This window comes from Marmota flaviventris, chromosome 4 (assembly GCF_047511675.1).
Source record: "Marmota flaviventris isolate mMarFla1 chromosome 4, mMarFla1.hap1, whole genome shotgun sequence".
Lineage (NCBI taxonomy): Eukaryota > Metazoa > Chordata > Mammalia > Rodentia > Sciuridae > Marmota > Marmota flaviventris.
Genome location: NC_092501.1, coordinates 95,234,019 through 95,378,197, shown reverse-complemented (window position 1 = coordinate 95,378,197; position 144,179 = coordinate 95,234,019). Strand labels below are relative to the sequence as shown.

At 35.3% G+C, this 144,179-nt stretch overlaps 1 protein-coding gene across 1 annotated transcript; it reads left to right on the top strand.

Moving 5' to 3' along the window:
* The first annotated feature begins 27,989 nt into the window (after positions 1–27,989).
* On the top strand, positions 27,990–88,793 carry Ndfip2 (Nedd4 family interacting protein 2). Its single transcript, XM_027941582.2, has 8 exons — positions 27,990–28,334; positions 60,112–60,277; positions 67,024–67,157; positions 72,847–72,940; positions 77,073–77,197; positions 81,117–81,183; positions 83,442–83,547; positions 85,507–88,793. Exons 1-7 carry the CDS (start codon positions 28,014–28,016, stop codon positions 83,543–83,545), a joined length of 1,011 nt encoding a protein of 336 aa, XP_027797383.1. The 5' UTR covers positions 27,990–28,013; the 3' UTR covers positions 83,546–83,547; positions 85,507–88,793.
* The last annotated feature ends 55,386 nt before the right edge of the window (positions 88,794–144,179 follow it).

Below are 144,179 nucleotides of genomic sequence, written 5' to 3'. Positions count from 1 at the left end.
TCTCTTTTAGAAAAAAATGTATAAAATCAAAGGACTGAAGCTGCCAACCACTTTGAATGTACTACGCTACTTACAGTAAGTACACTACTTACTAAAAACTCCATTATAGTGTCAGTGTGGAGGGGTGTGTGTCTTGACGAGATGTAATTCCATCTTACAGAGTACATACAGTATACAGTTTGAATAAGAAGAGATTATTATATGGTAGTCACTCACCCATGACATTTGAGAATCAAGGGGTGGATGTGGAAATGGCTTCTCTTACCACTGTACCTAATAACTCACTGCAGAATTTTTGATGACTGTCTTAGAAATTTTGAGCTGTGCTAATTTGGAGGTCTTAGTTCCCTGAAGGGAACACTTCTAGCAAAGACAGAACAATAGTGCTACGGAATTAAAAACTAAGATTACTACCTGCTCATTGATGTTCTTTTGCCATATAATCAACAGGAAGAAAACAAAAAGTTCTTCCACTGATTGGTATAATGTACTCCAATTACCAAGGGGAAGTAGGGTTGCTATTAGAAATGGAGGCAAGAAATATTACGTCTGGAACTCAGGGAATTCTTTGTGCTCTCTCTTGGTACTTCCATGCTCTCAGTTGTATGAAAAACTCAGCAACACCCCTTCCCACCAAAAAAAAAAAAAAAAAAAAAAAAAAGAAGAAGAAGAAGAAGAAGAAGATGAGAAAAGAAATTCAAAAAAGAAAAAAGGCAAGATAATTGAAAATACAGATCCTCCAGGAAAAGAGCCCCACTGGTTTATGTTTTCCTGAGAATAATGGAAATATAAAAGGAAAATTGAAGAAAAAAGTCATAGGTATCAGTTACAGCCTTGTGGCCAATTAAATAAAACAAAGACTGTAGTAGCTTTGCACATTTTCAATTTTCTTGCTGTGTGTATACATATATTTGTGTATATTAATGATTTCTTTTATTTTAAAATTATTTATATATAAATACACATATATATGTGTGTTTGAAGGTTTAATTTACAATTTAGACTAGATAACAAAATATTTAGTTGGGCTATGGCTGAATTGCAATGCAGTATTTACAATATCCTTTGGAATTATATATTCCCCCATTTGGCAGAGAACTTCACTTTAGAAAGCAGCACTTTCTTGGGTGGGAAATTCAAGTTGTTTTGTTTTTGAGTGGAGGTGTAAACGTGTGTACAAAAGTGTAGATGAAAACTGAGTAACCAAAGTGTGAACTGTACAGCTATCTGTTTATTGTCTCTCAGCTTCAAATGCATCATTCTTTGCCCTGCTTTTTAATACTGCAGCTGGATTTTGCACTTTTCAATTGCCCATTAGGGGAAAGCTAGATTTTGCCAGTAGGGGGCACTGGTGTGATCCTACAAAAAAAAAATAGCAGGATGATACTTCCCTTCTGTTCCTGAGATACTAGTATTCATAGCAGATCAGTAGGCAGCCAAAGTGCTCCAGCCATGCTCTAGCTGTGCTCTGAGGCCGTGATCTTCCTACAAGCAGCCACATCTGAGCAACCATGGCCTGCTGTCAACTGCTGATGATGGTGGGCCTTTTCTAGAGACCAGTACTAACCTGGACTGTGGCAACCTCCTTCATCACTGGTTGGCCATGTATTACTCTGTTAATTGTTGTCTTTCAGAACAGGTCAGAATCTTGGCCGAGGGTTGGGTGTTAGCCTTCTTCTAGTACTTAAGTCCCTGAATGTCTCTTCACAGACTAGCAGAGCTAGAGAAGTATCAACTATTTTACAACTGATAATTCTAGACTCCTCATCTTTATTGATGACCACCTTCTACTATCAAACAATTCTTTTGGACTTTTCCTATTAAAATAACTGATGTAGTTCTGTCTCTTGACTGGACCCTGATGCATAAACCTTGTGTCTTAGTCCACTTGTGCTGCTATAACAAAATACCTGAGACTGGATGATTTATAAATAATAGAAATTTATTTCTCACAATTGTGGAGGTTGGGAAGCCTAAGATCAAGTTCAGCATCTGGTAAGGGCCCTTTCCTCATACATGGGACCATCTAGTTATCCTCACATGTAGAAGGGCAGAAAAGCAAAAGAGACAGATGGCTCCTTTTCTGAGGGTATCAATCTTGTTCTGTGCTCATGACTAATCCCTTCCCAAAGATCCCTCCTCTTCGTACTATCTTATTGGTCACTAAGTTTCAATGTATGAATTTTGAGAAGACACATTCAGCCCATAGCACCCTGTGAGAAGGAAATCATGTCTATTTTTTATCAAGTAAATTGCACTTTGCTCAATGAATTTATTTGGATGGGTAAAACATCCTAAATCAGATTTTATTTTATAGTGTACTCCCTGTTCTCTAAGCTCCTTTCCCCAAGAAGAGGATGTGCTATGGAAACTGATGTTATCTATTATGAAATATACAAAAGGAACCTTAATATGTAACTAGAGTTCAGGTTTTGAGAAGCATTCTTGTAAACAATTGCCTGAAATCATGATACAATAGCTGGATTATGAGTTGATGATGGTTCATAAATTTTATTGGTTGGTACAAATGAATCAGTGGCAAGTTCACTGAGTTCTCTTTTTTGGTCTTTTATTTCAGAGCTATAAAAAGCTCATTTTAACTCTTAGTGGTTAGGAAAAAAAATGACATTCTTTTCTGTAGAACTTTTTAACAAAAGGATTTGTGATTAAACCCCGAAATATAAATGCAATATAAAGATTGTGAATGGTAAAACACAAACCAACAAAAACTAAACCAAATGAAACCAAAATCATTTAACATGGCAATCAAAATAGAAACTAATCCTTAAAGTTAGACAGATTTCCCTGTTCCCATTAGAGTGAGCTGCAAGCTGTAGCTGATAGCCTAGAAAGGACTTCTCAAACTTCAGCATGCACCAGAATCACCTGGTGAACTTGTTAAAGCCCAGATTGCTGAATCTTACCCTAAAAGTTTGTAATTCAGTAGGCAAGGCCAGAGAATTTGCATTTCTATGAAATTTTAATGTGATTTTTGTCTGGGGATCATACTTTAAGAAATTTGTGAAATGGTGGCTGGGGTTGTAGCTCAGTGGTAGAGCGCTTGCCTAGCATATGTGAGGCCCTGGGTTCGATCCTCAGCACCATATATAAATAAAGGTATTGTGTGCAACTACAACTAAAAAGTAAATATTAAAAAAAAAAAGAAAAGAAAAGAACCAATATTTGGGGGCAAGAATTCCTTTATCTTCTCCCATTTCTCTCCTTCTCTTTATTTGATCCCAGTTGGCTTGCATGTACTATTACCACCCTGGGATTCATATTTTTGATACCATATTCTGCCTTCAATTTCTGTAATTCTTTTTACAATGTTTTGAAACTTGACACTTTTTTTCTTTCCACAATCATACCTCCCACTGCCATAGATTCTCATTGCCTATTTCAATCTCCAGTGTCATGGTACACTAGCTTTTATTCCAGCTCTTTAATCAATGCCCTCCTCCTCCTTTCTCCCCACCCCTCTATCCACAAGCACTCAGACATGCTTCTATACTGCCAGTAATGAATGGGAGGTGTGGAATTTGGAGAGATGAGTTTAGGATGTGTGTTGCTTTTTTCAAGTTAGTCCATGCTAGGAACTAGATGACTTCTTTAATAATACAATTCAGAATCTTCCTTAGGAAATTTGTGAAATGATCTCTTACTTTTTTATGATTATTGGGTAATCTTTATTTCATTCCTATTCTGTATCCGTCCATATACAAGTTCTTGTTCACACTTCTTTCCCTCCTTACCCTATCTTTTCCACTCTGAAATGCTCTATTCCTTTTGAAGTTCATATTAAGCATTGCCTTTCTGAAAATTCTTTCTTAAATACCCTTCTCCCCAGGGGCCTACTTGTTATGTTACCATACATCCCACAACTGCGTGGAACTTCTCCAAGTTATTAGACTTCATCGACATGTTTCTTTGTAATCCTTTTAATTGTGGATTTCTATTCCTTACTAAAATTCAGTTCACAATTGTCCTTGAGAGAAAACATGAAAAGAGGGGAAAATCAAAAAAAAAAGAAAAGAGGGGAAATTAGGAGTAGCCTTTCTTTGTGTCGTTGGCATATCACTGGCTGTCACTTTGAACCCATCCTGTCAGGCTCACGTTTGTGCATGCATTTAGCACTTATTAAGAAAATGTTTGTAATATTTCCTCCTTGTTTAGACTTGATATTCTCATGCCTGACTGCCATACTTCCTGGTGCTTTTCCTTACTTCCTATTTATGGCTTGTTCTTTGCCTCTTGGCTCTAATAATTGATATTCCTTCTCTGATACTAACCAGAGGATCATATCGGCTTATATGTAGTCACTCTGAGTAAGCCCTATTTCTGGGTCCATAATCTAGGGTGATGAATTAATCTTATAGAAATTTGGCTTTGAAGAATATCAAAGTGAGTACTCTGACATACATTTTTACACTTTTGTTGGGTAACAGTGACACATGTTCAGCAGGAACAAGATATGAAACTAAACCAGTCTTTCTCAATAGTTCCATGAGAAAACTAGACTTTATTTGCACCAAGGCATCCATTGTATGCAATGAATTAATGTTTCTCTTCCATACATCTGGAGTGGTATTAGTTATATAACCACCTTGGGAGAATTGAGAAAATTGTCACACAAATCGTTTTTCCATGTTTTGCAATTTAGATGACCAGATACTATGCTTTCTTGGTTATCCCAGAGAATGTGTGTTTGGGTGATGCCATGGTCTGAACATCTCTGACACCCTTCAAATTTATATATTGACTCCTAATCACCAAAGTGATGGTATTAGATGATAGGGGTTTTGATAAATGCATAGAGAGACCCTCATGATTAAGATTAACCCTCATGATTAATCCTTGAGGGACTGTGGTGGTAGCTCAGTGGTAGACTGCTTGCTTAGCATGTGTGAGGCACTGGGGTTGAGCCTTAGCACCATATAAAAATAAATAAATAAAATAAGGATATTATGTTTATCTACAACTAAGAAAAATTTTTAAAAATTAATGCCTTAATAAAAGAGACCTCAGAGAGACACCCTGCTCTCTCTCCCATGTGCAGATACAGAGGGAAGGCACTATCTATGACCCAGAAAGTGGGGCCTTATCTGATACTGAATCTTCCAGTACCTAAATATTGGGCTTCCTGGCCTTGAGAACTGTGAGAAACACATTTATGTTGTTTGTAAGTGAAGGTATTTGTTTTTATAGTAGCCTGAATGGATGAATAAAGGTGTTGAAAATAGTTTTGCAATTGTCCAGGGGAAGGCCTGTCACATCAGAGGAAGTTCCTCACCAGAGTAAAGGCATATTATACTTAACGCTTCAGGATTTCTCATTTGCATGGGTCATTCGCAAGGCCTTAGAAGAGATCACAGAAATTTGAAGTTTGTTAGTTTTTATTTCTTCTTAATTAGTGCCCTCCTCCCAAACTGAATATGTCTCAGGCCCCACAAAACCTGGATCCACCGCTGTGCTTCTCACTTAAACCATGCCTGCCTGAAGTTCCAGAATAATTAGATTACATGGATTTTAAAAACTATTTTAAGCAAACTACATCATTCGGATCATCATCCAACTTCTAGGCACATATGTTTTTTTGCCATGTCATAGAAAACATCTGGCAACCTGATCCATAAAAATTATTGTTTTTTCTACCTACGCTGGCATCCCACTCACTGGCACCATGCAATAAAAACCAGTTAGCAAACATGCCGGAGACATGGCAGGCCTGCCTGGGACTGATCACATGCAGGAGATAGATTCAGGAGATAGAACTTGATCTTCCTCCTTCTCTCTCTTCTCCTTTTCTTCTTCATTTCTTTCTCCACACCCTCCCCAAAATAACAAAAAAGAACAAAGGAGGATAGGAAAGAGGCAGTCAGGGAAGCAGGAAAGAAACAACTTGCTGTGCATAGTATTTAGTTAGTTTACTTGTTAAGCATATTGTTGCCCTGGGACTACTAGAATAGCCCCTGTGTGCAATCTTATGTGTTTTTTGTTTCCTTTCTATGTACACATAAAGTCATTCCTCAGTGTCTATGGAGGGTTGGTTCAGGTTCCCTGCAGATACAAAAATGGGTGAATAATCAAGTCCCTCATATAAAATGGCACAGTATTTGCTTATAATCTACATGCATACCTTCCTATATATTTCAAATCATATCTATATTGCTTGTATTACTTAATACAAGGTAGATGCTATGCAAATAGTTGTTACACTATATTGTTTAGGGAATAAGCAGAATAAAGTCTGTACATGTTCAATACAGGTATAGTATTTTTCTTTTTCAACTATTTTTGATCCTTGCTTGGCTGAATCCAGAGTTGGTTGACTCTGCAGTGCAAATCCCACAGAAACAGAGGACAAATGGTATGGGGTGTGTGTGTGTGTGTGTGTGTGTGTGTGTGTGTCTCTGTGTGTGTGTAGCTAATAAGACTACATAGTTTTAAATATGAGGTTACATTCACTCACATCCTCACACATACAATAAAACTCTAGTATATGGTATGTTAATAACACTCTAAAGTCTAGCAGTGTAGCTATTTAGTATTAATGTGCTTGCTAATATAGTTATATAATGATAATTATGCTTCTGCAATTTTCTACTCTGTTGAATTATATAGGAGTCATATTTTTTTTTCCTCTGAACTTTTTGAAATATAGATTCTTAAATCTAGGAAATTACATTTAACTTAAATTTCAGATTTCTTAAAATTAAATAATGACCAGTCTTTCTCTCTAGACCTATTGCTGATTATAAAATGACAAAAATTGAAGTCTTTAATGCAGTCTCTCCTACATCACCTCCTGCCATTACCACTTTCACAACTTATGTTCCAGCAAATCTATGCTACTTATAATTCTCTAATCCAGTTAGCTCCAGGGCTAGTGACAGAAGTTAAGTGCATACACAAAGATATATCTTCTATAGGCCATCTACATGGGTTTTCCATATTATGAGAGGTAAAATTGCTAATAAGCATACCAAAGATTTTAACTTATAAATTACTGGAAAGGGAGTTTTCACATTTAGGAGGTGGAGGATATATAATTATGATAAGAGCTTGAAATTGTAACAATAAAATTAAAAAGAAACAAATATACTAGAATTAGGGTTTTTAAAGAACCACTTACCATTGCAGAATTGTGAAAAGATTAGATGCTTCAACCTTGCTTGCACTGGCAATCCTTCTTATTACAGGAAATGTATTGTATGTAAAGCTATGAATAAATAGATCCTAAGTAAGACTCCTAGGACTGCAGCTCTGTACCTTATTTTAGACAATTATTGGGAAATATAATACTGACTATCTCATAGTCAGGAAATAAGATCCTCTTACACTGTTTTTTCCTAAATGGAAAGGAAATGTTTTATCTGGGAAGTAGACAAAGAGCCAGCCTTGTATACATAGTATGCAAAATGAATTTTTAAATTTGATTATAGAATATGTTCAAATAAATAAAAAGTCCAACAAGAGAAATTAACTAAATTTTAAAAAAAGGAATCAAAATAGATGTAATGACTGCCACTCTAAAAGGTCACTAAAAAAGAAAAGAGAATGAGTCATAAACCACATTAGCAGAGCTGAAAATTGGGGCAATTCCCCAGAACTCCATGTGTGGGGAGGTGGAGGCGGAGAGTGTCACCACTCAGCAAACAAGCAGCTAGCAGACCTGGGCATGAGTCAGGGAGTGACTCCCCTCCAACAGCGGAAGTGGCTCTGCCACTGTGAAAGACAGGCCTGAGCTCTGCCTGTGCTGCTGTCAAATGATGGTCCCCCTGTCTTCAAAGGAGGGTCAACTATCTACTTATTCTTCTCAAACAACACTCCAGTTGCCCCGATCTTCACATTATGCAGTTCTACCTATATAAAAAATGTTATTCTGCCAGCTGGAGGGTGATGAGGCTGTGATGTTTATCCTGGGGCCCAACTGTCCTAGAAATTCATAAAGGGAAATTAATAGAGTTAGATCGTTCGGGGGGGTCAAGAGAGAGAAATACTAATCTGAGACTAATTTGATAGCTAGAAAATGTCCCAAATTTCTGGGTACTTGGCTGATCTTTTCGAAAAGATCTAAAAACCAAAACTAAACCAAACCAAACCAACAAAAACCCTGAGAGAACTACAGAATCTAAGTTTTACCCAGTTACAAGAAAGAGCCATAAATGAGAAAGGAACTGAGAGAAATCATTAAATGTGTTGAAGGTTATGGATCTCAATTATTGTACATTTAGATGCTTCTCAGATAATTAACCTTTGTAAATACCTATCAGCTCCATGAAGCAATTTGAATTATTTCTGCACTTAAAGACTTTTCTTGTCAGACAAAGAGAACCAAAATTAAATCTGACTGGATCTTTTGGTATTGGTGAGGGCTCAATAATAGGAAAATAATCTTATTTCATTAGAAAGGATTCTCTTGTCCATTAGAGTACAATCTAATCCACATATTTCATTGTTTGAATTTTAAAAATGTTGTGTATATTTAGATAAGGGCAGTCCTGAAGTCACTTTGAGAAGTAAGAAGTACAATTCTATGTTATTCCTGGCAACCTTCTTAGAACGGTATTCTCAAATATTGTTATTTATAATCTAACTATATTAATTTCCCTTTATGAATTTCTAGGACAGTTGGGCCTTCCTCAAGATTTACATCCACAAAAAAATAAAAATAAAAATAGAATGAAATGAAAAATAACAAAGAATAGCTCTAAGAAAAGAACAACAATAATGGATGCTCAGTGATAGCCTCTCAAATGAACGATTGCCCTAACCATTTAAAAAATCCCCCTCACCTTCTCTCACTAGGAATGTTATTCCTTTAACCTCTGAGAAATTCAGAGCCGGGGTTCTCATGATAGTTTTGGGGTTTGATTCCCAAAGCTATATTTCTGAGTTATATGGCCTTGGGCTAGTTACTTAACATTTCCAAGCCGAATGTCCTCATATGAAAAATGAACTATCTGAAACACCTACTTCCTAAGAGTTTTGTGAGGATTAAATAAAGAAATGTTTAGAAAGTATTTCAGAAGTTGGCATACAGCAAGCATTCAATAAGTTTTTGTTATTTATCCAAACAATATTTATCTTTATTTATATTCACAGTTAACAGTTGTATTGGCTAGGATACACATTTGGCAGCTAATAACAAATAGCAAACTAATCTAATCTTAAACTGTTTCTCTAACAAGTAAAAGAAGCTTGAGGTTGAGTAGTCTAATTCTCATAGGGTGGTGCCACAGTGTTCAGAGGCCCAGCTTTTTCTTATATTCCTACTATTCCATTTGTAGTTGTGGCTGCTGTCTTCAAAGTTTTCTCATGTTCCAGGATTGTTGCTGGAGCACCAGCCACCATTCTTAAGCTCCAGGTAAGAAACAAGAGAAAGGTAGAAAAGTGAGAAAGGATTCATGCAAGCTGTCTGTCTTTCTCTTAAGATACCTTTCTTTTCCATATTCAGTTTTAATGCAGACTGCAAAAAGAAGTCCTTTACCTGGTCATATTGATTCTTGGAATAAAAAGTCAAAGTTTTGTGACTCAGTAGGAAGAAGAGAATCAAATTGATTTGGCTGCTTGTCTCTTCCATAACTATCAATTGGGACACTAACATTGCTATCATAATGAAGGTTTCAGTACATCAAAGCATGACTCCAAAATTATGTTGTCTTTGTTTTTGCCCTGTGGTAAAGATGTGCCTTCACCTGTGGAATGCAGGTTTCTTTGAAGTTAGTTTGTATGAGGTTAATTCACTTCAAGGTACAAAACTAAGATTTTTGAGTTCTGAAAGCAAGATAGATTGCCAGTGATTTATGTTTGGCATTTATTACACAAATATGTACAGATATATACCTATATTTTGCCATTCTGCATATTCATAGATCCTACAGTATTTCCAAATTACTGTTGAAGTCAGACTGTATGTAAGGATCAACTCTTTCTTTGACCCAATCATTTTAAAATTGTATCATTAACAACTAGCCGAGGGGCTGGAGCTGTGGCTCAGTAGTAGAGCACTTGCCCAGCAATGTGTTCGATTCTCAGTCCTGCATATAAATAAATGAATAAGATAAAGGTCCACCAACATCTAAAAAAAATTAGCCTAGAAAAAAATGTGATCTTATAATTGACATATTTTCCTCTGAGGATGTTCTAAAACCTAAAATGTAATTTGACAAAAAACAAATATGCCTTTGTGAAGTCTTACCTCTTTTATTTAAGAGAGAATATAAATATTGAAGACAAAGGTTTTTTGAAGGGAAATATAATTTTCCTGGGAGAATGAAAGCTGAACAATGAACACAGGGAGTATAGGGACTCTGCTCATTTGAAGGACTGCAACACATGAAGGCAGAGCAGGACAGGAAACACTGATTTCCCTGTCAGAGGTGGAGGTGGATGTCTCCAACAATGGGACAGGCAGGAGTGGGTAGGAAAGAAGCGACTCAGTAGTAATGACCTAATTAGTTTTGCTTGTATTGTTGCCATGTTACCAGTGTGTATTCATGGCCCTGTCTGAAGCTAACAGTGAGTCATGCTTAGAATAAATACTAATAATTAGAATAAATACTAATAAAAAAAGATGTTTTGCATAGTAAACTCTGATCTTCACTTTAGGGATTAGGTCATAATCCTCACATCTTATTTTTACAAGTTCTCATGTAGGCTTGCCAGACAAAACACATGATGCTCCAATAAATTTGAATTTTAAATAACAGACAAATAATTTCTCAGTTTACGTATGTTCCCAATATTGCATAGGATATGTTTATGCTAAAAACTATTCATTATAGGGCTGGGGTTGTGGCTCAGTGGGGGAGTGCTCACCTCGCATGAGGGCGGCACTGGGTTTGATCCTCAGCACCACATAAAAATAAAATAAAGGTACTGTGTCCATCTACAATTAAAAATTTTTTTTAAGTTATTCATTATCTGAAATTCAAATTTAGCTAGGTTCCTGTATTTTTATTTTATTTGCTAAATTTGGCAACCTTTGATTTAAAAAAAAAAAAACCACACACACACACAATTGTACTCATCAGGACCACTTTGAATATAAGTTTAAGTTATTAGGGCACGCCAAGAGGCAATAGCACTTGTATCTTTCTCTTTTAAGACCCCTCTCATTTTCTCCATAGCCTTTATCTTCTTCTCAACTTAGCTTTCTCTGAAAAGGTTACTGGCTACTCACCACCTGATTCACTGAGAAAAGAGGAGGAGGGGGAGGATAGGTAGAATTTACCGAACCTATGTCCCTATTCCCGCCTCTCCCCTTTCTTCTTTTGTTCCTATCTCAGAACTGAGATACTCTTCTGGAGAAGTCTTTCCCCTGCACTAATCCCAAGTTCTCAGCTCCTCCTAGGGAGTATAGCCCCTCTGTTCTTGTCCCTGTCTCCAGTTTTTCTTTCTTTGGCACCTTGATTGCATTGGAACAAGCAAGACTCAACCCCCACCTTGGCTTTCTAACAGCCATCTTCTCTTTCCCTTTTTCTTTGACATACAAGCTCTTTGGGAAGCATCTGTACTAGTAGGTCCCAAACCTGAGAAATTATTAGCTTTGCCTGGGAAATTTTATTTAAACTATTGGTTTCAAATCCCTCTCCAGGCAAACCAAATCCTAGTATACACCCTTACTATGTCTAACCAGTTCTGCTTCTTCAATGGCTTCTCCCTACCTGTCCCTGCCTCTGAGTGCCCACTGTCCCTGCTTTGGTCCAGACAAGCATGACTCCTGCTAGGGATATCTCTCTTTAGTTGCCCCATGTGGCTCTAATCTAATCTGTCTGACCCTTATGATGATTGTTGTAAATTCATATTTTATCTTGCCACATTCCTATTTTGAGATCTTAAATGATTTTTCCTTGCCTTCAGGATACAATTCAAATTCCTTAGCATGCCAAACAGAACTCTTAATTATGTGACCACTTCAAAATATGTAGCCAGATCACTTATCACCCTTCCTCCCAAGAATACTTATTTGCCTACAATTTCTCTATTCGCTGTTCATTCTTGCTTTCCAGGTTTTACTTGAGCAACTTCAAAAATACTCCTACTCAGAGCAGCTTTAGCCTATCTCTTAACCTCACTCCTCCTTATCTTTTAAGATGTAGGACTTTCCTGTCTGCCCTTGCTATTGGTAGTGAGTTCCCTGAGGCAGACAGGTATCTGATTCATTTTTGGATTCCCCACTATATAACACAGGACATAATATATTCTTGTAGGTAGTTGTTGAAAGAATGCTGAGCCAGGAGTGGTGGTGCATGCCTATAATCCTAGCAATCCCAGTGACTTGGGAGGCTGAGGCAGGAGGATCACAAATTCAGGCCAACCTGGGAAAATCAACAAGACCCTGTCTTAAAATAAAAAATAAAAAGGTATAGGGGTATGGCTCAGTGGCAGAGTGCCCCTGAGTTCAATTCCCAGTGCCTGGATAAACCATGAATGATTTAATTAAAAATATTTAAAAGCTGGTAAATTACTCCCAAGGGAAAAAGTGTTGGAATACAAATTAAAATTTCAAAAAGCAACTAAAATGTAGCATATTAGACTTAGGGGCTAGTGATGCCTCTCAGTGGTAGAGCACTTGGCTTAGCTGTATCAGGTCCTGGGCCTTAAAAAAAAAAATAGACCTAAAGATCAACAAACTTTCAGGGTCCATAGAATCCATTTTACAAATGTATGAAGATTAAAACCACTAAATATAAAATGCTATTCAGATTTACACATATACTTCAACAAAACCAACTGGGTCTGTATTTAGCTATTCTCTATTTTGTTTTGTACACTGGCTCTCTGGCCTTTCTTTTTATCTTTCTCTTCCCCATAAAATCCTACAAAGGCTACAAAATTAATGCATCTAGTAAATCCAACTAGCAAACTCAATTTGAATGATAGTAAGTCTTGCCTACTGAGTCCTGTTTCTGAACCTCAGTACTATGTAGCCCAAATGTTTCACAATCCATTGTCCATCCCTTTCTCCTGGATGGTGTGTGAGTAGAATGTTACTGAATGAAATAGATTTTTTCCTCCCACTAGAACAGGTATTTGTTATCAACCTTTTATGTTTTCATAATCATTTTTACTATTAATTATTTTCTCTACATTAACTAGAAAAGATAAAATCTCCATGGGAAAATGATGTGAAAAACATTGTTATTCCTCAAGGTATGCTGGGATCACTTATGTGCATGCATGCTGGATTTGCAAACACACGTGGAAAATATTTATTAATCTATCCTGTCTCATATACATATTTCCTTTATGTACCATGCTTGTTTTATGTTGCAAAAAAGATTGTGTTAACTTTTTCCTCCTTCAATTTTTCTATTGTGGTAAAATACACATAACATAAAATTTACCATTGTAACTATTTTCAGGGTACACTTCAGTGGTGTTAAGTGCATTCATATTATTGCACAACCATCATCACTAACCATCTCTAGAACTCTTACAAAACTGAAAGTCTACACCCATTAATATAACAACTCCTTATTTCACCTTCCCTGTAACCTCTGAAAACCATCATTCTACTGTTTCTCTAGGATTTCTTTTTACTATTTTAACTACTTCCTTAAAGGGGAATTACAGAACTCGTCTTTTTGTGATTGAGTTATTTCACTCACCATCATGTCCACATGTTGTAGCATATGACAGAATTTCCTTTATTTTTAAGGCTAAGTAATATCCTGACATATGTGTGTGTGTGTGTATGTGTGTGTGTGTGTGTGTGTGTGTGTATGTATGTATAAAACATTTTGCCTATCCATCTATTTATTATGGACAGCTGGTTTGCTTCCACATTTTAGTTATTTGAATAATGCTTCCATGAACATAAGTATACAAATATCTCTTGTAGACTCTGCTTTCAATTTGGGGGAGTTTATACTCAGAATTCAAGATGCTGGATCATGTAGTAAATCTATTTCTGGAGGCTAGAAGTCTAAGATAAGGAATCAGAGGGTTGGTGTCTGGTTAGGCCTTTCTTCCTAGCTTATAGGTAGCCATATCCTTGCTGTATTCAAACATGGCCTTTCTTCCATGCAGTATATGGAGAGAGATCTTTGTTATTTCTCTCTCTTTTTATAAAGACACCAATATCATCAAATTAGAATCTGATATAGTTTGGATCTGGAATGTCTCCCAAAGATTCATGTATTGAAGGCTATGTGGGGTATTGCCTTATATGATAAGTTAAAAAAGAACATAAATTGAATATATAGAATCATTTATTATGTTTAACAGAATCAAGAATAAATATCACATTGTGTCAACTGACATGGAAAAATATTTTAACAAAATTCAACATTCCTTCATGCTAGAAGCCCCGAGAAACTAGGTATAAAAGGATGGTGTCTCAACATAGTAAAGCCTATATATGACAAACCCAAGGCCAACATCATACTAAATGGGGAAAAACTGAAAGCATTTCCTCTAACATAAGGAACAAGACAAGGGTTTAGTCCACTCTCACTACTCTTATTAATTATATTATTTGAAATTTTAGTCAAAGTGATCAGGTGAGAGAAAAAAATAAGAGGGACACACATAGGAAATAAAGAAGTCAGATTATTCCTATTTGAAGATTATATGATTTTGTAAATTAATAAATAAAATTGAATATGATAATTCAATTATATTCTTTTTTTTTTTTAAGAGAGAGGAGAGGGAGAGAGGAGAGAGAGAGAGAATTTATTTATTTATTTTTAGTTTTTTTTCGGCGGACACAACATCTTTGTTTGTACGTGGTGCTGAGGATCGAACCCGGGCCGCACTCATGCCAGACGAGCGCGCTACCGCTTGAGCCACATCCCCAGCCCCCAATTATATTCTTATAATCATTTAATTATATACTTAATGCTCCAAAAAATTCTGCTTAGAAAAAAAAACCAGAAATAAACCCATTGTTTACCTTTGTAAGTTCAAATTCCTTTGATCAGAAAAATGTTTATTATAAAATTCTAACTATTAAAATAATAAAGGATATTGAAAAGTACTTTATGCTTTCTATTAATATTTGATATTAGGGAGGTAATCTAAATTCAGTTTTTTGTAAAAGTTTATGCAAAATTCTTCTAAAAAGTTTGGCTGTTTATTTTCCTGGATGCTCACACTGAGAATTAGATTAGGTTTAATTGAGTCTGATGATGCATATTTTTATAATGTTATGAAGTTTATATTCCTTAAGGATGTGATTTTGTCAGATAAACAAAGTGAAATATTTTTTCCCAAAAAAGAAAAATCATTGATACTCTTTAAAACTAGACTTTTTGAGTAAATATTTTAAACTCTTTGAGGTTAGCAGATAGATTGTGGGTGGAAGAAGAAGTCCATGTTTAACAAATCGTTCTTGTCTCCCTTCATTGATTTTAGTAGTTTAGAAGCCAAAAATATCTTGGAGATATGCCATATATATTCGACCTAAGATGAGATGTATGGAATGGACTCTTGAATTGTTAGTTATCAATATGAATCATTTCTAGCTACTAGTTGCTAGATACCTACTATTTGGCAAGCTCTCTGTTAGACATCTTGTTATCTTAATAGATCCTCAATTCAATCCAGGGAAGAGAGTATTTTCATTTCATTTTTAATGAGGAAATTAAGACACAAAGGGAATATTCATCTTGGCCAGGGTCAGCTGCTATGTAAGTGACCAAGTAGGCTTTAAGACTCAGTTTTTTAGGGACAGCAGTTGTGAAGATTAAATAAAATAATCAAGGTGGAAACACTCCAATGTCTATTCATGGATAATTAAATTTACTTTTCTTGGATAAAGGAAATTTATCTAGTATAATACAATAGAATATTATTTAGCTCCCCAAATAATCATGACACATATTACAACATGGATGAATCTTGAGAAATTTATACTGAATGAAATAGTCAATCACAGAAGAACAAATATTGCCTGATTCCACTTACATGAAATACCTTTAACAGCCCAAATTATAGAGACGGCAAGTAAAAAGGTGGTTGCCAGGGGCTGGGAGGAGAGGGGAATGTAGAGTTTGTGTTTCATGGGTACTAATTTTTAGTGTGCAATGTAGAAAAATTTCTGGAGGTGAATGATGGTAGTGGTGGCAAAACAATGTGAATATACTCAATGCCACTGAACTGTACAAAAAAATGGGTAAAATGGTAAATTTTATGCTATGTATATTTTATTACAATAAAAAAGCCACACATGAAAACTTTAGAAGCATTCTAGTTCATTATAGAACCAATACTTGGTTGAGGATAATAAGCGACTTTATCTGTAGTAATACGTGTAAATGGAGCATGGTAAGTTGGCACCATCCTGTAATCCCAACTATGCAGGAGGTTGAGGCAGGAGGGTTGCAAGCTCCAGGCAGCCTGGGAAACTTAGCAAGACCCTGCCTCAAAATAAAATATAAAAATGGCTGGGGATGTAGATTCGTGGTACAGTGCCCCTGAGATCCATCTCCAGTACTGGAAAAATAAATGGAAAGGAGAATATTAATGACAGGACATGTCACTGGTTAAATCTACTTACATTTAGAGAAAATCAGGGAAGAATTTATGGAGAATGCTTAGAGGTTTCCTAAACTTCATTTGTAAAATGTGACTCTTTTGTCACCTCCTGGAATGTTTCCTTGTTCATATTAAAATTTCTTAAGGAATGAAATAGCATTGTATTGTTATTTCTACCTAGTGATGGAGTGGGAACTTCAGTGATAGTCAACAAATTAATAACAAAGACTGCTCTATGTTGGTCTCATGTTAGGTACTTAAAGAATATCTTTTGCTACACAACTACTTTTCTGTAGCAAAAGATGGAAGGAAGGGAAAGCAAGCCCAAATTAAAAAAAAAAAAAACTGTAAAAGAGCAGGCAAAATAGATAAGGCCTTCTGAAGGGAATATGGAATGGAAGAAAGAAAAAGGGGGGGTGGGAAGAGGGAGGGAGAGGTAGAGAAAGAATATGAATCTGATGCTCACATAGACAAATATAAACAGTTTTACCCCCCAAACTAAAGGTCAGATAAGAACAAAACAAAACAAAAAATCTTTAAATAGATCATCCGTTGATGCATGTTTCTGAACTGAATTATTCTCTTATTTTGTAGGATGACCCCCCTCGCCTACCTTGGGCATTTTTTTTTTAACATATAAGAAAGCAGAAGAAGAGGCAAATCAAACACATTACTCCATCTGCTGATTCCAGGTTCCTACTGTCAAGAACAGTCAAAGAGATGTCAATATTTCTCTCTGTATCTGTTTATGTCTGCATCTATCTCTATCTGTCTCTATATCTGTTGCTGTATCTAACGAAGGACACATTTCCCCAAAAAGTGAGTTGTTGCAAATCCAGGAATAAAAGCAGGCTATTTTATAGAAAATAGGCAAATGAACCCAGCAGCAAAGACTATCTGTAGATATTCAAGAAGTAGAGAGTTCAACTTTACTAATCATAAAGAAAATCCAAATTAAAACCATGAGATGCAATTACAGTCTCTTCAGAATGGGTAAAAGAGAAGGGTAAAAGAAGAAAATCAAATATTGGCTCAACTGGAATTATCATACATTGATGAGGGGAGAGAAAATTTGTATTATAATTTTAGAAAACCATTTGTCAGTATCTACCAAAGTGACTGTGTGTGTGTGTGTGTGTGTGTGTGTGTGTGTGTATATATATATATATATATATATATATATATATATATATATATAAATAATAATCTAGCATATCCGTTTGTAAGAATATAATCACCAGAAATGAACACATTCATTTACCAAAACATATACAAGAATTTATTTAGCAGCATTGTACCTCTCTTATAGGTTTAATTAAGTCTCCACAAAATTCACATGTTAAAATTCTGGCCTGAGAATTTGACTTTATTAGGAAACAGGATTGTTTCATATGTTCTTAGTTAAGATGAGGACCCATACACCTGTAATTCCAGCAACTCTGGAGGCTGAGGCAGGAAGATTGCAATTTAGCAAGGCCCTAAGCAATTCAGAAAGACTCTAAACAACTTAGTAAGACTCTGTCCCAAAATAAAAAAATAAAAATGGCTGGGGATATTGCTCAGTGGTTAAGCACCCTCAGGTTAAATCCCTGGTACCAAAAAGGAAAGAAAAGATGAGGTCATACTGGAGTAGTATGGGACCCTAATCCACTGTGACTAGTGACCTTATAGAAAACCCGGGATACAGAAATGCACAGACAGGGAAAAATATATGAAGATGGAAGGCAGAAATGGGGTGATACTTCCGCAAACCAATGAGCAGCAAATATAGTAAGCAAACCATCATGAACTGTAAGAAAGCAAGTTTATCTTTCTTCATATCTGTATGGTTATCTGAAGGAACCAACCCTGTTGACACCCTGATTTTGAACTCATGGTCTCCAAAACTGGGAGATAATAAATTTCTGTTTCTTACATCACTCAGTTTGAGATGCTTTGTTATAGCAGTCCCCAAAAAATGAATACAAAGCCCAAACTGGAAACAATCCAAGTGCCAACCAGATATATTATTCAGTAAAATTGGTAAAAAATATATACTTGTGTGTGGAATACTAAAAATAGTGTGACAAAAATGAATAAACTACAACTATACTCAGCAATATGAATAAATATTATCAAAGTAAAATTAAGCAAAATAACAAACGTATAAAGGCACATCTTATTATTCCAGTAAACAGAGTTATAAAACAGTTGAAACTAATTTATGATGTTATATGTCAGGATAATGGTTATCCTTTATATGGGATAAATCAGGAAGTAGGTCATGGAGGATCTTTTGGGGATTGGGAAAAATTTTATTTCTTAATGTGGATGCTGGTTGTAGTTTGTGAAACATCAAAGTACATTTTGAATTATGTACTTTCCTGTATGTAAGTATATTGAAATAAAAAGTTGTTAAAGTGAAGAAAAAAATGTGACAGATCTTTTTTCTTTCGCTTGCTTTGTGATTTTTGGTAAATTTCTAAAGACTAAAATTTCTAATATGTGAAATGGTAATGATAATGCTTACTCCATATGTTTGTTGTGAAAATACATTGAGACAATACATATCAAGCACTTAGCAAAATTGCTAGCAACATTCAATAAATGTTAGCTATTATTACCATAATTATAATGATTAACAAATACACTATGTAATAGTTCCACTCCTGGGTAAACAAATACTGACATATTTTCTGTGGTTACACACTCTTGAGTCTGTTACTTATTAGTTTGTAGAATATAATAAGCCCAATTAGCCTAGAAAAAAAAAATACGATGTGATCAAGTTGGGAGAACTAGTTTCAGGGTAGGAGCTAGTCTCCATATTCCTTAAATTACAATATTTATTCTGCATTTTAAGTGTGAAAGGTTTTAAACATCTTTTTTTCCTGGCAGTCAATATAAAATTAAAGAAATAAAAAGGGCTTCCAGAAATAAAAAGGGCTTCTTTATATTTGTATGGTTACATTTTCATTTGAGCTTTACAACAACCAGTGAGACAGGCAAGAAATAATTATTATGGTATTAAACATGTGCAACCAGCTTAGCAGGTTAAGTGACTTACCCAGGGGCCACATTGCTAAGATATGGCAGAGTTGGGATCAAGGCTATTACAAAAATTATTTGGATAATTCAGGAAGTGAAGAAAGGAGGGTAATTAAATGTGAATAATAAGAGAATGTTTGCTTGAGCAATCATGTCCAGTGGAACTTTCTGTGATGGTGCAAGAGTATTTTATCTGCAATGTCCAACATTGTAGCCACTAGACACTTGTGGCAACTAAGCACTTGAAATGCGGCCAGAGTGACTAAGAAAATAAATGTTTCAATATTATTTAATTTATATTTAAATGGTTGTGTGTGGCTATGGGCTACTGTATTGGACAGGGCATCAACTCCATTTTAAGAATTATGATAAAATCTCAGGGTTAAAAAGTAGAGACTGGTGCACACTTCTAATATCAGATATCTGGAAGACTGAGTTGGAGGATCCTAAGTTCAAGACCAGTCTGGGAAACTTAATGAGACCCTGTCTCAAAGTAAAATCAAAAAGGTATTGGGATGCAGTTCAGTGGTAGAAACGAAGTTCTACCTTGAGGTAATGTCTTTTTTTTTAAGATCTCTTTTTGATATGGACACAATATCTTTATTTATTTTCATGTGGTGCTGAGGATCAAACCCAGTGCCTCACATTGCCTGACATTCTTGAGTCTCTGGATCAATTCCTAATACTGCAAAAGTGTGGAGGCTGGACTAAGAGAGACAGACTCCCACTTACTTTATAGGTTTAGGTTCTTTTACATTCCAATCCTATATAAATGGATATGTATGTATGGGTTGGGATTGTTTGGATTTTAAGCTTGAATGCATTCAACTAATGTTAGATATCTACTGTATTTCCAAAGACTACATTTGTGAGGCATGCATTTTATTGTACTTTAAAAAGTAGATGTTTTACTTGCTCCAAGGCAGCAAATCTTGAAAGAATTAGTAACTAAGACTCTTATCCTTTTTGGTGGCAATACATTTGCCTGTTCTAGTTCTTCCAAGAGAGTTTTTAATATGTCGAGTACAAGATGTGTTGGAATTCTATACTTTTTACTTTTATTCATACTGCTTTCAAGGGACAATTCTAATTGGGTGAGGTGAGAAAAGTCAATAGAGTATTTTGGATTGTGTTATAAATTACCTTAACTGAGTGAAACTGGAAATGGAGTGATAATTGTTTCACAGAAATAACTAGAGGGCAGGGGCTCGGGGTGTGGCTCAAGTGGTAGCACACTTGCCTGGCATGCATGGGGCACTGGGTTCGATCCTCAGCACCACATAAAAATAAAATAAAGATATTGTGTCCACTTAAAACTAAAAAATAAACATTAAAAAACAACTTTAAAAAAGAAATAATTCGAGGGCAGTATTTATCTCTTGGAACCTTAGTTTCTGTCTTCAAAATGAAGCTGTTGGCAAAGGTGGTCTTAAAGTTTTATGGTAAACACACAAATGCTAAAGATTTTCTTTCAGGGGTGGGGGAGGTCTGGGGATTGAACCCAGGGTGCTTTACCACTTATCTATATCCCCAGTCCTTTTTATTTTTTATTTTGAGACAGGGTCTTGCTAAATTGTTTAAGATGGCCTTGAATTTTCAATCCTCTTATTTCAGTTTTCCAAGTTTCTGGGATTACAGTGTGTGCCACTGCACCTAGCCCCAAATGCTAAATTTTTATGGCTCAATAAAAACACACATTTCTCTATTTTCTAGACAATTAGGTTCAAGGAAGTTTCGGTCAGCCCCATTATTGCCCCAATTCCAACAAATAAGCAAAAAGTTTGATTTTATATTCTGTGGTATACTTGTGTGTACATAAGTGTTTTTGTAACATTTATGCTTTTGTTTCTAAGAATCGGGTCTGCAGAAAGGAAGTTCTACCTTGAGGTGATGTCTTTTTTTTTTAAGATCTCTTTTTGATATGGACACAATATCTTTATTTATTTTCATGTGGTGCTGAGGATCAAACCCAGGGCCTCACATGTGCAAGGCAAGTGCTCTGCCGCTGAGTTATAACTCCAGCCCCAATGTGATGTCTTTATTTGGGAAAATCATGTGAGATTTTTCAGTAATCATTCTTAACTAGCAGAATTTATAGATATTTCTTGTAAACTTTACATATGATTTGTTGACAAATGAAGATAGATGCAGTAAAATCATTTTATTTATTCTGGGATAAAAATGGTAGATTAAAAAAAAAGGAGCTTTCTTTTCTTCTTAAAAAGTAAGTTCAGTCATACATTGCTAGTGGGATTATAAATTGGTGCAGCCAATATGGAAAGCAGTATGGAAATTTTTTGGAAAACTGGGAATGGAACACACATTTGACCCAGCTATCTTTCTCCTCACTCTATAGCCAAAGGACTTAAAAATAGCATACTACAGGGACACAGCCACATGGATGTTTATAGCAGCACAATTCACAATAGCTAAACTGTGGAACCAACCTAGATACTTTTTAGCAGATGAATGGATAAAAAAGAAATGTGGCGCATACACACACACACACACACACACACACACACACACACACAATGGAATATTACTCAGCAATAAAATCATGGCATTTGCAGGTAAATGGATGAAGTTGGAGAAGATAATGCTAAATGAAGTTAGCCAATCCCCAAGACACAAATGCCGAATGTTTTCTCTGATATAAGGAGACTGATTCATAGTGGCATAGGGAGGGGAAGCATTGGAGGAATAGACAATTCTAGATAGAGGAGAGGGGTGGGAGAGGAAGGGAGGAAGCAGGGGGTTAGAAAGAATGGTGGAATGTGATGGACATCATTATCCCAGGTACGTGTCTGAAGACATGATTTGGTGTGATACTTTATATACAACCAGAGATATGAAAAATTGTGCTCTTATGTGTAATATGAATTGTAATGCATTCTGTTATCATATATATATAAATCAATAAAAAAGTAAGTTCACTTACTCTGCCATTAGATTTTTCCCTACCTAAGGCCAGGAAATGGGCATGAGTTTCTTCATAGTTTTGGAACAATAGCATGTGATAAGTCTTCAGTCTTATTACCACTGTCATTGTATCCTATAGATATTGAGTTTTCTTTATCCTCGATGCTAAAACCAGACAGCCTATTTTATGGTGACCTTATAGTTGATGATGTATTATGTTGTTAATGGTGAAGCAGTGAACTGACACCAGACTGTGTTTAAAAAATGAGGCCTAGTTTCTGTTGTGGAGGGAAAAAAGCAAATGCTCATTAATATGTGAAGAACATCTTAACAGAGGAGATATTTTTGTCTGCTAGTAATTTACACCCACTCCACACCCTCACAAACAGTGTTTGTCACTTTACATCAAGATCACTCATTAATCAGTCAAGGGAAACCTGTCATAATAGGCAGCACATTTAGGGTCAGTTCTGCTCTTTATGAGGACAGAGAATAGCTTGCAGAGGCAAATAACAGCATATAAATCTCTGCTTTGGTATTGTCAAAGAAGAGCCTTACACACTCAAGGTAAAACAAAGTTCACTTCATTTAATTTTGTAAAGTTCATTTTAATAATATAATCTACACAATTTCAAACATGAAATATCTAAGGCAAAGTAATTGTTGATTTATTTAATTTGTTGCCCCGGACGAACCAAAGGAAAAAAGTAATGCTAAAGATTTATATATGTATATATTAAAACTGATAGGAAATACTTAAATATTGGAAATCTATTTGAGTCTTTAAGCTAAGTTTCTGGTACTTCCTGTCTTTTTCCTGTTCATTCTCCTTTCCCTCTATCCTTTATCTTTGTTGTATAGAGACCATTTCAGTTTATAGTGTTTAAACAAACACATGATGTCAGTTCTCTGTGTCAATCTGGCTAAGCCGTCACCTCAATTATTCATTAAGCACTGTTCTAGGCATTGCTGTGATTGAAGTTCAAAATCAGTTGACTTTAAGTAAAGAAGATTATCCTCTATAATCTTAATGGGCCTGGTTCTATCAATTAAATGTATTTAAGAGCAGAACTGAGACTTCCCTAAGAAGAAATTCTGCCTGTGCCAGTAGCTTCAGCTTCTGTCCTGGAGTTCCAGTGGCATGAGCTAATGGTTTCATACTTGCCTAGCCAGTTCCCGCTATTGTATAAGCCAATTATTTGCAATAAATTTGTTAATGTATATCTTCTGCAAAATCTGTTTTTCTAGTTAAATTCTGGCTGATGAAAAACACTGGTTATATTTTAGATTGTACTGAAAGAGAATAAAGAGAGGGCAAGGAAGTAGATATTTGATTGTCAAATTGTTCACATGAGATTTCCTCCCTAAAATTATAGAGCTGAACAGATAACAGAACTCTCAAAACCGGTTAAATAAGGAACATGTGAAGCTAAGTTGAGATTCAATACTACAGAATTGCTTTAAAGATACTCATGGTAACAGAGATAAAACTTTAGAGTAATAAATGTGCTTATTCATTTATTAAAGGAAAAAGAAATAGTTTCTTGCATATTCTAAGATATGTTTTGGAATTTAAAGTTCAGAAAATAATGGCTAATAAATTCTAATTGAGAAGAGATAGACATTTTCAGATGAGAATGCAATTTTACACTTTTTCATTCTCTAGATAAATATACAAAAATCTTACATATTCCCAGTGCAATTAATTATTAAGGTCTTTGGTCACACTAACCATCAGAAGCTACTTTAAGGAGTAGTTCTATGTTATGTGTTCTATATTGTAGAGGAAGTGACCAAAAAAAAAAAAAAAAAAAAAAAAGAAAGTCAAGTAAGGAAAATATGGAGCACTTGGCTACTTGTGACTTAGGCCTATGTAGATGGCCTTCTATAGACACTGACATTTCTATTGCTCTTTGATGAAAATCTCAACACAGAATTCTGGTGCACAGGTACAGATCTCAATATACCTTGTTAGAAGTAAAAGGAGAGGATAATGATTGACAAGAAAGGAGTTTAACTCTAGAGAAAATGGTTCTGTTCTTGGAAGTTGGGAGTGTTCCCTATGGGACATCTGTCCCAGACAAAGAGGTCCCTGTGATCCGACAGCATCACTCTGTAAAACATTGAAGTTTCTTAGTGTTAAGGTGGTAGATACATTATGTCTACATGAGCAAATGCTAACAATGTGGGGTTCTGAGGGTCATTCTGGACATGAAACATCACCACATGAAATGATAGTTATAGATATTTAACATAATTTTGATGATATTAATAATCTTCTATTACTTTACTTATTGGTACTTGTCTAGGTTGGGCTCTCTAGGAAGCAGATGTTGATAAAAAACTAAGAGTGCAAGAGATTTATCGGAGAGAAACAGGTGTGAAAAGAAAAAGGATTGCGCATGATTTGACAAAGTTTTGCCAGCTTGACAGGCAAAGTATGCTCCTTAAAGAGATCTGGAGTAAGGTAAAAACAGTTTAAACTTGTGCCATCACCTTATTCATTCAATGGCTGAATGTCATCATGAAAGCAGCTCCACCTAAGATTGAAAGCTAAGGGAAACCATGGCAAAGCTAACAGCTGGAAGATGTTGAATATCTGCATTCCTGGGCAGAGTGAGTTTTTTTGAAAGGGAATCTGGGTAAGTGTATCTGTCCCAGTATTTCAGCATTCACTAGTAATATGTTGGGTGATTGTGTTTAGAGATGAATATTGATTAGACCAGAAAAAGAGGGGTTAGTCAAGAGCACTAAGTCAACAATTCTACTGAGTAGCCTATAACAGTGTACCATCATCAATTTCTTAGGTAACTGGAATTATCAGCAGAAGATCAAATTTTGAAAATATTATTGGATATTACTCAAGACCTCTGAAGTGCCAAAGAATATTGTTATTCATGTTTCATTCCAAAGAAATTGCTTCCAGGGTGATAAGTCAGTGCCTCTGCTTGTGATGGTCCATTACAGATCACACAGGCTTAGTCGAAATGAAGCTCAAAATGGCTCTTTTTTGGGATGACGAGAAACATTATTTCATATAGATGAAGACATGGCTATTTGTGGTGCTGCATCACTGTAGTTTTATGTCTTCTGAAACAGTTTTACAGTAGTAGTAGCCAGAAAGGAGAAAGACAAGTCCTCTTTTTGCAAGATTGTATTATGGCATAGTGCTTAAGATAGTGGAAGCTCTGGTGTTCTTCATCACTTACTGGTAATTTGGTGTTGGAAATATACCTAATATCTCTGTGCCTTAGTTTCCTCATCTACTAAACAGGGGTTACAATAATGTCTAACTCATGGGGTTATTGTGAGGATAAAATAATTTATGTATAGTCCCTGGATTAAGAAGAGCTCATTACTTGTACATTGTTGTTCTATTACTGTCTCCTCTTCCTCATTCAAAATGTGCTTTCCTATTGAGTCCTGTCACCTTCTCTACTAGAGTAACAAAATGTTCAAAAAACTTTGGAGGAGGGTAAAACTGAAAGATTTTGTTACTCTAACAGGATTTAGGATGCCTGCCATTGATCAGGTCTCTGGTTTTCAACATTGGGTTCTCAGTATTGTATGGGGAGTAAGAAATAGTTTCTGAGAAAAAGTCTGTTTGAGAAATGGACATTAAAATGGCCAATGAGGGGCTGGAATTGTGGCTCAGTGGTAGAGCACTCACCTAGTATGTGCAAGGCCCTGGGTTCGATTCTCAGCACCACATAAAAATAAATAAATAAATATTTTAAAAAAAGGTCAATGAAAACACAAGCACATATAAAATTTAATTCTATATCATTTCAGCACTTACTACATCAGCCCGATCAAACATAAATGAGTAGGAATCTAATTTTATTTTGCTACCATTGGCTGTTTTGATCACTGATAGACAATTCCAATTGGGTTGATAGTGTGAGTGTGTGAGTACTTATGTCAATGATATCAATAAGATGACATACTTGTTGTCTTAGATTCTAAAATATATTACACTAGATCATTACAAAGCAAGTTTAAAGAAATTTAAGTATGATATCATTGCCTTTCATTACTGTTATCTTAGTAATGCTCTTGACTACCAGATGTATCAACATAGCTAAACCAGGTAGAGCTGATGAATGCTTTGGGGAAAAAAAGCCATCAGGAAGGTTTAAACTTTTTAGCTGATGATATTTCAGTGAATTTCCCTCTTTATTGTATCATGATATTTAAACAAGTTGGTTAGGCTCATCCATTGACCTTCCAGGAATCTCCTCTTATTCATGAGGAAAGTAAAGTGAGTGCTGTTCCAGACACTTCTCTATCCTCTCTCCTTAATAGGCTCTTCTATAATATCACTTAGGATGAAAGGGTTCAATTATCTTAAAAGATAGCTGGGCCTGATCATGTGGGATCACATGTTATTTAGTTTTCAGGGTACAAAAAGCAGGCCTTTGGATTAAAAAGTACTTTTTGCTGCTCCATTAGACTCTTCTACTTGCTAGCGGAACATGCTTGTGTTCTGGGTGAGAGATGCATATACCATCTGTGCTTAAACAGACACTGACAGAGTATTACAATAGTCCAGAGTAATTCCTTAAAGTTAAATTCCTAGGAATTATTGATAATTACCACAAAATTTCCTACCTTATTTCATTATTTTTCTCCTTCTCATAACCCAGAACGCTAAAGGCCTGTTTCCTTGAGAGATATATGAATATGTCTGTGTATTCCTTACTACCAAGAACGAAAAAAAAAAAAAAAAAGGATTTAAACAAGTATTCCACTTTTAAGGCAGTGAAAGTATTTTCTATGATACTATAGTGGCTATTACATATTTGTTCAAACCCCTAGAATGTACACCACCAAAAATGAAAACCTTTATGGACTTTGGGTGATAATGGTGTTTCAATATGGGTTCATCAATTATAACAAATGTTTAGTGTTGATAACGTATTGCCCTAGTGGGGCAGGCTTTGCACGTGTGGGCACAAGAGGTATAAAAGATATCACTATACTTTTCTTTAAATTTTATTGTGAACCTAAGTTGCTCTAAAAATAATCTTTAAAAAAAGCCTTACTTTTTTTTTTGTACTAAGGATTGAACCCAGGGATGCTTTAATACTGAGCTACTTTGCCAGTCTTTTTAATTTTTTAAAATTTTGAGACAGTGTCTTGCTAAGTTGCTGAGGTTGGCCTTGAAATTGCAATTCTCCTATCGCAGCCTCTGGAGTTGCTAGGATTACAGGCGTCGCCACCAAGTCTGACTCGGTAATGAAGCTGAACGACCGTTTTAGGAATGCCCTCGAGATGGATTGCCTTGCACTGTCCTAAGGCTGGATGAACACCAACAGGAAGCTGTCCTCAGGTGTAGTAGGAATGCGTCCCCTCTCCTCGCAATATCCGTCTCTCTGCAGTGCCCTTGCTCCTTACTGCGCAAAACCCGCGTACACAGAAAAACCCAATCAAGGACGTCGATTTTTTTTTTTTTTTCTTTCCCAGTTCCTTTTGCCACCTCCCACTCCCGACAGACTGACAACCTACACTGCTTCCCTGAACTTCCCCTATTTTCCCATCTCCTCCCACCCAGCAGTACCCTCTGAGCCACGGCGCGGATGGAACACCGGAGGAGCCAGCGAGCATGCGCGACCGTCCCGAGCATGCTCAGTAACGCACGCGACGCCCCGGAGCTTCTCCAGCGAACCGTGCGCGACGCGGAGATCTCCGCGGCTACTGCGGGAGCGACAGGAAGTGAAGCGTCCCCGCCGGACGACCGCGGCGGCAGAAACCCAGGCGGAAGCGGCGCTGCGGCAACGACGTCAACGACGGGGGAGGCCGAGGGAGCTGAGCGCGGAGGGGACTTGTCCGCTCGGAAGCCGGATCCCGAGCCGGGCAGGATGGATCATCACCAGCTGGGGACTGGCCGCTACCAGGTGGTGAGTTCCCGGCCTCCTGGGACCTCGGGACTGACGCCCACTGTGGTCCCTGAATCCCTTTCCTCAGGTTATTCTTCGGGAGGATGTTCTAGTTAATTATTATTATTTTGGACCTCTGGCTTGGGCTTTTTCCCTCACACCTCTTCAGTTGGATTTCTGCTTGTGACTCTAATCAAGACCCTTCCCTCTTGCTCCATGTCTCCCCTTGGTCCCCTCATCCGCAACATATTCCACCCTGTAAGACAGTCTTACCACCGACACCGTAGAACTCATTTATTTCTCCTTATTCCCGGTCTCAGTCTCTCCCGAGACTGCCCAGACGATTTTCAACTGGAAACAGCCAAGTTCACATACCTGCCAGGAAGGTAGTCTCCGTCATAAATGGGATGGGTGGGGGAGGTGTAAGTACTATGTACTAGGTGGGCTGCAGATTTGGTAAAATTGCGGGTTAGGAATTGTGGAACTGTAGAGAATAGCTTTAGTGCTGGCCTTGCCTGCTCTCGTTAACCTTGTCATTTTGTCCTTTTCCATTAAGTTAGTTATTAAAAGTGATTATATTCATTCCCCCCCCTTCATTCCCACATGCTTTTTTTTTGGAGGGGGGGGGTGCAAGGAGCAGAAATGTTTTATTTGAAAAAATTCTGATCTTGTTTGAAAAATTAATTTTCACTAAACACAAGGTTTTCCGGTTTCAACTATATAAATCTCTGTTACTTTAAATGTTGAAATGTGTTGTTTGTTACTTTTTGTCAGTTTTCCTGTATTTTTTCCTTTGTGTATTAATTCTGATGATGTCATTGGAAATTCTTATTGTAAATCTTATTTAAAAGTGTACTCAATAATAAATGACAGTTCTGTTGCAGCTTGGTAGCATGTTAGTCTATAAACTTTGAGATGATAATTTAGTTAAACCTGTTTACTGAGGAAAAGGAGAAAAATGTTAATACCTACTGGTAATGATGCAGTTTATAGATTATAAAATTTTACAAATGTAGATTAGTTAATTCCATTATTTCATTCAAACTATTTGCATATTATTGTGAATTAAGAATTTCTATTAATAAATGCATCTTGACACATGAAGAGTACTGAAAGATGACATCTCAAGGTATGTAATTTTTCATTTTTCTACGGAAGAACTCACAGTACTTCAGTTGTCAACTTGTCTACCTCCTGTAAAACCTCCAAATAAATCAAGTTAAGAAATTTCTGAAAATTTATCAGTATTTCCAAAATGATTTGGGAAATACTGGTGCTAGAATAGAGGGTGTCTTTCAATTTGTCAGTGTATACACTTTTGGTGATTTTACTTTTTCTAAAGTAAATTACTTATTTTTGTAAACATTAGCAAAAATAAAATGCAATAGATAAATGTTGAATAATATTAGTGGTACTTTTTTCATTTTTCTTATCTTTCTGTTCTGTTTGTTTCTCTTAATGGTATGAAGTGATTTAAATTCTTTCTTTTTGGATGAATTTGCTTATTGGGATCAACAGTGTTCTCATACATAAGTCACTAATCAAAACAATTTTAACTGATGTAGCTGCACTTTAAATAATTTATTGTTACATTTGCTTTCAGTAGGTATTACCAGTTGAGACTATTTTTCAAAATTCCTGCTACCAAAATGTTGAAATCTGCTTTCAGGTTTAAAAAAAATTTTTCTTTTTTAGTTGCAGATGGACACAATACATTTATTTATTTTTATGTGGTGCTGAGGATTGAACCTAGTGCCTCATATGAGCTAGGCAAGTGATCTAGCACTGAGTTGTAACCCCAGCCCATGCTCTTTCAGGTTTCAGATACTTTCTTTTATTCTACTTCTTTCAAAAATAAGTGGATAATATCTTTTTTTTTTTTTTCCCTTCTGACATTGGGATTTGAATCCAGGGACACTTTACTACCCTTGCTCTTTTTCTTTTTTTATTTTGAGACAGACTCTGAGTTGCTCAGGCCACATTTGAACTTAGAATCCTCCTGACTTGTCCTCTCTAGTCACTGGAATTAGAAATTGAGCCACCATGCCCTGCTTACAATATCATATTTTATTGCCCCTTATTTTTTCAGTCCGAAGGTTTGACCTATATAGACTTTGAATGGGTGGAGGCATTCCTTGATAGCAGAGGGCAAAACTCAGTTATTCTAAAGATTCTACTGCCTTTAGGTGGGATATCAGTTTGTTTCTCCTGTAAGGCAAAGCAGTAGAGAATGTTAGCACAATTTAAATTTGCATTTTAATTTTTGTTATTTTGAAATTACATAGTAATTTCATCTATTCAGAATAACTCTTGGTTTTGTGAATGGTCTCATTAATAACTCTGTCTTGGTATATGTTACAGAAACAGCTAAATTTAAGTTTTATGTAGACTTAGAAGCTAGATTTCTGTCTCTGACTTTTAGGATGACCACAGCTGTTTTGTGACTGCTTTAGCGCACATGTGTGTGTGTGTGTGTGTGTGTGTGTGTGTCCGAACGAACTCTGGAATGGTTAATAAACTGGAGCAATAAACAACTTTGGTTGTTAAATGTTAAGAGATGACTAAGTCAGGAGACAGGCAGGTATCCATAGGAATGGAATGGTATGCCGTGTTATTTTATTATTTATTTAAAGGTTTAAAATTTAGCTCTCCATATTGGAAAACTGGCAGTGCTGCCCAGAACATCAGAATGACTTTCTTGCATTGATGAATAGATAACCTTTCTCTGGAAACTGCTTTTTCTATGGTTGCTTCTTCCCTTCCGTTGTTAAAAGGATCTGAATTTAGTTAAGTAAAGCAATTAAGTAAAAGAGTTAAGCAGTTAAATAAAACAGTGTAGAACTACAAAAAGTCTTGATTGTTACCCTTCTAATTTGAAAAAAAAATCAGGCAAGATAAATAGTTTTTTTGACTTATGGGAAATTTAGTTTTGCTTGGTCAGAAAACAACAGTGTCCCAAATTATTAAATAATTAACTTGTCTTGCAGCTGTTAGACCACATTCTAACTTTGATCTTCTATGTTTTAAAGGATCATATACCTCCACCAAGGTGACTACTAAGATTTAAAAGGTATTCTGTGTAGAAGTTAAATTGGCAGTTTTCATTGTTAGCAGTAGTTTCCCAGACTGTGTTCCAGAATGATGACAATAGGTATTCTTGGAAGATTTATAACATATACTAGCATTTTAAAATTACGAGAAATTCTATAGTAAAGACAGTGGTTTGGATTTGTTTATTTTTGCTCTTCCTCATCTTTGATCACAGTTGTTTTTTAAAAATTTTAAGATTATGTTAACATTTCCATTCTAAAATGTTAGTTTTCAATGAAACATGATTTGAAGTATTCACATTATGAAGATTTGAATACTTTGCTCTTGGATCTGGAGAATTAAATTTGCCTTTGATAAATCAACTAGAAAGGAAGCTTTATAATTAATGGCCAAAAACAGGATTTGGAGCTAGTTATTTTATAGCTCAGTGGTAAAGTGCTTGTCTAGTTTTCACTGAGGTCTTGGGTTTGATCACCAGTACCATAAAAACAAAAAACAGGTTTTAATGTCGTCTAGGCTTATATTTAAGTTGTGCTGTTTGCAATTTTTGAGATATTGCCTTAGTTACTTTGCATCTTGTCTTTTCTTTTTTGGTATCAGGGATTGAACCCAGGGGTGCTTAACCACTGTGCCACATCCTTAACCTGTTTATATTTTATTTAGAAACAGGTTCTCCCTGAATTATTAAAGCCTCTCTAAATTGCTAAGACTGTCTTTGAACTTGTGATCCTCTACCTCAGCCTCCCAAGCTGCTAGGATTACAAGCTTGTGCCACCATGCCTGGCCGTTACTTTGCATCTTGAAGCTTCAGGGTCCTCATATAAGTGCCATCTCATTAGGATAGTGTAAGAAGTACCGAAATATATATAAAACATAGACTGGTACATGATAAATAAATGCCCTGTTTACAAGCTAATATTTTAGTCTGTTAAGGTTTTGTGGTGGTTGGCAGAAAACAGGAAAATCCCAAATCAAAGAAAAATAACATTACTCATGGCAACCTGAACATCAGCATATTTGAATAGATTTCTCTTGTTCTCAAGTTCCAAGAACCTATAATGGGTGTTCAGATGGACATAAGCAGGGGATTTGTTTCATAATTGAGGAATGCAGAGCCAAGGGTGCATTCCCCTTTAAAGCCAGCTTACAAATATTGTAGCAGACAACAAACAGGCTAGTTTACCTCTCCTTTGGACAGTTACATGCTGTGGTTGTCTTGATCTTTTTTGCCTATGTAGCTTATTACAAAAAACAATTCAGTATCAGGAAATGGAAAGCTTTGCAGATGGCATACTCAGCAAGAATGTGTGGGGACAGTCAAGCCCACGTACATGTTCTGGAAAAGATAAAATAAGGTGATTTTTCAGGTGAAGTAGCTTGCTTTCATTTTCCATCTTAAAGGAGTATTATAATCTTTTACTTTATGTTGCTCTGTAGTTATCATCCTCTCTTCTTTTTTGTGGGGAAAGGGGGTACTGGGGATTTAACTCAGGGGCACTCAATAACTAAGCCACATCCCCATCCTGATTTGGTATTTTATTTAGAGACAGGGTCTCACTGAGTTGCTTACTGCCTTGCTTTTTGCTGAGGCTGACTTTGAACTCACCATCCTGCCTCAGCCTCCTGACCCATTGGGATTATAGGCATGCCCAGCCATCCTCTCTTCTTGACCCACTCTGATTTCTTTGATCTTCATTTAGTTCCTTTGAACTTAGCAATATGCTTTAGCTGACTTATAGTTTTACTACACCCCCTTTACATAATCAAGGTTACCTAGTTGCATAATCTAATACTTTTTAGTTCTATCTTGCTTGAGTTCTGTGTTATATATTGATACTGTGAACTTTATTCTTAGGAGTTGAAAGAATTGTGCCGTTAAATTCTATATACCATATATATAAATTTTAGGGCCTGTAGTTAGCAGTTCATTTTATTGTGTTTTTGTATATTTGTCAATCAAACTTATTTTTTGATTCTTTAAAAAGTAAGTTGCATATGTCAGTGTACTTCCTGAAAAATCACATACTTGTCAAAAGCCTAGAGTTCACTATTTATTTATAGTTCTTTTTCTTTGGGTTAAAATCAACATAGACCAAAATACACAAATGTAACATCCCTGTTGAGTGAACTTTGATCCATGTAACTGTGTACTACTTTGAAAATATAGAGCAGAGGTCAGCTAACTACAGTCCAAATCCTGTTTTTATAAATAAAGTTTTATTGGAACACAACCAATTCATTTACAATGGCAGAATTGAGAATTTGAGGCAGAGCCTATAAAGTCTGAAATATTTACTATTCTGCCTGTCTTGTCTTGGGCTGCCATGAAAAGGATTAGATGAGTGGCTTAAACAACAAGAATTCATTTCTTAAAAGTTTTGGAGGCTCAGAAATTTAATATCAAGGTGCTGGAGAATTCAGTTCTTTGGTGTGGGCTCTCTTTTTAGCGTGGAGATGGCCAAAAGTTCTGGTCTCACTTTTTTTTTGAAGACAATTCCATCATGGGGACCCTTTCCTTATAACCTCATCTAAACCGTCTTATCTCCAAAAGGCCCCACCTTCAAATATCACTTTGAGGTTCAGGGCTTTAACATATGAACTTTGGGAAGATACAAATATTCAATCTGTACTCTTGCTCTTTACATGTACAGCTTATTGATCTGTTGCAGAAGATTATTTCAAAGGTCCTTTATGATCATTCCCAACAGATCAATCTCTGTTCCCTAAGTAATTATTCTGATTTTTTTTTACTTCAAATTATTTTTTCAGTTCTAGAATCATATAGCATATAGTCTACAAAGCTTCTTACATTCAGCATAATTTTTTTGAGGTTGATCCATTTTATTATTTATTTAGTAGCTCATCCCTTTTTATTACGAAATAGTTTTTCATAATATAAATTGTATGAATATACTGTAGTTTATCTAGTCCTCTATTGGTAGACATTTGGGTTGTTTTCAGTTTTTGCTATTAGAAGTTTTTGTACACATTTTTTTGAAGACGTGTTTTTATTTCTGTTGGATTGAATTATGAGATAATAGGATAGGTGTATTTATACTTATATAAGAAACTACCAGATATTTTCCCAAAATAGTCTTCCCATTTTACACTCCCACCATCAGTGAATGAAAGTTGTAAAATTTTGGTGTTGTCAGTCTTTCTAAAATTTTATCCATTCCACCAGCCTTATTTTATTTTTGAAGTTTAAAATTCCTATTCTTAGCTACAGGTTCCTGGAATGGGTCTTCCATATCTGTATAATGTCATATATCAGGAATCTGTTCTCTTAATTTGTATGCACTGATTACTGTAGTCTAGAGGACCTACTTATTATTAGTTATTCAACCATAGTGTATTCTCTCCTACTTCCCTGACTTTAATCAGTCCTGGTCTAGTTTGTTTGTCTTATAAAATCTTACTCTAAAATGTAAAAACTCCTTTGAATCTATAATTAGGAGAAGGAGACAGGGAGAGTTTCTTGCATCTGTCATCTGCATTAAAGCCAAGGAAAAATTGGGAATCACAGTATTAGAGAACTTGTTATACTGAATTAGGTGTTTTTATATCTTTCTACCTTTTAGACTAGTGCTTTTCTTCAAAGATGCTTTAGGGCTCTGTGAATTTCTGATTTTTATTTCATTTTTCAAATAAGTTTTAAACTTTTAAAAATTGTAATTGAAGAAATTCACACTCAGTTATTTTGTATACTTAGTTATACAGCAACACTCAAACATATTGTTTATGAAGTTGTCATATATAGCTTGAAGACCACTATTGTGTTCATTTTTGTTACCAGGGTGAATCGTTTTTAAATGGATCCAGACTAAAGTTTCTCTTGCTATTTCTAAGCATGTCATAATAATAACTGTGTGTGTCATTGATTTGATTGAATGTAGCTCATTAAAAAAAATTATACATATGAGCAAATTGCTTCAGCGCAGACAGGTGTGTTGGCTCACACCTGTAATTCTAGCTACTCAGGAGACTGAGTCAGGAGAATTACATGTCTGAGATCGGTCTAGTCAATTTAGTGAGACCCTGTCTCAGAAATAAGAAAATTAAGAAGCTAGGGTTGTAGCTCAGTGGTAGAGCACCACTGGTTTCAATCCCCAGTACAAAAACAAACAAACAAAATCAACAACCTGAATGATGCTGAATTAAATGCTAGCCTTTGTTAGCAGTTCATGGTCTAGTAATGGTGTAATGTATAGTAATGAGTCAATGCATTGGAGTTGCATCATGAAAAGGCTACATAATATAGGTAGTGTGTAGGCTTATTTTATGTTTGGAGACTCATCAAATTTATGCTTAAGATGGAAGCAGTTTTTAGACATCATAATTGGTTAACTATGAAACATTTCCTATAACTCATTTATTCATTTAGTCAATACATAATATCTTAGAAAATATTTCTACCTGCCAATTTTTATGTTAGGAATTGGTGAATAGGACAGTTAAATTCTTGTCTCATGGCTCTTTCTTTATTGGAGGGAGGCAGATAAATAAGTAACCATCATTTCAGGTAGTTAACAAGTAAGTATAGTTTCAGATAGATGTAGGCAGTTTGAAGAAAATAAAGCACGTTAGTGGAATAAGTAATAAATTTTATCAATAATGAAACAGCAAAAATAGAATAGTAATTACTTGCATTATGTCAAAACTGTGTTGAGAACTGTGCTAAGTACTTTATACATATCAACACATTTAATTCTCAGAACAACTCTGTGAAGTAGATAGTGCTATAATCATCATTTTGTAAATGAATAAAATGGGATGCAAAGAAGTTAAATAATAGGCCCAGCTGTGATAAAGCTGGTATTTAGACTTTGTTGTTTTAATTTTATATTGCTTTGTGACAAAATACTCCATCACAAGCATTTTGTTATCTTTCAGGATACCAAGTGTTGAGGCTATAAGTAAACAAATTTCATGGGCTGACTGTGATCAGTAGAGCAGTTCTTTTGCTCCATATGATGTTAGTTGGGGCTACATCTATTTTGAGGCTTGACTGCTTTGGATCTTCCAAGATCCACTAACTTGACTGGCAGTTGATACTGAGACTGTTGACTATCACATCTCAGTTCTCTTTCTGCTTTGTCTGTGTGTCCTCTTTATATACCTTCTCAATGTGACTTTGGCTTCTGACTGCATAGATGTAAGAAGAAGCTGCCATCCTTCCTAAGGCCTGGAACTATAGATTCAGAATGTCATTTCTCCTTCATCCAATTGGTCAAAGCAGTTTAAGGGCAGCCCAGATTCACAGGGAGAGGGAATAAGCTTTCATATCAGTTGGGGAGAAGGTTGCATTTACATGCAGGGAAGAAATTGATGGATGCCATCTTTGAATTAGTCAGTTTGACACCTTAGTAGGTAGATATCAGGATAGTCTGTTACCTCCATGCACTTGTGACAGTCAACTGAGACTTGGTTGCTCTACCTCAGATTCAAAGATCCTGTTTTAGTTGACAAGTATTGCAGGTGTAATCATGACCTGTGGAAATTAGTTTGTTGGTTTAGGAAATAGGAAGAAAGCTATGTGGCTGTAGCAAGGTGAATGAAATGGTTTACAGTGGAATGGGACAAAACAGAAATAAGTTGTGTGCTGAATTTGATAGAATAATGGAACTCTCATTTGTAACTCCAGTTTATAATTTTTGCTTCATGAAAGTAAAGTGAGTCCAGCTACATAATTTACAAGACCCAATGCCAAAAGAGAAAATATGGGACTCTGGGTTGGGGAAGTCAGTCTCTCCTTCTAGTAGTCTGCTGTCCCAACTCATAGCAGAAAGACAGTCTCAAGTGTATCACAGTCTCCCTGCTAGGTCATAACCATCACCCAAATTGGTGATAGGCTAGAGACTCCTATGATTTGTTGGCTGAATCTGCCAAGGTGATGCCACCTTGCAGTGGAGATGCACTGCCTTGCTTTGCCCCTGGTTGTAGGGTGAAGATGGGGAGGTCAAACTGAGCCAGCTGACTATGAGCCCTTCCTAGAGAGGTAAACTGACTATGAGCTGAGGTTCTAAGTCCCTGTTCCAGCATCAGACCCCTCTGGAGTTCACTTGTAAAACTCATATTCATCCAAGTGCCCTGGGCTATACCTCAGGAGGCTGAGGCAGGAGGATGGATTGCAGGTTCAAGGCTAGCTTCAGCACTAAGTGAGGCCAGTTAGATCCTTTCTCAAAATAAAAAAGGCTAGGGATGTAGCTCAGTAGTAAAGCACCTTTTGGTTCATCCCCAGTACCAAAACAAACCAAAAAACAAACCAAAAAAACCCCCAAACAACAACAACAACACAAAACAAAAGTACCCAACAACAATAACAAAACCCCTCAGATTCAAAGATAAAACTATTAAAGATTTCAGAACAATGATCACAAAACATAATACCCCAATCACAGAGCCCTCTTGAGGAAGTGGGGGACTGTGTGACTGCAGTCATCACATGATCATAAGGAAGGCCCTGAAAGTAGTTTTACTACTGGGATGGTGGTTGTGATGGTGGTGATGATGACATAAGTCAGGAGTAAGTAAACTTTTATTAGTAAGGGCCAGATAGCAAATATGTTAGGCCTTTCAGGCCTGTGATTTTTGCCATAGCTATTCAGATCTGTTCTTGGAGAGCAACAATATCTATATCAAGATATAGAAAACAAATTAATGTGGCTGTGTTCCAATAAATTTTATTTACAAAAACTGATTGGAAGATGAGTTTGCCTTGCTGGCTACAGTTTGTCTACCCAAGTGTAAATGATATGGGAATGTACCTTTTACAGGCTTAAAGCTTTGATACTTTGAAGGATGTTTCTGAGAAATTAGGTTTTGCTTTTTTTTTTTTGGCCTAGTTTTTAAATCCTTAGGAATATGGTGAGGTTGTTTTGCACCTTTTCTTTACCTGAAAATAAGTTGGACAGGCTCTTACTCTTGTTACTGGAAATAGGATGCAGAGAAGTGGGTAGTGGAATAAAGTATAAAACTCCTTGTGAGAATGGCAAAGACAAATTTCTAAGTCTGGTGAAGTCCTCTTCATTTTAAGTGTTCACCTCATTGAGGCCATTGTTATTCACCCTGTGTAAAAGCACCATTCATATCCCTTTCATAGTACTCTCTATCCCCATTTTGTTTTAGCTTTTGTCCATTATACTTTGAACCATCTGATATTGCAAATATTTTACTTATTTATTTCCTACCTCTCTTCTTCTCTCTGAATGTAAGCCTCATGAGCGCAGAGAAATTTTTGTTTATTTTGTTCAGTGCTGTATCTTTCCATACCTGGCTTATGTTACCACTCAATAAGTATTTGAAAAGAATGAATGACTAAATGAATGTTGCTAGCTGAAGATCTTGCCTTTGTTAATATTTATTTATTTATTTTTTTGCTATGAGTCTTGGATTCTTTAAGGTGGTGGTGGTGGTAGTTTTTTTGCATTCTTTTCCACTTTAACATACATTGTCTCCCTCACCCCATAATGCCCCCATGAGTTGTTCAGTAAGTAATGCAGGAAGCCATAATGCAGTAGCCCTGGCTGAATAGTACTTATCTTCATTAACTATGAAGTTGTGGGTACTGCTTTGATTTTGTTCATTTGTTTTATATTGATTACTTAGTGTTTATGTTCTTTTTGGTCCTTAGTATCTGACTTACATTTTAAAACATTGTCTAATTTTATGTGTATTGATAATATATTGTTTTAGAATTTTAAAAGTATTGTATATGTAGTTCTGAAATAAGTTTAATAACTATGGAATACTTTCTGCTGACATTTATTAATTTTGAATTTATTGACAAGATCATTGTAATTAAGGCCAGTCTACTTACCATATTATTGTAAATCATCATTATGTCTGTGTTTTCAGGCTATGTCGTTATGGATTCTTTGAAAAGTTTGATCACTTAGCTGGAATTAAGGTGTGGGTAAAATTCTTGTTAAAGACATGCCAAATGCAAGTTGGGAAATGCTGCACTAGCTTTAAGATTTACTATCAGATTATTTCAAGGTTTTGACTTACTTACTTTTAAGATTTGTTTGAACATGAACAGTTTAATGCTTTAAAAGTTCAGGAATGTGCTGTGTTTTAAAAGTTTGTCTATGATGTTTCTCCAGAATTACCCATAACATTATATGAAAAAATTGTGTTGTTTGGATAGAGGCTTTGAGAGTAATGAAATACAACTGGAGTTTTTTTTTTTGTTTTTTTTTGTTAAGAGTCTCTTAATATGATGGGGCTAACGTCTTTACTGATTTTGGAGGGTCTTAAGAAATGTAGGCTGTAAGATATTAGAATGAAGAAATTCAGTAGTGATAGTTTTAGTACAACATTTGTTCTCCTCACCCGGAGAGCTTTCATTTATATCAGATGACTTTTTGTGTGATTTCCCTAAAAAGAGGAGGAGTCTCAAGATTATACTTGAGACTCTTTTCAGTTTCAGTTTGTTATGTTTGAATAGCAACACAAGCCCTTGCTTATTACCTTATTTCTACTTATTTTTTTAATTGCATCACACACTTCAGCCATGTTTTGAACTATAATACTCGTGTTCTCTGCTGTCTGTAACCACCGCCTCTAACCTTGCCCACTTTGTCTTGTGGTTTTTGAATGTAATATTCCCCTTTTCTCTCTCCTATCTCCCTCCTCTGGGAACTGATGTCTATTCTTTATTAACATTTATGGTGTTTTAAAAATATTATTTAGTTGTAGTTGGACATTTATTTATTTATTTTTATGTGGCGCTGAGGATCGAACCCAGTGCATTACATGTGCCAGACAGGCGCTCTACCATTGAGCCACAACCCCAGCTCCAATATTTAGGTTTTGATGTTATTTTCTCCAGGAAACCTTATCTAACCCTCTGTATTCACATTGCTATTTCCCACTTTTCACTTCCAGGTTTGTGTATGCTTTTATCATGCTGCACTTATACTTGTTATAGCCCTTCCTTCATGGTATATATTTCCCCACTGGCTTGTAAACTTAGTAGGAAGTAGGACATAGATCTGTTGTGTTTATAACAGTATATTGCATTGTTTCTGACTTCTTTATTATAGGTGCAGAATAAACACTTATTGAAGAAATAAATGAATGCATTTTATGAATGATTGCAAATGTATGTATGGAGATATGGATATATTGTCATATTTATAAAGAGGTGTATAGTTTTAAAGATTCTGTCCTGGAAAAGTAATAATGTATTGTGTAATCTATATAGTATTGATATTCTTGATGTCTATAATTAGGTATGTAATTTGCTCTTAGAATATTGCTATTACAATTTTTAGATGAATTCTGGTGTTTTTGCCTAATTCCTCTTCTAACTAGTAGTTTGCATTTGCAAGATAGTAACCGTAGTTAGATTATTTGGACACCCATGAAAAGGAAAAGAAATGTTTCTAAATACTGTGGAAATAGAAAAATCTTTAGTTATCATTTTCTTCAGTCTTCTCATTTTATAGAAGACAATCTAAGGGAGATTCTGTTCAAGGTTATGCAACAAAGCGTGGAGGACAAATTTTATTACTTGTAAACATATCAACAGAGTTAAAATACATCAAAGATCCTGAGAAATAAAACTTTCATTACAGTTAACTTTCTTTTATTTATAGTAATGCCAGACGTGGGGAGGATGGGTGGAATAGCATTAAGAGGCTGTTAGTCACCCAGCAACCGAGTGAACTCAATGGTTGTACAGAACTAACAACCCAATACTGGAAGATTACTTCTGCTTGTAGGCAAGTTTTCTTTAACCCTCATATGTTAAATATGCCAAATAGAACATATACACCATTTAAAAAGTTCAAATAGCAAAGACAAATAATGAGAAATAGCAATCTTCTTTTGCACCATTTGTCCTTTATGTCTTTCTCCTCTAAAGAAAATGACCTTTACTCTGTTAGCTACTTTATTTATTCAACTTTGTATTTTTAATATCTATATTCAGTTACTTGCTGATTTATTAATTTTACTTGGCTTTCTTAAATGTTTACTTTCTCTACTAGATCATTTTCTCTATAGTCCCACCTCTTGTGTTTAACTCTTGATTCCTCACTTAAAAGCATTGTGACTTTGGGCCAGTTGCCAAATGCTACAGTTTTCTCATCTATAAATTAAGGATACCACAGGTACCTGTCTCATAGAATTATTATGAAGATGAATCACATTATTTATAAATGTGTTTAATTTGCCCTTTTCCCCTAGATTTTCCCCTCTACTTTTATTCTGTGAATGAGAATGAACTTCTAAGATTTTTTCCTTTTAAGTTTGAGTCCTTTTAATGCTTAATACATCCATCTTGGTGATATACTATATGCACATAAGAATGTATAATTTTCATTTCCTATGTTTCTATTCATACTTGAATGAATGAATTTTTTTTTATGATAGATTTTTTCAGCCTAAAAAACTTCCTTTTAACATTTCATAAAGTCCAGATCATCTGATAATTCAGTCTTACAGCTTTCCTTTATATGAAAATATCTTTATTTTGCCTCTATTCCTGAAGTAAATAAATAAAAATATACTTTTGGGTATAGAATTCTTGACTCAACTCTTTTAGCTCTTAAAGGTATTCTTCCATGTCTTCTTTCTGTCATGGTTCCTGATGAGAATTCTGTAATTATTTGAATTATCATTTCTTTATATATGATATATTATTTTTCTCAGGATACTTCTAGTAAATTATCTTTATCTTGATTTTTTCTAGTAGTTTTATTATGATGTGTTTACTTGTAGTTTTCTTTGAATTATTCTGTTTTGGTCTAATCAAAATTGAATTTGTAAATTTACTACTTTTATAAGTTTGAGAAATTATGTCTATTATTTTTTCTTGTTCAAATCTCTCATTTCCTTTAAGCATCACATTTCACATTTCTTTCTTTCTTTTTTAACATTTTAAGGGTTAATCGTTCCTGTAGCTTTTTTTTTTTTTTTTTTAACTCATTTTCTTTTCTCTTACAGGAGGTAAATTCTGTCTGCTTTAATTCACTGTCTCTTTCTTATTCTTTGTGCTATTGATTCTACCTAGTGATTTTTTTTTTGTTTTATTTTTCATTCTAAAGTTTTTATTTGACTTTTTTAAAAAAAATGTTTTCCATTTACCCAGTGAGATTTCTTGTCTTTTCATTCATTCCAAGGTAATTTTGCTTTACTTCCTAGACATAATTATAGTAGTTGCTTCATGTTTGGTAACTTAGGTTGAGTCATCTTGGGGTTGGCATTTACTGATTTCATTTTCCTTGGAGGATGACTTATATTTTCCATTATTGGTAGTAATTTTGGATTTAATCCTGGATCTTTTGATTTTTTTTTTTTTGTTGTACTCTGGAGAATGTTAATATTTTTTAGCAGGCAGTGAACACAGATTCAGATTGTAAATATTTTCTCACACTCTATGTATAGTGGTTCAAATCTTAGCTCAATTCCTTAGGTCTTTATTAACGTATTTGACTCCTACATATGGCGTGGTTTGAGGGTTAATAGTTCCTAGGAGAGGCAAGGAGGGAAAGAGGGAGGGGAGGGGAGAGAGAGGTGGAGACTATCTAGTATAGAGTTTTAAGATCCCTCTATATCCCAGAATGTTTTCCTTAATGTCTGGGATGCCTAGGTAGGTGTTTATTTTTATATTTTGTCCTGAGCTTAAAGTTGCAAAAAGTAGTAAACCTCCAGTGGGGGGTTTGGCTTTGGTGGCCACTGCCATACTGGAATTAAAGTCAAATGTAGATTTTTTTCCCTATTCTCTGTATTTAATTTTCTTCCTAGTATTTTTGTTTTGTTTTCCTTACCTGTTAGAGGTTTTCTTTCTTTTCTTACTTTATGTTTTCCTTTCCCCTTCTTCCAGAGGTTTTCTTTAAATTTGGGATTCTTTCTGTGCCTATTTATATCCTATAAACTATATTTACAACCAACCTTTTTTCTGGGAGTTTCCCAAATGTCAGTGTCTGCCATTTTGTTCAGGAAGCTATGGCAGTAGTTTAGGTGAGGTATATAATGGTAGCTTGGAGAGAAGGGTTGAAAGAGGCCGGTTAATAGGTACCAAGTTACAGTTAGATAGGAGGAGTGAATTCGGGTATTCTAATGCATACTAGGGTGGTTATAGTTAATAATGTGTATTTCAGAATTTAGCTAAAAGAGAGGATTTGAGTGTTATATACCACAATAAATAATAAAAGTTTGAACTGATGATTCTGTCAAAATAGCTCTTTAAAAAAAAGGTGGCTTATATTAGCAGCATTAAAGAGAAGTATATGAATGGAATTGAATGTGTATGTGTGTTTGTGTGTGTATGTATTCAAATTATCATTATAAATAATCATAAAAGTCAGCTTTTTGGGAGAGGTAGGATAGATTGCTACCTGGGAATTTTTATTGTAGTCATTTTCAAGTAGAGCCTGATTTAGAGACACCAGAACTGAGTTTGAATCTTGATTCTGCCTCTAATTATGTGTGACAATTCAGTTCTATTATGTTTGTTTCATTATCTGCAAAAAGGAGGATATCCACTTCAGAGGACAGTTGTTAAATAGGTAAATATGTAGGGTGCCTTTGTTTTAGTGTTTAAGCTAGTGTTTACTGAACATTCAGTGTATCAGGCATTGTTGTGTTTGTGATTTGTAAGACTATTTTGTAATCCTCACAACACTAAGAAAATAGTCTCCATAGCAAGAGCTTGTCACAAACACACACACACACACACACACACACACACAAAAAAAAAAGAACCTCAGACACTTTACCAAAGAAGACATACAGATGGCAAACAAACATATAAACAGATGCTCTACACCATTTTGAAATGCAAGTTATAACAACAGTGAGTTACCACTATACACCTAATAGGATGGCCCAAATCCAGAACACTTGACAACAAGAAGTGCTGGTTAGGATGTGGATCAACAGGAACTTTCATTTATTGTTGACTGGAACACAAAATGATACAGCTGTTTTGGAAGATAGTTTGGTGGTTTCTTACAAAGTTAAATATATTCTTCTTCTTGTTTTTGGTTGTAGATGGACATAATGCTTTTATTTTATTCTTTTTTTTTTTTTTTTTATGTGGTGCTAAGGATTGAACCCAGTGCCTCACGTGTGCTACACAAGTGCTCTATTACTGAGCTATAACCCCATTCTTAACGTACAGTCTAGCAGTCACTCTCCTTGGTATTAACATAAAGGAGTTGGGAATTATGGTCTCACAAAAACATGCACATGTATGCTTACAGTAATTGTCAAAATTGTGAAACAACCAAGATATCCTTCAGTAGGTGAATGGATAAATAAACTATGATACATCCAGATGATGGAAATGAGCTATCTAGACCTTAAAAGACATAGAGGAAATATATATATTGCTAGGTGATAGAAGCCAGTATTACAAATCTATATACTTTATAATTTCAATTATATGGCATTCTGGAAAAGCAAAACTATGGAGAGTAAAAAGATAAGTGCTTGCCAAGTGTATGATACTCTCAGATTGTATAGTTGTACAGAATGTATAGATGTAATTATATATTTGTCAGAATAGATGTAATTATATATATGTCAGAAGCCAAGAGTGAAACGTGATGTACACTGTGGACTTCAGATGTAGTGGTATGCCATTATAGGTTCCTCAGTTGTAATATGTACTACATTGGTGGGGAGTGTCTAATGGGAGAGGCTTTGCATGTGTGGGGCAGGGGTTATACTGGATATCTCTGTACTTTAGACTCTTTTTGTGAACCTAGATCTCAAACAATAATGATATGATGAATAAGTATAGGGGAACGTGATTAACTAACAGCAGGAGAAACTGAGCAAGTAATAGTGTGTATGTATGCATGTGTGTTTGTCTTCTGATATTCTGAAGTTATTCAGTTTATATGTTTAGATTTATCAACCAACTGTTTAGAATATTTGCTTTGGCATATAATATTTTGATGGATGAACCCTTTAACTGTTTGTAGTGGTGGCCTGGCACTTACTGCTTCCTGAATGAATCATCAACAACAGCATGTTTTAGCAATTGATGTTACTGTATTTAATTTTGCTTGAGGATTTTGGTTTTAGTGTCTCTGGGTTTGTAGGAGGAAAAAAATTAAATGTTCTATGAAGGAAGTTGGTGTTTCGAGTCTGGTGCTAGCTCTCTGCTTTACCTGTGATAGAATATGCTAGCATTTATTTTTCTTCATTCTTCTTGATGTAGTCCTAGTATTATACAGAGCAGTATTATGGCCTTGCCTCAGAGCTCCTAGTTATTAGAAGCTACAAGTTTTGGGGATTGATGAGATGGGATTTGTACCTGTTTCCTGTACCCAATGTTATACCTGGAACATGTTAGACATTTAGTAAGTGTTGGTTGTGTGGTTGATTGATGACTAATTGATTGAATGAGAATGCATGAATCATGGGAAGAAAATGAGTCTCAAAGAGGTTAATAACACAGTCAAGGTTTTCCATCTAGTAGGTGGTAGACCTGTATCTTAAATTTAAATCTGACATCAAAACATATTGTTTTCTAATTTATTGTTTTAGCACTATCTGATCTTCTAAAAGAATACGAATTCAAATAAGACAATGCATTCATTTTTAAAATGACAAATGAATACTGGTAACAGTGGTTTTGTGCTTTAAACCCCTGTGAATGTAATTAAACTAAACCAATTACACACGATCTAGCTTCACTCTAGTCTCTTTGTATCAAACTTACTATCTATTGTTAAGGTTCAGCTAAGAATCTTAAAAAGTTGTCAGAGGAAAACAAGGACCCCTACAAAAGGAACAGATGACTGGTCAAAGGTAGGAGGAAAACCAGAAGGGAATAGTTCTCTGGAAGCTAAACAAAGAAACTCATTAAAAATATAGTCAAGTGTTTTGATTATATTGAAGATTTTAGCTAGGCGGAGGACTGAAAATGGGCTTTTGAATTGAACAATTAAAAGTTCATCATTCTTAGCAAGAGATGTTTGAGTAAAAGCCAGATGGTAATGAATTGGGGGAGGAAATGAGAATTGGAAGTATAGAGAATGAGATTGGATAGATACCTTTTTTTTCCCCTTTCAGGATGTTTGTCACCGAAAGAAGGGAGAGATAGAAATAGTTTAAAAAGCATGAGAAAAGTATTTTTAGCTAGGGGCAGGTTTTTTAAAAGTATGGTGCGAATAAAATGTGTGTGTGGGTAGAGAGAAGTAAGTCAGTGTTGAAAGGAGGAAGAGATATCCTTTAAAGAAAAATTCCTTTGATAAGCAGGATCTTCTCTGTATATTGTCTGGCATTTGGGAGTGAAGAATATAAGTTAGGAGGGGTGCCATAAGGCTAAGTTTAGAGCTGTAGGAGAGAAGTTGAAGGAATTTTTGCTTGAAAGCATATTTTCATCTCTAAAGTTGGAAGCAAAGATTTTGACTGCAGGTTCCATGATAGGAAATGGGTAAAGGAGAATGGTGGTGTTGAAATACTTCTGTTGGTGAGGGTTAATAGTGAGAACCCTGCTGGGCTTGGAAACTAAGTTCCTTGTGGCACCAAATCGTTTGTCTCATTTGTTTTTCACCCTCCACAGGCATGCTTATTCCAGATGATTGGGTCTTGGTGGGGTAACTGCAACTGAGGTACGAGGACTAGGGAATTGGTGGTACTGGTGAGTGTCATGTAAGTTTTTCATTTTATTATCCAGGTTACAACAGGATAGGTGTTGTATTGGTCAGCTTTTCATTGCTGTGACCAAAATACCCAACAAGAACAACTTAGTGGAAGAAAATACTTTGTTTGGACCTTAGGTTTCATAGCTTTCAGTGCACAGTCATGAACTCCATGCTCTGGACCTGAGTTGAGGTAGAAAATCATGGGGAAGAGTATGGTGTAGGAAACCTCTCAGTTTTTGGTAGTCAGGGAACATAGAGAGGGGAAGGAGCCAGGGTGACAAAATATAATCCCCAGGGGCACACTTAGTGACCTGACTTACTGCAGCGGTACATCTGTCTATGGTTGTTACCCAGTTGTTCATTCAAATTAGGATGGACTGATGAAGTTCCAGCTCTTATAATCTAATCATTTCACCTCCTATGTTAACACAGGAGCTTTGAGGGGACATCTCATATCCAAACTATAGCAGAAGGTAAAATCAGATGCTAGTGAATGAGGGTCACAAACAATAGACTTAGTAGGAGTGAGAAAACTAGATTTAAGGCTAGGAGATTGTGATCAGAAACTAAGATGTACCAATTTATTGTTTTGGAGAGGAAGCACTTCTGAATGATGACCAGGCCAGGGAATCTGCCAGGGGAGTAGAGAACTGAGGTCAACTCCAGATACCATTAATTCTTATTTTATAGGTGAAACATTAAGATGGTTTAGCTTTCTGTTACTAAAGTAGGATGTAAAGTCAAGGGAATCACATTGAAGTGGGAGCTGGCTTTAGGTCTTTTTTTCCTAAGGGTGATTTGGGCTGTTGTAAATATTACTTGTCAAGAACAGGGTGAAAAGGGTCTGGCAAACTGCATGGACACTGTGAACTTGAAGACAGGCTTTTGATCTATTATTGACAGTATCCAAGGAAAATTACTTGATTGTCTTGTTCCCATGTAAGGGGAGGTGTGGGTATGGGAAGATTCACATTCCTATTTATAAGGGCTTCCAGGGATGTAGAACCATCTAGGGAATGTTGGATTTCTATTAAATGTGGAGAGATTATTTTATGAAGTGACTGAGTGTGTAGAGGAGTTAATGATCATATAGGGTTTCTAGAGACATTGGAAATTGGTAGGGCCTCAGTTGTACAGTTTTAACTTACTGTATTTGTTTTCATGCAGCATTAAATTTTTTTTTATCATTTAGGAAAACTTTATTTAAAAATAATTTTAGAAATAAAAAAATGAGTGGTAAAAACACTTGAGTTGCTGTGTACCATTCACCCAGTTTCCCCAAGTGATAGCATTTTACTATATTTGCTTTTTGATATTCTTTTTATTTATATGTGTATACACATATTTTTCCCTGAAATACTTGAAAATAAATGGTAGACATTAGGTCTCTTTGCATTTAAAACTTTCTTTATACATTTTCTAAAACAAAACATTCTTTTATGTAGTAGTATAGTGTAATTTTTAAAAGGTTTAACATTAACACAGTAATCTATAAAATATAGTAAAAAAAAGTAAAAAAAAAAAAAAAAAAAAGCTTGCCAGCAACCATGTTACATATTTTGTCTATGAACAGTCATTTTGAAACTGTTAACATTTTTTCTTATTTAAAATTGGAATAGTGTATGGTTCATACCCCTCAAAACTTTTTAACTTCCTTTACATCATATCATGAGCATTTCCTTATGTTGTTAAGTATTCTTTAAAAGCAGTATTTTAAATGCTGTATATATTCCATTATATTAGTAGTGTTTATTTTGAATGAATAGGTTTTTTTCTAGTTATCTATTATAACATTATGATGAACAGCTTTATAAAGAAATCTTGTTTTAAATTTCTGATTAGTTTCATAGGTTTGGTGTTACAATTGGAATTATTAGGCTGAAGTGTGTGAATGTTTTAATAATAACCTTTTTATTTTTATAGATGTGATATATTATTTAGTTTTTAAAATGTTGGCAGTGTAAGTATAGACACAAGCAGTCTAGGCACCTAAATCTTATTAACCAGAAATAATGTATGATAACATCTGACGAACAGCATTTCATTCACGCTTATGTATAAGTAGAAATAATTTTATAAGAATGAGATAATGTTATTTATGCTGTTTTTAAAAATAAGAAGTATGATTTTGTTTGAATTTACTACCAAAGGCAGAAACCTTAAAGAACTCCTGAACTCTAGGAAAAGTTTTTTTTTTTTTTTAACCACTGAGCTCGTACATGATGTAAAATTTCACTAAAGTTAAGACATGAGTATAAAAATCAGCAAGAAATTGGAATTTTAAAAAACTGCATGTTTAAATTTTATATATTAGAGGTCAAATATCTGCCATGAAACATGAAGCGTTACTAATTATTTTCTCTCATTTCTTCTTTCCTCAGTTATAATTTTTATACTATTGATATTTTTATCTTTCAAGGTACATAATATTTACTTTCTTTACCAGAAGTTAGTCTTTAGCTCTATATTTAGCTTTGGTTCTGTATTTAAATGGATTTAGTGCTTACCACCATATCTTTACTCCTGGCTTTTCTGTTCTGTGCTTTTAATTTTGATTGATTTTTCTTTTTTTTTTTTTTTTGATTGCTTGGGTTTTGTTGTCCTGGAGTAGTTTTATTTCAAGAAAACAATGGGTGGTATGTGTTCCCTGACTTCTTTAATGGTTTAATTTTTTTTTTTTTTTGTACCTGGGATTGAACCCAGGGGCACTCAACCACTGAGCCACATTCCCATTCCTATTTTGCATTTTTTAAATTTAGAGACAGGGTCTCATTGAGTTGCTTAGTGCCTCGCCATGGTCAGGCTGGCTTTGGACTCCTGCTTCAGCCTCCCGAGCCACTGGGGAGTGTTACAGGTGTTCGCCACTGCGTATGGGTCATGTTTGAAAATCTCTCTTTTGACTAGTCATGGAAGAAAACTTGGCTCTTTTTTTTTAATTTAAACACAACTCTGAAACATTTCAAAATAAAGTATGGAAAATAATATAAAACTTAGTTCTATATTCACCATGGAGATAATAGATTTTATCATTTTGCTATGTTTGCTTTAGATCTTGAACTTTCCTCAAAGTCTTCCTTTCCATGTTTTCTCGTCTTCTCATTAACATGCTGAAGTTGATATTTATCCTTGTGAATGTTTTTCTGCTTTATTTTTACTGATTATATTTGTATTTCTATGCAATCTATACTTTAGTTTTAGATTTTTATAACAGTGTATTTGTTACATGTATTACAATGTATTTTGCTATTTTTTAATTTTTGAATTGGCTTTATTCACTTAGCATGTTGTTAAGATTTGATGATTAATACAGATAAAAGTCAACAGTTTCAATTGTTGAATTGTTATATAAGTTATAGAGTAAAATTTTTCATTACCTTGAGCATTCTTTATGTCGTATGTGAGAGTTTTCTAATGCCAACATCTAGAAGTAGAATTATTTGGTCTGCATTACCTGAAGTTGCCAAATTGCTCTTCAAGGAGATTGAATTAGTTTATTATATTCTTACTAACAATAGATCAAGTCCATCCTTTCCAGCATATGTTTTACTTCTTTAATTACTAGGAACATTTTTAGTAACACTTCATCTTTCATGGCAGATATTTGATCTCTAAAATTTAAAATTTAAACATGCAGGTTTTAAAAAAATTCCAGTTTTTTGCTGATTTTCATATCCATGTCTTATTAAGTTTAGTAAAATTTTACATCATGTAAGAGCTCAGTGGTAAAAACAAAAAAACAACAACAAAACCCCCCCCCCATACTTGCATGATGTTATTGCATGTGTTTTTCCAATGAAATTAGTTTTTCTAGACTTATTTTTACTAATTTGCACTAAAAAATTGCCCCTTCTGTGACCTATTTCAAGCTCTTGCCCTTATATATTTTTTTTACTATTGTGCTTTTTTTTTCTTGTATGAATGAAAAGTCCTATGTGTGAACATTTATAATTTTATTGTACCATATAAGTCACTGATGCTTCCATCAGTGTGTGAAGAGTTGTCAGGCAGCTTAGTTTATCTCTAATTCAGGGACCTTAACCTACTTTTTTTTGTGATGAGAGAGTGTGAGCATCTTGTAATCTTTTTTTTTTTTTTTTGACTGTTTACTGTTGACTGTCTTTTCTATTTGTGGAAGCATGGTCATCTCTAGTTATTCTAAAGACTTGGATGATGGTGTTGGAGTTTATATTTGTTTTGTGGGATACTTATTCAGTGATCTATGGTTTTTGGAAAACAGTTTCAATTTAGTAAATTTGGGATACTCAATTATTAAATTGTAGTGACTGCCTTACAGCAATAAAATGATTAAATATTTCAAGTTTCTACTATATGTAAGTACTATGGAATCATATGTATGAGGCATGGTACTTGATCTTGATATGTTCAGTGCACATGGTGTTTGTTACTTGAGTCATCTCTCTGTTGGTAAGAGAAAAACTCCAATAAGCTTAGAAAGCTGTGCATTTAATGAGAAACCATGCCTTAAGCTCTACACCCTATTTTAGGAGTTACCAAAATGAACAAAACATACTTCCTAAGTTTTCAAAAGCTAATAATCTGATTGGAAAGACAGAAATATCCTCAACCAGGGTCCTTCAGCCCCCAGGGCTTCATAAAGTAGCACATACTTTCAACAGGGTGTTTCCTGAAAGAAAATGATTACAAAACTTCCTAGCTCTTGTTTTTTGTTGTTTTGTTCCTAGATAGTTTTGCTTTTCTTTCTTTCTTTCTTTTTTTTTAAATTGTTGAAGATTCAGATTCTGATTGCTGAAAGGGTGCATATTTTAAATTCATGGATAGCTATTTTAATATTTTTTACTATGCTTTAATGTTAGAGATCCCAGTCCTTATTATGAAGCATACTCTTCAGGGCATTTTAGTTTTTTTTTTTTTTCTTTTTAAATTTATTTTTTAGTTGTAGGTGGACACCATACCTTTATTTTATTTTTATGTGGTGCTGAGGATGGAACCCAGTGCCCCATGCATGCTAGGGAGTGCTCCACCTCTGAGCCACAACTCCAGCCCCAGGCCATTTTAGTTTTTAAACTTTACCATCTACCACATTTGCCAATGTATTTTTGATTCGTGCAAATCAGAAACCCCTGGAAAATCTGTCAAAATGTTCTTATTTAATTTGATTAAGGGAAGAGGAAAGGATAAGACTTTATTATAAATTGCAGTTATCATTATGTTATTAATCTCTGTATTAACAGAATACCAGTATGTTGACTTGTAAAAATCAGCATTGGAATATTTTAAAAACTCAGGATTTAAGATTCAAACATGATCATTTAAAATTTCTTCTGCAGTTTCTCCTTCCGAACCAAAATTTTGTCCTCAAGCCACTTAAGGAAGGATATATTAAACATAAGAATTACCTATGTCATTTCTAATTAAACATAATTCAGTGAAAGGCAAGCTTGATTTGGAAGTTAGTTCTTTTAATTTACAGAAAATACTGAAAAGTGCCTTGGTATTCCCTTGGCTGTATTGAGGAAGGGAGGTACCTCATCACTTTTCCAGTTTTATTACTTATCCTGTTAACACAGTTTTGGGTATACTCTAATTGCATCATCCTAAAAGCCTGTCTTTGACCTATGTTCCCTTCCCGGTTGAAGGCCCATGCTGGTAGGTGGGAGTTAGTTGGTGTGAAGTAATACCCTCATTGATGTAAATAGTAAGGTCCTGGAGTGGGGTCTCATCCAAGTTTCCAGGAATTTTAGATTGTCTTAGGGCACTGCTCCCTGTTGGCCCCCTCCACATATTTCCTCAAAGTCTAGTAATCCAACAATCTACCTCACACCAATTTAGCATGGAAAGACCACAATTCATGGCATAAATATATATTTCATCATGGGAAGATGTGCAGCCACATTTTTTTTTTAATTTTATGCCAACATATGTTTAAATATAAGATATTTAAAGTTTATTTTAAAGGATGGCTTTTTTCAAAATGTGTTTTGGGTTTGTCTCTCTTCACACTACAGTATTCTGTTTCATCAATGCAAACAGCTTTTTGAGAAATACTTAATTAGGTTGCAGTGTTAAGCAATTAGGGTAGATATGTGATTATATCCCTGAAATCCCTCTTTCATTTAAATTCTTGGAAGAGTGTTGATAATTGCAATTTGTAATAAAAATTCTTATTCCTTTCCTCTCTTCTTAATCAAATTAAATAAGAACATTTTGACAGATTCTCCAGGGGTTTCTGATTTGCGTGCACCAAAATAAGTCAGCAAATGTGGTAGATGGTGAGAAAGATGAAAGAAAGGAAATGATGGGGAGGGGGCGGGGAGAGGGAGGAGGTGTTGGGAGGAAGAGGGAGAGAGAAGAGGGGAAGGGAGGAAAACAGGGGTCCCAGTTAATGCAGAAATGTTCTGAAGTGAAATGATTGGGTTGTGAGGGGTGTAACCTAATTAGTCCATCCTAGTTTGAATGGGCTAACCGGGGGTAATTACAGGCAGGCAGGGTGTATCTGAAGGAGATGGGTCATTGGGAGTGTGCCTTTCCCCCTCATTTCCTTTCTTTCCCCATTCTTGAAAGAGTAGGAGATTAGCAAGCTGTAATCTGTGTTAAGATCATATTCAGATTTGTAAATACATTTTTTCTTAGATAAGATCTTAGTAAGATAAATAGAGTTTTGTAGTTTGTTGATATTTTATAACATATTAAGAAGTATATGTCATTTAACTAAAGGATTGAACACAGCTAATGAGTATACCATGTAGAGCACATTATGTTCAAGAAGGGAATCTTAGGATCTTTGATAGTTAGGTTTCAGTTTTAGCATATGAAAAGGAATTTAACCAGAGGTACAATTCTTTTGAAAGCAGAAATTTATATAAAGTTTACCCCACCTGTTGGTTTCTTTGTTCCTTGGAGGTCTTTGGGATGTAAGTATTTTTCAGCCCCTTCCCTTTTTACTTATCTAGGAAAGTAATAATTAGCTGTGAGAATTGTCAAATGATTTGAATTAGAATGTTTATTTTTCTCTCATGGCTTTCCATTTTATGATTGTTTGTGACAGGTAACCTATGTTGCATTTTCTTTTAATTTTAACCAAGGCTGAATCGGAGTATTTTTGGAGGGCTTACTTTTATTTTTAGTGTTTAACAACACAGATATAACGTCTACTTTTGTAGAGCTATTACTTTAACTGGGAAAACAATGTAAATGATTGATTACATAAATAAAATGCTATTGTGTTAAGTGCTCCAAAGAATAGAATTAAGGTTATAACTATATCAAAAGAATCCTGTTCATAAAAGTTTTCATGACAATTTGATTATGAGATCTATACAATATGTAGAATTAACTAGGCACCGAGAGAAGTAACAGAATTGAACAAAAATCCAGAGCCCTTTTTTGATATTTTTGTGAAAAATACATTAATGTATACACATCTGGAGCTCAGAAAAAGAGCTAATCTGGCAACATAATTTTGATTTTCTACTCATTAATCAACTTAATCACTCCCATCAATATAATAATCCCATCTATTTTCTTAAGACAAATACTCTTGATTTTATTTCAATGTACTTTGTGGGGTTTTGTTTTGGTTTTTTAAATGTGGTGATGGGGATTGAATCCAGGGCCTTGTGCATGCTATGCAAATGTTTTGTCACTGAGCTACATCCCCGGGTCAAGAAGATAGCATTTCTAATTTACATGTATATATATGTTTTGTTTGATTATAATTCCAGACTGTATCATTTTCAACCAAAAAAAGCCTGCATAAATATAAATCTAAGGGAGCTGTTGTAAGGATACTAATGTCATATTTTATGTTGGAGAATGCACATAGTATATATCTTTCGATTTTGTTTCTGAGACATGCCAAGCCAGAAAATAGAGGTCTCATTTTATTGCATTTTGCTTTTGTTAAAAAATTAAAAGTTTCTGTTAATTTACATTTGGGACGAAAGATCTCACCACCTGTAGCTATTTTTTGTGTATCCTAGAAATTTTGATTGTTCATATATATTATATAAAATCTTTGCTTTTTAATGCAGTTTCACTGTATATTCCCTTCTACAGCTTTTTTTAATTTGACATAACATGAACAACAGACAGCAGCAGTTTTAAGATGAAACCAAAACCTCTATTTTTTTAAAGACAACTTAGTTGTGTCTTGCTAAAAATGACTGTTGGTTTTAATCAGACTTGTTCAAATGATGAAGCAAGCATCTGGAACTCATAGTCCTCTTTTGTAGAGCACCATGAAATACTAACATGTTTTGTTATACCAACAAGAAATGTTTTTGCTAGCAGAAAATTTCCCTATATTATGAAATATAAAATAACACAATTCTTGAGTGCATATTCAAACAAAAAGTTGAGAATTAGGCATGGATTTATTAACTTGCAGTTTTTCATTGATATTCATTGGCTGTCTATACATTTGTTTACTAATTGTTCATATTTTTGTTTTGTCAAATGCTAGCTCCCACCATCTGTAAAAGGGTCTAGAGGTATTAAAGGTTTAGTGGGAAAAATATTCGGAAAACTAAATTTGAGAAAATTCTGCTTATGTGCTTAATGCTGTGTGTGTATGAGAAAAACTGCTATAATTCAGTTTTATTGGTGGAAAATCTGACTCCATTTGCTGAGCAACATGGGTATGTAGGAATCTTTCTTGTGAGCTGTTGGTTCAGAACAGTTGGGCTGTCTGTAGAGACTGCCTAGCACCTGTGCTATCTAATGCCTAGGAGCACAGATAGGTAGTTCACTGTCTCCTCAGTTAACTTAGATGAGAAACTTGACTTGAAACTACCACTGAGCCATTTGATTTTAGTTATAACTCCAGTCTTTTTCTTGTTTAAATAAGATGTTAAATAAGGAAATTTAGAATGATAGAAATTACTATAAGTTTTTATTAGTGACAGTATTACTAAGAGTTTGGAGGAACCTTTGGCATCTACTCTGTAATATCTTATTAAAGACTGGAATTTTATTATATGTATTGACTATCAAATTTAAACATTTTTGAGAATGAAAGTGGTGGGTAAATTGGGTGGGTCTCTGGAACAAGAGATATAAAGTGAAAGTGTCCTGGGAAAAATAGGTTACCCTAGTTATACCACAGCCTCATCTTGAAAAGATTTGATGTCTTACAAAAAGACCAGTGCTATGGGTATCTCTAATAATAAAATGTTTTTTTTTTTAAATTTTTTTAGATGTTGCTGGACCTTTCTTTTATTCATTTATATATATGGTATTGAGAATCGAACCCAGTGCCTCACACGTGCTAGGCAAGCACTCTACCACTGAGCCACAACCCCAGCCCTAAAAATGATTTTTAATCGAGCCAAAATTTATCTCATTGCAACTGCTAACCTTTTATGGGGGTGGTACCAGGGATTGAACTCAGGGACACTCAACCACTGAGCCACATCCCCAGCCCTATTTTGTATTTTATTTAGAGTCAGGGTCTCAACTGAGTTACTTAGTGCCTCACTTTTGCTGACGCTGTTTTTGACCTTGTGATCCTCCTGCCTCAGCCTCCCAAGCTGCTGGGATTACAGGGATGCACGACTGCACCCAGCTGCAACTACTAACTCTTATTTTCAGTTCTGCCCTCTGATAATAAGTGTAGTCATAATATTGTAGTATACAAAATATATCAGGTATTTAGGTACCTTTTTTCAATAGTTTTTTTTTTTTCTTTAACAAAATCCTCATTTAGTAATGGGAAGAATGTTTTCTTCCTATAGTAATGAACTGTGCTCAAATTAAAACGAAAGAAAAGAAAAGAGAAGGGGTAGGGGGAGCTGTACAATGCTGGCGATCTTATGGCTGTGATGCAGGGCACTCCTCATCTGGCAGCACTTCATACACATCTACACATTCTCATTTTGGTTCTTTCAGAAAACATTCAGTGAGGTCTTTTACTTCACAAAGGCAAAGCTTCCAGTTACTGTATTAGTGTTTTTTACCTTAAGATAGAATGAAAAGCTATGCTGTAGGAAACATATCAATTAGAAAAAGCAATAGTTTAAACACTGAAGGCTGACTTTCCCATTAGAGTTCATCATAATGCTTACAGTTTTCTTGACATTAAAAACCACTATTTTAGTCTCTGTAGAGACTAACTACAGTAATTTTAAGCCAGCCTTGTCATTTCTTTTCCTTCAGACAAAAATCAAACCAAACTAAACCATGGTTCATTCAATATGAAACTTTTCACCACCCTAGTCACTATATTAAAAGGCAAATTTTAGTTTTCGTGTGCTACACTGTTTTGCCCATATCTTTTTCAGGAGGTCTGTAGTAGAAAGAGATGGAATGATAGCTGGTTTATGTTGGTCCTCTCCTTCTCCCTATCCCTGTTTTGTTGTTTAGGTAATTGTTAAAGAATGTAAAAATAGCATCACTGGACAGAACAATTAAGGGAAATTATTCCCAAATGGCATTGTCTAATTTGGTAGACATGTAATTTGATTGGAACACTCATGGATTTATTTAAAATGTCTCCATAGTAGATTAATTTATAGAAGCAATTTTATTACTTGCAAAGATGTCAAAGTTACAATACTGCATTTAAAGTAAATTGAAAGTAATATGCTATAGTCGGTAGAGCTTGTTGACTAAGTCATTGATTTTACTCTTGATGCACAGCAAATGTTTACTGCATATCATAATCTTATAAAATAAAACAGTTGGTGTTAGGTAGGCTATTTTAAATAAATTAGGATAGGTTTTACAGGTTCTAAAACTTTATTTCAGAGGTTATATGTAGAGGAACCTCTAATTACTCTTAAGCAGATTTTAAAAATGAATTGGTCATTGTGGGGAGCACATTTATGTACTATATTTGATGTGATAAGAAGTATATCTTGTGTGGAATCCTCAGAGGAGAGCTGTTTTGTGGTAGAAGATTTTTTTCTTTTAGTCAAGCTCATTGTATTTCATTTGCAGTTTTAATAGCAGTGTGGAAAGTGGTTTTCTCTTTTTGACATGACTGTACTTAGTTGTTTAATTGATACTGCCAAGTAAATATCTTTACATTTATTTGTTTTGTCTTGCTCAACTGACATATTTGCTCTTAGAAGGATAATCAGTTAAAGATGACTAGCTGAAGAGTTCTGGATAGTATGCAATGGGAAGGCACACTGCCCTCAGCCTAGAAGGTAGTCATTTTGTTTTGTAATTCACTGAGAAAGTGCTACGAGCAAATGTAAAACTCATAAAAATTCACATTATGATTATTTGAACCAATAATTCAGTTTCTGAGAATTAATTAATTAATTTTAAATATCTTTTTTTAGTTATAGGTGGACACAACACCTTTATTTTATTTATTTTTATGTGGCGTTGAGGATCGAACCCAGTGCCTCACACATGCTAGGCAAGTGCTCTACTACTAAGAGAATTGATTTATTATCCAAACCTTGGTGCTATGATGTTTGTGGAAGAGTTATCTTGGTTAATTTAAGAAGTTTTAGGTGTATTTATGATAGTTCCATTGAAAGTTGTATTTATTAATTTGTAAAAATGGTTTTCTAGTGTGATCCTTACTAAGACAAATGAAAGAAGCATTTTAGTAAATTGACCTTCGTGTGTGTGTGTGTGTGTGTGTGTGTGTAACTTTTTAGGCAAGTTAGTTACTACTTATTGGACTGATAGTGAAGCACCTCACAATTTCTGTTTTGTGGTATACTAAGGTATACTAAGTAAAAGGGAAGAAGGAAGAGACTAGTATATTTAACGTCTTCCCTTATTATGCCAGATGCTTTCTAAATATTATTTTATATCCCTATGAGGATTTGGCTGTATTCAGAATTTATAGTTGAATGTTGAGGTACACAGAAGACAAGTTTACCAAAGATACTGAAAGGTAGATCAAGAATTTGCTTGATGTTCTATCTAAAACCCCAAATCTATGTTTTACTACATCACAACGTTTAAATTTGTTATGTGTACTAGCTCTATGTCAAATTTCTTTGGAGCATTGTTTTTAACATTAAATTTCTTAAGTTTTAACAAATTAAGATATGGAAATTAAATAATAATGAAGACCTGTGGTTTATTTTCAAACTGAGGTTCTAGTTTAAAAGTATCTTAGTCTTGGGTTGGGGTTGTGGCTCAGTGGTAGACTGCTTGCCTTAGCACACGTGAGGTACTGTGTTCGATCCCTAGCACCACATATAAAAACTAAATAAACAAAATAAAGGTATTATGTAAAAAAGTACTTTAGTCTATTTTAATAAGGCTTCTTTTCTAGACTTATTTAAGGATCAATTATAGTTCCTCCCTAATGAATTACCTTTTATGGTATTGAAGCCTTTGCTCACATTGTATTAGTTTACCTGTATTAGGTATTATTAACTACTAAAGAATGATCTTTTCAGAGGTACTGTAAATGAAATAAAAGGTCTGTAGCCACATGCTTGGTTTTGATTTCTGACAGTGTGTTGTTTGGCAAGTTACTTTAAGTTTCTGTACTTCCAGGTTTTTGTTTCAATTGGGAATAGTAATAGTATCTAAACATGCACGTATTCAAACATACACATGTGTATAATAGATTTGTTGTGAAGAGTAAATGAGTTAAATGATTAAACGTCTCAACATGTTATTCTTACAGAGTTTTCAATTGTGATGAAAAACAGTTTTTAGAATTCTGTACTCACTGACTCATTTTGCTTTATGGTAATTGTTTTCTATTTTTAGGAAAACCAGTTTTTAATATTTCACATTTTAGAATATTTATACATCATTAATTTGTTTTATAATTCAGTTTCCATTTCCAGTTATTCTAGATTCAAGTATAGTAGAGATGGTATTGTGACTACACTACTAGGATTTTTTGTTTCCTTTTCAATACATATATTGTGATTGATACATGGAAGACAATATCTACTATAGGGTTACATGAATTTAAATTTATCTTGAATCCTAAAACTTTTCTTTGTGAACTCATAACAATTTTGTGTCTCATTTTTATTGTAAAGAAACTATGAAAATTCTCAATTTCTTAAGAAGTGAGTGATTAGGTGACTGATTAGATCTTTAAATTTTTCATCTTAAAATGCTAAAAGGTGATCATTTGCCATAAATTATCTTTAAAAATTAAAATTTAAGAAAAATAATAAACATCATTAATTTGGTTTGATTTCCCTTTTCCCTTGTTCTTTTAGCTTCATAATGAAGAGGATAATTCAGAATCATCTGCTGTAGAGCAGCCATCCACTTCAAACCCAACACCACAGACTGTGCAGACTGCTCCTCCAGCACCAGCACTTGAAACTGACTCTTCTCCTCCCCCTTATAGTAGTATAACTGTGGAAGTACCTACAACTTCAGGTATGAAACAGCTAGTAATGTTTTCACTAATTTTTTTTTTTTAACCTCCTTATACTGGGAACTGAACCTAGGGACTCTTTACCACTGAGCTATATCTCTAGCCTGTTTACTTTTTAATTTTGAGACAAGGTCTTAGTAAGTTGCTTAGGCAGGCATTGAACTTGTGGTCCTCATGTTTCAGCCACCTGAGTAGCTGGGATTATAGTTCTTTTTTTTAGTGTGGTTTTGTATAATTAAGTGGACTTTTAAACAGGCACATATTCAAACATACACATGTGTATATGAATATACAAACGTAAACACACATGTATACACACACGTCATATACACATGCATATATAAATATGCACATGTATAGACACATGTATGTACATGCATATATAATCATAAAACAAAAGTTTTAGTGATGATAGAAGCGGGTAGGAATGTGATGTATCTGATCAGAGGTAAAAGGTATACATAGTGTTAATTCCATATGTACGGTAATAATTCTTAAATACAAGACAGTGATTCCTGCTTACTGTTTATCTTTTCTGTTCAGGACATTCTAGAGAACAAATCAGTTAATTCTCTGGCCATAATTTACATATTTTCAGCAGTGTTAAACTAATCATTATGATGATTTGTATACTATTATGATTTTGTATACTATCTGATTTCATGATTGTATGATTTTTGTATACTATTGTAACTTCTGTAAATAGTCTGATAACATCTAAATAAAATCTAAATTATTGCTCTTAATACTTTATATATTCATTATGAAACATGTATTTTAAAAATCAGTTACTGGAAAATATTTTATAGATAATACCCTTCACTGGAATGTTTTATCTTTCTTATTCCATAATGCCATTTACTTTTCTCGAAGTCATGCCAACTTTCTCTGGTTACCATTTTTTCATTTGCAGTGTATAGAAAGACCCAATACTTTCTCCCCCTTTTTTAGGACCCAGTATTTCTTCCTTCAAATTCATTTACTTTTTTTTTTATTTGGTTACTGAAAATAATCTTGTCCATGAAGGTGTTCTTACTAATTAAATTAATAAATGCATATTCCTTTTATTTGTATATAATGTTTTGATCAGTATTTCCATTTCATATCCTTTATTTATTTATTTTTTTGGTGATACTGGGGCCTTGTGCTTGTGAGGCAAGCACTCTACCACTGAGCTGTACTACCAGCTTCTTATGCATAGTTTTCATATTGATTTCCACCAACTTTATTTTTCTTTGGAATTAGCAACTGGTTTGTTACTTATTAAAATTTATGTGCTAAATTTTCTTTAATATTTTCAAAGAAATCTGCTGTACTTGATTAAATTAAAATAATATCGACAAGAATGAAAACTCAGTTTGGGGCTAGGGATATATAGCACCTTGTGAATTCCTGGGTTTGATTCCCAGCATCACAAAAATAAAATAAAAATCACTTTGATGATAATCTTGAAGAAAGAAAATTGGTTGTTTTCTTTATGATGTCCATGTCTGAATAATGGAAGATACTAATTTTAAGAACGAAATCTTGAGCCCTTTGTTGTGACTATCATTACTACACTGCTGTGTAACAAATGACACCCAACTTTATGGAATAAAATACCAATCATTCATTACTAATTTTCATGGTTCTGGAGATGTCCTGAGATCAACTATGTTATTCTTTCCCATGAGCTCATGTGATTTTCATCTAATGGTAACAGGGATTGAAGTCATCTCAAAGGCTTCCTTTTTCATGTGTGATGGCTTTAGTTAAGACCTCAGCTGAGGCTGTTGGCCAGAACATCCATATTTAGCCTCCTGTTGCATAGACTTTCTCACTGAATAATGGCTGGATTCTAAGAACAAGTGTTCTGAGAGAAAACTAGGTAGAAACGCTGTCTCCTGTTATGATATTGTCTTAAATGTTAGTATCACTTCTGCCATATTTGGTTTGTTAGAAGTGAGTCCTTGAGTTTAGTCTTTCTTCAAGGTAGAGAAATTAGTCTCTATTTCTTGATGAGAACCATTTAAAACTAGCATGGCTACACACTTCCTCTTACTTCTTTTACCAAACCTTTTCTTTTTGCAGTCTTTTCCCCTTGTAATAAATGGCTTCAGTAGGCCAGATACCCCTTAAAGCAATTTTTGAAAAATCTGATCATAAAATGATGTGGTTTTTCTTCTTTAATTTTGGTTATAATGAAATATGTTATTAGTAGATTTTTAAAAAACTAATTCATCCCTGTGTTCTTAGAATAACCTTTCATGTCATGAACTGATCCCTTCTAGATTTAGATTTGTTAGTATTTCACTTATAGTTTTTACAGTTTTATTAGTGGGATCTGTAACTTTGCAATTTTTAAGTAGCATAAAATGAATGGAGAAGCTTCCCATCTTTTTATGACTTGGAGTAGTATTAATAATACGGCATATCACTTTTAAAGGTTACATTTCAACTGTAAAAACCAGTTGAGCCTGGTGTCTAGATGTTCAGTTATTCTTTTTTTTTAAATATTTATTTTTTAGTTGTAGTTGGACATAATTCCTTCCTTCCTTCCTTCCTTTCTTTCTTTCTTTATTTATTTATATGTGGTGCTGAGGATCAAACCCAGGGCCTCGCATGTGGTAGGCGAACACTCTACCGCTGAGCCACAACCCCAGCCCCTGTTCAGTTATTCTTACAGTGTCCTTTGTGGAGACTGGTCTTCTTCATTTTTTACAACTCTTACTAAAAAGTCACTCATGACTTTAATCCAGCATAAGAACTATGAGTAAATCTAGAATTTTGGGTTTCTTCAGTAAAAGCTGTTGCTATTTTTCTTCAACTTCTTATAATTATTATATGTTAAGCCTAGGGTGTGCTAGTTTTCTTTGGAGATTGAGGTTGTTTTATGACTTATTTTTTATAGATCTGACATCACTAATAATATGTGACATTTTTATAATGTTTCGTAATATATTCCTCTTGAATACTCTTCTGTTTCCCCCATAATAGTAGTAATAGTCTTCCTGGGTTAGTTTTATGGGTGAGAAAGCAGAGCTTCAGAGTGCTTAAATGATTTGCTTGAGATGACTCACCTTCTAAGGAGAGAACTTAGAGCTGGTGCTCTCTTGATTTTAATTCTCTGAGAACCACTGCCTTCCAGGGTAGAAGAAAAATGATTAAAATTAAAAAGTGAACATTAATGCTATAGTAATTTAGTGCTCCTCAATTTCCATCTATTAGTTGTGGGGATTTTTTCTATCTTTTTAAAAAATTATTATTTTTATTTGTTTTACTTGTCATGTTGTACATGTCGGCAGAATGCATTTCAATTTATCATACACAAATAGAGTGCAACATTTCAGTTCTCTGCACCATTTGTCAAGTCTCACATGTACCTTGGGTAACTATGTCAATCTCATCCCACCATCTTTCCTACCTCCATAACCTCTCCCCACCTTCTCCTTTGCCCAATCCAAGTTCCTCCGTTCTTCCCATCCCCCCTCCATAGATAAGCATCCACTAATCAAGAGAAAACATTTGGCCTTTAGTTTTTTGGGATTGGCTTTTGATTAGCATGATATTCTCCAACTCCATCCATTTACCTTCAAATGCCATAATTATATTCTCTTTTAATGCTGAGTGATATTCTATTGTGTGTATATAACATAGTTTCTTTATCCATTCATCTGTTAATGGGCTTCTAGGTTGGTTTCACAGTTTAGCTATTGTGAATGTGCTGCTATAAACATTGGTGTGGCTATGTCAATATTGTATGCTGATTTTAAGTTCTTTGGGTATAGATTGGGAGTGGGTTAGCTGTTCAAATGGTGGTTTCATTCCAAGTTTTCTGAGGAATCTCCACACTGGTTTCCAAAGTGGGCCACCAATTTGCAGTCCCATTAGCAATGTATGAGTGTACCTTTTTCCCCACATTCTCTCCAATACTTATTATTGCTTGTATTCTTGATAACTGCCATTCTGACTGGGGTGAGATGAAATCTTAAGAGTAGTTTTGAGTTTTTCTATCTTGAGTGTTAAAGAATTTCAAAAATTTACATACTTCTTGATATAAAAGACTGTATCATCTTGAATAATGTGTCATTGTTCTAGTTTTTAAAATTTATAGCTTTAATAATTATTGTGTTAAAATTCATAACTATTGTTTTCACTTAGATTTGCTTCAGTTAAGTCTTAGCACTGAAAGAAATCTATTTACTTGATTGTATATGGTGTTTTTACATTATGATGACTAGTATTTTCTAAGAATTTATGCCTCTTGTGTCTTCTGGTGGATAACATTGAGTATTATACTGCTGTTAGCACTTTCTGTTGGTAGATTAAAAATTAATCAACTCTAGATTCTTAGCTGTTTTTTTTTTAAATTTTTTATTGTTGGTTGTTCAAAACATTACATAGTTCTTGATATATCATATTTCACACTTTGATTCAAGTGGGTTATGAGCTCCCATTTTTACCCCATATACAGATTGCAGAATCACATCAGTTACACATCCATTGATTTACATATTGCCATACTAGTGTCTGTTGTGTTCTGCTGCCTTTCCTATCCTCTGCTATCCCCCCTCCCCTCCCCTCCCCTCCCCTCTTCTCTCTCTGCCCCCTCTACTGACATTCATTTGTCCCCCTTGTATTATTTTTCCCTTTCCCCTCACTTCCTCTTGTATGTACCTTTGTATAACTCTGAGGGTCTCCTTCCATTTCCATGAAATTTCCCTTCTCTCTCCCTTTCCCTCCCACCTCTCATCCCTGTTTAATGTTAATCTTCTTCTCATGCTCTTCGACCCTACTCTGTTCTTAGTTACTCTCCTTATATCAAAAAAGACATTTGGCATTTGTTTTTTAGGGATTGGCTAGCTTCACTTAGCATAATCTGCTCTAATGCCATCCATTTCCCTGTAAATTCTATGATTTTGTCATTTTTTAATGCAGAGTAATACTCCATTGTGTATAAATGCCACATTTTTTTAATCCATTCATCCATTGAAGGGCATCTAGGTTGGTTCCACAGTCTTGCTATTGTGAATTGTGCTGCTATGAACATTGATGTAGCAGTGTCCCTGTAGCATGCTCTTTTTAGGTCTTTAGGGAATAGACCGAGAAGGGGAATAGCTGGGTCAAATGGTGGCTCCATTCCCAGCTTTCCAAGAAATCTCGATAGCATTAAGCATTGTTTTAAAACCTATAGACATGAAAATCTAAGAGGAAAAGTATTGCTAACTAAAATTTTGTTTTCATGTTGTAAATGGAAGGAAGTCTGATAGAGAACATTCTAAACTCATGTAGAAAATATAGAAATAGTGTAGTTATAATTGAGGAAATCATAAAACGGTTGTCAAACTTCGTGGAATATGAACTCTACCTTTTTTTCCCATATCAATGATTCTACCATAAGTCTCATAGAGTTCACTGACTTGTATAATTTGACTTATCCTACTTACATTAGAAATAAGTGATGCAATTTTATTTTTATTCTATTCTATCCTATTCTATTCTATACTATGTAGTCTCATTTCATTTTAGTATTAGGGAGTGAACCCAAGGGCTCTTTACCATTGAGCTACATCTCTAGCTCTTTTTATTTTTATTTTTTAATTTTGGGACTTAATTGCCCAGAGTAGCCTCAAACTTGTAATCAATCTTCCTGCCTCAGCCTTCCAAGTCCCTGGGATTAGAGTCATGTGCCACCACATCCAGCAGTTTTATTTTTAAAATAAGTAGTCTGTACTTGCTACATACATACACATACCCTCCCCCCCCCCCCGTCACACACACATACACACACACTATATATATATACACACACACACTCTCTCTCTCTCTCTCTCTCTCTCTATATATATATATATATATATATATATATATGTATATATATACTCTTTCTCTCTCTCTCTCCATATATATATATATATATATATATACACACACCCACACCCACACACACACACCCCAATATGTATACTATTATGTATGCATATATATGACATATATGTATATCTGTTTCTGGAACTCATTTCCAAAACAGCTTAAATATTGGGGAGGGAGAAATACTTAATTAAAAAAAATCTAAAGAACAGGTGAATATGGTAAAAATGGGTAGAAAAATGGATAAGAGTGAAAAAGAGCAAGATTTCATCAATCTTTTAGCAAAGAGAAATATTGTTTGCTGAAGAGATTAGGGCAGTTGCTGAAATAAACATATGTAAAAAATTTACTCCTTATATGTTATGAGAGCAAAGTATTTGAAGTCAGGAACTCCCTGGGTTCTCCCATTTACTGGGTGTTTAGTACTACATAAGTCACTTAAGTTTTTCTGAATCTCAGGGTAGCTAAGATTAATGTATTTAGAAGTGGTTATGAAATACTTAGTATTATGTAAACGTTTGTTATTTTATTATTTCTGATTTATAAAAACTTTTTTTGGCTGTAAGATAATGAGCAAGTAATTTCTTTGTGCATACCAATAAGCACATAGAGGATGTCATGTATTCTGAGTCTTAACCTTCCTTGTCTGAAACTCCTTTTCAAAATCTCATTCTTAAGGTGCTTTATTAATGTAACAACCTTTAGATTATATTTATCAGTTCTTTCTCTTTATAATAAATGACTAAAATAAGATATGATTATAATAGTTGTTGATGTGCTATATGTGGAACTACAGTAGCAGTCTCTCGTGTCCTTTTGTAAGTTATTGTGGTCATGGCTATACGATTATATTAAATAGTTTGTTAATGATTTTTCTTTTTAAATTCTTTTTCTTCAGATGCGGAAGTTTACAGTGAGTTTTATCCTGTGCCACCACCCTACAGTGTTGCTACCTCACTGCCCACATATGATGAGGCTGAGAAGGCTAAAGCTGCTGCAATGGCAGCTGCAGCGGCAGAAACATCTCAAAGAGTAAGAAAATTTTATCATTTCTTTTGATAATATTTTTGTTAATTTATTTTATATGCATTTAATAATATCAGTAGTTCCTTAAGACAGTGTGTCATTTCCTGTATTTTCCCTACTACTACTTATTTGCATCATTTATGGTGAATTTGACATTTTCCAAGTTAAATTCACCTTCTCTATTTCTTGACCTCATTTCTGTTGATATTCCCCTGCCACCTCAGCTTGTGGTCATTTTAGAACATGTCTTTACCAATACATTTATCACTTCATAAAATTTTGGTTTTAGGCATCTCAGGAGCTAACTTTTCACCCTTCTAACTCACTTGCTGTGTGTACCACCATCCTAACAGTTCTTCTCTTTCACCTAGACCTCAAGTTTACTGACCTCTTCATTGTCTATGTACTTATTTTTCTCCTTACGTAAGTTTAGATTCCATATTCTGTCACTTTAGTCACGATTCATCCTAGCATAGCTAGGCTAATGACTTCATGAAAGAACTCAAGATAGGCTATATAATAGCATAGAGAGAGATAAGGCCTTTAAATACTTTTCTTTTCAGCTAAATTTTATTTTTCCTTTTAACATATTCTAGAATTTTGGAGTGATGGTGAAAGATTCCTCTTCCTTTTTTCCTTCGTATATGCCTTAGTAATGGTGTCAGTAAGATACATGTTATTTGTTCTGGTAAAAGAAGTAGCTGTCTCACTAATGGAACGACCATGAGATGCATGTATGCTATTCAGCCAGTCAGGTAAAAGGTGGAAATTATTTATATTTTAGTGTTTGCTGCAAGCAGGGCTTTTTTTTTTTTTTTTTCCTTTTTTTCTTGCTTTGGAAGTGTCATTTCAGATTCTTAGATTCATCCCATTTTGTTCAGGAAAATGACAAAAACAAAACAAAACAAAACCTCATCCAGGAAAGGTAGAATTAGGTGAGGAGTCAAGACAGAAAGAAGCCTTTCCTGTACTTGAGGCCAGAGCCCAGCAGTTAGATGGTTTGATAGATGAGCATCTTTCCAGGATGAGCTTTTTCCATCAACAATAGCTCTTCCCATCCCTGCCTCCACTCCCATCTTCTATCACACATAAATGTCATATAGCTAACAGTTATGAAGTTAGGTAAAGATAATAAACCCCTAATTAATTTTTTATAACTTATCTCTCTCAGAGAGGAAAGTTAAGTCCCTTAAGACAGTAGCATAAATACACCTTATTGACTGATGACCCTGTCAAGAAGGGTTTTTAATATTTTGAGGGAGAATTACAGAGAAGGAAGGGATCTATAAAGTAGGGAGTTTCTGTCAAAGTGAACTCTAGCTTGCTTAGAACATGGAAGTTTATAAGTGCTCATGAATGACTCTCAGAGTAAATTAAACTGTATTTTAGGAGATGTTGCCTTAGTTATTAGCAGAGCCAAAGATCCTTAAATTGTATTATGGGCATTGGATACTTTACTACCCTAACTTCCTGCTTTTAAAGTAGGAAGCATTATTTGGACTTTGAGAAAAGCATAAAGGTGATTTTACCCCCTTTGGAGAGAAAACTCTGAAGTGTTACTATTCCATTCTGTCATCATTTCAAGTGCCTTGTTTTAGAAAGAAACTGTGATTCCCAACCTGAATTGGAACATGTCCACAAAGAAAAGTTCTGTTTTTACTTTCTTCTGATGCAATTGCTACATTAGCCTATGGGTCTTATAGAGAATTCCACAGAAAGCAAAGTATGGTTGTACAAAAGACATTAACTTGGATTCCTCATAAAATATCTCTTAAATATCAGGGCGTCCTAATCCAGTGCTCCAGCACCCACATTTGTCAGAGTTTGAATGTATGATTGTTTATATGTGTCTCCACACACAAATTTTAAAATGTCCATACCTTAAAATCACTCAAGAGTGTAGATCTTGTGTTTTCACCACCAAAAATGATATACAAGGAAAAGCATGTCAGTTAGCTCAATTTAGCCATTCCACAATGGATTCACATCTCAAAACATAAGTTGCATAAATATATATATATATGTTTAAATATTATGTAGATGTAATTTTTTCTTATTAATTTTTTTAAAATTATAAAACAAACCTGGTCTCATTAGCGTTTGAGCACATTTAGTTGTAAATGAGTCTCAGAGGATGAGCTCTGAATTTATTTCTTAAATTAACTCTCATTGGGACTATATAGGTAGATAGTCAAGAGACTTTGTAACATAATCTTTGTTTTCTACTTTTTAAATTTTTTCCCCCTACTCTTTTCTATTTCTGATGTATGTAGCTGCATGCATATTATATAATAGTTAAATGGGTTTATGTCAGTTCTACTCATTTTTAATATTTCTGAGGAAAGTAATTGAATTTCAAATCATTTTATAAACCTTTTGTAATAGGGCTTGTTCATCAGGTAGGCTCATCTAAAACCTTATAGTGGTTAACATCTTTTTTTTTTTTGGTAACTTATTTGAAATGGTTTCAGTAGTTTACCTTTTAATGTAAGAACTAGCTAGCACTTGATAAATTGTGAGCAACTCCAGGACAGGTAGAATTATATATATCATATTCCTAGTACCTAATTTGTTACTAGCATATATTCGGTGTTTAATAAAATATAATTGGTTAAGTTTATGAATGCCTTCTTTGTATTAGCCACTGTAGGAAATTAGGAAGATAAAAATGCCATAACCATTCTGTTACAGGTCTTATTTTAAAAATATTTTAGTGTCTTTTACAAATTTTTGGATTTATTTATTTATTTATTTTTTAATTTACAAAGCATTTTCTCTTTTATTTTATTTATTTATTTTTTATTTTTATTTTTTTTAATTTTTATTGTTGGTTGTTCAAAACATTACATAGTTCTTGATATATCATATTTCACACTTTGATTCAAGTGGGTTATGAACTCCCATTTATACCCCGTATACAGATTGCAGAATCACATCAGTTACACATCCATTGATTTACATATTGCCATACTAGTGTCTGTTGTATTAATAAATTTTAATGTAGCTGAAATTATTTCACAAATGCTGTCCTTTCTGTTTTAGAATTGTATGTAAATATTTTCCTGTTATTTAATGGTTGAATGTCCCATGGAGTCAATATAGTAGTGTAATTAGTGCCCATTTAGTGCCCATTTTTCTCCAGTGAACAATTATATCCTTTTTATATGTTTGTGTGTGGGTTCCCTCCACTAATGTCAATATTATAAAAGAGATCTTTGTATGCCTTCTATCTTTTAAAAAATGACATCCTTTGATAAATTTCTGGATTAATGTTTTAAAATAATATGAAATATTTTTGTCATCATTGATAGTGTTTTTTTCTTTTGGGGGGGTTCATATTGTATTTTCATGTTATTTTTTGAATTAATTTGAAAGTTACAAAATTTTAATATGCATGTAATCATTGCCAGTCTTTAAATTTACCATATAAAGTTTTCCAGGATATATCATCACAGATTTTAAGGAATCTTTGTGTTCAAATAATAAACAATATGGCTTCAAAAGTTTTTTTTTTTTTTTTTAAGAAAGTAGTATATACATAAAACTACCAAGACTGGGTGGAAAGAACATCAGTAGCCTGGATTCAAGTTCTACCTTGACGTTTCTAATTATAGGCTCTTAGGCAGGGCACTACCTTCTCTGACTGAACCTGAAAAGTTAGTACTGAACTCAGATTGTATATAAATAGCCTGAGATATTACATATTTAAATCACGTAACATTCATTTGATCAAAATTGAGTAAGACCTCTTACTCAGTAATATCCAAGATCCTTCAGTGGACTTTCTGTACCTTTTTGACATGTTTTCTTCCTATTTTCTCTTGTGTTCACTCTAGTCCAGCCATGGGAAACTCTCTGCTTTTATTCTAACGTGTCATGTGTGATTTTATTTTAGGACCTTAGTTCTGGCTTATTATTCTGCCTAGAACTCTTTCTATGAGGTACCTGCATAGTTTACCCTCTTACCACCCCTTTAAGTTTTTTCTTAAGTCTTACTTCCGTGAGGCCTACCTGACCACCATATTTAAAATTATAGACTTTTAACTCCATAACATCCCCAAATTTCCTTAGACCCCTCGCTCTTTCCCCTTTCATTTTTCTTCTCTTCTGACATAGCATTTGCATTTTTAAATAATTATATACATAACTTACTACTATGTTTTGTTTATTGTCTGACTCCCTTATCTGCAATATAGACTCCAGGTCATACATATTTGTTTTGTATATATTGATATATCACAAGGACCAGGAAGCAAAGTCTTATATAGTAATTGCTGGGTCTTCCAGTAATATTTGTTGTATATTGGAAGCAATCAGTGCTTTCAGAGAAGTTCTTTGCATTTATAAGAAAATATATTCATACCTTAGTATATTAGTTTTGTATACAAATGGTATTATACAAATTATCTTCATATAATATGTTTTGGAGATTGCATTAGAATATAAGACTTGAAGACATTTTTTGTTCTTTTTTATTTATTTATTGCTTTAAAATTTTCACATTTTTTTGGATAGATATAAAATAATTTATTTCCTCAATCTATCGAGTGTTGAGTTTTTACCCAACTTGCAAGCAGTCTGATTGGTCTGTCGGTATCCTGGAAGCAGGTAGAAGACATAGGACTGCTTAGGACTTTATTATTCACAGTAATAGCAGTACAGAGTATTAGTATTTATTTCTTTCACTTCCATGAGCCCTGGTTCTCACAGGACAGTACAAGGAGGACTACTTCCCAACTTAATGTGGTGGAGTGTATTAATAGGAGAAGGAACCCTGAGTTTAAGGATCTCATCTTTACTAACAGTTGATAAGAATGTCCATATGTTTGCTATGAAGGGAAGCATTCTCTTTTCCAAAGCTCTTCACTATATAAACATCCAGAAAAAGGCAACCAGTATGAGAAACATGAGAGACCTATGGAGCATTATCTCCTGACACAGTTGACTTTTTTTTTTTTTTTCTGGTATTGGGGATTGAATTCAGGAGCACTCAAAACACTGAGCCACATCTCCAGCCCTTTTTTGTATTTATTTAGAGGCAGGATCTCACTGAGTTGCTTAGTGCCTAGCTAAGTTGCTGAGGCTGGCTTTAAACTCACCATTCTCCTGTCTCAGCCTCCCGAGCTACTGGAATTACAGACCACAGTTCACTATTGATGGGCATTTAAATTGTGTCTAATCTTTTACTCTTATTAACATTGTTGCAAAGAACTATCTTTATATTTCATTTCTTACAAGTGGGATTGTGTGTGTATATGTATTTGTACAATATATTTCAAAAACTGGAATTGCTGGATCCAGAGGTATATACTTTAATTTTGACAAAGATTACCAAATTGCCAGCCATTGGAATTGTACTTACTGAATTCCACTACTGATTTGAAAGTGCCTGTTTTCTCATTTGACACTAATACAACAGGGTAACATCTATCTTCGTGATACCATTTTCATGAATTGATATTATTCAACTTAATCTCTTTTGTGTTTATCTGAAAATCACTCTTTTTTTGAATGCCCCTGAAAAAATTATACTTGCTAATGTTTTTTGAGTCTAACTCAGTGTACTCATTATCTCGTTTTGTCTTTGTTAACAGATTGAGAACCTTAGATTCTATTGAAATTTTTATTGTTTATTTTTACATTAAGAATATAAAAAATTTTTTTTAGAGCTATTCTGATATTATGTGTTTCACAGAATCCAGAGGAAGAGTGTCCACCAAGAGATGACTTCAGTGATGCAGACCAACTTAGAGTGGGTAATGATGGCATTTTCATGCTGGCATTTTTCAGTAAGTGACCTTTCCAGACTTTTTTTTTTATAAAAATATTTGTTAGCTGTATGTATGTATAACAGTGAAGAAAATAAATTATTATTAGCATGTATTTACCTCATTTGAAATACAAATTGTTCTAGAGAGGACTAGAGTGAATATAAGTCCTAGAATTTATTAAACATTTATTGGATAATTACGCATTGCATTCATGATGCTAGATGTTGACTGCATAAAGATATATAAGCTAATTTAAACTAAAGAAGATTTTATAAGAGAAATGCATTTAAATGTTCATTCAGTGCTGTAGGAATGTATAGAATGAAACTGTAAAATATATTTTGGGGCAGAAGACTTCATTTGAGTGGTCTAAAGCCAAAATAAGGGTTGGAAAGGGGGATATTCTGGGCAGCCAGAACAATATCACTGGAGGCACAAAGGTATGAAATTAAGTTTAAGTTTTCTTTGGGGGTAATGATGCATAATTAGAAGATTAGAAGAATAGTGTATTTTTTTTAACATCTTACAAAATTCTTAAATTAATGTTTGACTTATAGATTTAAACTCCATGAGGGATGTTTATTATTTCAGTTCCTGAGAATAGCATGTGGTAAAATCATTGACTAATTTTAATACCTTCAATAAACTGCTTTAATAGTTAAAACGAATAGTAGAAACCCAATATTCATTTAAGCAAATTTGTTAGACAATGATAGGGTTAATTTAACTACCTATTTAAATGATCAGGTTTTCATACCTTCTTAGAGAGAATGCTGATTAAATTCATTTTAGCTCTAAGGTTTATTTGGTGGTAAAACCAAGAAATAGTTTACTTATTTAAGGAGCCATGTTCAACTTAAAAAAAAAAAAAATTCTTCATGTGTTCAGTTACTTTTGAGTCTAGAAATTCACTTTAACCTTTTCCATTTTGAAATGGTTTCTTGCTTCCCTTTCTTTATTTCATCTGCTAAGAAGAGACATTGGTGGTGGGAGAAGGGCAGGCAGCTATTTTCTAAATTATAATTAAATTTTCTAAATTATGTTTAGTTTATTGGCTAATATATATGTGAAATTTAAATCACAAATTGATTCTAGTTGCAATTCTTAGATACAATGGAAAGAATATGAACTTTAGTTACAAATATCTGATGTTTTGTACTATTGATCTGGTGAACTTTAGGTTATTTATTTATTTAAATTTTTCTATTTTTTGTGGTGTTGGGGATTGAATCAGGGCTTTGTACATTCAAGATAAGCACTCTACCAACTGAGCTATATCCCCAGCCCTGAACTTTAGTTTTTAACTTAACTTTAGTTTTGGACTTTTAATTCACCCATACTCTTTCATATTAATAACAAACTTTGTGTATATTTTGTTTACAAAATAGTAGCTTAAACATTAATTCGAAATCTTATAAAATCATTAAGTTTATTATACTGTTTGTGATATGAATACTTGTTTCTCAGGAATAAAAATATTATTATTTAACTATCTATTTTGAATCAGAGCTTGGTTCTTATTTATCTATTTCTGCATTTCTCTTAACTCTATATCATCTTCTTTTTATTTTTTTAAATTTAAAAATATTTCACTGATATAAATACTGTAAATATATGGTAACAAATACGTTGGGTGACTTTATTTTTGTTCAGCAAGAGTAATTAATATAAATACACATATATAGATTTAATATAAATAATCTGACTTTTACTAAATTTTTACTAAATCATTTTTCTATGGCTTGTTTTATTTTTTTGTGATATTTTGGATTAAACCTGGGGCCTGGTTTAATCCCTGCCCTGGTAGGCAAGTACTTTACCACAGAGTTACAACCTCAGGCCCCCCCCCCCCCCCTTTAAATATGTATTTTTTAATTGTTGATGGACCTTTATTTTATTCATTATATATGGTTCCAAGAATTGAACCCAGTGCTTCACACATGCTAGTCAACTGCTCTACCACTGAGCCACAACCCCAGCCCCCAACCTCAGCCCTTTTTTAGTTTTGAGACATGAGTTGCCAAGACTCTATTTGAGTTTGTAATTCTTCTACCTCAGCCTTCCTACAGCTTACATTTTTTATACTTCTTATTCTGTAAATATTTCACAAATGTTATAAGAATGATTTTTGTTTTTTTTTTAATCTTCATTTCCTGATAAAATTTTTTCCTGGTAGACTAGGCCTAGAGCTTGCATTGATAAAAGCATGGATTTATTTGTAATTACTACCATCTAGTGGTTATTCTTCAAATTGCAACTTGTTGTATTTTCCATGCTTAAACTAATAGCTACTGTTGGTAAAAAGATCTAGAAGTAGGTTTTTCTTTAATGGGTTTGTAATTTGAGCATTTCAGATTGTATTTGTACAAATAAAATAAGTGAAAAATCAGTAAGAATATTTTAGTTAAACCTTTTGTAGGGTACATTCTTGCCTTATTTATTTTTGACATCTGTGTTTCAATCTCTTATCTCATATAACTAAAGAAGGTTTACACTTAAGGGCTGGGGTTGTGGCTCAGAAGTAGAACATTTGCTTATCAGCATGTGTGAGGAACTGGGTTCGATTCTCAGTACTACATACAAATAAATATAAATAAAGGTCTGTTGACAACTAAATATAAATATATATGTATATAAAAATAAATTTTTAAAGTAAACTTTACACTTAAACTTGGCAATGTAATTACATGTTCTTGTTCAGAAAATGTAAAGGAAAAATACATATATTCCATGATAATGTTTTTGCTTCTTCATCCTTTTAAGTATTACCACAAGTGCTTCATATACATGTCTAAACTGAATATCTCTGGTCTTATTTTTTTTTAATTGAGAGAGAGAGAGAGAGAGAGAGAGAATTTTTTAGTATTTATTTTTTAGTTTTCGGTGGACACCACATCTTTATTTTACTTTTATGTGGTGCTGAGGATTGAACCCAGCGCCCTGCGCATGCCAGACCAGCGCGCTACCGCTTGACCCACATCCCTACCCACTCTGGTCTTATTTTTAATAAAATTTTTTAAAGAATGAAATAAAATCCAGCTGATTGTCAGTTAAACTCAAGAAATTATAATTGACAGGTCAGTGGAAATGACCTTGAACTCTGTACTTTAACATATAATAGATTCTCTTTGGCTGTATTTAGATAATTTTTCTTGCAGGGTTCAGCTGTTTGTACCATGTATGTGAGTATTAACATGATGTGCTGTAATTAATCACCTGAGTCATTCCAGTTTTAGATTTGAGGGAAACATAACTAAAGAAAAATTAAGTTGTTTGTAACTTTAAAAAGAACCAAGAGTGTTTTGAAGTGTTAATTCTGACTTAAATGAAATTGTCTTCCAAAGTAGCGATATCATTTTATATTCTAACTAGGCAGTAAAAGAGAGTTCCTGTTGCTTTATATCTTCACCAGCAATTGATAGACTATTATTTTTTATTTTTAACTTTTGACACTCTAATACGTATGTAATATTATCTAATTATGGTTTTAATTTGCATTTTTCTAATGATTATGATGTTGAGTATCTTTATTCTGTAAACTCTTTTGAGGATGGACATAACACATAGAAGTGAAAAGTTACAGTTCTCAAAGGGGTTACATGGACACCACACACATTGGAAAAACAGTACTTTGGTGACTTGTTCTGTCAATGTAATGCTATAGTTTAATTTAGCTTTTAGATGAGGTTATATATTGTAAATGAATCCAGAAAAGGAACACCTAAGAATTATAACTATACTTTAAGAAGCCCATAAAATATTTGTGAAATACTAAGTTTTATTGTTTTACCTTTGAAAAAAGGCCAGTTTTGTTGGTTGATTGCTTATACTCAGTTTTTGGGTTGGAACTACATGAGTACTACATTGTGGTCTGTTTTTTGGTTGGTTAAAAATGTAGTTTTACCCACTGATAATAAGCTTTAAGGAATTGATTCTTGTTGACCTGATTCTTGTTGACCAGGAAACCAAATTTACCCATTTGTTCATGTATACATTTGCAAAAGGTAAATTACAGTCTACAAAGATGGTTCAGTTGGTAGAGAAATGAAAACTCTTGTTACCTTTGAGCAATGTCATATTGTTAATATTATATATATGTTAATTTGTTTTTAAATTATAATCTTTAAAAATCTGTTTCTGATGCTTTTAGTGGCATTTATTTTCAACTGGCTTGGATTTTGCTTATCCTTCTGTATCACCAACACCATAGCTGGAAGGTATGGTGCTATCTGTGGATTTGGACTTTCATTGATCAAGTGGATCCTTATTGTCAGGGTGAGTGTCTTGATAGCCTAAACCTTTACTATTTCTAAAATAAAAAGATATGAAATTTTCTGTATAGTTCATAAGTGCTCACTTTTTGTACATGAATTCAATAAATTAAAGGTTTCTACTTTTATATATAATTATTATAGTGATCTCTTTAGTGTGAACATTTTATAAGTTTATATGAGAGGCTGCTAATTGTTAGTATAGGAGAACTTTGAAATCAGAAAAATTTAAGCTCACATCTCGTGTATTCTCACATTAAGTTAATTAATTGTTCTTCTGAGTATTAGTTTCTTTGAAATAGGTCAATAATATCTGCTTCACAGAATTTTTATAAAGTATGGTAAATAGAGTAGGTTGTTCATTTACTGCACAAATGTGTGTGCTTAGTAAGAGGTGGCTACTACTACTGTGGTCCAGTGCAAGCATGCCTATGATCAGATGAAAATAAGAATTTGTGTTGTTTAGCAAATTACAATAAACTGAAATATCTTTTTTTTTTTTTTTTTTTTTTGTAACATTCAGAGCTCAGAAGTAAAGGCCTATGAAATGGCTATAGGAACTCATCTTTTTTCCTTATATTCATTCTAAGTCTCTTATTTTTCTGCTGTTTCTTGAAATCACCATCTGCCTGCTTCTCATCCTTTATAAGATGGTTTTCAGAGAGAGAGTGAAACATCCTTTTTTTTTTTTTTTCTCCATCACAACAACTTTCCTAGTCCCTGTAAAAATTAAATAGGCATTAGTACCATTAACACAATCATCCCTTGGCTCTTTACCTTTGCCTCTTGAAGTTTCCTTTTGGGCTTCTTTTTACAAATTTTTTTTTCCTAGATTTTAAAGGATAAGGCCTAGGAGAATGATCAAAATGCTTTAAGTACTTAAGAGATGCTGACATTTAAGACCTATGATTCTTCTGAAAACATTAGAAGAATTTAACTTATTTGAGTAGAAACTGATATTGAAGTAAATGTGACTTATATAATTTATATATTTTAATTTACTAATTGTATAACAGAACTTAAAAGTATATGGGTAGCTTTTCAGAAGATTAAAATGATGAATAAATAAAGCCACTTTGATCATTCTCCTAGGCCTTATCCTTTTCTCAACTTGCCTCAAGTTGATTAATTGCTAGTATCATTTATGTGCATAAGGAAGAAGTTACCCATTATTTATAACCTATTCCTTTAGCATATTACAGCCTAATTCTCTCCTAGAATGAGAGTTGAAGAAGGGTTGGATGTTAAGAAAAGGGTTAGCCAGTAGTCAAAGCTGGTTAATGTGATAAGATGGGGAACCTAAAACCGAAGCCTGGAGTTTCTCACAGTTTTGTGAGTATAATGCCAGTTATATATCTTAATTCATAAGATGTCTACCAAATCAAGTTTAACTACCAGGACTCTTTAGTTTCCCTTTAAAATATGTTTGCTTGAGTTAAGGCTAATATTAAGCTGTTAGTGTTGAGAACTGATAGAAGAATTTTAAACAATCCTTTGTATAAAATAATAATAGCTACCATTCATTGACCATGTTCCAGGTATAATTTGATAACACCAAATTCTTTAACCCTATCTATATCTCTAATGCTGGTGATGATCCAGCAATTTTGTTGACGATGAAACTAAATGCAAAAGAGTGATAATTTGCTCAAGGTCACACAGTTTATACATGGATTAGAATCTACTTTGTTCTCAATTCAATGCCTGTCTTCCTAATTCTGTGCTGCCTTTGTTACACTGTACTTTAACTTATTGAAATGCGTCAAGCAATAAATTCCTTTTGGAGTTTAGTGTAGAGAGGTTTTCTCCAAAAAGTTTGGTGTGTCCCTTTATTAGATGATAAGTATTTGATAAATCATATTGTTGCCTTCTTTTTCATTTCTGATCTGCCATGAATCTCAGATTTGGTATGAATATATTTAGCCCAGAATTTTATTACTTCTGCCTAAGGCTTTTGATTTTTTTTTTTGTTTATTTAACCATGCATGGGTTTTATTAAAAATAAGTTCTTTTTGAAAGTGGGACATAACAAAATACTGGTGTTTTAATATAATAGCATCAGACAAATTCTTAATGTTGATAAATTGGTTTTTAAAATTTGATTTCTGTAGCCTGTGGTTGGCCAGTCAACATGATTGATTTATTAACTAAACAGAAAAAAAAAAAAACCAAAAACCCAACTTGGCTCAACTCTATGATACCATCTCAGTATTCTAAAACATTTTATTTTTAAATTCAGTAATGAGTCTAAAGCTTCTTTATCCTTTTAACATAATGAGTCTTCCTCTTGACTTCAAGGTGAAGGTAATTATATTCTTAATTTTGGGGTAAATAACTCTATGCTAGATATTTTTGGATAGGAATGACTCTTTTCTTGATTTCCTGGTTGCATCTTGTTTGGGTACCATGTACAAAAAGTTAAAAATGTATTGTTTTGGTTCCTTATTTTTTTTTATAACCTCTTAAAGTCTCTATGAGAACCTTTTATTTCTAATCATTAACACTTAATTAAAAAGCATTCTGCAGTTCTATTTTATAAGCTGCAATCTTCCAGTTTTCAAGTTCTTTATTATATATTTTTAAAATGTTTGGGAGTATGTGGGATTTGCATTTTTAATAGTACTTGAAATTTTTACTCTTTGGAATTTCTGACTCTAAGAATTAGTGTATAGTTTATTTATTAGTTGAAAATGATTCCAGAGAAAATACTTAGAAAACTTTTAAAAAGAGATAACCTTTAGTTGATCTGCTTCCCAAATAGCGATATTATTTATTTATTTATTTATTATACCTTTATTTTATTTATGTATGGTGCTGAAGATTGAACCCAGGACTTCACACATGCTACGCAAACGCTCTGCTACTGAGCTACCATCTCAGCCCATGACATTATTTATAATTCGTATTTTGGTTATTACCAAAACTATTGGATTTTTAAGATTTCATGCAAATCTTTAGAAAATATTTGAGCACAAATGTGCATTTAATTCAATAATAATAACCTGTAGAAATAATGTAATAAAACAAGTTAATTTTTAATAGTTTTAAGGTAGGTTATATGAAACATTTAAAATACAATTATTCAGGGCATTGTTGATGCTAAAATGATAGGGAAGGAATAAGGAAGAATTATCAGAAGTAACTCTGAAGAAAATTAGATCTATATTTTTAAACCTTTTAAAAGTATTGAAAGAAATATGGTGGCTAGAGTCTAATCAAGGAAAAGATACCTGTGTTCTGTACCATCAAACCTACCTTCCATCTGCCTGTTCATATTCCCACATATAAAACTATCTGCCATGGCCACCAATAGGAACTGTTGAAATGCCCCTTCAAGGTTCATTTAGCTGTTTTCAGCTCACTGATGAGAACTGAACGCTACCCTATTTAGTTTGAAAATAAAAAGACTCCAATGAGTTGGGGGTCTTTATGTGCTTAGTATTTTGGGCAGTGATTAACAGTAGGGGGCATACAGAAGGTCAAAAGCTCTTCTTTTTAGAGGCCACCAGAACATCCCCATCTGATAAGATTAAACTAATGTAGCTTTTGGTGTTAATATCTAAAGCAGTGGGTTGCTGTAGTGTGTTTGGGATGGTAGTTGTGGCTTTGAGAGATTGTAAAAAAAAGGACTGACATGTGAATGCTTTAATGAGAAAATACTTGAGTCAGATATATAGCATTTACTTTTCTTTTTTTGTAAGTAGTTCAACTGTTTTTTGTTAATAAAGTTAGTAACAGAAGTCAGTTTGTTTTTGCATAAGAGATTTTTTTTCATGTAATTATCAATAAGTATTTTTTCATTATTTTTCTTTCTGTTTTTAAGGTAAATTATTTCAGGTAAATTATTCTGAATTTGAGTGTAATCTACAATTTTGTAATTCAAGTATGCAAATATGACTAATATATTTATGTTCACTCTCTAGTTTTCTGATTATTTTACTGGATATTTCAATGGACAGTATTGGCTTTGGTGGATATTTCTTGTGCTTGGTAAGTTTATTATTAATGCACTTCAGTTAAACTAATTTTAGTTTAACTCTGATATTCTAACATTACAAGATGGAAATAAATTTTTAACAAACTTTTCTGCTGTATAATTCTCATTCAAATACTTAGCTTTTCAATTAATTTTATATGGAGGCTATCAATATGAAGAATAAGTGGTTTGAATAACTGAATTTTACACAAAATTTGAAAATCCCAACATGATTGTCACCAGTATTTATCTTGCAAAATAAACATGCATAATTTATTTTAATGATATTAGGAAATTGGAGAGTAGGATAGTTTGGGTGTTTTATGCATTCTTTTATTTTTGGATCATGGAAACATGGTTTATACTTTTGAAATGTGCCCTGCATTAATCATGAATCAGCCAGGCATATGGAAAAGTTTCAGCCTAATGATCACAGTATTTCTGTTGGGTTTTCTTCTTATATGGCATGTCTTTTCATTAATATTGGTCAGCTTTATGGATTTCAGTTTTATATGTATGGTAACTAAGTTAATCTTAAAATTACATTATGCTTTTAATCCATAGTTCAAACTGGTATGAATAAGCTTTGTTTCTACCAAAAAAATAATTTTGCTAGAATGATAATAGCATTTCAGTAGGTGGCAGTCTTCTCTTTGAGTTTTTATTTAGCCATGCTATCAAATCTGTAGGATTTTTTTTTTTTTGGAAACAGACTCTTGGTGGTCAGTTTCTCTGACAATCAGTGGAATTATTTTATTGTCATGACTGTGTTGAGAAGTTAGACATATATGAGGGTTAAGCCAATTTTACATTGTTTACTATATTCTGACTTCCTGAATTTTTTGTTCTTTATTATTTAACCATAATTGTTTATATGTACATTATTAAGATATTAAAGGAAATTTTAGGAGAATAACTGTGGGGCAGAATAGAATACAGAGAACAATTCCAGTTCCACATCAGAGCCATAATCTAGCATTTATTTAGGGAGTTTGGAAATTTAATTGAGTATTTCTTCTCCTTTTTTCCTCCAGTTTATTACAGATAAGCTTTTTTGTTAATGTGTTGATTACTGATTTTTTAGTTGGGGTACAAATTTATTTTTGGATTTTATGTTTTGAATTTACAGATAACTCTTTCTCTTGGTGAGGAAAGTTATACACACATATATTTTGTGTATTTGTTATTTTACCTACCATTTTCTGATTATAAATTTATAAAATATATCTCTAAAAATTATATGCTAAAATATTTTAAAGACTTTTAATAATACTGGCAGTGCTTTTATACTTATACTTTTCATCTGAAGCTTTGAACATTTCACAGGCATTGCTTTTTTAATTGTTAAAAATATCTTTGCTATAAATTAGTATTTATCAAAATACTGTTTTACAAAGGAGAAAAACTGAGGTAGAAATCTCATGTCTAATAATCCAAGAAATTACTAGAGTGACTGCCTCTCAACCTTTCTTTCTTGACTCTTCTTAATTTTTGTTATATATTAGTTTTTAATTATTACTTAAAGAACTTATAATTAAAAAATATACAGGGGCTGGGGATGTGGCTCAAGCAGTAGTGCACTCGCCTGGCATGCGTGCGGCCCGGGTTCGATCCTCAGCACCACATACAAATCAAAGATATTGTGTCCGCCGAAAACTAAAAAATAAATATTAAAAAAAAAATTCTCTCCCTCCTTCCCCCCCCCTTTTAAAAAAAAATATATACACATATAATAAATTTATCTTCAAATGTATGTATTACAGATGATATGGGCACTTGATATTGCTTGATAGTATTGTTTTTTTCCCTACAGTTATTTACCAACTAAATGCATAGGTTCTCCTTTGAATGCTTCATATAAAAACAACATGTCTTGGTTTACACAGTCGTTATATTAATTGATAAATTTGCTATAAAATTAGATTTCTCATTGAATCAGTTTAAGTGCAACAGGAAATTTTGCTGTTTAAAGAAATCACTTAGCAGGTGTTTTTTTTATGTAATTCTGGATTGTCATAGCTGGATTTACATTACTTCAGTTTTGGTACATTAAAGCTTACCAAACTGAAAGAATATAGATGGCAGAAAAATTTCATTATCTTTCCTCATGGTGGAGTTATCATTAATGTAAAACATAATATAAAATAAATGGAACCCTGAAGATTAACTTCCCTGAACCAAAAGAGTCTTATTTATAATTGTCTATTTTATATTTATGAGGCCCCTTTATGCTTAATAACATAATATATATGAATTATTTCAATCTTCCCAGGCCTGCTTCTTTTCTTCAGAGGATTTGTTAATTATCTAAAAGTCAGAAACATGTCTGAAAGTATGGCAGCAGCTCATAGAACAAGATATTTCTTCCTATTATAGAGGTAAGGAATATAAATATAGTGACCTTGTTATTTCTTTTCTATACTCACATTTACTAGATACATATTAAATGCTTAACGTGTACTTATAATTTTTTACTCAAAGTTAGCATAGCTAATACATTTTATACTGTCAGCAGCTTAATGAAACTTTATAAGTTATAGACTTTTTAAGGTACCTTTGATTTTCAAAATTGAATTTCATAAATTTTAATTTTTAAATACATAATGAATAAACAAAAACTTTAAATCACATACTTTTTAAACTTCTTTTTAAAGATTGTTCATAGATTGTGTTTGAAGTGACCATCAGCACAAAACTTGCATACCTGAAAAACAAAATCTGACACACTGAAGTGTTGGGCATTTTGCATAAAACAAAAGTGAAATCTACATAAATGTCTGGTGAATAAAAAAGACTAAATCTGAGATAAAAAAGCAGTTTGTCATGCAGGCATTTTAACAATCTGGAATGATGCAAGTAGTTCTGTTATTGTTTTCTTAACACGTATCATTTTGTATTAAAATGAAGGCTATTACGAATAAATGGGAGTATAAAACAATAAGCAGAGGCTGTCTTACTCTTACTAGTTATCCAGTGTGTTTCTGGACACTGATATGTAGCCATAGCATTTATTTGTTGTACAGCCAGGAATATGTACATATATAAATACCTTTTATCTTAATTCTCTATTTTGAAATCAAGTGCCAAAATACTTCGTATCTATAAATTCTTTAAACTTTTAAAAAAGTATTTGAACTCATAAACAAAATATCTGATGAAACATTTAATTTCTGATTGAAAGGACTATAAGGATAAAGTGTTTCAGGGTTGCTGTAACCAAGTAAATATTCTCTATTTGAGGGTTCTGCTTCAGTTTATTTTACCAGTCATGGATTGAAAAAGAAAAATTGCATCTATACTGAACATGTGCAGACTTTTCCCTCTTGTCATTATTCCCTAAACAACGTAGTACAACAACTATTTACATAGCATTTCAATTGTATTAGGTATTATATGTAATCTAGAGATGATTTAAAGTTTATGGTAGGATGTGTGTAGGTTATATGCAAATACTGTGCCATTTTATGTAAGGTACTTAAGCAGCTAAGAAGTTTGGTATCCAAGGGGGGGCTGGTCCTGGAACCAATCCCCTGTGGATATATAGGGAGGATTTTAGTTTTTTAATAAATGTATATTTTTAATTGTAGATGGACACAATACCTTTATTTTTAAATTTTTTATGTTGTGTTGTGGATTGAACCCAGTGCCTCCCACGTGCTGGGCAATCATGCTATCACTGAGCTACAGCCCCAGCCCTGTTTTTATTTTTTTAACTTTGTTTGTTTGTTTGTTTATTTATTTATTTATATGTTGCTGAGGATAGAACCCAGTGCCTCACACATACTAGGCAAGTCCTGTACCACTAAGCCACAACCACAGCTCCTGTTTTTTTTTTTTTAATTAAAAAATTTATGTGGTTTGTGATTTGGTTGCTTAACTTTTATTTATAACTTACATGGGTCATGCATAAGCATGTATACTTTCCTTATTTCTGCCAAAGACGATAATGTATTTCTGGATCATATTAAAGTATCACTTTAAGTGTTTCATTAAAGTTCCTGCATCACCTGCCCACAGAGGTATTATATTTTCTTTTTAATTAGTAAAATGTTTTTGTAAACAAGACATTGAGAATTTGTCAGTATTAAGATAAAAAGGCAAAGTTTACTAATCTGACTGTTTTGTGAGTAGTGAAATTAGTCTTAAATATATTTTCTTGATTATGCCTATAGAAGAATTATACTTTAGAATATATTCTGAAATAGTCTATGTTATCTTTATCCAAAGAACATTATATATTTGATGTAATGCTGCTGTAAAATGAGTTTTTATTGTACTGTGATTTAGATAAAGTACAACTTAATACATTTTAAGACTAATTCTTTCTTTATCTCTAGACTGCATCAGCCCAACATTCCTTTCTTATACCAATGTGAAATTTTCAGATCATCTATAAACCTACAACTTTAATAGGATAGAAGACTACTGATAATAGAAGAAAAATTAGTGAAGAAAAGATGGAGCTTCAAAATTGAATGGCAGGGTGGTTTATGCTTAAAAGCCATTTCTGTTCATTCTTTAATTATTTATATTTCATTTGTTTTGCACACTTGCATTTGTGCCCATTTAAAGATTTGCATATCCTTGAAAGAAACCATAAAGTTGTAGTGGTAAAGTCTACTCATATTTGGTTAATCAGTGTTTGATGAAATTGAAAGAGTTGAGTGATACACAGTCTTCCAGCATGTAAATGCCATTGACTTTTGACTTGACCATTAGTATAATGAAAATAAAATCATTAACCATGTCAAATGCTTTAGTTTCTGGCTCTTAGATTCATCTAGTAATTCTACACATCAAAAACTTTGTTATATATAACGTTCATTAAATCCTGAAGAGCTGATTAAGAAAGGATTTGTTAGATTTTTGAACATATTTGAACATATTATTATTTAGGAAAATTCTTTCTGTAAATAACCATTTTCATAATTACTTTTTACATTTTTTTCTTAGAAATTATGTCTAGATATGTTTTCATTAATTTTAAATTAAGCAAACTAAACATATATAGAAATTTGGGTGTTAAAGATAGAATTTGTTTTCTGGCAAGTCTTAAGAAAAGTGAGATTTACGAACTGTCCTTTATAAGAAAATAAAATGTTTAAGGTACATAAATAGTTTTATGGATTTTCAAATGAGAAGCTTGTTTATTAGGATTACACATCTTAGAGATTCTTGCAGGAACAGAGTGTAGCAAATATATAAATTTTAAGCCAATTTTAAAAATTAATTTTTCAAATAAGATATTCTCATTTACATTTGTCTTTTTTAAAGCCAATAAAAATATCTTTCAATATCACTGTAATAATCTTTCTTCAGATATTTAATTTGTTAAGGTTAGTAAATAAAATCTTGTTTTATTAATAGCTCCTTGCTTTAAGATTACAGGTTTAATTTGTAAAAAAAAAAAATATATATATATATATAACCGGAATTGAGATATGCAAAATACCTATTTTCAAATTATGGAAAATTATCTGTGGAATATAGAGTATGTATGTGTGATGAGAGTGTGTAACTATTACTGCAACTGGAATCTGCTGTACATTCACAAGCTACTACATTTTGCACCTTGCAAATCATTTTATTTCTCATCTATTTTTCTTTTAAGTTAGTTATATCTTTGCTTTTGAATGCCAACATTAAAAAGGATGGGAATTATATTATCCTTAAACATAAAAATCATTTAATGTAGCTATGTAAAACATAAAATTGATCACTTATTAGATACTGGCTACTACTAAAAGATACACCTGATTGTTCAGGGACATTTTCCATTTCTGGAAAAAAATGCTTTATTAATCTCTTTTGTATTTCTCTGTATTTTCTAATTTTTTTCATTGTCTTTGATAAATAAAACATACACTTTTGTTTGCTAATTGAGCCTCCTACATTTTGTTTTCCCTCATTCATTTTATTCTGCTGCAATAGGCTTTTTATTGTTGATTAAAGTACCTGTGTTATACCTCTTAAAGTAAAACAATAGCATGGGGTAAACAAAATATTTAATTTAGTTGTCCAATTTGGAAATTAAAATTAGAATGTACCAGTAACATATACAGATTCCCATTGGATTTCTTCATATCTTCTGTTCATTTCCCACAGACCTATACTTTATTCTTTTAATAATTTTTAAATGAAATTAAACTTTGACATATGGTAGTTTTCAATTATCAGGAAGCTCAGCTATCAAACATCAATTTATTAAAATTTCATTTTATTTTTTATGATATTTATACTTGTTTTCTGAAGTATCACTATTAATCCAGTATTAAAACTTCACTTTTTATTTGATTTCCTCTTCTAAATTTGTTAAGGTTCATGTATGCATGTTATATCATCCTCTGTAATTGACATAATTCAGTGGTAGCCTTTAATTTCATCATCCAAGCAGAGGCATCAAAATATTCTTTTCCAAAACTTAATATTCCCTTCCAGATTTATTCAAATACTGCATACCTTCCTTCATTTCCTGTGAGCTTGAGCTTAAATAACTGTTGTGTTTGGGGAACACATGACCGCCTTTGCACTCTGCCTTAAAGATTGAAAATCAGTACTCTTATTAGAGTGTCTAAACATTTTTTGAATGCATATGAAATGTGGCTTGGAAGTTAATGCAAAAATGTTTAAAATTATTTCTATCATTTGATTAAGCTAGTAATTGCTAGGATAATCCATTTTTATGTAGTTATGCTATTAACTATTTTAAGGCAAAATACATTTTTCTATATAGTGTATTCAGGATATTTTAGAAATTTAAAATTAAAACAAATCCTATTTACACTGTTAAAATGAAAATATCTGTTACTAGAAAAAAATACTAATTTGCAGCCTTTTATTTTGAGCCTATAAAGTATATGTCATTTTAGACATGCCTTTAGTTTTCATACATTTTAACCTGCTAAAATGATAATCACAGTATTTTTAAACTTCTCATAACAGAAAAAGTGGAGTCCAGAATATCCAATTGGAGAAAAAATCAGGGTTTTTATTTATTTAATAGATTTTTTTCCAACTGTTTCAAAAAGCACAAAAGTATTTACAGTGAATCTAATACTGTACTTAACTATGTATTTTAAGTTTGCTCAGAACAATCCTGGTTATTCCCGTTTTCTTGGCTTAAATAGTGCCTCCTCTTCTCTCAAAAGTGTCCTAATTTGGAGAAAAAATTATATGATCATCCTAAATATATTTGTTCACTGTACTGGGAAGTGACTACCTTAATTTACTACCCTTTGAGAGAAGGAACTGGGGTAGGAGCAGGAACCAGTTGTTAGAATCTTTCTAGCCAGCCATTTGTTTGGCCTGTAAAAAAGCATAGTTTTTTGTTTTGTTTTTTAAATAGAAGTTATTGTATTTGAATGACTTCAACTTATGGTAAATAGTGAACAGTGGCTTTTATGTTTTTTTTAACTGCTGTTAAATGTTATTTTAATCATTTATTATTTAATTCAAATAGTCATATGAAATATTAGTATATTATTTTTTAAAACCTCATTCTTGAAAAAGTTCAACTGTTGGTTGATAATGTGCCATTCATTATTATAGGAATGTCATTGCCCATATATAAACATGCTGGCATGTATTTTATTTGTTAATAAAGTTATAGATGTGGAAATGTGAACCTGTGATGCATCCTTTTAAAAGCAATTTAAGATTTAAAATATACTATCACCACTTTGGTCTAACGTACATGACAAAACATTAAGATTTGAGATAAAAATGACTGTGGCGTAGAATTAGGTTAGAAGGTGCAATATCATTTAACTTTACAGTCATTTGTTAGGAGAAAGATTGCAGTTTAATTTTAGTAAATGCAAAAAGAAAAATCATTTTTTTTTACCTTTGTTTATTTATTTTTATATGGCGCTGAGGATCAAACTCAGTACCTCATATGTGTGAGGCAAGCACTCTGCCACTGAGCCACAATCCCAGCCCCAAAAATCAACTTTTTGACAATTTGTGTTCAGTTCTACATTGTAAAAGATAGCGGTCATCATAGATGAGACTTGTTTATAGGCTTGTTTTTTTTGGTACATGATCCAATGTGCAAAAATTTCAAGTTATTAAGAAAAATAGAAAAAGCCACCTTATTTCACACTTTTTAAAAATTAAAAATGTTTATTTTGAACTCCACACATTTGTTTGCATTACTTTTTTGATGTTCTCAGCTTAGAATTCATTTTGTTTTGCTTTGAGAGGTTGAACTATTGGCTTCTAAAAGACCCACCAGATTTTAATGAAAACTTTTAAAACTTCAAATCCTATAACTAAATAACAACGAGATGGGGGTGTGACCCCATTAATAATTGAGGTTATTGCAAACCAAAATCATATGCAGTTCACAAAATCTTAGAGGTGTTTTCCTATCTCTTCATGCTTGCAAAGAACCATTTTATTACTCTTCTGCTCTTTTGGGGTGTGTTCATTTTAATTAAATCAACACTTTATTATCAGGGACACAAAAGAGATTTCTTCTCTTAGCTTAGCCAAATTCAGCAAGTAAAATAAATTTACCCAAAGCTCAGCTGAAATGTAGAGGGCAGCCACTGCTTTTAGAATATTGAAAAGAAGAAAATAACCTTATTGGAAAGTACAAATTCTTCAGAGGCATAAGAACAGTACACATGCATAAATAATACATATATTATTTCTTTTACCAAATTTAGGCTTTTAGTCATCTGAATTCCAGCACAGTGATTTGACTTGGCTATGCAGTCTATGTGATTTGGGCTGTAAAATTTTAATTCCCATCTTATTAATTCAGAGAGATTACCTAAGGATTCTTAATTGCTACCAAGCATTGGTGACCACTCATCCTAATATAATAAGTAGTGATGGGATAAGTGTGAAGTATCACTTCCTAAATTCAGAGTTTTAAAATGATGTATAGACTATGGGAAATACATATCGATTCATTGAAAATTAGAAGTGTTTAAAAATACATAGTCAAAGACATTATTATAGTTGTGTTTTGTTTTTATTTTGAAACAAATGTGTTTTCACCCATTTAAAATAATTTGTTATTGATGCATGAGAGGTACTTTTAAAGACATCTGACTCTTATAATTCCCTAATTCTGTGGGAACTACAGGAATAAATTTTTGCTTGAATAGTTCTGATAGGACCTCTCTACAGGGCAGTAATTGTTCTCAGTATGCAAAATCATACATAATCACCTGGGAGTTTGGGGGAAGTTAACATTCCAGCCTCAATTTCCAGAAGTTCCAGTCCAATCAGTCTACTTCATGATGGCACATTTCCTTCCAGAGTTTGAGTTTCTGGGATTTAGTCTAGTGCTACTGTTAATTTTTTCTCATCATTGTGTCCACTTTATATCTAGCTCCTCAAATATATGTGATAATGTTAGGGCTTATGTAAATAAGATTTATCGTAAAGAAAGAAAAAGGCATATAAAATCAGACCCTTACGTATTATTGCTTCTGAGTTCCTGCTATAAGCTTTAGAATGAGGACCCTTCTAGTTTTAGTGTTTGTACCCATGACATGGCTCTGCAGGATCAGATCACCAGGGCAATGTGGGTAGTGTGGCCGAATGGAGTCATTTGTGCTGAGGTGGTAGTTATTTTCTTGGTAATTCTGAAAAGCAAGCAGAATTGGATTATTCTTTTATAATATAGTTAATTTTTCTTGCCTCAATTAGTATTTCCACTAGCAACTTCCTTTCTCCATTCTTGAGAAGCATATACATTATTGAGGGGCAGCTTTGTTTAACAGAAAGAATGGGTTTGGAAGCTACATTAAGTAACCCAGTAAGTCCCAAAGTTTCAATTCTGTGAATATTTCAACAAAATTGACATAGAGGGCTGGGGTTGTGACTCAGCGGTAGAGTGCTTGCCTACCACATGCAAGGCACTGGGTTCGATCCTCAGCACCACATAAAAATAAATAAAATAAAGGTATTGTGTTCAAATACAACTAAAAAATAAATATTTAAATAGGATTAATATAGATATATTAAAATAGGTTTGAAACCATAACCTAGAGCTTATATAAATTATATAAGTTGCTGGGATAGAATTGGTTAACCCTAGACTCACGTTTCAGCTGTCAAAACAAATTCAGATGATTTGCTTAATTGAATCCTCAGTTTCCTCACCTGTTTATTGCAAAGCACAACAGGTCCCTGAGGATTCGATGAAATGTATGCCCCCCCACCAAAAAAAGGTAGCCATTATTATTACATCTTTGCTCTTTGTGTTTCTTGTGAGCCTCTCTGAAAAGGGTGATAGGATAGGGTCATGTTAACCTATTATTTGCTTCTCATTTCTTCTGTCACAAGGGAAATTAAAGCAAAAGTTGCCTAGATGACATTTGATTTTAAGGGATACAATTAAACATTGAGGGGAAGAGTGCATACCAAGTAGTAAAGTATTCTAGCTTCTAGCTGATAGAGGTAGAGGGACCTCACATAGGTCTCTCCAGGCAGAAGCTTGGAGGGCCCTGAGGTCAGGCCCTTGGAATTTCACAGTGGATTATGATATTGCTTTATAACTGGTGATTCATTTCTTTTGTGTAGGGAGCCAGAGCACTGAAATTCTGGTTGGGGTAATGATCAGGAAATAACTTGCTGGTCAGGTTGTTACTGATTCTAGGATAAATAAATCCCCCAGCTTCCCCTGTTAATCATGGGTTAACCTTGGATTTATTTCCAGAGATGTCTATTACTTTAAAATGGAAACACTTCAATGAAAGTTAAGTTCCCGAGACTCTGCCCTGGTCATAATTTGGTCATTTAAAAATTTTCAAATTCCCCCCGTTTATAGTTCTTGAACGGATGATGCTTTTACTTCACAGAATCCATTTTGTAGCCTGTTCCTCTTTCCACCTTCCAAAAAAGCTTAAATACCATCTCTTTGGTATTTCTCTTTCATTCTGTTACACTGGGTTTTGTCCTATTGAATTCCCATAGCCTTACATTTCTAACAAGGCATTATTGAGACTGTGCTATGATGATTTTTGTGTTAGTGTCCTCAATGGTAGATATTATATCTGATTATTCAATTTTGTATTCCACCCCAACAACTAGCACAAAGTTCAACAAATTCAACAAGTGGTTGGAGGGTATAGACACAAGTGCCAGGCTCTGGATATACATAAAATGCTTTCTGCCTTTAACTCTGAGTCTAATGGAGGAAGATATATCAATAGGCAAATATGTTTATGTTGAGGCAGGAATATAATCATGGGGCAGAGTGATTGAACTTTGGGAACAACAGGTCATCCTTCACTAGAGTAATGACATTATAAATATATCTTAAAGAATAAGTGTGCCATATGTTTAAACATTTCATAACCATTTACAATTACAATGGTTTCAAGACCATTGGAACTGGACTATTCCAAAATCAGATATTTACAACATTTAGTAGTTCTATTTTTCATCTCTTGGATAACATTCTGCCTGCCTCGTTTTCATTCAGAATTATATTTCCAGTTCTCATAATGTTTCATCTAAGCCTCTTTATTAAATCACTTTCTACCGTGTGTCGCTGTATTTGTATTCATGCCTCATCACCGTGCTTGAAGGCAGGATTTAATGTCTGGTGTAATGTCAATGTGCATTGTATCTCATAGATATCTTTAAAAAACATGCTTAAGATTTGCCACCTCATTGTGAGCTACTCATTTTGTCCTGGTAGCAGGGATTACTGACTTCAGACATCAGCACTGGGATAGGCATCCCTCTTTTACAAAAACACCGGCACAAGAAATACATAAGTTGTGAACATCCTTTTCACCTATCTCCTAACTCCATCTCCCTGCCTAGAATTAACCACTGTTAACAATTTATTACATACTCTTACAGGCTTTTTCCACATAAATTTTTTAATAGGGTGATGCTGTGCTCTATAATGTCCATATAACTTCTGGTTTCATGTAAAGTTGAGAAGATCCCAGGTACAATGACATGGAAAGTCCACCTTTCCTTTGTATTTCCAGGAGACAGTGATCAGGGAAGAGTACTTTTTCTTCCTGTAAACATAGTTTATTTCTACCAAAAAGCTGAGGGTTATTTACTTGATCCTTAAAGTGTTTAGATGTAGACTTGTGGTTTCAAGACCATTGGAACTGGACTATTCCAAAATCAGATATTTACAGCATTTAGTAGTTCTATTTTATGATCTTATAATTCTAATTAGTAAAAAGTTTTCTGGAACCAGGTCATTAGGTATAAAGGGCTCAGGATGGACAAGAAAATCTAGCCTTGATAGGCTTAGAGAAAACCAAAATGATCTGTCTTTAAAATTACTTTCCCATGTTTAAGGACCAAAGTTGTGTTTCAGATGTGTTAGTTACTGCTCTCTGGCTGATCCTACAGACATTTGGAACCCCTGTGTAAAAGCATTCTCCAGAGAAACAGAGCAATAGGTCTATGTGTGTGTGTATAAATGTTTCTAGACATTTATTACTGGAATTGTTTCATGTGATTTTGGAGGTAGAGAAATTCTGCAAACTAGAGAACCAGGAAAGACCAAGTGTAAGTATCATGGTCCAAAACCCAGGGAAGCTGGTGGCATCACTTCTGATTTGAAACCAAAAAAAAAGAGAGGGTTTGGGGTGCTACTGGTATAAGTCCTGAAATCCATAGGTCCAAGAATCAGGATCTCCAATGGCAGAGAGCAAGAAAAAAAAAAAAATGGAAATCTCAACTGAGAGACAATGAATTTGCTTGTCTTCTACACTGTTGTTCTGTTAGGGCCCCCAAAAGCCCACTCATATGAGTGAGGGTGGATTTTCTTAACCCAGCCTATTGATTTAAATGCCAGACTCTTCTTGAAACCCCTTCACAAACAAACATGAAATAATATTTTACCAGCTATCTGGACATGCCTTAGCTCAGTCAAGTCATATAAAATTAGCCACCACATCCTGCTTTTGTCAATTCTCAAGTTCTTCCTGCCTAAGCTTAATCTGACATCTGAAGCTGAAGGAGGATTCAGATATGCTGTTTGAGTCTTGTGTACTGTGTACTGCTACAGTTTAGATTGCTCTTAAGATATCTAAAGTCAGTAAAATCTGCCCTGGCAAAGTGAGTGGCTCACAGTGACATGGAAAATTTTGCACTTGATTTTTAAGAATTTCCCTAGAATTTACAGGAGAGCTGCTCAGGCCATCAGAAGTCACCAACGCGAAAAAGAAGAATCACAGTGTTAACCTTCCCACAGGGGTGACTAACCATACAGACTCCTTGCACCTGGTCTGTTGATTGTCAAGTCAATTCACTACTTTGGCAGTAAATATTGAGTTTATATCTGCTTAACTCTCACTCTTCCTTCTCTTTCTTTTCCAAGTATGAGTCTCAACTGGTTCTAAAGATGGGCTTAGGGGAATTGTCAACAGCCACAATTCAGCCAGTTTGAAGATGATTCAATGCTATCCTCCCTGACTACCAACAAAACTTTGCCAAGAGCAGCACGTGCCATTTTCAAATCTGTTTTTGGTAAAACAAATGGAAAAGGCCAGGTGGAGTAAGCACTCCCTTTTATAGTCTTCCAGCTTCCAAATGCCTGGGTTGGGTTTTTATTTTGCAGAAATGAAACTGAATTTGGGTGAAGATCCTACTGTTCACAAAGGTCCTTCTAGTTCCCACCCATAGTCTCTGCCCCAAGTCCTGACCACTGGTTTAGTGCAGGATAAATGACCTTGAGACTCATTGGTTATCCACATTAGCACAGCCTTGCATAGTGCTTCCTTAGAATGTGTGTGCTGCTTCACCCTCCCTCTTAATATTTGTTCCCTACCCGGAACTCCATTCCCTCAGATAAAAAATAATTTTTGCTTACAGAAGAGTTAAAGAAAGGGAATGTGTGCAGTCCTACAGATGTCTACCTGTTCTTGTCTGTCAAGTTTCCAGATTTTGAAATCAATTGTTCTTTCCACGTTGTACAGATTCAAAGGACATACATTGAAAGTCTGGGACTATTTACACAAACTTGTTTACAGTGACTTACCTCTTCCTTTTCTCCCTTTCCTCTATTTTTCTGGTCTGTTCCTTACTGTTCTTCCTCCCTCTCTCACCTTTTTCTTTTTAATATAAACCTAGCTTATTATTGTCTGAAGGCAGGAGCACAACCCCAATATAAAAAAATTCTAGAAGACAATTGAAAGAGAATTCACTCATAACATGCATGCATATTCATTGGCTAATTTCTGGGTCCTCGAATTCTAGGATAATATTTCTCATAATGCGTCTGTTAAATAGATTTTTTTTTTTTTAGATTGAATGACTACTATAAGGGGAGGGGGAGCGCCTCCCCCACTTTTGATGTTTTCTCCATGATGAAGGAATGTAATTAGTGAAACTCCTGACCTCCCTCCACCTTTTTATTAGCTCTTTCCCAGGGGAGTCATTTATTTGATGGGTAAATTTGAAATGTAAATACCTGGGTATGCTCTGCTCAGCTTCTCATCTTTCTCTGGGGAGCTAACAGCTCACAGGAGATCCAGTTGTGCTCTGTTCTCCAGGGCAGGCTCTGGTTTGCCACTGCCTAGGGAAGCTGGTTCCAATCTGTTACCATCTGGGTAGGGGACCAGGGGACCCAGTTCTGGGGTTCATTTAACTAAGCTATTTCCTCCAATCTAGTCAATATTTTGATTCTCCATGTGACATTGCTTTGTTTCATTACTTAATTTGTGCATATCTTGGGTGAGAAAGAAGGGTCCCATCTTGGGATCCTCAGAGACTTGCAATATATTTCATTAGTTCTGCTGTTGGCTAGCAGTCCCATTAGCCACCTCCCATAGAGATGACTCAATACAAGACTCTCTGAACTCTTACATTTGAAGTCTTTTAGACCAGGATTTTTTCCTTTTATAAAATCATCAAACAGATACTACCTGGCTTGTTTTGGATGGCTCAGAAGAAATCAAGGGTTATCCTCTCCAAAGTAACCCAGTATGTCCTCCAGTGCTTTAACCAATGGAACCGATGCAGTCAGATTCTTGGTCATATAATTTCCTCATATTCTTTTGAATTTAGGATGCATATTAGTCTGTTTCACAATGTCACTTATTATTAATCAATCTGTGTTAATTATGCCAGAAATGTACTAAGGGCTCCTTGTTGCTGGCAGTTAATCCACTTCTAGCTTCAAGGAGGAGGAGATAAGAGTTAGTACCTATCTTCTCTGATCATCATACCTATCTATTGGGCCTTAGTTTATAAATGCTTTGCTTTTCTAGCATGTGTTGTGGTTCTGTTTTTAGCTTGTCTTCTTCAGAGGCTTTTGGGCAACTTTTGTCCAGTATCATGTTCTTTCAATCTTTGTATTCTTATTAACTATGTAATTCTCCAAGTTCAATAGTTATGCTGAAAAACAATAGAGAAAGTGAGCAAAGCAAGATAGAAGGAGAACTTGGAGGCAGAATGGAAGGAAAGAAGGCAAGCATGTAGAGAGGAAGGTGTGTTGTACTAATAAGTCAGGGTTTAGAGTCATACTGGCAATCATAAGGAGAAACATGCCCTACTTGGAGAGTTACAGCAGCAGGACCAAAAACCTACAATCATCTAGGCTGTATGGTGAGATCTATTATGAAAGACTGAGAAAACTTTGCAAAGGGTGAAAGTGTAATTGAATTATTATAAGAATTTAGCAATATCTGATTCATGAAACCCATGGGTAAGGCACATAGTTTGTATGTACAGGGACCTGGAATTAGCAAATAAATAATGAACAGGAGCTGAATCAGAAACATTCACACAAGCTTCCTCTGGAAAACTTTATAGTTTCTCGTCTTTTTTGCTCTCTGAGTATCTGCTTTATTCTTTTAACAAAGACAGATTAGTTTCTTTGGTTTATTGTACTTAAACCAGTCTCATCATGAACATCTATAAATGTCTGACTCAGCCCTTAACCTGAGCTTTGGAATTTGATGGAACCTAACTTATGAAGTCTGAATCCCAATTTCAAATTCCCAGTACAATCTATCTGCCTTTCTCTCAGGTGGTTCCTGACTCCATGGTTATACTAATTCACAGTGCCACCTGGCCCTGGAAAAATGGCAAGATCATATCTGATTTTATCTAGAACCCTGGTAGGGACCAATTCTTATGTAGAATTGGTCAAAAAATTATTGGGATTTTTATTATACTTCATGCCCCTGGAAACATGGTCACATTGGAGGTTCCACCTTACCCAGGATGGACTTTTGTATTTTTGCTCAGAACTGACTTGAAAGCAAAGTGTCTGCATTTAATATTGATTGAGGTTTGAGAGTGAAGGGTCCTCTCACTGGTATAGTTTCCTCTGACATTGTTTTGGTAAAATCAGATTGGTTGAAATATCAAAATATTGGTAAAATCAGATTGGTTGAAAATTTGGTAAAATCAGATTGGTTGAAATATGAAATATGAAAAGTATGTGTACTTCATCTTCCTAGAGAACTTCTGCATCTAGGAAGATGAAGTAGACATACTTTTCATATTTCCTATTAAAAATAATAGGAAACTAAAAATTTTATAACTAAAAAATCCTGGACATTGTATATAAAATAAACATAGAAAGATCCCAGAAGATAGGGAGATGCCAGCACTCTGGCCAAGGTCCTTGAGATCCAAGGAACAGCACTGGAGTGAGTTCTTTGAGTTGTTTTTTGCCTCACTTATCCCAGACCTGGAAATAAAGAAGCTAATAACCCAGAAATATCAAAGGGCACAAACCAAAAAAAAGGCCTCAACAAAACTCTGAGCTTTCTACTCAAAGGACCAGAAAAGGGGCTGGTGAGCAAGGCAAAGCTTTTGGATAGTAGCTACTCTACTGCTGCCAAACAACACAGAAGAAAACTGGTCTCATCCCTACCTCCTCAAGCAAAGTGGGAAACCTAGAGTGCCACTCTTGTTAGGTTGTCACAACGTATCCAAATCTCCCCACTGGGGTGAGAAGCCAAGTAGAGAGCTTGAACTTGGCCACCAGAGGAGGCCTGATGGTAAGTCAGGACTTTTACCACTGCCCAGCAGTGACAAGGTCACCCTTTCTTCAGTGTCCCTGAAGACCACTCGGGGAGCTGGAACCTCTTCCCTCCCCACCATTAAGAGGAATGCCTCTCTTCTGGCACCAGTATAAGACTAGAGGGGACCTTGGATGTCTACCTCTACTCAGCAGTAACTGAAACAGCCACTCCCTCTGATGGAGAAGGTTAAAACAGAAGGTACAAATCAAGAGTCTCATAACATAGTATGAAATGACCAGGTTTCATTCAAATATCACTCATCACTATAAGGATTTCAGTTGTGCAGTTACTAAAAATCCAAACCAGAAGAAAATACCAATAAATGGTCATGTGACTATTAGTAAAGTATTTAATCGTACAAGTGACTTGGATTGGAGGAAAATGCAAGTGATTACAACCACTGTTAAGACTTAAGAATATTACTAGAGATAAATAGGTAAAACTTCATGATTATTGTGTTCTGAGCTTGACACTGTGTTCACCACATAAAAGAGCCCTTGAGATAAGAGTTTGGAAGAAGAATGAAATGAAGAGAATAAGATCATTCAGGGAACCATGAAGTAAGTAGACATCTTGAATTATGAGACTAAAGTGTTCAGCTGCAAATGGGACCTATATACTGGCAATTTTTTTCTAGAAATACTTGGAAACAAAGCTACTGAGTTTTAGAAGGGAGAGTATTTTTAGCTTTTACTAGAGCAAGTTTTTGTTTTCCTGTGCATGTATATCATTTATTATTTGCCCATGTTAGTAAAAATTAATGCTTTTAGAAATTTAACCATTTCCATCTCTATTGTATATTGTTGTTGATTATTCTTCAGATGTTTGAGTGAATTTTGAAAATTTTTAAAAATGAAAAAGATGATAGTCTTAAAAGAAAGAAAAGTCCTGCTAAGTCCTTAAATAAGGACTCATGTCCCAGCCCCAGGGCTGATGTTCTTTAGCATTCACATATCTGTAAAAGGCTATGAGGAATGAGTGACTTGTTTAATTATATAATCAAGTTTTTCTTCTCTTGATTCCTGAGAAGAAAAAAATACTTGATACGTTTACTTAAGAGTAAGGAATAATGGAATACTTATTGAATGGCTAGATGAGTATGTGAAAGAGAATGGTTTATATATGCTTTGGGTTCTGCCTGATGCTTACGCCCACCCAGAATGGTCTATAAAACCTTCACTGCTCAGGATCAGTCTTCCTGAATTCACCATATAAACTTTTAATGAGTGACCTATTTGCAAAATTTCCTTCCAGATTAGCAAATGCAAGTTGATAGAGAACTTCAGTTGCCATTTTTTTTTCCCTAGCCTTTCTTTCCTTGTATTTTTCCCTTTGAATCTTACCATATTGGGAATCTGTCCCCCAACACACACACAGTAAATGCATCAGCCAAACAATTTTTTTAAGTGAAGAGAAAAATAAAAATTACAGCTCTTACAGTGACTACAGCCTTTTCCTACTTTGATCTCAGTGAAATGTATTTGTCATGTTGGTTTTTTTTAAAAAAATAGCATCTAATTTAGTCTATTTGGAAGTTTTGATGTGAAATGAAAGCTTCTTATTCAACTGTGAAGATATCTAATTGTTGAAGTAAAGATAACATGGCATATAATGTCACTTGGGAAGAAAAAGAGGAAAAAATTAGGGTCTGTTATCTTTTGATTTCAAGTAAGCAACTAGAATGCATTAGTTGCTCTCTGCTATCTTTTAAGATAATGTTACTAATAAAGGCAATATCTTATTTATGCTAAGTCTTGCTCAGTCTTGAAATGAGGCCTGACATCCCCAACCCCAGGGCTGAAATTCTTTGGCACTCACATATCTGTAAAAGGAATAGAGGAAGGAAAGACTGGTTTAAAGCCAACCAAAGAAAAGCCACTTAATCTTTAATGTTATTTTCTTATTGTTTGTCTTTCCTCTGGAATTTACATATATGTTGTAAATTAAATTAAAACTGAATGAATGAGGAATAAATATGAAACATCATTATTCATCTGATTAATTGGTACATCAACCATTATTACAACCCCTCAAATGGCGTATTTATGAGAAAAAATAGTACAATAAAAACAGGGTACTGTTTCTTTTTATTATTGTCCTTTGGATACTTTTTCAAATATTAAAACCTCCAGTAAATAATGGTTTATGTCCTTAAAAAACTATAAGACTCTAAAGAAAATCCATTCTTTTTCCACATACTCCTTAAAGAATAAGAATAATAATTTTCAATGAGAAACTGACATACTGCTATAATTAGAAAATGTCAGTTGTCTTTTAAAAAATTCCATCAGAATTTAACATTATTTTATAAATTTTGAAAGAAAAAAGAACCCATTCATAGTCCCATTATGTTGATACAATCTTCATTTAGGCATATTCCTTCCAAGTCTTGACCACATGAACAGTTATTGTTATTTTTCAGGCAAACTTGCATTCTTCTTTTTCTTAACAGTGTTTTATCCTAAATCTCATTTATTTACAATTGTCATAATTTTCATTTGTAATAGTTCTAATAATTTAATTTATGGGAATTTATCACGTGGAAAAAATTCAACTGAAGAAAAATACTCTAACGATGTTCATGGCAGCCTTATTCATGAAAATAAATAGTGAATGCAATCATTGTCCAGCAGTGGTAAATCATGGCCTATAAACTGGATGGAACATGACGTTAGTGCTTTCAACAGTAGCCAAAAAAATGAAGATTCTAATCATGGCTCTTTGGTCAGCTCAAGGGGCTCTAATGGTCCAGCTGAGTTTCACAGTAGGGTGAGTCATTGTCCAGTGCTGCCTCCTGTGTTATGTCTCTTATAAAAAATCTCATTTGACAGACAGAATGTGAGGAGAAGACTAATGAGTACAGGAGGTCCAGGGATGGCCCAACTATTGTTTGACATTTAGAATGAAACACAAGTGAAGCCAACCTCCAAATTTGGCCATGCTACAAGCAGATATAAGTTAACAATTTGTAGGTATTATTCTTTCCTCTCAGGTTTTTTCTATAAGGAAGGACTAAATATACTGGTATGACTTGGATTACCTGGTTCTGGTAACCAGGATAGGAGAAAGCAACTTGTTAGGTAAAGAAATAATGTAGAGGGATTGGAATAAACCACTTTGAAATGCTGACTTCTGGTAGCCTAGGTGGGACTGATCTGGTATAGATTTTCAGCTCCTTGAAATGAGCACAAACTGCAAGTATTTCTTCTTCAACAGAAAGAGCCAAGACTGTGACTAATGCCCACTGTGTCTTTGCAATCCTGATCTTTGTCTATACAGGCAGTGTTTTAGTTCGCTTTTTCACTGCTGTGACTAAATGACCCAACCAGCACAACTCTAGAGGAGGAAGAGTTTATTTGAGGGCTTACTGTTTCAAAGGTCTTAGTCCATAGAAGGCCGGCTCCATTCCTCAGGGCTCAAGGTGAGACTGAACATAATGGCGGGAGAAGGTGGCAGAGGGAAGCAGCTTACATCACAGTGATCAGAAAGCAGACAGAGATTCCACTCTCCAGATACACAATATATACCCCATAGCCACGCCCCCCAATGAACCACTTCTTCCAGGCACACCCCACCTGCCTCCAAGCACCACTCAGTTAATCCCATCAGGGATTAATTCACTGATTGGGTCAAGACTTATAATCCGGTTATTTCTCCTCTGAACTGTCTTGCATTGTCTCACATGTGCACTTTTGAGGGACAACTCACATCCAAACCATAATAGGCAGGCAAGTTGACCAAGTCAAATTGGAGCTTTGGATTTTTGTTGGATATAACTGTCCCACTGGAAATGTGTGTAAGAAATGTTTTCACTAATAGTATTAACTTTAGTAAAGACCCTTAGAATATGTGAAAATCAATCCCCCAAAATAAAGATATGTCAGTATGTCATCAATAGGTTTACTGTTCATTTACATATCATTAATATCATTCACTTATTTGTGGTGGGTTAAAGGAAAATGTCTTAACACTTTTAATACCATACTTAACTTTGAAATAAGTATCAAAAATAATTTCAAAACTTTCTTTAGTGCAATGAGATAATAGCCTAAAATATATCCCTTCCTTGGTCTGTCCTGTGACTACCACACTTTGTCATGTTCCCACATAGGCAACAGGAAGGTGGTACCAACAGTTCTCAGTATATTATTAATATAATACTAATGCAAAGACTAACAAGCAAGGAACTTAACTAGACAAAAAGTCAATGTTCAGTTTTGAGTTCTCATTTTCATATTTGACATGCAGGGCAAGAACAATAGTTGAAGAAGAAAAGGTTTTTGAGTTTTAAGAAAACCTTTCAAAAATCAGAACTTTGGAGAATGAAGGTTTAAAACTGTGCCACAGAAAATCATCATTAGAAGAATTGAACAGATTGAGGTGGTCCACATGGATAGACAATGTGATCATTATTTGGAAGAAGAAGAGAACAGAAAAGAAGAGCCCTGGTTAGAGGATGGGATGAGGAAATGAAGGACTCTCTGTACATGCTTGAGGATAGTAAAGAACTTTGCAACTCAAATGCTTCATTTCCTGGAAGGGAGACAAGGTTCTAGATTTCTCCCACTCATGCTACAAGTCATGGTCTCTAGGTAAAGTAACGAATACCTTCCCTAAGATGGTGACAGAAACAAGAAAAGAAGGCTATTGGACCCAAAGATCCCCAAGGTTAGCAAAATGGTGACTCAAAGAAACTGTCCTGCAATTTAAATGGAAGACCAGATGGCCATTGGTAGGTGTTAGCATGGATAGATATCCCACAGTAGGGACCAGTGAGATTGAGGACTAACAAGAAGTGCCAGCAAGGACAGATGACAACAGGGCCCAGATGTCCAATGCCTAGATGTTATAGATGCTTCTGCATCTTAGGTGGTATCTTGGAGAAATGGGAAGGGGTTGCAGAAAATATTCTGAATTGGCCGAGGAACTTCTGCTTTTCTAGAATTAAATTTATGTCATTAACATAATGAACTCTCAAGAAATAAATTTACTGAGGTATAGAAAAATTTTTCCGCTTGAACTTGTAGCCTATGATATTCAATGTCTGTATATAGTTATTAACCTAAGAACCTGTTGAAAAATTATATCAGAACTTGCTGCAGTCTGGCTGGGCACAAATGCCGCAGTCTGGCTGGGCACACAATCACGAGCCACCACACAGCTTGTAGATTCAAACAGCAACTCTTTATTCCCGAACTCACACCAGCCGTCTACAATCACGTTCTGGGGAAATCCACGTTCTCTGCCCAAATCCACCTCCACTGGGCTTCTATCTCCCCAAAAATACTGTCTGAATCCCGTGAGAACTCAAGGGGAACTCAGGCATCAGGATACGCCCTATTCCCAGCAGGAATAATCTTAAACCTGGAACGCCCTAAACCCGATTATCCTAAACTGGGAACACCCTAATCCCAGATCCACCCTGGTCCTTGAGCAAGGTCACCTAACTGCAATGTCACTGCAAAATGTCCTATTTCCACGAGTCCTTCCACTAAGCAACATGGGGTACGCTGGCAAGGAAATTGTCATACCTACTTGGCTAATGGCTCCCAGCATCTCCCCCCTTCTGATTAATTAAACAACAAGCAATGTGGCTTAAGGACCGTGCCTGGTAGGTTGTCCAATTCAACATATGGTTCTTACCTGTCATCGGAAAACTGACCTTTAGGCGTCAGCCTCCTGTCTTAGGTTGATACCACTGTAATTGAATCATACCCATCACTGACTACCAGTCCAGCATACAGCCATACTTGTGGATAGGTCTATGCACCAGTGGGGGGGTGGGGTTCTTTGCCTCACCTCTGTTGGCCCCCAAATTTGGCCTTGGTGCCAGTGGGGGAGTGAGGTTAATGTGGCTTAAGGACCGTGCCTGATAGGTTGTCCAATTCAACATATGGTTCTTACCCGTCATCGGAAAACTGACCTTTAGGCATCAGCCTCCTGTCTTAGGTTGATACCACTGCAATTGGATCATACCCGTCACTGACTACCGGTCCAGCATATAGCCATTGGCCCCCAAATTTTAGACCATCACTAGCAGAAGGGAGGAGGGAGGAGGATACAGAAATGCCACGACACCAAGCCAATTGACGGCTCCTTGGGAAAAATTGCATCACTGGTGACACCATCAGCAAAGATATGTCAGCACTACCACAATTAACATGGGGTGCGCTGGCAAGGAAATAAAAATTGCATCACTGGTGACACCATCAGCAAAGATATGCCAGCATTACCACAATTCGCTGCACCAAACGATAGTTACATAGTCCAGGCAAGTTCTGCAAGCAGGTCAAAGCGGAGGAATCTATCAATATGTCCATTTCCTCCCAAAATACGTTTCCTCCCAAAGTAAGTTGACTCCTTGATTGAGCATTACTTGTTGAGTTCTATTCATTGATGCATCAGTTTATACAGTTTACTGTGATAGCTATCATAGAAGCTGTAGTTTGGTTTTATCTTTGTCTTCACCGGCACTGGGATGAAGATAGGAATTCTGGCAATGATGCTAAAGAGACATTATCCTGAAAAGAATTATTAAATATAATGAAAAGGAAAGGTGAAAGTAAACAAACAGATCTGTTAACCTACTTTAAAAACAATCCTTAACAGCTGTTTACCTAATTTAAATTAGTAAACAAACAGATCTGTTAACCACCTTTAAAAACAATCCTTAACAGCTGTTTACCTAATTTAAATTAAACCATTTAAATCACGTGAATAAAAAATAATAATAATAATTCGGATCCATTTTTTCATTAGCGCTCCTCATATAAGAAATATGGACATACGCACATACAGACATACAACACAAAACACAAATGTGCATACAAACGTACAACACATAAGAAAATAGTAAAGGCCTTGTAGCTTTACCTAGGTAAAATCTCCATTGCAATGTTTAAAAACTTCACAGTTAAAAAATAAAACTGATCAGAAAAACATTAACCTAGGTTTGTATGAGCTCAAAAAATAAAAATAGAACCTTATGATGTGGAAAAATGCAATAATAAAATAGCTATTGAAAAAAGCATCCTGGTTAATCACTGTCGCAGATGTAAGAATGGCCAAGCTGGAGTTCTGGATATCAGCTGTTATGGATTTGAGTCAAATCATCTTCTTTTCGATCTGTAGAAATTGTTTTAGTTAATCTCTCTGGAATCCAAATCGGCTGCTGTTCTCCCTGTGGAAAAACACAAACAGACCCCCGACTCCAGACAATCACTGGGTCAGGACCTTTCCATTGTCCTGTTAGAATATCTTGCCAAAGTACTTTAGGCTTATGTACATTTTTTGGATACATATGCCTTTCCGCAGCACTAAGTCCTGATGAATCCAAATTTAAAAAGTTTAGAGGAAAAAGCGTTATTTTAAGTTTATCTTTGGGGGATATATACCCCTCTCCAATTCCCTCTTTTTGCTTTAATGTTTTAATAGTTTGATGAGCTCTTTCAACTATGCCTTGTCCCTGTGGATTGTATGGGATTCTTGTTATATGAGTAATACCAAATGATGAGCAAAATTGTTTAAAAGAGGTAGAGGTATAGCCAGGACCATTATCGGTTTTTAACTGTTTAGGAACGCCCACAGTGGCAAAATTTTGTAAGCAATGAGCTATAACATCTTTAGTTTTTTCTCCGGCTTGAAGGGAGCCCGTCAAAAATCTGGAAGAAGTATCGACTATAACATGTAAATATTTTAATTTTCCAAATTCTGGCAAGTGTGTGACGTCCATCTGCCAAATATGGTTAGGTATCAGTCCTCTAGGATTGACTCCAAGATTAACTTGTGGTAAAAATGTCACACAATTTTGACATTGTTTTATTATATGTCTGGCTTGTTCCTTAGTTATTTTAAAACGCTTTTGTAAAGTATTAGCATTAACATGAAACCTTTTATGAAAATTTGTAGCTTCTTCAAATGTAGAGAAAATATGTATGTCATGTGTAGTTTTATCTGCTAAATCATTGCCTAAGCTAAGGGCTCCAGGCAATCCTGTATGTGCCCTAATATGTCCTATAAAGAATGGATCTTTTCTGTCCCAGATTAGACTTTGTATAGTGGAAAACAAAGAGAAAACAGTAGAAGAAGGGGAAATCCTACCAGCATCTTCAAGGGATACTATAGCATTAACTACATACTGACTATCAGAAAATAAATTAAATACAGAATCTTTAAACATCAAAAAAGCTTGTAAAACTGCATTAAGCTCTACCTTTTGAGCTGATTGTTTCGGTACTAAAAATGTAAAAGTTCGATCTGGGGTAACTACTGCTGCTGTACCATTATTAGACCCATCAGTGAATATATTTGGAACATTCATGATAGGTGTTTTTCTTGTCATTTTAGGAAAAACTACAGGATGCTTAGACCAAAAAGACAACAAAGGATTAGATGGTAAATGATTATCAAATGTTACATTAGATTTACACATGATTATTGCCCAAGTATTTAACTCATTAGCTAACTCATCAATTTGATCCATAGTATATGGAGTAATAATTTTATTGGGAGAAATTCCAAACACTCCCTTCGCTGCTTTTATTCCTTTGAGTATTAATTGTCCTACAGCCTCAGGATACCTAGTAAGAATAGTGTTAGGAGAATAAGATAAATGTATCCACAATAATGGACCTTCTTGCCAAAATACTCCTGTAGGAATATTTTTTGTTGGTAGTACAATAAATAATAAAGGCAAACTTATATCAATTCTATCCAAATGTATATTTTCCATATATGTTTCAATAATTTTTAATGCCTTTCTTGCTTTAGGAGTTAACATGCGGGGTGAATTTGGATCTGATGGACCTTTTAGAATATCAAATAAAGGTCCCAACTCTCCTGTTGGTATACCTAGATAAGGCCTTATCCAATTTATGTCTCCCAATAACTTTTGAAAGTCGTTAAGTGATTTGAGTTGATCTACTCGTATTTGAATTTTTGGTGGACGGACCATGGTTGAGGATAATAGAACTCCTAAATAATTAATTGGAAAATTTAATTGTACTTTATCTATTGCTATCTCTAGATTATAATTTTTTAATAAGTTTGTAAGTGTGGCATAACATTCCAGCAATATGTTTTTATCTTTATGTGCCAATAATACATCATCCATATAGTGAAATATTTGTAGTTCAGGATTTTGATTTCTAAGTGGCTGGATTGCTTTGTTAACATATATTTGACACATAGTTGGACTGTTAGCCATCCCTTGAGGGAGTACTTTCCATTCATATCTCTGATCAGGACCTTCATGATTTAATGCAGGGATAGTAAATGCAAAACGTGGACTATCCTCAGGATGAATTGGAATTGAAAAAAAACAATCTTTAATATCTATAGCTAAAACATGCCAGGTTTTTGGCAAAGCAGACAATTGAGGAATCCCTGATTGAGCAGGTCCCATAATAACCATCTCATTATTAATGGCTCTTAAATCTTGCAATAATCTCCATTTACCAGATTTCTTTTTGATGACAAAAATGGGAGTATTATGGGGAGATATGGAAGGTTATATATGTCCTTCCGCTAATTGTTGTTTGACCAGATCATGGGCTACTTGTATCTTTTCTTTACTCAGGGGCCACTGAGGAACCCACACTGGTCTTTCTGATTTCCAAGTAATTTTGATTGTCTCAGTGGCCCTTTCTGAAAATCCAACCCATGTCTGTCTGTTCCTTGATCTATTTGTATTGGTGCTGTTATACCTTGCCCTTGTTTTCCTAATCTTTTTTCTTTCCTAAAGCCTTGTCTAGCCCTAGTAGTGGGCGCATTAGGATTGATGTTATTTGTTAACGTCAAACCTAATTGATCTAGGACATCTCGTCCCCATAAATTTATAGGAAGATGATCCAATACATATGGCTGTATAGTTCCTTCACATCCTTCAGGATCCTTCCAATCTAATATCATAGAACTTCTATGGGGATTAGTTGCCACTCCTAGGCCTCGAAGCGTTTGAGTGGCTTGTTGTAATGGCCAATGTTTTGGCCATTCTTGACGAGATATGATGCTAAGGTCAGCTCCTGTGTCCAGTAGCCCATTAAACTCATGACCTTGAATATTTAGTTTTAGCATTGGGCGAGAATCTAAATTTAAAGACAACATAGCCCAATCTACACCTGTGGAGCCTAATCCCCTGGAACCTCTTTCTACACTATGACTAGGAAATTTATTATGTAGGCTGGGTATTATTAACAACTGTGCTATTCTATCTCCTGGTGAAATTACTGATATACCTCTTGGAGAACTAGCTATAATTTTTATTTCACCTACATAATCGGGATCAATTACCCCAGGACTTATCATAAGTCCTTTTAATGTAGATGAACTACGTCCCAATAATAAGCCTACTGTTCCTTGGGGAAGAGGTCCTTTTACTCCTGTGGGAATGATTTGAACTCCCATCTCTGGAGTTAATACTGCTCTGGCAGAGGCGCAGATGTCCAACCCTGCACTCCCTCGGGTTTGTCTGATGAGGGATTTAATGGACAATGTGTCCTGGGCACTACCCTGATGGTGTTGCTGGGTTCCTCCACTGCCCCGTAGATTTGTGGTTGTGGGCCCTGGAGCATTGGGCCCCCCTGTCCGTTTTTTGGCAATGGAGCCTGATGCCTTTCTCCACGATATCGTGGATAAATACCTGGTCTTTGTCCGTTTTTTGATAAGGGAGTACCCTCTATGGTGGTTTGAGAACGGCATTCATTAGCCCAATGTCTCCCTCTATGGCATCGTGGGCAAATACCCGGTATTCTATTCCTTTGATACCTACTTTTGTTAAACCCTCCTCCTATGGGGCAATTCCTTTTAAAATGTCCTGTTTGTTCACAATCATAGCATGTTTTTGGCCTGGCATCTAAAGCCTGTTGTACTGCAGCTGCCAAGACTTGCCCTTGTTCATTAATATCTCTACATAATTTAATATATGTGTTTAAATCTTCATGTCTCCATGGTCTAATAACCTCTCTGCAGCAACGATTTGCTTGGTGATAAGCCAGTTGTTTTATTAATGGCATTGCTTGTTCTGTATCCCCAAAAATTTTGGCAGCCGTTTGAATTAGCCTATCTACAAAGTCAGCGTAAGGTTCATTAGCTCTCTGTATTACCTTAGATAGCTGACCTTGTAAATCTCCATGTCCTTCTAAAGTCTTCCATGCCCTAACTGCGTCTGCAGCAATTTGTGCATATATAGCAGGATCATATTCAATTTGTTGCCGTTGACCCTCATAAGGTCCTTTTCCTAACAACATATCTAGATTTCTTTGAGGGTAACCGGCTGCTGCATTTCGCCTAGCTGTCTCCGCGCAAAATTCCTCATTGGCAACCTTCCATAACAAATATTGTCCTCCATTTAGTACAGATTTACACATGCTAGCCCAATCTGCTGGCGTCATGTCCAAGTTAGTAATGGACTCGACCATGCTTACCGTGAAGGGAGCTTGGGGACCATAGGTTGTTACAGCCTCCTTTAACTGCTTCACTGTTTTAAAATCTAAAGCACGGTGAATTCGCTGCCCTCCTACCTGTTCAAGTACAGGGCATGCTAACCTTTGAGGTCCTGTCTCAGAATCCCATTTATCAACTACGGGGTTTGAGGGCCACTCAGCTGTCTCCATCGGTGGGGCTGTTGGTTGAATTACGCCCTCTTGTGATAAAACGGAGTTAGTAACAGCCTCCTGTTGTGGCCTTTTTCCTAACAACCCCTTTTCCTTTAAATTTTCTTCCTCTGTCTGACTAGCTCGAGAGACCTTCTTTTTTGCTTGATCTAAAATGTCTTTCTCCATGGTCTGAACCTCTAACAATTTACTTAACATCTTTTCGGTTTGTTTTTTACTAATTTCTAATCTACTATAAAGATAACGCAACCCAATAAGATAACACAAAACAAAACCGAAACTGAATGAAACAAAAACGGAATAAAAAATCGTTGTATCAATTTTCTCTTCCTCAGGGCCGACAAACTTCAAACCTTTAGTCAACCATTTTTTCCAGTTTGTCGGAGAAATTTCTAGGGATAGGCAACTTGAAATAAAAACAAAATAAATCAAAACAAGAATGCACTGTTTTTTTTTGAAATGGTCACCCATTTTTTTGCTCTTCCTCAGGGACAAGCAATTTCACTTACCTCCAAGCTTTAGAGGTTCCCCGTACGAGCCGCCAAATGCCGCAGTCTAGCTGGGCACAAATGCCGCAGTCTGGCTGGGCACACAATCACGAGCCACCACACAGCTTGTAGATTCAAACAGCAACTCTTTATTCCCGAACTCACACCAGCTGTCTACAATCACGTTCTGGGGAAATCCACGTTCTCTGCCCAAATCCACCTCCACTGGGCTTCTATCTCCCCAAAAATACTGTCTGAATCCCGTGAGAACTCAAGGGGAACTCAGGCATCAGGATACGCCCTATTCCCAGCAGGAATAATCTTAAACCTGGAACGCCCTAAACCCGATTATCCTAAACCGGGAACACCCTAATCCCGGATCCACCCTGGTCCTTGAGCAAGGTCACCTAACTGCAATGTCACTGCAAAATGTCCTATTTCCACTAGTCCTTCCACTAAGCAACATGGGGTACGCTGGCAAGGAAATTGTCATACCTACTTGGCTAATGGCTCCCAGCAAGAACTTTACATTTCAAATAAAATATCTTAAAATACACACATATAGAGGTTTAAGTATCAACTTGGGAGGAGACAAGGATTCCACTTGATAGTTCCATCAAAATTTAATACAGGAGTTCTTATTCTTACAAAATAAATGTCAGCACTGTCACTATAGTTTCACTGGTGGAGAAAAAAATAATGTAAAACTAAGTTTAAGTGAGAATCTTGATTTAGAAGCACTAATAAATTAGAACTGTGCTTTCCCTACCTTTTGTGCAAAAGTATAGATCCTAAGTACTAAGTCTCTGCAGGGCCTATTATTTGACCTTATTTAAGAAAAAGTCTCTAGGGAAGCCTAGAGACAAAAATGAAAACACTAGAGGAAATTTTAGCCTTTGATACCTACAGGTATGAAAACAGTAAGCATAGCCTAATTTCTAGATAGGCATGCCAAAGGCCTAAGAACCTCATCATGTCCATTTATCAACACAACATTGTGCACTGACTTGACTTATGATCCCACACCTCAGATAAAAATAGAAGGCCTTTCCATTCTCTCCATCATTTTTAATTCTTTCTTATTTTGGTACAGGGAATTGAACCCAGGGGAGCTTTATCCCTGAGCTACATCCCCAGGCCTTTTTATTTTTTATTTTTGAGACAGTGACTTGCTAAATTGCCGAGGCTGGCCTCAAAAAAGGGATTCTTTTGCCTCAGCCTCCTGAGACTCTGGGATTGCAGGTGGGTGCCACCATACCCAGTGTGCCTTACTCTTCTCAAAGACTGAAAGTAACTCTGCTCTCTAAATAAAAACTTTCCAATTTATTAATTACTCAACAGACTTAATTGGTCACTTCACATTATTCCTTTTTCTTTGTCAGTTTTTATTAAATATGAACACCACGGAAAAATTGGTAGCTTGCAATGTGTAAAATAATGACATCAATATGGCCAGATGAACATCTCTATCTTTCATCACTCAGCTTGAGAATAGCTGAAGACCCTATGGGTCCCTTTCACCTGCACCACAAGAGAACCTATCCTGAGCTTTGTATTTGTCATCTTTTTGCTTTTCTTTATTAGATATTAGCCTCTTAGATGGTTGGTGCTGCTATAAAAGAGTACTGCAGACTGGGTAATTTATAAATAATATACTTTTATTTTTCATAATTCTGGAAGTTAGGAAATCCAAGATCAATGTATTGGCATTTAGTCCAGTGACTTCCTTCCTTCAGTGACTTCATATGGCAGCAGACAGAAAGGCAAGCAATAACCAACTTATTATTTCAAACCCCTTTGTAAGGGCACCTAATTTAACTCACAAGGAAGGAATTGTCATGGCCTAATTAGCTCTTCAAGGTTCCATCTTTTATACTATCACATTGACAACAACTGAAATTTGAAAGGAACACATTGAATCCATAGCTTTTCATCTATAGTGCTCCCAGACAGCTGTGAAGCCTGTTCCATCAAATTATGTGCTTTCAAAATTCAGTGGTGACATAGTCCCATTCCAATATGGAAAATTAGGAAAAAAAAAAAAAAAAAAGCGGTAACTAAGTAAGTCCAAAACCCAACAAGACAAACTAAATCTTGCAGCTTGCCAGTAATCTTATTTGATGTCACAGCTTTCCTTCCAGATACACTGGGGTGAGGTTTGAGCTGTCAAGACACCTAGGGCCCCTGCTCTCATGGCTTTGCTGGGCACAGTCCATGCCTAGCTGTCACAGGTTCAAGTCAAGGACTGTGGCTCTTTCAAGCTGGTATTACACCCTCATGACTCCAGGCCCCAGATCTCCAGAGTAACTGCCTGCACAACTCCAATAAGCATTGCTCTGGTGGGGGCTCTCTGAGGTGTATCCACCCCAGCAGCAGGTCTCTGCCTCTAGACTCCAAGGACCTCTTGGGCATTCTGTGAAATTTAGGAGGAAGAAGTCATTTCTCCATAGCTCTTGTTCTCTTTAAGCCTGCAGAGTTGGTCAAAGGTAAATGCTGCCAAGGTTTGTGGTTTACACCCTCTAGAGTGGTGGTCTGAATCACATATGGGCCCCATTGTGCCACATCTGAGATAGCTAAGGAACACTGTGCTGAAATGCTAGGATCCTCACCACATTGGTAACATCTGGATTTTAAAGGGAATTCACAATTTTTCTTTGCAAATCTTCTATAACTGTATATCCAAGATAATTTTTTTTAATATGGTTTTGAACTTTAACGAAATGCCACTATCCTATATTCATTCTTCAGCAAGGAGCTTTTCCACTCAACTCAGATTCATCTTTGCTGATCTGATGCCTGGTGTAGTTAATTCCTTGATTTTTTTCACTGGTTTTTCTTTTATAGAGCTGTATAGTTTGTACTATGTAACTTTTTTTTTGGTAGTGTGCAGATTTGTAGTTTTGATTGAAGCATCAAGGGTTCATGGCAGATCAAGAAAATGTGGTACATATATACATACTATAGAGTTTTATTTAGCCATACAGAAAAATGAAATTGTCATTTGAAGAAAATTAATGGAACTTGAGTACATTATGTTATGAGAAATAAGCCAAATGCAGAAGGTCAAGGGTCATGTTTTCTCTCATATGTGGAAGCTAGAGAGGAAAAAGGGGAAAAAGGTGGGGAAGGGGAGGGGAAATAACATGAAAGTCCAAGGGAGATCAGTAGGAAAGATGCAATAGGAGAAAGATCAGGGGGATTGGAAGTGGGGAGGGAGTGGGAAAGGGGTGGGAAATGATATTTGCCAAATTATATTGTTATATTGTGTGCACGTACAAATATGTTAAAAATAGTGACTAAAATATGGCTTATGGCAGAAATGCTCTTATAAACTTTTATATAGGTCTATGTATATTTATTATATTTACATTTACATATTGTCCATTCTTTGTAAGTATTTCCCTGTTTATTCCCTCTCTTTCATTGCCATTAATGCCTGGTTTGGGGCCCATACTTAACTTCCTAGGGGCTCACTGTCCTCCATTACAACAATATCCAAAAGGAGGAAACGAGAAAGCTTCCTCCCAAGTGTCCTTAAAATCTTTCTCCAGAGGGCCTCATATGTCTTTCCTAAATGAGTCACTGGTGAGGGCAATCTAAAAAATCATAATTAGACTAACAAGATGAGGAAACTGTTCAGCTTCCCCTGAAGCATATAACTTCCCCAAATGTGCACCAAGGTAAGATTCTCTGAGAGGGAAGTAGAGCCTGTGTGAGTGTGAGTGGGGGTGGGAGGGAAAGACACCTGCCACACAATCATAGGATTATGGTAGAAATGAGATGATACGAGAGATGTGGAAGAAGAAAAATATATACAACATTATTAGGTTGAGAACTGTGAAATGTTAAATATGGGATATTTTCTCACAAACTACTAGCTTGGCAGTTGTTTTATCCTTTAAAAAAAAAAAAAGAACAAACACCATGTCCTGACATGTCCCTTTCCATTCCCAAGAACCTAGCCAAGTCAAGGGAACAATGAGAGTGGGCCCAGACCAGCATGTCCAGATAAGGATTATCTGGAAGGACACTGACTATCTCTCATGAAAACTAGGGCAAACTAGTGTTCTCTGTAGAAACGCTTTCTTGCACCTATGCCAAGTTTCTTGGAGTGTTGGTCATATAATGGGACAAAGCAAGCCAATGATGTCACAGTTTCTGCAATCTACCCTATACACTCCCTGGTGTGGTAACTGGTGTGGAGTACTGTGGAGAAAGAGGCACTTCTCCAGTCGGCCACCACTGGACAAAGTTCCACGAGGACTGGAAATGCTACTCTCTGGAGAAGCACTGTGAGGGGAAGAGGTCACCACCGGATCTTCTCCATAAGCAGTTTTGTACAAATCTTATGTAAGCTTCACATGCCATCCCTGATGTCTTCTCTGGTCTCTTGGCAACCCATCACACTGACCTAGAAGAAGCAGACTGTGCACCAGTTTTCCTGGGTAACTGCAAACAATATTAAAATGATTAATATTTTATAGAGATCTTCTGGAAAAAAATCTAATATTTAAAATGTGCCTTACTTAATAATCATTGAATCCAGTGGAATCTAGGATTGATGGGAAGTATGTGAGAAGAAAGTCCCTATAATTTCTGCTGCTTGGTAATGAAAGTTGCTGGCACTATTCTAGATTTGGACACTGAGGTAATAAACTAAATGTTCTGTTCCTTTGTGTGACCTTGGAAAAATAAAACTTAGAAAGGAATTTCACAAGATACTCAGGAGGATAAAGTTTCCATAAGGGAATATCTTCCCTATAAACATTGTTAAGTTCTTCAAAAACTAGCCTTTGTTTTTTCCTTTTCAAATATGAACAAAAGCATTGATGACAGGATTTGTCCATATGAAGTCTTTGAGGAAAGATTTATAGTAATAACATAGTTTGAAAAATCAAAAGAATTATACTATACATAGTAATTCTATAATTTTTAATAATCAAAAGATCAAATTATTATAAAAATCCTAAATGTTTAAATTGCCTGACATCTATTGGTGACATTAGAGACAAGTTTGTTTTAGTAACCAGATATCATTTAAAGAATTAATTTATGTTACACATAAATATATGTTATATCTATTGGGAATGACTTTATATTGTGGCAAGAGGAATTTTTAATACATGTGTTTTTTACCATAACCTCAGAACTGAGCTTTTAGACTGGATGGTGCTATTGTCAATATTATAAAACCAAATGTTATTTTGAATGGAAAAATATAGAAAAAAAGAGTAGTGTCTTGAAATGAGGAATGGTGGTGGGTATCAAAACAAGCAAATCTTCTTAACTTAATCACATGATGTGCCTATTTAAAATTAGACAGCATAACAAAGAATAAAATTTCTCATCCTCTGATAGATACAAATATTCTGATCCTCCTCCTCCTCCTCCTTTTTCTTCTCTTCTTCCTCCTTCTCCTTCTCCTTCTTCTTCTTTGTTATGGTTTGGCTATGAGTTGTCCCCCAAAAGCTCACATGTAAGATAACGAAAGAAGGTTTAGAGGAGAAATCATTGGATTGTGAGGATCTTAATACAACCAGTGAATTAATCCCTGTGATGAGATTAACTGAGTGGTAACTAGAAGCAGGTGGGGTGTGGCTAGAGGAAGAAGTTAATTGGGGGCATGGCTAGGGGATATATATTTTGTATCCGGAGGTGGAGTCTCCCTCTCTGCTTCATGATCAGCTTGATGTGAGCTGCTTACCTCTGCCACATTCTTACACAAAGATGTTCTGCCTCATCTTGAGCCCTGAGGCATGGAGCTGGCCTTCTCTGGGCTAAGATCTCTGAAACTGTGAGTCCTCAAATAAACTTTTCCTCCCCTACTGTTGTGATGGTCAGATTCTTTAGTAACAGCAACAAAAAAGCTGACTAAAACTCCTCCTCCTCCTCCCTCTTCCTCCTCCATTCTCTTCCTCCTCCTCCTCCTCCTCCATTCTCTTCTTCCTCCTCCTCCTCCTCCTCCTCTTCCTCCTCCTCCTCCTCCTCCTCCCTCCTCCTCCTCCTCCTCCTCCTCCCTTCTCCTCCTTCATTCTCTTCCCCCTCCTCCTCCTCTTAATGGGGAAAGTTGGGTGTGGTGGTGCACATCTGTAATTTCAGCTACTCAGCAGGCTGAGGCAGGAAGTTCTCAAGTTCGAGGCCAGTCTCAGCAACTAGGTCTCAGCTTAATAAGACCCTTTACAAATTCAACTAAAAGTTTTAAAAAAGATGCTGCAGATGCAGCTCTATGGTAGAGTGCTTGCCTAGTTTATGCAAGGCTCTGGGTTTGGTTTCCTATACCCCCAAATGGGGAGAGAGGCAAAAAAAAAAAGGTATTACAGATAGAAAAAGCAGTCTGAGAAATGATAGGAAGGTGGGAAGAAGCAAGGCATGTTAGAAGCTCAAGTTTTTAACTTCAGTGTGGCTGAGAAAAAAATGTCTCAGGTTGTGTAATTACAGAAGAGCCTGGAGACTTAGGTAGGGGCAGTTTTCATCTCTTGTGAGAGAGATGAGAACTGAGGAGCTCAAGATGTGGCAGGCGAAAGGAGCATCCTGATAGATCAAATCCTGATGGACAATGGAAAAAGGTGTCAAGAGTCCAGGTGTGATGCTCCTCGAGCTGGAAGGGGAACACCTGATTCGCTCCCTGCACATGGAGTGAAGGAGACAGAGATAAGTATGGTTGCAGGAGACCCTGTAGCAGTTGAGCAGGCACTTGCTCAACAATTTTCCTAATTGTAATGTACTTGATGGTGGTTTGGGTATGGTTTGTTCTCTAAAATTTCATGTGCTGAATGTTTAGTCCCCAAGGTGAGGGTATTGAAAGGTTGAGGAACCTATAAGTGGTGGGATCCAGTAGTACGTGATTGGATTATGGGATCCCTATACTTGGAATTAATTAATGCCTGTCTCATAGGAGTGGGAAAGATCTCAAGGGACTGCTACTGAGAGCAGGTTGTTATAAAGCAAGGCAGGCCACCCTTTACACGTTTGGCTTTTCTACACGTGCTGCTTAAGGCTGTTGCACATGCTTCCTTCCAGTATGTGATGATGGTTGCCAAGTTATGGTGAAACATAAAGCCCTTCACAAATGTCACTGCCAGAGTTTGGACTTTCCAGGCACCAGAATTGTGAACCAGACAAATCTCTTTTCCTTCTAACTACCCAGCCTCAGATATTTTGTTATAGTGACACAAATTATATTAAGATATTGATGCAATAATTTTGGTAGTATATCAAATGTAACACAATGGAGATTTTCTGGATAAAAGGAATTAAAAATCAGTTATTTAAAGAAAATTATTAATAATTCTAAAGTATATAATTAGGACAAAAATCATGAAGCTGCTATGTGAATGGTGGAAGCTGCAGGACCTTGGTGTAAGAGATTAAATGAGGTAGTAAGAGAAGAGGGCCCAGGAAGAGTTTGGGGCTTCAGGAGTGTGTTGAAGGTTTGAAGTAATGGTTGAAAGGGTGGGTGATGGAATTCTATGACAATGGAAGAATTGACAGACTGTGCTGTGAGTCCAGCCAAGACTCCAACATGTGACTTTTGTACTACAGTCAATCTGTATGGTTGTAAGAATTGTTCCAGCAGCTCAGCTGCCTGCAGCAAGGGCTAAGAAGGCAGCATAGATCCTAGGATTAGGTTTTTCTTGGAGGTTTTAAGCAAATGTTGGAAAGGCAGGGGAATCAAGGGAAACTCTGACAAAATGATCTAAGTGATCAACCAACCATACAGGGCAATTCCACTACTGGGTATATATTCAATTGAAATTGAATTGAAAACATCAATAAGTGTTGGTGAGGATGTGGGGGAAAAGGTACACTCATACATTGCTAGTGAGACTGCAAATTGGTGCAGCCAATATCGAAAGCAGTATGGAGATTTCTTGGAAAAATGGGAATGGAGCCACCATTTGACCCAGCTATCCCTCTCCTCAGTCTATACCCTAAGGACTTAAAAACAGCATACTACAGGGACACAGCCACATCAATGTTTATAGCAGCACAATTCACAATAGCTAAACTGTGGAACCAACTAGATGCCCTTCAATAGATCAATGGATAAAAAAATGTGGCATATATACACAATGGAATATTACTCCGCAATAAAGGAGAATAAAATCATGGCATTTGCAGGTAAATGGACGGCATTGGGGAAGATAATGCTAAGTGAAGTTAGCCAATCCCAAAAAACCAAATGCTGAATGTTTTCTCTGATATTAGGAGGCTGATTCATAGTGGGGTAGGGAGGAAGAGCATGCGACGAATAGATGAATTCTAGATAGAGCAGAGGGGTGGGAGGGGAAGGGAGAGGGCATGGGGTTAGAAAGGATGGTGGAATGTGATGGACATTATTATCCAAAGTACATGTGTGAAGACACGAATTGGTGTGAATATACTTTGTAAACAACCAGACATATGAAAAATTGTGCTCTATATGTGTAATAAGAATTGTAATGCATTCTGCGGTCATATATAAATAAAAAATATTTTTAAAAAGAATTGAAAACAGCAACATTAAGATACTTGCACATTTTAGTGCACTATTCATAGTTGTCAAAAGGTGAAAGCAGCCCAGGTATCCATTGATGGGTGAATGAATAAACAACACAGGGTTATAGTGGAATGTTATTAATTTGCCTTAAATAGTAACGAAATTCTGATATATACTACAGAATGGATGAACCTGAAAAACATGATGCTAAATTACATAATCATACGTAAAAAGTATATGATTTCACTTACATGAGGTACTTAGAATAGTCAAATTTATAGAGGCAGGAAGAAGAACAGTGGTGCTATGATCTGAATGTGTCCCTCAAAATTTGTATGTTGAAAGTGAAAGGCTACTTGAGCAGTGATTAAGTTATAAGGGTGAAGTCCTTACAGATGGATTAGTGGCCTTATAAATGGTCAAGGGGGCACTCTAGTCAATTTTCACCCTTCTGCCTTCTCTCATGTTAGGACACAGCAACAAGGAGGGAATCTTGCAGAGAGCAGCCCTTACCAGACACCCAAGTTGCAGCGTCTTGATCTTGATTTTCTAGGCTCCAGAACTATAAGAAATAAAATTCTTTTCTTCTAAATTATCCTATCTGTGGTATTTTGTTATGGCTGCAGGAACAAAAAGAAAAAAAGTGGCTATTATGGGCTAAAAGGAGGGGGAATATTTAGTTAGCATTTAATGCAAACAGAATTTCAGCTTGGGATATTGAAAGAGTTTTGAAGATAGTAATGATGGTTTCACAACATTGTAAATGTATTTAACTGTATATTTTAAAAGGGTTAAATTGTAAATTTTAAGTTACATTTTACCACAACAACCCCTCTAAACCAGATTTTGAATGTATCAATTCAATGAAAAATAACCATCATGGTTACCATATACTTTAAGTCTTGCAGACTGAGCTTTTACTTCTGGACCCTGAAGCAGCCCAGACTATGCTCAGAGTCTCACAAAATCTTTGAGGAGCCTGCCTCTTCCCATTTCTCAATCCACTCTCTCAGAGAGACTCAGAATCAGGCCTACTGTGCAAAACAAATTCACATTGTCATTCCGTATCTCTTCTGTTCTCTCCCTGGCCCACCAAAAATATAACCTTTGCCTCCTTCTTTAGCCACATTCCTCATTTCCACCTCTACAAGAAAAGCTAGGGGCCCACATGACAATCAATTTGGATAAACAGGTGCAGAAGAGTTGCCAATCTCACCCTAGTTCAGGATCCAAATTGAAGGCAGAAGCCACAATGTCTTGTCTGACCTTTCCTCAGAAGTCATGCAGCCAAATTTGGCAACTTTTATCAAGTGGGACAGTTATAAGGTCCAGATAGATTTTAAGGAAGGAAACAATGGACCCTTAAGGAGATATGTGGATGTCACTTTGTTAGAAGAGAGCATGTGAAATGGGATAGATATTAAATGTGGCCACCTTTGGAAGTTATTACTTGCCATTTTTGTGTTAGGCCCTATTAATGCTTTTTGCTATGCTTTTTTCTTTAGAATATTTAAATATTTTTAGATGACTAAATGGAAATTAATGATAACACATTCTTTTGCTATTCTTCTTCTATACCATATTCTCATTAATCTAAAAAAGAACAGAATGTATTGGTAAACTTTCCCCCACCCACACCATTTAAGATGTATTTAACTACACTACCTTTAGTCATGTTTTCTTAGGCTCCTCTTGGTTGTGATTGTTTCTCAGACTTTCCTTGTGTTTGATGACCTTGACAGTTTTGATAAATACCCAGCAGGTATTGTGAAGGAAGTTCCTCAAATTGGAATGTGTCTGATATTTTTCTCATAACCAGATTGAGATTATGGGGTTTGGGAAGGAAGATCACAGAGGTCAACTGCCATTCTTATGACATCAAATCAGGGGTACACACTATCAAGATGAGTGAACATCCTTGATGTTGATCTTGATGGCCTGCTTAAGGTGATGATTGTCAGGTTTCTCCCAGCTCATTGCACTCTTGGAAGGAAGTTCTTATGCACAGTGCCCACTCAAGGATTGGGGAGTTGTGTGCCATCTCCTCCAGGGCACAGGAGCTCCATAACTAATTTGGCAATTTTCTGCGTAGAAAATGGATTGTTTCTTTCTTGGAAAATAGCTTTGTCATTTGCCATCTGCGTGACCACTGGTAAGTCTCTTTACCTTGTTGACTTGGTTTCCTTCCTTTAGACTCGTAATTCTTCAAGATATGATAAGCCTAAATGCTCTGTGCTTTATGAACTATGCCTGTATGAAGATCTTAGTAATTGTTTCTCTTAGTATGGACTACCTTTATCCCAGGATATCTTCTCATGGAGTCTAAGATGTTTTCTTCCTGGGTATTAGGGACAGTGGAACATCCTTGGGGAGTGAGGGCAGGGCTGGGTGGGATCTGCCTTAGGGACAGACCCTCAGACCCAAATAGGGAGTTCTGTGCTGCTTTGAATCCCTTCTCTTCCTGCCAGGAAAGCTCCTCATCTGGGGTGATGGCTGTGGTTATGATTGCCCAACCCAGCTGTTTGAAGCCTGCTGAGGAGGGCAGAGGTATAAGGAAAAGGAAGACTTTTTCCCAGGGAATGTGCATAGTCTGAGGTCCCGAGCATTTTGGCCCAAGGATTTCTGTACCTGACTCTTTTCAGTTTGCTTAAACTGTCTGAAGAGCATTGTTTGCAGTTTTGTACAAGTTCCTAACACCATTGCAGGTCATGACTAGGATGACTGTCTTTATGAAAGATACTTGAAAGTCAGGTCCGAACAAGGCACACGTACGTTCTTTGCAGAGGATGTGAAGCTTGCTGACTGGAAGCCTGCCTGCCAGAACAGGATCCTTCTGTGCACACCAGAAACAATCTTCTATTGTCTCCAGGGATAAAACGGTGCCAACAAAAAATGAAAACTCCCAGCCAAGAGAAGGAATACTGCATTAACTGCTTCACCACTAAAGGTGATTATGGGAAGGGATAGACTGGGCAAAACTTGCCTCTTTGATTTTAGCCAGGAAATACACACAAGACACAGATGTGGTGTCCTGAGCCCAAGCTGAGCCCATGGTCCAGTTAGAGTAAAGTGAATGGTTCCCTCCCCATGGAGGTACTTGTCAGGGTTAGAGCTCTTGTTTCATTCTGAGAGTTTTAATGCTGCCAGGGGAAGTAGCTGGGCACCTCCTCAGTCTCCCTTACATTGGTCTTGGTTCCAGAAGCTGTTACCTCGAGGATGGTGCCAAGCCAGGACTGGGGAGAAGATAGGAGAGTGTGCATAGCTTAAGGGAAGAGGAAGAAATGCAGTATTCGTGGAAGAAACCGAAAAGGAGAAGCAAGAGAGAAAAGACCAAAGAAAGTAAACTAAATTAGGTAATGGGGAGGCTTATCTTTATGTTATTAATTCTTTAATATGTGATTTCCCATTGTTCTCCCTTAACCTCTGGTGGGAAAAAATTAATTAAATCTATGTGGAAACCCCATTTACTTATTTCCTACAGTCTGGGTCAGCATCTGACTATAACTCACAAGAAACTTGCTCGTGGTATTCTAAGCCCCTTCAACTTACTATCAGGTCTACCATGAAATTTATTTTTAAAATGCAGCTTTATTTTTTAAAATGCAAGCACTGCAGAGCAATTCAAGACTCTGAGTGTTTTGGGAAGTCCTGCTTCATATGAGCAATCCCTGAGGGTAAAGAAATGATTTTCTAGGCAATGATCACAGTCACCTCCTATTAAGAACAACTCAGCTGGGTGTAGTGGCTTAAGCTTCTAATACCAGTGGCTCCAGAGGCTGAGGCAGGAGGACCGGGAGTTCAAAGCCAGCCTCAACAATTTAGTGAGGCCCTAAGCAGCTTTGGGAGACTATGTCTTAAAATAAAATATAAAAAGGGCTGGATGTGGAACCAAGATTCTGGAACCAAGACCAATGTAAGGGAGACTGAGGAGGTTTGGCTCAGTGGTAAAGGGCCCCTGGGTTTAATCCCCAGCAAAAAACAACAACAACAACAATAACAACAACAACAACAACAAAAAAAAAAACCCACATGGAATGACTGTCTTGAAATCTTCAGAGGAAAAGCCTGTTCCTGAGTGACCAAGATTCCTTCCTAGCCAGGCTCCCTTCTGTGTTATGTGCTATAAAGTTTTCTGTGATCCTTTATGGGCTATCTTATTTTAAAATTTGGGTCCATTTATTTCAATATCTGTATCATCATTGGGTTTAGTATGTTATTTTTTAACTTTTTTTATCTTGGTCCTCTCTCTGGATGTGTCTGGTAATCTTCTATGGAAGCCTGGACATGGTATATGAAAAACTGAAGATTGTCTAGGTGGGTGTTTTGCTTCAGAGAGAATGTTCTTTAGCTTCCAGAAGACGGTCAGCCTTAAGGAGCAGATCACCTTAATCCAATTAGGGAGTGAGTTGATTTGAAGCTGTATCCAAGTCTTCAAGGTTTGCACTGTTTTTAGGTCTGCCCTCACTTCAAGGGTGTAAGAAGTCTCAAGCAGAGCCCTGGTATGTTTACTTGGGCATCTCCACTTTGGCAGTTCTGAACTCTGTCTTTTTTTTTTTTTTTTTTAATCTCCATATCCCAGGGAGACTGCCAATAGCTCTGCTTAGTGTTTTAGCCTCTTGGCAAACACTTTTTGGATCAGCTTTCCTATCTCTTGAGCTGAATCAGAAACAAATGAGGACCGTCTCAAGTGGAAAAGCAGCTTGAACCTTCTCTTGAGGATCTTGGCTTCTCTCATCATGGATCCCTTGATAGTTTCGAACCCCCAGTTTTGTTTGTCCAGTCCCATGAGACTGATAGAAGCTTTGCTTGGCTTCTCTGCACCTCTCTGGCCACTTGCTGTCCAGATTCTTAGTTTCTGCCTAGGCTTGATGAATTTTTCTTCTTTGAAAGATCTGGACTCCTCAAAATTTTGATTACTTTTGGGATTCTTCAAGGCCATTGAATAGGGTCTTGTGTGTGTGAATGTGAATGTGCTTTTTTTTTTATTAGAAGTTTTCTGGTACTAGCAGGAGAATTAATTAACCATAAGCCAGAAAGCTAAGCAATGCTGTTGTCCTAAGTGCCACAGATGGAAATGTTCTGAAGGTTTGCAATGAACTGAATATTTATGTCCCCTTAAAATTCATGTGTTGAAATTTTAGCTTCCAAAGTAATGGTAGATGGGTCTTTTTGGAGATGATTAGGCATGAAGGCAGAATGCCCATAATTAATATGGGATCATAACTAATCCTTAGTGGGCTTAGTGCCCTTATGGAAGAGACCCAGAGAGATCCTTTGTCTCTTCTACCATGTGAGGACATGGAAAAAAACAGCCATCTATGAACCAGGAAATAGCCCTCTTAAGGTATCAAATCTGCCAGTGCCTTGATCTTTGATTCCCTAGCCTCAAGAACTGTAAGAAATAAATTTCTGTTGTTTATTAAGTCTCACAGTCTAAGGTATTTGGTATAGCAATCAGAAAAGACTGGGACAAGTTTCTTTTGTCTTCTACTCTGTTTTGAACCTTTAAGTTTAACCCAAGGAACCAAAAATGTACTTGTTTGACTTTGCCTATAGTAAAATAGAACAGGTTTGAAAGTATGTGTTCTACAGGACAAGAGTTCATGCCACTTGCTTCTTTCATGAGGACTTACAGAGTACATGTTCTAGAATAACCATTGAATACACAAAATTTTTGGTTCCGATCTTACTGGTAATAAATCCCCCTTCTGGAGAATCCATTTGAATCAATCAGTGTGTCCACCAGCTGGAGACTTCCTGTCTCAGATTGGACAGATCATCTGCATCCCTTGAGGCAAATGAGAAAAAAGTAGGAAGACAGGTCACACCCATTTCTTCAGCTGTGAAATGAATAGAATCACTAGATTCCTTCAAAGACCCTCTAACTCTGATAATGGGTCCATCTGTTAGTGAACTCAACCTCATTTGTTGATCCCTTTATTGAGAATTTAGTTAAAGATCTCTGCATCTGTGTTTCCTTGGACTCACATGCTCACCGCCCTCTGTGATAAGGGCGACTTAGGTCTGGGTGCTTATTTTCAAATGAGCCCTCTTTAACACCGTATTAGTTTCCTAGGACTGCCATAACAAGTTACCACAAACTTGGTGGCTCAAAGCAACAGAAATGTATACTCTCACCGTTCTAGAGGCCAGAAAATGGGAGCCTCCTTATGGAGGCTATGAGGAAAAGCCATCCCATGACTGTCCCTTCACCTAGAGAGGCTGCCAGCAATCTTTGGTGCTCTTTGGCTTGTAGATGTTTTGCTCCACTCCCTGCTTCATCTCTGCCTCCATCTTTCCATGGCTGTCTTCAGGTGTGTCTCTCTGTGCTTGCTTCTCTTACAAGGACACCAGTCATTGGATTTAAGGCCCAACTTAAATATAGGATGACTTAAGCTGAAGAGCATTAGCTGGTTACATCTACAAGGAACAGTAATTCCAAATAAGGTCATGTTCTGAGGTTATTATGAGTGAACATGATTTTTTAAGGAACGCTTCACTTTTACTATAGCCACCAACATCAATCTTAAAACAATAAGCTATTAGGAAGGCTGGGTCATGGCTGTCTTATTCACTATAGATCCTCAATGCCTTGTACATTCAAGGCACTTAAATATTTCTTGAATAAATGAATCAGTAGGATTGCAATAGGGTGTAAGTTGTAGGAACTCAGTAGAATTACCAGCTGTGTTCAAATTAAGATGTCTCTGGGTACAGTGATGTACGCCTATAATCCCAGCAGCATGGGAGGCTGAGGCAGGAGGATCATAAGTTCAAAGCTAGACTTAGTAATTTAGTGAGGCCCTAAGTTATTCAGCAAGACCCTGTGTCTAAATAAAATATAAAAAAGCCAGGGGACGTGGCTCACTGGTTGAGTGCCCCTAGGTTCAATCCCTGGTACCAAAAAAAAAAAAAAAAAATGTCATCCATGGGCCAATGTTCTAGGGTGCTTGCTCTTTATGATTTTTTCCATGTATTTATATAAGGCTCTCTGCTTTGCTAGATTGATGAGAATGCAATCTATTGTGAAAAAAGTTACTTTTCATTGACTATTAAAAAAACGAATCTTTCTATTATTTTCTTAGTTTCACCTTCTTATTTCTTTTGTTTTCTTCCTGTTTTTTTTTTTTTGATTAGTCTGCTGTTGTGATTTGCCATTCTTCTGTTTTCCTTCTCGATTCTTCCTTTTCATGTCCTTTACTCTCATTATTTCTTCTTAATTCTGCTTTTAAAAGGTCTGGGCCTAGAATGTTCTTCAGATATATGTACATCTTCTAATACACATCTTAGTAGTCCATAGTTTTTAAACATTTCTCAAACATTTAGGCAAATTTGAATCTGGGAACAGAGAAGGATCCTTATTTAGTAATTTCATAATTTCCTTAAAGAAAGGAGAAGCTGCTCATTTTGTATTTTAAATTAGTGATAAGAAGAAATAAACTCCACATTTCCACATACAATCTTTTAAGGTAATACAGTCTGCATCTTTTCTGACTATTAAATAAAGGCATAGTGAGTGAGGTGACATTGGGCATAATAAGCTGCTAGCAATCCAACCAAGAAATCCTTTCTCACGCTATTTCCTCAAAGTGAGATTGTATGGATGCCTGCAAGTAGCGAAACTTGCTGCACTGTTTGAACATCCCTATTACCTTTCTGAGCCTCAGATCTAGTCCTTTGATTTGTTCTCTCAAGCTCTTTAAAGCTTCTTCGATGCCAGTTTGGATGGTATTTAGGAATCTTGATGAATACGCTCTTTATCTAATACAAAGTGACATAACACACTCCGGCCATGAACTCTGCCACATAACCATACCCTGCTGAACTCCTGTGATTCATGCAGTACTAGATTAATAGCATTTATGTTATTCACATATCTCAGTTGACCTTGATCTGCTAGAAACTCCCTCCTTTTTATCTCTGTTCCGTACTGGGGAGGTTTTGTCCCACATTAACAATGGTTCTTTTGTATATCAAAGCATACCCCCCCCAACATCCGAAGTTTTAATTTGCCTTGCATGCATAATATGTATCTCTCTTCTGTTCACTCTCTGTTACTTTTTACCTATGTGTAATTGGTAGATAATAGAAATTTCTACTTATTTTGCAAAAAGAGAAATTCTTAAAAATCAGTCTTTTAGTATCTGAATTTAAAAAAGACTAGAGCTTTGTACATGAAAAATGTTCACAGAAATGATTCTTTCTTCTCTTTTTCAGATTTAAGAAACACAGATTATTCATTTAGGCAGAGATCTGCTCTCATATGCTTCTATTTGTCCAGAATCTTTCAAGTAGCAGCATTTATTTGTCTTGAAAAATGAGAGTTTCAATCACTCTCTGATTTCTCTATTTGTGTTATTAAAAGTTTTTTTTGTATATATATATATATATATATATATATATATATATATATATATATACACACACACACACACACACACATATAATTTTATATATAATATATGTTTATATATAATGTAATTAACAATGATACAGACATTGATATGCTGAATAAAGATTGTGGATAACAATTCAGAGTTCAATGCAGTGAATCAGTTATGTCATACCTGTTAGGAACAACATTTACAAAAAAAAAGGTCAAATAAAATCAGCAACAAACCCCTCAAAGTCTAGGAATTATTTTGTAATGTGTATCTTCCTACTTCCACTTAGTTTTTTTTTAATGAATACTTACCTGGCATTTAGTAGTTACATGTAAAGTATTTGTAGCTCACTTCTCCAGCAATTATTATAGCAGCAGCAATAGGTGGATAAAGTCTATTTTAAACATTTTTTAAATGGAAATCTCTTTGTTTTTATCTGAAGATTCAAATCTTCAGTGTATTTGTTGTTCTGTTATGTTACTTTTCTGCGACAAGGTATTCCATACTATTTCTGATGGCAAGCTATATAATGAGGGGATTGGGGTTTTAGCAGTGGCAGAGCTCTTGCCTAGCATGTGCAAGGCCCTGAGTTAGGTCCTCAGCCCTGAAAAAAATGCACTGAAGATATATAATGAGAATTATCTCCCTTTAAAAAATTATCCAAATTTTCAAACTTTACTGTGTATAAATATTACCTGAGCAGCTGTTTAAAATGCAGATTTTTGGGCCCCTTCTTGAGAAATGCTGACTTAACTGATCTGAAGTTATCAGAATGTGTGTTTTGAGAAAAGAATCCTGTTGATATTGGTGTTTGTTTTATATTAAGGAACACTGTTCTAAAATAATGTAGAGCCAAGAGCAAGTTCTATTGCTGAGAAACTTAAAAAGAGTCTGAAAGTTTGAAGGATTTAGTGGAAATATGTCTTTGAATGCAGAATATTTTACCTAGACACATAGCAAAAAATTCATAAGTACATAAACTATTAATAAGAAGTGGTTAACAAATTTTACTTTTTATACATTTTCAAAAGCAAGATGGTAAAATCAAAGAAATTGCTAAAGGAAGTAATATGGGCCAGGAATGGAACTATCTTGTGACCCATGTATCTCACTCCTCAATATTTATCCCAAAGAACTAATATCAGCATACTATAATGATACATGCATACCAGTGTTTATAGCAACACAATCCACAGTAATCAAGTTATGAAACCAGCCCAGGTGCCCATGAACTGACAAGAGGATAGAGAAAATGTGGTATATACACACAATGGAATTTTACTCGGTCATAAAAAAAAGAGTAAAATTATGTCATTTGCTGGTGAATGGATGGAACTGGAGAACATTGTACTAAGTGAAATAAATCAGACTCAGAAAGTCAAGGGTCAAATGTTTTCTCTCATTTGTGAAAGCTGGGGGGGGGGGACAAAAAATGAGGAGGATCTCATAAGAATAGAAGGGACATCAATGAAGTAAAGGAAGGGGATTGAGAGGGAGAGAAGGGGGAAGGCATAGGGAAGTACTAGGCAATGGATTCTACCAAATAATGCTATATCCATGTATAAATATACCACAGTGAATCCTGCTTATACATATAATAATAGAAGGAATAATGATCAGTAGATCAAGTGGATAGGGAGGAAGGGAAGGTACTGGGGAAAGAGACTGATTAAATTATGTGAATGTACAAATAAGGCATAATGAATTCCACTATTACATATAATTATAATGCTTCAAAAATAAATTAATTAATTTTTAAAAAGAAGGTACTATGAAATATCTTAACACTCCTATCTTCAACAACAACACTTGTTGAAGATAGGAGTGTTAAGATATTTCCTTCCTTATCCCTATTAATGGCTTATTTAAAATGTGCTGGGCCCCATGATTATCTATGCAAAAAACTAGAACAGGTTTAAACTGTTCCATGGGAATAAAATTATTTAGCAACCCACTTATACTTGTTTTGTTTTTTAAGTCTTCCCATAATTGTGATATAAGGATACTTGGAGAATGAAGTGATTCAAATCATCACTTTTTAACTCCTCCAGGATAAATTGCTCATTTCCCCAGATGAATAGGTGTGGGGTTATTCAAAGTCTGCATTAACATAATTTGTGCCGAGCCTACTTTAAAAATTAGGTCATATAGTTAATTGTTTCTATCTGTGTTTGGCTTTTGTTAATTACATAAGATAATATGTGTGAAAGTGCCTAACACAGAATCTAACAGGCGGTAAGTACTGGTATCCAATTGTTTATTTAGCATCTCACCTTGGATAACTTGCAACCACCTCAAATTCAACATTATCTGCAGTGAAACATCCATCTGCTCCCTGTCTAAACTGTTCCTCAAATCACCCACTCAAGCTATACATCTTTTTTTCTTAAAAAATTTTAGTTGTTAATAGACCTTTATTTGTTATTTATTTGTATGCGGTGCTGAGAATTGAACCCACTGCCCCACACATGCTAGGCAAGCAGTCCACCACTGAGCTACTACTCCATTCTCTCAAGCTATACATCTTGGTTTCATCCTTGATTTCTCTCATCCTTCTCACTTCCAAATCCTATTGATCTGACTTCCTCAGTAGTTCATAAGTCATCACTTTGCTCATTCATTGTTCTTGGAATACAACAGTGAACCACTTAATCCTATATAAAGTTATTTAGGTAGGTTCTGTTCAGGTTCAAAGATCTTGGCACACACAAAGAACAGAAAAGGTAAGAGTGCAAAGGGAAGAGGGCAGGGGCAGACCACAAAGGACCCTCTAAGTCCTGTTAAGAATTCTGAAATTTTATCCTAAGAAAAGTAGGGAAAGTTTGAAGAGTTTTGATCATGCAAATAACACTATCAGATTTGTCTTTTACAAAGATTTCTCCCTTCTATATCTCTTCAACTTCATTTTTTGCAAGGTAAGTTATGGTCACAACCACCTGTCCTCAGGAATATGTCCTTGCCCCATTCATCCTCCCCCAAAACGCATGTTCCACATTGCAATCAAACAATGGAATAGAACAAACAAAACCCTTAGACATCTAATTGGAGTTTCTCCAGTTTCAGATCTTTTAATGATGTTCCAATGATTTTAGTATAAAACCCAAATCCCTCGACAGAGGTTCCAAGGTTTTTGGCTAATGTTTATCTTTCCAGCCTCTTCTGTCACCACCACTCCTCTCTCCAGGTGCACCAAACATCTTTCAGTTATTCTAGTGAATTGTGGTTTCTCTCACCCAGATCTTCCTGTTCCTCATGCCTGGGCATCAACCCTGTCCAGCTCTGTTTGGGCTAGAGAATTCTTTAAGCTTCACTTTTCTCAAGATGGATTTTTCTAACCTGGACTATGTGGACACCCTCCTGGTAATTTCCATCTTTCCCAGTTGTAACATTTATCTCATTCTCTGTAAACTTATGCTCCACCAGTGTCTGTCCTGGCCATTTCTTTAGCAGCAGATCCTCATGAAGCTTGCCACCTGGCAAGTTCTCAACACACATCTAACAGAATGAATGGGTGGACAGTCCTATTAACTTCCTTCAGAAGAGGCTTTTGGAGAAAAGGAATGTCAATGATAACCTACCTGGATTGAGTTTAGGTGACAAATTTTAGTCCTATTAGTAGTCTTAAGAATAAAGGTAACTGAGTTCAGACAGGGATGTGGGATCTGATAGATTAGACTAGCATTTCCATATTTAGATATCTGGCCCCTCTGGGTTCCTTTCATGTAAGTTATGAAGTAAAGAATCAAAGTTATATTTCTCCTAGGTGGCTACGCAGTTGTTTTCATACCTGGTATCGATCGTCCTTTCTTTTCTCCACTGATTTAATGTTACTTTTATCAAATATTAAACACATTACACTTATTTCTCCAATTTCTATTCTATTTTGTTGATCTATTTTCATTTTCATATGACAGTATCTTATCAATAGTGATAACTATAGCTTTATAATTTATCTAGCAGGGACAGTCTTCCAATAACCATTATTATTTCAGAAATGTTGTTTTGCTTTTATTTTTTAAATTCTCTGTGCTTTTTTCATTTAATTCATCAAATTAAAATATTCCATGTGTATTATTGTCAGAATTAAATAAAATTTGTAGATTTAAATTTGATATTTTGCTTTTTTATCAAAGGGCACATTCTACCAATTCTTACCAGGTTTTGTTTTCAAACTAAAGAATGTTTGATTCTCTTCTTTAGGAGAAACTTGTCTTTAGGAAATATGAAAAAATATACTTTGATTTTTCCTTTCTTTCTTTTTTTGTCTTTAGGTTTGGTCAAAATGTGTCCCTGAACTCACAAAATTTGTGACTGAAATTATAGTGAGAAAAAAGCAAGTTTGCTCTCATATGATCTCATGCATAGTTGGTCCTGAAAGTTTGAGTGTGTACACTAATCAGCAATGCCAAGTGCGCTTTGTAAACTAAGAGACTTGGCTGGGAAAGGAAAACTGTAAGTGCTAACTAAAACAACCCTTACTATTTCACAGCAGTGTTTGGCAAGTTTGGCTGATGTATCCAGTGGCTCTCTGTTTTCCAAGGATTAACACACTTTGTTGTGGCCTTAGTTCTCCAATAGCAATGGCAAGGTCATCCAGTTCAGGTGTCACCAAGACAAGCAGCATATTCACAGTTCACAACGAGCCTCACTTGTATGCCAACATTCAAAAAGTACAACCTAAACAAATACTTGTTTTCTTGTTTAAATCTTGTCTTAAGTTCTGTAAATGAACTTTTTTGAAATCAACTCCCCAGTTAATAAAAACATCCTTATCAATGTTGGGCATGTGCTGTAATCACAGTCTTGTTTGGAGAAGTACACAGATTATGGCCAAACATCCCTCTCCGTTTGGAAGGAGCCACTGTGCAAATCTTGTGAAATAATTCTGAGTTCTCTGCATGCTCTGACTTGCTATGTAATTAAGAACTTCCTCTCACAGCTATCCAACTTGCTTGATTCCTCATGGCTTTAAGCGAAGAGTTTTTTCAGAGATGTAATTTGAAATTACATTGTATGTTTAATTGAAATTATTCATATTTTCAATTAAAAAAATTTAAAAAACCTCTATTCTAGGGATTGACATATTTTTCTATTTTCTTTCTATAAACACTGGTTTACTTAGGGGATGAAAGGAAAGTTAAAGGTTAGTGATAAATTAACCTTATTTCATGCAGATATTTAATTCACAAAAGAACATCCTGAGTTGCATTTGCTGCTTTCTTATTTCTTGCTGTACATCTGCACAGGGTCCCACCAGTCCCCATGGCAACTTTAGAAATCAGGGGAATTTCAGTAACAACTGAAAGTCAGGGACACACTGGCTGCTCTGAACTTCTTTGGTGCTTCATAACTTTGGGGAACTCATTCCACCATCTTCCCATTAACCCAGCTTTTTTTTTTTTTTTTTTTTTTTTGCTATTGTTCGTTTTGATTCAATGTGTCTTTTTCTTTTTTTTTTTGGAAACTCCAGAAAGAATCAGAAAGAAGGAGTGATTATTTGGGTGACTTGATTTCCACTTCTAAATAAAACAGGATTATGGGATAGAGGGGACTGGGGCCGGTTGTAAACTTAGCCAGAGTGTTTATAATTTATCTAGCAGGGACAGTGATGCCTGGGTGGAGACTTGGACTCATGAGAGGAGGTCAGCCATATGAAGTGCAGGGAACAAGCTTTCTGGGCCGGAAAGGCTAGAGTGAAGGCATGAGGTGAAGTCGAGCTTAGTGCATTCAGATGATAGAAGGCAAGTCAGAATATTGACAGCGTGGGGTTCAGGAGCTGGTGTGGTATGCAACTTCTGACATGGCTCCTAGTGATTCTTACCTCCTGCTATTTGCGCCCTTGTGTAATCCCCTCCCCCTTGTGTTTGGGCTAGACTGAGAGACTCTTTTAGGGGAGAGAGAGAGAGAGAGAGAGAGAGAGAGAGAGAGAGAGATACAGCAAGAGTTAGAAATGTCACTTCTGAGATTATCTTATAAAAAACTGACTTCTTCATGGAGTTCTTGCCTGTCTCTCTGGCTCTTTTTTGGCTCATTCCTGGTGAGGCAAGATGTCATGTTTTGAGCTGCCATATAGTGTGATCCATAGGGCAAACAACTAGGAGTGTTTCGGGGCCAATAATGAGTGAGTAACTGACATCCTTAGATGGGCAGCTTACAACGAACTAAATGACCCCAATTATCATGTGAGTGAACTTGAAAGAGAATCTTCCCCAACCAGGCACAGAGATGACTTATCGCTCTGTTGAATACCTCAAATGAAGCTTGAAAGATACCCTGAAGTAGAGGACCCAGGTAAATTGCCCTTGAATTCCTACCTTCAGAAACCATGAAATTAAAAAAAAAAAAAAGTGCTGCTTCAAAACCAATAAGAATTGGGTTGATTTATTATATAGCAAAAGATAAGTAATACAGGAGGGGAGAACTGGATCAAATAGATTTATAGGCTGCGAAAGGAGTTTGGATTCTGATTACAGTTCAGGGAGGGATCACTCTGAACTCTGACTGCTGTATGAGGAAAGGACAGTACTGGGATAAGAGTGGGTGCAGGAAACTCAACTAGGCAACTCTGACAAAAGCATGAAGATTTACACATATGCTGATACAACCTGCAGGGGGACTGGATGTAGGGGATAAGACAAACAGATTTACATTGACCTCCACATGTTTGGCTTGATCAACTGAATACATACGGGTGCCGTCTGCCAAAATGAGGAAGGTTGGGGAAGAGTTAGCCTTGGGGGAAGATGGGGCTATTTGTGTTGGAGATGCTATTTACATGTGGAGATGTAAAAGGGAAGAAGTAAAGAATTCAGAGGTACCTGTGTACATCTGAGGATGAGTGGGACAGTTCTCTGGAGGAATCTATTTACGTGAATGCTCACACACCTCTTGAGGAAGGACTATCCTAATAGAAACCAAGATTCTCTCATTTCGTTGAAAGAAAAGAGGCTAACTGTGAGAGAGCAGAGACAATTCTCTCTAGAGCATCTTGTATTCCAACTTCGTCCACATGTTGTAGCATAAAGGAGATACAATGACAGCCTCAAGAAAAATTAAAGCCTCTCAATAAAATCTCCACTCATCAATTCATCATTCATCAGCTCTAGTGCTGCAGAAATGGGAGATGAAAGTCTCATCATAGACATCAACCTTAGGGTACTAGACCCTTGGTATTGTTGTCAGCCATTGGTGATGACGACTTCTGTCAGGTACCTCGATGTAGGTGCCATTATTTTGCCTCCAGTGTAATAGGAGCTATCACTAGGAAAATAAGAGAGAAATAAAATGCTAGATGCCTCCCTATAGCCAAGATAGCCTTTCTTGGGGACTTTTGTTAAGAAAATTAAAATGAATCAAATTTCTTCAACTGGGATGGAATTGGAAAATATTTTCAACTGACTCTATCTTTGCTTCTAGAATGAGCTATCTGGAAAACAGGGCACCAGGAGAATCATTTTAAAAGGACTTCTTAAGTTGTTGGAAAATGGTTTTCAAGAATGTTAGCTATTGAGCCACGCAATGTACATGTATAAAATCATACATGATATCAATATTTATTATTTTAGACAAAAAATTGGTGTGCTTTATATTTTGAACACTTATGTTCAAAGGACCAACACAGGTGACCATGTTTCCATTTTAGCTCTACTTCTTCACAGGTAATTTACTATCAATTATGTTGATGCTTATCGTTGACGTATTTTTCTCCTCAGGGGTTATTTTTTTTAACTTCATATCTTGATCATCTTAAGATGGCTTTTGCTATACATTCTTTCAAGCTTTTTCTGTTTGTTTCAAGAAAAATGAGGAACTTGAATAAAGCATTTTAAGGATGTTAACATTTTAAGGATATCAACAATATTGAGTTATTAAATATTAGATTAGTACTTTTCTACTCAGGATTTCTTATAGTCTAGTAATTTTCTACTCAGTATTTTTTATGCTCTACAATGTGACATGAGTTTTTTTTTTTCATATGTCAATGTTTTTAAATACTTCTCATTACTCAATAGGAAAAAAGAGAAATTGAAACTATTAAATTGAGTTCTCTTTGTCTTTGATCTCTCTTTTCATATTTGAAAATTTGGAACATTGAGCTTTTTGAGAGCTAGGTGTAGATAAGTTATTCAGCCTGGGGCTGGGGTGTAGTTCAGTGGCTGAGCACTTGCCCAGCATGATTCCATCTCCAGTAAACCCACCAAAATAAATTAATAAATAACTAAGAAAAAAAGAAACAAAAGAAAAACTATACAGACCAGGAGATGTTAGAGAAAGTAGTTTTGGAATTAGAAAGTTATTAGATAAGTAGAAAAGAGTTTAAAGAGTTCTGAACTAGAAATATTAGCACATGGGCTCAAAATGTTTCTTTAATGTGATATTGCTATCTAATTTTTCAAATCATTCTTTAGTTTAAAAATTTCCTTGCATAGCATGTGTCATTGTTTTTCCTGAATATAGTATTTATTACTTCTGTGATAATTCATGAACTAATAATTAGTAAATTTGACATAGAAAAAAATAATTTTTGTAATTTCAGATGTGATAAAATAAAATTACTAAATAAGTAATAGCATACACTGTATTAATCCCCTATTTTAAAAAACAGAGTTGTAATGCAATAAATCAAAAATCTTCTGACCCCTCCCAACTATATAAAGTCTTCTGTTCAGGTCCTTGGCACAGTTTGAAATCTGATATTGCTATACCTCCTGATTCACACTTCCTGCTTAGAATTGCTTTTGCTATTCTGGGTCTTTTATTTTTCCATATGAATTTCATGATTGCTTTATCTATTTCTACAAGAAATGCCATTGGGATTTTGATTGGCATTGCATTAAACCTATAGAGAACTTTTGGTAATATCAACACTTCTCAGAGGAGGACATACAATCAATCAACAAGTACATGAAAAAATGCTCACCATCTCTAGCAGTCAGAGAAATGCAAATCAAAACCACCCTAAGATACCATTTCACTCCAGTAAGATTGGCAGCCATTATGAAGTCAAACAACAATAAGTGTTGGCGAGGATGTGGAGAAAAGGGTACACTTGTACATTGCTGGTGGGACTGCAAATTGGTGCGGCCAATTTGGAAAGCAGTATGGAGATTCCTGGGAAAGCTGGGAATGGATCCACCATTTGACCCAGCTATCGCCCTTCTCGGACTATTCCCTGAGGATCTTAAAAGAGCGTACTATAGGGATACTGCCACATCAATGATCATAGCAGCACAATTCACAATAGCTAGACTGTGGAACCAATCTAGATGCCCTTCAATAGATGAATGGATAAAAAAAATGTGGCATTTATACACAATGGAGTACTACGCAGCACTAAAAAATGACAAAATCATGGAATTTGCAGGGAAATGGATGGCATTAGAGCAGATTATGCTAAGCGAAGCTAGCCAATCCTTAAAAAACAAATGTCAAATGTCTTCTTTGATATAAAGAGAGCAACTAAGAACAGAACAGGGAGGAAGAGCATGAGGAAAAGATTAACATTAAATGGAGACGAGTCAGGGGAGAGAAAGGGAGAGAGAAGGGAAAGCATATGGAAATGGTAGGAGACCCTCAATGTTACACAAATTACATATAAGAGGTTGTGAGGGGAAAGGGGGGGAAACAAGGGAGAGAACTGAACAATAGCAGATGAGGTAGAGAGGGAAGATGGGAGGGGAGGGGAGGGGGGATAGTAGGGGACAGGAAAGTTAGCAGAATACAACAGTCACTAATATGCCATTATGTAAAAATGTGAGTGTGTAACCGATGTGATTCTGCAATTTGTATTTGGGGTAAAAATGGGAGTTCATAACCCACTTGAGTCAAATGTATGAAAGATGATATATCATGAGCTTTGTAATGTTTTGAACAACCAATAAAGAAAAATAAAGTCTTCTGAACCTTTGTCTACCATTTTTATATTTAAATAATTAATAGTATATGTAATTCAACATTCAGAAAATCTGGTGGGAATTGAACAAATTGAAAAGAGCTTCTCTTATTAAAATTAGTTGATGCTTGAGAATCTCTTTCTGTTTGACGCGCCCAGACCTGACACCATCAAGGCTTAATTAAAGTGAATCAATTACTAAATCTCAAATGAGTTATCCATTGCCTGAAAACCAAGAGTTCACCACCCATATTCACATTTATACGGGTGCTAAGTCTTGAGCTTCATGTTTTCTAAAAGGATCTACTTGAATTTGCAATCTGGTCTGTTAACTCCATGCTAATTTACCTTAGAGAAAACTTGCCAGTTTACATAGCAGAATCAGACCCTTTAAAAAAAAAAAGGTTCTTAACGTTATCATTTTTTCTTATCAAGACTAAAACCAATTTCAATTTTTAGTTAGTAAATATATATATTATATTATAAATATATTATGTTATATACATGCATACACACATTATATATATATATATATATATATATATATATATATATATATATATATATATATATAAAACAGTATATTAGTCTGTTTTTCATTACTATAAAGAAATACTTGAGGCAACATACTTTATATACAAAAGAATTTTTTTTTGGCTCACAATTCAGAGGTCCAAATTGGGGGCTGCATCTAATGGGACTTCTTGCTGGCAGAGTCCCAAGGTGGTACCAGGCATCACAAAGCAAGATTCAGAGAATATGCATGTATGTGTACAAGTATCTTTTGGTCCCTCTCTCTCTTCTTATAATGTCAGCAGTATTCAATCATGAAGCGCTGATCTAATTCTAATCACCTCCCAAAGTTCCCATATTTAAATATTATAATTGATCAAGTTTCCATTTTATTAATAGCTCACAATGAGGTTAGATATCAACCTACCCTTAGTGTGTGTGTGGCGGCAGAGACCATATTTAAACCACAGCACATACATTGTTATTTCCAATTTGACAAAATAGATTCTGTTTACTAGTTAACTTATTTTTATGTTATTGATTTAGTACCTATTGCCACTTTCTTTTGGTTTTGTTTGCTTTCGCATTAAATAATTTGAGCAGAAATTATTATAATAACCAAGAATATAGTGGAATAGAAAAGGGTTGCATCTAAAATGCAAATATTCATTAAAATCACAAGAGTTTATTTACTTTTATATTAGGTAAGTACTAATTTCATATTGCATTATAAAATGGCATTATATTATGAAAAGAGGTGTTTGCATATGTCAATCTAGCATCTAAAAGGACACCCAGAACATAGTAGAAAGTCAGTAAATTTATGGGATAATTCAATATGTATAAATTGAGATCTGACAATAAACACTATTTGTGGGCTGGGGTTGTGGCTCAGCAGTAGAATGCTCACCTAGCACAAGCGAGGCCCTGAGTTCGATCCTCAGCACCACATAAAAATAAATAAACAAAATAAAGGTATAAAAACATTTAATTTGTATTTATTCTGCAAATTTTTTGATCTATTTATCCTCAACTACTAGTGGTGCATCTGGCCTCAGGATTTCAGAAACAATGTGGTTAGGTCTGTCTCTCCCTGCTCTGCTTCCCTCAATTTTGACCACATTCTTTCCATTTCAGAAGAGCTTCCTTCTTATAATGAGAATTGAGGTTCCTGGCCATAGGCCACCTAATGTCAGTGACACAGGGGGAAAGGGAGCTGAGTCTTGAGAGCTTGCTGTGTCTCTCCATTTATTCAACAAATATTTATTGGACAACAGTAGGTGTGATGAACATAAATTAGAAATAATTTGTATCTAAAACAATGAAATTTTACTTGGTTTGTTATGATGAGGAGATGATGTGATCAGAAGTAAGTTTTAGAATGAGGATTCTGATAGCAGTGTATAAATGTACCTTCCCAAGGAAAGGTAAGATATTCATGCATGTATTCACTCATTCATTCATTCTTTTTCTCAGTGCTAGGGATTGAACCCAGGGCCTCATACATGCTAAGCTACATACATACATACATGCTGAGCTACATCCTCGGCCCTGTTCATTCATTCTTGTGGTTCATTTATTCCATTCCAGCATGCCCATTTCTTGAGTTTTATTTTCAGTCCTTTCTTGCCATGAGCCATGATAGTTCTGCATTTCTATTTGATTTATGAGGGCTATTGTTTCCTCCAAGTGTGTCACATCCATCTTAGTTTTTCTTACTGATCATGGGTGGTGTGATAAGTTTTATCTCACTGGAGAGAGATGTTATAACAGAAACTCTCACTGGTCCACTTGTGTGTTCTGTTTCCATTGGTCCATACTCTTTAGAATCCAGTCATGTATGTATTTTTCTATTTTCTCCTGGGAACTCCTGGGATACCAAAGCATTCCTTTTGCTTTCTTAGCAGACCTAATACTTCTTCAGTGGGATTTTATATTGACTTAACTCTAGTTATTGGCCTGGTGGCCAGGAAGTGGGAATAGATCAAGAGTTCTGAGAGAGAGAGAGAGAGAGAGAGAGAGAGAGAGAGAGAGAGAGTGAGAGAGAGAGATTGTGAGGTAGGTGTATCTTCATAGATTTTAGGAAAGGAAAAAGTCACTAGCCTTTATCTGGGAGGAGTGGATGACTCCTGAGGCTCAGAGATCTTAAAAAAATATGAGCAGTTAAGATTTTGCAATGTGTCAACCCAAATATCCCTACCCCGTATCTTGGATTCCTAATACTTTTCAATTAGAGCCTTCTCAATTGGAGTACCAAATGAGTCAAGGTTGAAAATACAACTTTCCCTGGATCTCTGCTACTCTTTATTTTTAATTTTTTTCTGCTATTCTTAAATTAAGCTGTGAGTCAAATCCCTCCCAAGTTTTGTTGGCCCTCTGGTTGTAAAAGATGAGAGTCTCTTTATATGTTGCCTAAGGAAGCACTCTGGCTTAAAAATTTATACATTAATTGGTGATTAATCACTCTCAGCTATGTGTTCTTTCCCAGCATTCATTGACCTCAGAAGCATGCAACCAAATGTATGACATATTGCACTAGTACACATGTACTTCCCATGGGCCCAGCCCTCCACTGGTGAATGCTTTAGCAGTGAGCCATGTGAGCCAGCGTCTCTTTCTGTCTCCCTCAGTTCCTCATACAGTAAGAGGGTACTTATGGCCAGCAGGACAACTATTTACACAGCTGATACAAAAGCCCACTTTGGAATGTGCTTTAATGGATCTCAAAAGGTTCCTTGGAAAGTGGCATCTAACAGATTCAGGTTCAGGAGGTTTATTTGAGAACTGAGTTCAGCATCTAGAGCAGTGAAAGAAACAAGATTGGGTTCAGAAGTTGGACTACAATGCCGTTGCCAGAAAGTTCTCAGCCAACCTTAAAGCCATATATATATATATATATATATATATATATATATATATATATATATATATATAAATTAAAACTGGGGTCTCACTATGTTGTCCAGGCTGATATCAAGCTCCTGGGCTCCAGTGATCCTCATGCCTCAGCATTCCAAGTGGCTGGGACTATAGGTGTGTGCCATCGTACCTGGCTCCTACAGACTTTAACCTTCAATGGGTTAATTCCAATGATGCAAGTACTGGCACACTGAACTTTGGTGGGGGTGTCTTCAAAGTAGGGCAATTCCTGGGGTTGGACAATGCTGAGAAATGATGGCTGACTTGTGTAAGCAACGGAGGGCTCAATTGTTGAGTGAAATCTGGCCAGTATCCAGAACATTCCAGCATTCAGTTGGAGTGTGAGGTGGCTGGTCTTCTCTTGCTGAATCTGTCTGTATCCTGTGGAAGGCAGTAGAGGAATTACAAGTGGATAATAGTAAGAGTGTTAAAGGTGTTAAAGAATGTATCAGAAAAGATGTGGGAAAGAAATTGCCTTTTCTGTTTTACAAAACTTGGGAGTGCTCTACATTTGAGTATGGTCAGTAAACTGGTCTTATTTTCTTTTAAAGTTAGCAACAGCAAACACCGTTATTTAATTTTTTTCAGGGAAAAATATGACTAATCAGTCTGATAATCTGTATACTCCTTTCCCACTGGACTCTGACTTAGAGAGTAGCTTTTAGAATGTGATTTTTGGAAACATGATGTTCTCTAGGTCCACAAATGCTGTTTCTAGGCTTAATGGAAGAGATTACACAGGGACTCTAAGGAGTGTGCTAATTTCTTTTCCTTGATAGCACGAGAACTGATTTAGTATATGTTTGAACAATAGATCATTCATGGTTGGGAAGATTTTGATGTAATAAAGCAAGAAGTCTGAGTTACGGGTGGCATTTCTTCCATGTGCAACATTAACATTTGCTAAGTCATTTTGTTATGTTTTGTTTTTTTCTAATAAACTATAATAGCATCCCCAAATCCTTACTTTATGTAATTCCTTAGATATTACACATAATTTTGGATATTTTTCTTTTTATATATATTTTCAGTTTTTGTTATGTTAAACTTGGGCACATTAAAATTTTAAAGAGCTTGCTTGAGCAGACAGTGATTCATGGAACTGGGCAGTTCCAGGGTGCATGTGGTTTGAGGCTCTGCAGAAAGGCCATGGGGGAAGGTTTTAATAGGGTGACTGTGGAAACAAAGCAAAGAAAATATTTGATTGGTTAAAATGGAGCAAGAACCTTATTTGGATCATTCTAGTGAAAAGTCCTTCGTTAGAGGTTAGTTAGCCTTTTCTGATTGGTTCAGCTTAAATTTCGTTTTATTGTTTACACTAAGTTGGGTTTTTGGTTTGCTTACATGGGAACTCCAGGCACCAGAGCCACCTCTGTCTGATGGCTCTCGATTAATTGCCTACTTTTAAAGATGAGGACACTGAAACTCTTAGGAATTAAATGAATTGCCAGATTCCACAATTCTGCTTCCTAGAGCCTGTGACTTTTCTGAATAAGAGACCTTGTATTTACTTCTGGTCTCTTGCAACCTGATAAGTTAGCAGTTTATCTATAATTCAGAAGCAAAAAGGGGAGAGGACAGAGAGTATGAGCCCTTCTGAAATGAATCCAATTACATGGCATAAAAGAAAAGTTTCATTTTGCCTTGGGCAGTGAAATACCTTGGTCCCACCCTGGATATAGGAAGAGAGAAAAAGACCAAAGGGATGTGAAGAATTCAAGAGATTTACCCCAGGGTAGGAAGTGATTCTGATGAAATGGCACCTGAAAACCACATTTGTTCTGGGAACTTGAGACCAGGAAAGATGTAGACATTTTCTTGGAAAAAGTTCAGACAAGAAGTCAGAAAGATGCTTGAGGGGGGTGGAAGGCACTGACTTAGGAGGACAGGTTAAAGGAATTAAATAGGTACACTTTGGCTTAGAGAGAGCAAAGATAGGCCTTGATAACCATCTGCAATATTTGGGTGTCCAAATATCCAAGGAAGGTAAAGTGCTACTGGGGTGGAATAAAGGATTATAATTACACGAAAATCAAGGCAATGAAAAAAAAAACTGGAAAATGAAACAATTCACATTTGCAACAATGCTCAAAGCAGTTCTACTATAAACATGTGGCCTGAAATGACCATTTTATAATATACCAAGTGACAGAACATCACTTATTACCTCAAAACTAATCTCAAAACCCATGTTGTAAATTGTACTGAGCTTGAATGCAGATATTATCTAAAGCAAAATCCTTCAAGATTGCACGAAGCAGTTTCTAGTTACTCAGCTGGATAACATGGACACCCTTTTGTCATTTATTCCTGATCTGGAGTGACCTGATGTGATGGGAAAGGTACTGGATGTTTTCTCCAGGACAGGTCAATGACCCAGAGGACACCTGAAAAGGTCAATGGTTGGACTGTGGTTGTACAGATCTGTGGTTTAGCTACATGCTCTGAAGAAGAATTATGAACGTCAGACTCACCCAACATCCTTGATTTGATTAACCTGGAGTTTTGGATGCTGTCCTCTTTTGCTATTGTAAAGTACAGCTTTTATCTCTTTGTGCATTATATTCTGCTTTTGAAAGATGGTAAGAAGATTCTCATACTTTGTAAATATTTCCATTTCTTAACATTTCTTATAAAGTATTTTGAGATAGTGAATCAAATCCCTAGTTATATACTTATTTTCACCCATGTCCTCATAGAAAGGATGGTGATTTACCTTGGGGAATAATCTTAAAGTCTAATAGTGCCTCTTGAACTTTTTGTCATGAGGGATTAGTTTCTTTTTCTTTAATTTTCAAATTCTGCAAACTGAGAATTTTGAGAATGCAATAAAACTAACTGTGAGAAAAATTAAATGAAAATCCCTGAGACATATAAAGTACAAACCCTAGTTTACTTGGTGTTAGATTTAACAGGGAAATGTTGTATTTTAAAATTGTTACAAAATTTCTAAGCACTTTCAGTGCAAACTTTTGATTCTGCCATTTCCTGATCATGTAACATTGGGTAATACATTTACCTACCTAGAGCATGAACTTGTTTATTCCTAAAATGAACATAATGTTGTACAGTTTCAAAATGTCTCACAGGACATTCTCATTCTCAAGCCACTCAATGCTCCTTTGAGAACAATTACTCTTTATCTAGGGTTAGTTAGTTGAAAGTAAGGACACTAAGAATCTGAGATCATAGAAACTACAGTGCTAGTAGCCTGAAAAATACCAGAAGATTAATTGGAGAAATAATAAACTAGGGACAACCCAAGCAACATGGTGGCCATCTGCTTAATTTGAAATATCATTAACTGTTAAAGTAACAGAAATTCACTATCACTAAGATTTAGGTAACAGGAAGGTGTACTTAGCTTTCTTTTTATTTAATATTTATTTTTTAGTTGTAGTTGAACATAACATATTCATTTTATTTATTTATTTTTATGTGGAGCTGAGGATCAAACCCAGGGCCTTGCATGTGCTAGGCGAGCGCTCTACTGCTGAGCAACAACCCCAGCCCCTGTACTTAACTTTCAATGGGCAGCAATCTGCTAAGCTATTGGACATGTGAGAAAAAGTACAGCAATTTGATTTTGGTTGGCCAATTGTCTGATTTTCAGGCCTTCAAGCATCTAGTCAATCCTAGAGTGTCTTATTTCTGGATCCTGGACATGTGTCCTGAAATGAGACTCCTTGCTGTTCTGGAATCCCATGATGGATTTATTGTTTTTTAATTTTCCATCTTATTTTCTTCATT

Bases quoted from the DNA above. Each gene is read 5' to 3' on its own strand.
- Ndfip2 (XM_027941582.2), top strand. From the start codon at position 28,014: ATGGAACACCGGAGGAGCCAGCGAGCATGCGCGACCGTCCCGAGCATG. The intron at 60,278-67,023 runs GTATGAAACAGC...CTTTTTCTTCAG, and splicing joins GGAAGTACCTACAACTTCAG to ATGCGGAAGTTTACAGTGAG. The intron at 72,941-77,072 runs GTAAGTGACCTT...TGATGCTTTTAG, and splicing joins TTTCATGCTGGCATTTTTCA to TGGCATTTATTTTCAACTGG.